The sequence below is a fragment of the Arvicola amphibius genome, chromosome X (assembly GCF_903992535.2).
Source record: "Arvicola amphibius chromosome X, mArvAmp1.2, whole genome shotgun sequence".
NCBI lineage: Eukaryota > Metazoa > Chordata > Mammalia > Rodentia > Cricetidae > Arvicola > Arvicola amphibius.
Window position 1 is genome coordinate 23,309,326 of NC_052065.1, and position 108,945 is coordinate 23,418,270.

The window sequence follows — 108,945 nt, forward strand, 5'->3', positions numbered from 1 at the left end:
GGAGACTTCAACACTCCTCTCTCACCAATGGACAGGTCAATCAGACAGAAACCTAACAGAGAATTGAAAGACTTAATGGAGGTAATGAACCAAATGGACTTAATAGACATCTATAGAACATTCCACCCAAATAGGAAAGAATATACCTTCTTCTCTGCGGCTCATGGAACCTTTTCGAAAATTGACCATATACTTGGTAACAAAGCAAACTTCCACAGTTACAAAAAAATATTAGTAACCACCTGTGTCTTATCGGATCACCATGGATTAAAATTAGAATTCAACAACAATGCTACCCCCAGAAAGCCCACAAACTCATGGAAACTGAACAGTCAACTACTGACCCACACCTGGGTCAAGGAAGAAATAAAAAAAGAAATTAAAGTCTTTCTTGAATTTAATGAAAACAAAGACACAACATACTCAAACCTATGGGACACAATGAAAGCAGTGCTAAGAGGAAAGTTCATAGCACTAAGTGCCCACTTAAAGAAAACGGAGAAAGCACTCATTGGTGACTTAACAGCACACCTGAAAGCTCTGGAAAAAAAAAGAAGCAGACTCACCTAGGAGAAGTAGAAGACTGGAAATAATCAAACTGAGGGCAGAAATCAACAAAATAGAAACACAGAAAACAATCCAAAGAATCAATGAAACAAGAAGCTGGTTCTTGGAGAAAATCAACAAGATTGACAAACCCTTAGCCAAACTAATCAAACGGCAGAGGGAGAACACGCAAATTAATAAGATCAGAAATGAAAAGGGGGACATAACCACAGACACAGAGGAAATTCAGAGAATCATTAGCTCTTACTACAAAAGCCTGTATGCCACAAAATTGGAAAATGTAAAAGAAAAGGACAGTTTTTTAGATAAATACCATATACCAAAGTTAAACCAGGACCAGGTAAATGCTCTAAATAGTCCTGTTAGTCGCGAAGAATTAGAAACTGTTATCAGAAACCTCCCTACCAAAAAGAGCCCAGGACCTGATGGTTTCAATGCGGAATTCTACCAGAACTTCCAAGAAGACCTAATACCTATACTCCTTAAGGTATTTCATAATATAGAAACAGAAGAGTCATGCCAAATTTTTTTTATGAAGCTACAGTTACCCTGATACCTAAACAACACAAAGACTCAACCAAGAAAGAGAATTACAGGCGAATCTCACTCATGAACATTGACGCAAAAATTCTCAACAAAATACTGGCAAACCGAATCCAAGAACACATTAGAAAAATTATCCACTACGATCAAGTAGGCTTCATCCCAGAGATGCAGGGCTGGTTCAACATACGAAAATCTATCAATCTAATCCATCATATGAATAAACTGAAGGAAAAAAACCATATAGTCATTTCATTAGATGCAGAAAAAGCATTTGACAAAATTCAGCACCCTTTTATGATAAAGGTCTTGGAGAGATTAGGGACACAAGGGTCATTCTTAAATATAATAAAAGCTATTTACAGCAAGCCGACAGCTAACATCAAATTAAACGGAGAGAAACTCAAGGCTATCCCACTAAATTCAGGAACACGACAAGGCTGTCCACTCTCTCCTTATCTCTTCAATATAGTGCTTGAAGTTCTAGCAATAGCAATAAGACAACATAAGGGAATCAAGGGGATTCGATTTGGAAAGGAAGAAGTTAAACTTTCATTATTTGCAGATGATATGATAGTGTACATAAGCGACCCCAAAAACTCCACCAAAGAACTCCTACAGCTGATAAACTCCTTCAGTAACGTGGCAGGTTACAAGATCAACTCCAAAAAATCAGTCGCCCTCCTATACACAAAGGATAAGGAACCATAGAGGGAAATCAGAGAAGTATCACCTTTCACAATAGCCACAAATAGCATAAGATATCTGGGAGTATCTCTAACCAAGGAAGTGAAGGATTTATTTGACAAGAACTTTAAGTCTTTGAAGAAAGAAATTGAAGAGGATACCAGAAAATGGAAGGATCTCCCCTGCTCGTGGATTGGGAGGATCAACATAGTAAAAATGGCAATTCTACCAAAAGCAATCTATAGATTCAATGCAATCCCCATCAAGATCCCATCAAAATTCTTCACAGACCTTGAGAGGACAATAATCAACTTTATATGGAAAAACAAGAAACCCAGGATAGCCAAAAAAATCTTACAATAAAGGTACTTCTGGAGGCATTACCATCCCTGACTTCAAACTCTATTACAGAGCTACAGTATTGAAAACAGCTTGGTATTGACATGAAAACAGAGAAGTTGACCAATGAAATCGTATAGAAGACCCGGATCTAAAACCACAAACCTACGAACACCTGATTTTCGATAAAGGAGCCAAAAGTACACAATGGAAGAAGGAGGGCATCTTCAACAAATGGTGCTGGCATAACTGGATGTCAACCTGTAGAAGAATGAAAGTAGATCCATATCTATCACCATGCACAAAACTCAAGTCCAAATGGATTAAAGACCTCAATATTAATCTGACCACACTGAGCTTGATAGAGGAGAAAGTGGGAAGTACTCTACAACAAATGGGCACAGGAGACCATTTCCTATGCGTAACCCCAGCTGCACAGACATTAAGGGCAACATTGAATAAATGGGACCTCCTGAAGCTGAGCAGCTTCTGTAAAGCAAAGGACATTGTCACTAAGACACAAAGGCAGCCTACTGACTGGGAAAAGATCTTCACCAACCCTGAAACTGACAAAGGTCTGATCTCTAAAATATATAAGGAACTCAAGAGACTAGACTTTAAAATGCTAATTAACCCAATTAAAAAATGAGGTGCTGAACTGAACAGAGAATTCTCAACAGAAGAAGTTCAAATGGCCAAAAGACACTTAAGGTCATGCTCAACCTCCCTAGCTATCAGGGAAATGCAAATCAAAACAACTTTGAGATATTATCTTACACCTGTCAGATTGGCTAAAATCCAAAACACCGATAATAACCTTTGCTGGAGAGGTTGTGGGGTAAGGGGTACACTCATCCATTGCTGGTGGGAATGCACACTTGTGCAACCACTTTGGAAAACAGTGTGGCGGTTTCTCAGGAAATTCGGGATCAACCTACTCCAGGACCTAGCAATCCCACTCTTGGGAATTTACCCAAGAGATGCCCAATCATATTACAAAAGCATTTGCTCAACTATGTTCATAGCAGCATTATTTGTAATAGCCAGATCCTGGAAACAACCTAGATGCCCCTCAGTGGAAGAATGGATGAAGAAACTGTGGAATATATACATGCTAGAATACTACTCAGCGGTAAAAAACAATGACATCTTGAATTTTGTATGCAAATGGATGGAAATAGAAAACACTATTCTGAGTGAGGTAACCCAGACCCAAAAAGATGAACATGAGATGTACTCACTCATAATCAGTTTCTAGCCATAATTAAAGGACATCGAGCCTATAATTTGGGATCCTTGAGAAGATAATAAGAAGGTGAACCCCCCAAAAAAGATATAGTAATCCTCCTGGATATTGGAAGTAGACACGATTGCCAGGCAAAAATTGGGAACTTGAGGGTTGGGCAAGACGCTGCCAAGGGAAGATGGGGAGAGAAAACCATGAAGGGGAGAATGGGGGGAGCTCGGAGGAATGGGATGCTTGGGATACAGGAAGGGTGGATATGGGAGCAGGGAAGCATATATCTTAATTTAGGGAGCCATCTGAGGGTTGTCAAGAGACTTGACCCTAGAGGGGTTCCCAGGTTTCCAGGGAGACGCCCCCAGTTAGTTCCTTGGGCAGCTGAGTAGAGGGAGCCTGAAAAGGCCAGTTCCTATAGCCATACTGATGAATTTCTTGCATATCACCATAGAACCTCCACCTGGCGATAGATGAAGAAAATGACTGAGCCCCTCATTGGAGCACTGGACTGAGCTCCCAAGGTCCTGATGAGGAGCAGAAGGAGAGAGAACATGAGAAAGAAAGTCAGGACCGTGAGGGGTGCGTTCACCCATGGAGACGGTGGGACAGAACTAACGGGAGATCATCAACTCCAGTTGGATTGGGACTGATGGAACATGAGACCAAACCAGACTCTCTGAATGTGGCCGACGGTGGAGGCTGACGGAGAAGCCAAGGACAAAGGGTCTGATCTTTGACTCTTCTGCATGGACAGGCTCTGTGGAGCCGTCTCAGCTTGGTTGGTCACCTTCCTGGACCTGGGGGGAGTTGGGACGACCTTGGTTTTAACATAGAGTAGGGAACCCCGATGGCTCCTTGGCCTGAAAAGGGAGGGAGGAAGGGTATGGGGGGAGGGGAGGGGAGGGAAGGGGGAGGAAGAAGGGAGGAGATGGAAATTTTTTAAATAAAAAAAAAACAAAAAGAAAAAAGAAAACATCATATTGAATGAGGTTAATCAGACCCAGAAATACAAATATCATATGTACTCACTCATAAGTGGCTTTTAGACATAAAGCAAAGAAAAATCAGCCTACATTTCACAATTCCAGAGAATCTAGATAACAAAGAGGACCCTAAGAGAGACATACATGGATCTAATCTACATGGGAAGAAGAAAAAGACAAGCTCTCCTGAGTATATTTGGAGTGTGGGGACCTTGGGAGTGGGTTGAAGGGGAGGGGAGAGGCAGGGAGGGGAGCAGAGAAAAATGTAGAGCTCAATGAAAACAATAAAAAAAATATTCTTTCTCATACAATATATTCTGATTATAGTTTCCCTACCCTCTACTCCTCCTAGTTACTCTCCACCTCCTCTCCCCTCTGAATCTACTCCCTTTCTGTCTCTCATTACAAAAGAAAAGATTTCTAGGAAATAATAAACAAATAAGATAATGACAAATAAGATTAAGCAAATCATATTGAAGTTGGACACAGCAATCCCACAGGAGGAGAAGAGTCCGAAGAGCATGCAAATGTTTCAGAGATCCACTTGATCTCACAGTCAGGAGTACCATAAAGCATTAAACTAATAGATATAATATATACAGGACCCATGAAGGCCTTGTGGTTGCCTCTTCAGTCTCTATGAGTGCATATGTGCCTTGATTAGTTGATTTAGAGAGTCTTGTTTTCCTGATGTCCCCATTCCCGCTTCCTCTTACACTATTTCTGCCTCCACTTCTCTGGGGTTTCCTGAGCTCTGAGGGGAGGGATTTGATGGAGACCTCAAATTTAGACTCTCTCTTCTCATAATGTCTAGCTGTTGGTTTTTCATTTGGGGTTTAAGCTTTCTTGATTTTGTCCTTATTCATTATTTTTCAGCCCTAGGACAAAATATCATTTGATGATACATAATACATAACTGTCTAGAATATTCTCTTCATGCAGTTTTAACCAAAATATAACTTCATATTTGCATCATTTACAATACTTTTCTTTCTCTCTTCTTGCTGTTTCATGTTTCATTTCCTTAAATAAGAGTTGAATCCATATTACATACACGGCACATTGTAGAAAATTAATATTTTATACAGCCTTAAAAATATGCTACTTGCCAGAGCAGTGACGCACGCCTTTAATCCCAGAACTGGGAAGGCAGAGGCAGGTAGATCTGTAAGTTTGAGGCCAGTCTGGTCTATGAAGGGACTTCCAAAACAGCTAGGGCTATGTAGAGAGAACCTATCTCAAGGATAGAAGAGGAGGAGGGGAAAGAGGAGAAGGAACAGGAGGAATCAAGCCTCCCTTTTCCTGTTGTAAGTCTTAGGCAACTTTTCTTTCAACTTGGATTTTTCTATTTTCCCATTTTGGTCTAATATAGCCTGAGAGTTAGAGAAGCTTTTCTTTATTGTAAGAGCCTTTGGAGACATCAATGACCTTAAGAAGTGAGGAACTCACTTGTAAATAGGAAACGGCAAGCAGAAAAGAAATTACATAAAGGACCAGAAATTCTTACATTAATCCTGTAATTACAGTTTTAGATGATAGAAGATATGTATTACCATTGTTCGAGATATAATAGAGAGGAGGGCACTCAAAACCTTTGAAGAGAAGAAGGGAAGTCAAGAGCTCTTGTACTTATAAATCAGGTACCATTGGGAACCCTGGATAGAATTAGGGATGGAAGTGGAGGAAAAAGAAATGATTTTTTTTTCTAACTTTGGGGCTCTGTCCTCTTCTTTTTTCTAGCTAGAACAAGAGGAATACACATCTTCTGCCATCTAAAGCACTGTTTTGCACCTCTTTGTTCTTATCTAAAGTGTTGAGAAAAGACAAAGAAAAAGACAGAAAACACAAAGGTGAGGCAGGATGTGTCCCCTACTCTCTCGAGACCTAGGTGTTCTTTTACCAAATACAGAAATTCCTTGAATTCTCTTACATTGTAAGAAATAATGATCCTCCCTCTTAATGAGCATACGGGAGACTCAGAATAGAAAAATGAAGCATTTTATTTTGTGACCTTGCAAAGTCAGTCAAAAATGGCTAATGCACCAATTTGGTGTAAAAAAAAAAAAAAAAAAAAAACAGTTTTTCTAGTCCCAGTAACATTTCCCTGCCCGCTGAAGTCCTTACTGGCTGAGCTCCTCAGGGAGGTCCAGTCTTTCTGCTGTCTAATTTCATTCTCATCCCAATTCCCCATCCTATGGCTTCAAGATACAAAACCTTATCTAATTTATATCCTGAGGCTTTAGATTCCATGATTTTCTTTCTCTATGCTTCGAAGACTTAGTTTTATTTTGTGTATATGAGTGTTTGTCTACATGTACGTATGTGCACTATGTGTGTATCTGGCACTGTCAAAGGCTAGAAGAGGGCGTTGGGTCCCCTGGAACTGGAGTAAGACAGCTGTGGGTCACTATGTGGGTGTTGGCAACTGAACTGGAAATCTTTGTATGAGTAGCAAGTGCTGTTAACTACTGACCCAACTCTCCCATCTGATTCCCTCCTCTTCTGATGTATAGGCTGGGTCATCTCACAGACTGCCTGTAACTTTTCAACCTTAGGATGAACTAAGAACACCTAGAAAAGCAGGCAGCAACTGCCATCTATGATAGATAGGGACCTAGTGCCACCTGCTATTCTGATTCTCTGGTGAGCTCTAAATACACGGATTATTGAAAATGGATCATTATGATTTGATTCATATACGGTAATTGTTGGTCCTGTTGAGATAAATATGCTTCCAAACAAAACAGGTTCATAAAATGAGTGAAGTAGTTGCTTTCTGTACAGTTTCAGAAATTTTCCTATGAGGAACTTGTACCTATACAGCCTCTAGGAAAACAAAAATCCCCTTGAGAAAGGAGGCCTCTTTAGCCTTCAGTAGTGGATACTTTCAGGAGAGAAGAGTTAGTTAAAAAGAGCTGAACAGAAGAAAGACAAATAGACTGTGTCCTGAAGTGTGTAGTTACTCTATTATGAAGTTTCAAAGCACACAGGAGACTAGACTGGGAGTAACACTTGTGGAGGAGAAACAGGAGGGAACCAAAGGGGGAGAGAAGTGAACAGCGAACTAAGGAAGGATTCAATTCTTCCCCACGCTTTAGCCACCACGTATTAACTAGCCAATGATCTAAAGGTGTTTTTTGGCCTCTTTCTAATTTCATGAGGGAACAGGGAAATAGAGCAAGGAAAGATGCAGGTAAGGAGTTTCCAATATAGTGTGCTTCTTTGGGTTTTTATTCCTGCGCACGCCCAGCAAAACAATGTAGTAGAAGGCAAACAAAGAGTTCTCATGGTCCTTTTAACAACATAAACCATGTTACACACTACCGGTCACACACTATTGCTGTTCTTAGTATTGAGGCATTTTAACTGAGACCGCCACTGTGACCAAGCTTGAAAGGCAACTCCCAGCTGTGTATTCTCTGGTACTTTAGCCTAGTTCAGCAGCTTCACAAACTTTATTGTGGATGCTTCTAACCTAGGACTCTTGCTGTATATTTTGACTTTTGATTGACTAGGTTTGAGGAGAAACCTGCGGCGCTGCGTTTTTGCCACGTTCCCAGGTGCTGCTGGTGCTGACCCGAGGCAAAGCCTCTGAGCACACAAGGGACTGGAAGTCATCACCTCTGCTGCCAGGTGTGCTGATGGCCAGCCTCAGCATTCCCGATCCGTGTCCTGCACGTCCCAGGCTTTCTGCAGGGAGGGGAGGAGCCGAGGGCGGAGCGGGAGGAGGGGCGCGGGCCCCGCGTGGGTCCTGCCTGAGGAGATCACTTCGGCCCCTTGGAGAGCCGCGGAGCTGCGGCGGCGCAGGAGGGGGCGGCTCGGCGAGGGCGCGGCCTCCGGGAGGGGGGGGGGGACAAGCGACACGCATTCCCCGTGTTCTCTCGGGCCACTCGGGAGCCTCGCAGCAGCCCGTTGCCCCACTTGGCCATCCGCTCCGTGATCCCTCCTTGTGCCTACCTCCTACCTCCTTGTCACCTCTCGTCTCACCCTCCTCGCTCCATCCACCCCCCCCCCCCCCCACCGCATCTACAGCCATCCGAGCATCTCAGAGAGCAGGAGGTGCTGTGCCGGGCTGCAGGGCGCTCCCTCCAAAGGTCCCCAGCTCGACACTGGGGGGCCACAGGCGACAGCATGGACACCAAGCGCTGTTTCGCCAACCGCTTCGATGACTACCAGGGCAGCCTGCTGGCTGGCCAGTGCGAGGAGGCGGTGGCGCCCTTGGTCACCTCCACCATCGAACGCATCCTCCAGGAGCTGCCCCCGCTCGGGGGCGGCGCTGAGGCTCGAGGGGCGACAGCGGCGGGCAGCAGCTGCCAGGGGGGTCTGTACAGTGGCGTGGCCGGGGTGGCCTACATGCTCTACCACGTCTCACAGAGCCCGCTTTTCGCCGGGTCCCGCGAGCGCTACCTGCGCTCCGCCAAGCGCCTCATCGACGCGTGTTCCCGCTCCGAAGAGTGGGGCGAGCCGGACGCCGACACCCGCGCCGCCTTCCTGCTCGGGGGCGCGGGCGTGCACGCGGTGGCCACGCTCGTGTACCACGCCCTGGGCCGTTCCGACTACGTGCAGCCCCTCGGCAAGTTTCGGGCTCTGTGTGCCGTCTGCGCACCCGTCTCCTTCCTGGAGTGCGGCTCCGACGAGCTGTTCGTGGGCCGCGCCGGCTACCTGTGCGCCGCGCTGGTACTAAAGCAGAAACTCGCCCAGGAGGTAAGACTCTGGCTGCCCCGGCCGCCGGAGGGCGCTTGCCGGCTGCCCGCGCCCCGCGGGGGTCGGGCTTTCCGGGACTCCCTGAAGCCCGGAGCATCCCCCCTGGTTGTGCGTCCCCCATCTCTTCTTCGTTACTTCTTTGTCTGGAGCTGTGCTTTCTTCAGCCCCTTCTGCTTTTGTCCGTCTTTTCCCCCTTTCTTTGTCCGCACAATCGTTCGCTGGATTACTTGGCTTTTTGCTTTGTTCCCCTTTGTGCAGTGAACTTGGTGGCATCACTTCAGATGCCTCTTTGCCCCATAGCTTTTTTGGGGGTTGACCTTGTGGCCCTTAAAAGCGAATGTTTAAAAATGGGGGGGAAGTTATTTTCTTTCCTTTGACCGTGGTAGCAAAAGCACCCCTAAATATTAAGAGTCTATAAAAGTAACGGGACTTTAGGACTGATGTGCAAGAAAGTTGCTTCTGGACTCCTGGGCCTGTGACCAAGCTGCTCAGTCGTAGGTCTGATGTGTGCATTGTGCTATTTACTATTGAATTCATCCTAGGACTCATAATAAATGTGTATCTCATGGGAGTATAGTGTTTTTAATGAGCTAAGTGTAGACAGAAATATGGTCGCTTTGATCAAAAGCGTTTATTTTTTTTCTTCCATTCTAAAATCAGTAGTTAGGTTGACGAAAGCCACAGCATTTGTGACCAGGAAGCTTTTCTTAATAAACAGTTTTTCAGGGACTCTTTGAAAGCAATTCAGTTTCACAACTATATACGCAGGCATTTATTTTTTTCTTAAATTGCCTTTGAATATAGCATGTATATGTTAGCAGAAAATGTGCCAGTTCCTGTGGAGTTGTGGGAATAAAAAAAACCTATAAAGCCTCATAGTAATTAGAACTGAAAGGGAGGCACATTCATTCATAATCCACTGGAACAACATTCTGTTCTAAGGAGAAAGCAGCACATTTAACTTGGCTAGATATCGTGAGAAAGGCATTTAGAGAAAAAAAATAAAGGTCTATGGAGTGACTTAAAAGTATAATTAGCTTAGAAAACCAGTAAGCAAGTAGACTTCATTTTTTTAAATTTACATCAGGTGATGTTGATTCAACTGAAGAGGAAAAATGCCGAAGGGTGCACCAAGCTAGCAGGGCAGCCAAGGGCCATGTGACAAAGTTGTCTTGAAATAGTTTGCTCTGCTTCTGAGTCATTGTTATCTGCTAGCTGTTTCCCAAAGGCCCTTCCAGTGGTAGAAAACCATTTAGAAGGCCACAGAGAGATTTACATATCATTTGCATTACATTTGCATCTGCTTCCCCAACCCTGCAGTCTGATGGTAGGCAATTTTTTTTAAATCCCCCAGTTGTTTTCCTTAAGCCTGTTTATTCTTTTGCCCATGCCTTCAAGTCTTTTTTCCATAATAGAATGGCAGAGTGGAAAATCAACCAAAAGACCAGGAGGGCTGTGCACAGAAAGTGGTCTTCAAAACCAGTTGAAAGCCCTGCCCCACAAAAGCATTTAAGACCTTTCTTCTACCCTCCTGCCAAATCGGATCTGTCTTTTTGTGCTAATCAAATTGAGGTGCCCTGGCGGTCCCTGGGAGAAGGAACAAGAGAACCAGCTCTGAAGATTCTGAAAGAACAGCTTTTAATTTGTTAGATCAGTTTGCCTCCATTTCAGCAATCCAAGAAATGGAGGCTTTGAATGTGTAGGGCAGGGACTGGCGCACCTTTCCCTCCCTATCTACTTGCCAGCAGACAGCTTTTCTATCAGTAGATGATCCGTGAACCTTGATTAAATTGAATTTCTAACTTGTGTCATTTTTCTATAAATAATCTGCCATTGTGTCCCAGGATCTTTTTTCATTCAATGTCATTTACATTCACCTTCCTCTGTCATTTCCCATAGTTATCACCCTAGTTTAGAGCCTTCTCACATTATTTGACACATCTGTGCCACGTAATAAGTAATGAATGAATCACTCTGAGTTAGTTCCCCCCCCCCCCCCGCTAAGCCATTCATCCACCCTTTCAAAAAGCTAGCTTCTTAAAGACACTTCTCATTACGTCATTTTCCTGCTCAGCATCCTTCAGTGGCTCCCTATTGCCTTTTCTCCAGTGACTTCCTATCTCGTAGTTAAACCTGTGACACTGAAAATGGCCGATAAGGCCTCACATGATGAAGCCTCTTGCGTACCTACTTTGCTTCTTACTCATGTTTAATAACCACACTGGCCTTGTGTTGTTTTAGGCATTCTCTTGTCTCAGGGTGTTTGGACTCTCTGTTCTCCCTGCCTGGAACACTTCCTCTAGATATTTTTATAGATGGCTCCATGACCTTGGATAGGTCTTTACCTCCTTAGTGAGGCATTACCTCTCAGCCTCATTTAAAATTTAAAATTACCCCCTTTCCTGTTTTTATTCAGTTTGTTTATTGATGTCTTCACTAATCAGACTATAAATTCCTTAGGATGGAGATTTTTTTATGCAATTGTAGCTTCAATATTAACATAGTGCCTAGCACATATGTAGGCACCTAACTCTTCTTTTGTAATGTTGCAAATATTGTCTGTATACTATGTGGCTTGCATTAACCTACCTTAAAAATGGTATGTCTTATCAATATTTCCCTTATGCTAATGCTTCTGGAGCTATGTTTAAAGAAAGCGTTTTCTACTTCTGGGTTCTCAGTAAATATCTATTGGAATAAATGAATTGAATAAATTATAGGTCCTTACAAATTATTATTCAAATCAAAAATGACCCACTAGATCATTTAGAAATGCTTTAGAAAACATATTTTGCATAGGAATCACCTGTATATCTTTTCTGCAAAATAAAGAGAAATTGCCATAAATATTATAAATATATAGCAAAATATAGAAAACATTCTGATTTAGCCTTGGGAGAGGATCTAATATTCTGCATGTCTAACAAGTTCCTAGGTAGGACTGATAGGGTTGATTCATAGATAACAGTTTAGATAATAAGGCAATATGATGCTGTGTGGGTTTGGGTGTCACACCAGCCATGACTGTTAATTCATGCTGCAACACTTCATTGTATGAAGCTTGATGTATTGATTTATGGGGCTGTAGTTTAGAATGCTCATTACAATATCAGACCCCTTTCACTATAAGGACCCACAAAGGAATTTGTCTCAGGAAGTGGAAACAAATAGCTGCGTTCTTTTTACAATTGATAGAATCAGTTAGTCTTTGAAATATCTCTTGTGGCTGATTGTACTTCTCGCTTTCTTATATTAGAAAGCATAAGGCCAGAATTATGGATTACATGCTCTAGAATACAATGCAGTCTTTATTTTCATACATCAATACTTTCTCTGGCCTTATCTAATTTGTTACATTCTTATGTTGTTCATTTACATTTTTGAAGTTTCCATTTGTGTTCATATAATTGATAAATGTTTAAAACGTGCTCGCTCGCTCTCTCTCTACACATACACACACACACACACACACACAGAGAGAGAGAGAGAGAGAGAGAGAGAGAGAGAGATACTGAATCACTCGATGTACTTAACATATTTCCAGTGAATTCAACTGTCCTGAAAATACTTAAAGAAAGGGGATTTGAAGTGTGTACGGCACATAGTCTTATACAATGGGTTAGTGAATTCCCAAGAAATTGTGTCATAAATATTTGCTGTCAGTCTGTTTTGCCTTTTACTGGTTGGTGGAGATATAGGGGGGATGGTAGAGGGATTAAGGGAAATCTAGGGTGTTAATGAAAGTAACTTTGTCACTCAATGATTTTGTACAAATAACTTCAAAAGTCTGAGCCTAAATTTCCACTTTTGTAATTGGATTAATAAGAATTCTTTAAAAAATCAAGTAAACTGAGCCCACAATTCTTCATTGAACTTTTCTTCATTTTCTTCATTCATTAAGCGAGTATTAATTAGATTTTCCTGCTATACCAAGCACCGTGCTAGATGCTGAGATTTAACAGTGAGCAGAGCAACAAACCGAATTGATTGTAAGAAATGATCTGAAGGAAGTAAACAGGAACTAAGGTGGGGGAGGGGACAGGTGAGAGAAGGCAGAGCTACTGTTTGAGAGCCTATGGTAGAAAGGCTCCTTTATGAAGGCATGTTATGTCTCACAACTGGAGCATGAGAATTAAGAGGCTGCCGTAGTAGCAGCCGTTTTGGCGTAGGGGCCAGCAAGGACTGAACCATGCAGGCTTAGAGGTTTCTAATAAATGAGTAGGAGATAAGGAAGTTCAAAGGCAAGGAAAGTTCCCAGTAAATTAAAATCAGATCCCTTGGTGCCAAAGAAGTCAAAGTTATGTGACTGGATTTGTTTTGTGTATTAACAAGAGTATATTGATCTTTTGAAAAAACGTTCCTGATTTTCTCTGACTATTGAGTAAATTGTCATTATTAAGAATGATAAGGGGATAGTTGATGTGGGAGGTGATGTATTCTGTGAATATGTTTTATTGCCATTGGTTAATAAAGAAGCTGCTTTCGGCCAATGGCTAAACAGAGAAAAGCCATGCTGAAAGAGATATAGAGAGAGAGTAGGCAGAGTCAATAAGAAGCCATGTAGCCACCTGCCGGAGACAGAGGTAAGCCACAGTCACCTTATGATACACAGATTAATAGAACTGGGTTAATTTAAGATATAAGACTTAGCCGGAAATATGCTTAAGCTATTGGCCAAACAATATTGCAAATAATGTAGTTTCTGAGTGATTATTTCGTGTTCTGGGCAGCCAGGAATGAACAAGCAGCCTTCCCCAACAGATAGGGATGCAGTTCTTGGTGGAAGTGTGTTTGATTAGGTTGTGAGAAGCCCTGATTTTGATCTCTAGCATGCATACACACTCACACAACACCTGCAAAAAGTGTTTATGTGGCTCTTTTAAAATCCTCTTTGCACCAAGGCCTCCTTTGTCAGTCTGATGAACTTTCAGGACTTCTCAGGATAACATCTACGAATGTATAAATTAAAACTTAGAATTACAAAAAGAAACCCATTGTAGTCAATTCAGAGACTAAAACATTAAAAAATGTGATGCAGCAGCATGGGTGCTTTTTGATTAACACATTAAGATTTTACAGTGAATCTTGTGATTGTGGTACATTGGAAACAGGAGTCAGTCAGTGATACTTTGAGATTTCTTCAACAGCTCCAGTATGATACATATATATCCATGACTTCTGTAGGTGGTTGTAGTCTGCATTTTTTAAAATTTAATTGATGTTTTTGAGATGAACCTGGAAGGCCTGGAGTTTGTTATGTGTACCATGCTGACCTTGAATTCACATAGATCTTCCTGGTTCTGTTTCAAGTGTTGAGATTAAAGGTATATACTCTCATACTTGGCCCAACATTTTTTGAGGGTGGTTACTTTTAGGCTGAGTCTTACTGGCCTTTAACTCACTGTGTAGTCTATGCTGGCTTGAAACTCCTATCAGGCTTCCTGCCTCACCCTCCCTAGTGCTGGCATTACAGGCATAAGCCATTGTGCCTAGCTTATATTTGTACTAAAAGGAAATGCTCAGTTGTTTACATGAATTAGCAACAAGATTTTTTTTTCATTTTTGCAATCAAAGGGAACTGATTTGGAAGTTGCTGTGATATACTAGATAAAATGCCTGTTTTATTGCTTGGCACATAGTAGCTGTTTAATAAAAGCAATGGTAGCCCTTTCTGTTTCTACTAACATATAATCCAATGCAATTCCAAATATCAGGTAGAAAATCATACTCAGTACAATATTTGATCTTCCTGCTGTGATTTAAAAATTTTAAAGGTGTTAATTGGGTCCTCAACATAAGGTAACTTCTAGTGAACATCTAGGGTTTGTTGAAGAGGCAGAGACACAGGATCCCGAATTTGAGGCCAGCTTGGACTTATGAAATCTTCAAGCCCACCCCTAATAACATACTTCCTCCAACAAGGTCACACCTCCTAATCCTTCATAAACAGTTCTACTACCTAGGGACCAAATATTCAAACTTATAGGATTGACATCTTCATTCACATCACCACATTGGGATGCTGTTATTTGAGAAACAGAATGGTCAAGAAAACATGATTGAATCCAGATGTGGTGAGTAGTATACACCCATAATTCCAGCACAGAGGAAGCGGAAGCAGGAGAATCACTTGAGCTCAGAAATTGGAGGCCAGCTTATGTAGCATAGTGAGAATCCTGCCTCAAAAATTAGGGAAAACTATATACATACAAGAAACCTTAAACTGACTAATCAGGTTGTGATTGGACTGAGGAAAACATTCATTATACCATTTAACAAAAGTGTAGGGCTAAGCCATTAGTAGGTTGGTTAACCAAAGAGACTTAAGAGAACCCAAGCCAGCATTTCCTAGTGAATTTTCATTTGATCTCCTATGTGAGCTATGTCATTCCTGTATAGTCAAGATGGTCATTGCTATTCCAAGCATCATGCTCTTCTATAATAAGGAGAGAGGGGAAAGTCTGTGGCTTTTCCCAGCATCTATTTTTTTTAAATCATGTAGAATGTTCTATAGTAGAAAACTTTCTGTTCTGACTCATTGCCTATCACTTGGTCCCTGGCCAGTTCTAGTTTTTAGGGAAGACTGAGAGCACTAATTCTCTTTCATTTCTAACCTTTAAAATTGGGCACAGGTTCTGACAAGAAAGGAGAGAGAATGCAATGGCTGCTGGGAAGTTACCAAGCTGTCTGCCCTTTGACTTCTCTTAACATGATCTGTCTGTGGCTTATCACCTTCATTCGCTCAGTTTTCCTGTTGTGGGAGTTTCCCTTCCCTTTCCAGGTTACCTCTATGCCCCATGGCAAATGGAAAGTGCCTTAATTTTGCTGTTGGCTGGCTATTAATCAAACAAAAGCTACGATATTAACTTCATTAAAATGTATGCTAGTAAATATTAGAAATATGTTTTATAGTAGAAACTGTTTACATTCCCTATTTTTCTTTTTTTTGGATTACATGTAAAGGTTTATTATTTTTTAATTGAAAATAGATTCTTTTCTTATACAGTACATTCCTATCACTGTTTCCCCTTCCTCCACTCCTCCCAGCTCCCCCCACATACCCTCTCCCCTAGATCCCCTTCTCCTCCATTTCCCTTCAGAAAATAGCAGGCTCCCAAGAGACAACAACCAAACACACACACACACACACACACACACACACACACACACACACACACACACACACACACCATGATACAGTAAGACAAAGCAAAAGCCCTCATGTTGAGTCCAGGAACCAGAGACTGGATAGCCACGTTTTAGTTCAGAGACCTGGGGTAGAACCAAACACAACTGGCCAAAAAAAAGTTAATGAAATGATTCTTAATGATATCCTGCTATACTTATACATCATTGCCTTGTCCAGTCATCATCAGAGAGGCTTACTCCAGCAGCAGATTGGAGTGGGTACAGAGACCCACAGCCAGACATTATGAAAAGAGAGAGCCTAAATTGGAAGTTTACATAGGGCCCTTATTTTTCTTAATAATCATTATTGTTACATGCATATGGCAAGCTAAATCAGGCAATATAAAATGAGCTTTCTATGGACTATTATATTAAATTTCCTTTTTACTAGTGTATTTCATAAGTGTGTTTTCTTCACTTACACAGATAATCATATTTTTAAGATTGATTTTATCTCCAGTTGTATGTATATATGCACATGTGCATGCATGTATACACACATGTATGTAGGCACTATAGGAGAATGTAGGTGTCAGATCCTCCTTGAACTGGAGTTACTGGCAGTTGTGAGTTGCTTTAATTTTGGTGCTGGAAATGCAACTCATGTCCTCAGCAAAGGCAATCTGTACTTTAAGCCATCTCTTCATTACAAACAAATGATCATATTATATATGTACTCTATAGCTTGCTTTTTTGTGCAATATACTTCAGGCATCTCTGCCAATCTTATTTAGAGAAATATCTCTTTATTTTGGTTCTATGCAACTATAATGACTTAGCCTTAATGATGAACACTAACATTTCCTAGTTTCTTTTTCCCCTTTTTCTTATATCAATAGTAATGCTAAAAGAATGCACATGTGTATATATATAATATATATATACAAATAGTGTTTATATTCATCTTTCTATATGTTTGTTATCAACTATAAATGGAGACTGCTCGTTTGTTTCCCAACTGCCCAGACTCAAATAATCTCACAGGAACTATATTAATTACAACACTGTTTGACCAATGACTCAGGTGTACTTCTAGCTAGCTGTTACATCTTAAATTAACCCATTTCTATTAATCTGTGTATCACCATGAGGCTGTGGCCTACTGGTAAGGTTCTGGCGTCTTTCTCCTTCAGCAGTAATATGGCATCTCCTTGACTCCACCTACTTTCTATATTTTTGTTCAAATTTCCCACCTGGCTTTACTCTGCTAAGCCATTGGCTGAAATAGATTTATTCATTAGCCAATAAAAGCAACACATATAGAAGGACATCACACATCAATCTACCTTTTCAAGTGTGCATGTAGTAAACAATTTTTAAGATTGAGTCAAAGTTTACACATGTGTTTTTTATTTGCTGGAGATGATCAGATTATTTTTTAAAATGCCATGTCAAGGGAGGCTGAGGTAGGAGGATTGCTGCAAGTTTGAAGCCAGTCTAGGTTACATAGTGAGTTCCAAACCACCTCGATCTTCATTGTAAGATTCTCTCTTAAAATACAAACCAAACAACAACACAACTTTACCATCAATTTCCATTCCCACCACCAGAGTTTGGGGTTACCCCTGTTCTCACATTCTTTTCAATAGAGGATTTTATAAAATTCAATGGTCATCTAACTGATAAGCAAAAAATGAGGTTAGGCATGTCTATGGTAGAAAAGGAGTCCTCTTACTGCTCATGTCGATTCTTACCCAATCATATATAGGTAAAGGATTTCACTCAGTGTTTGGATATGAGAAATCAACATTTTTAAAAGCAGGCATGTATTGCACACTGCCTGTATGAAGCTTACTTACTTACTTACTTGAAATGACAGTAATGTTGGGGAAGTTGGGTTATTGTAGACCAGGCCTAAGTTCTAATTGCTTGATAATAGAACTACCAAAAAGTGGGTTGAGCCTATGATTTAGATGATTTGTCACTTACAAATGAATATCCTTTAAATGCTAAAAGGCAAATAGAAACTAAGAGAACATAATCACTTATTTACATGCACTAATGTAAACAATTTGAATATATTATGTTCCCATTCTTCCTGTAGTAAAGTGTAACTTTATTTTCAAATTTTTGTTTTTAAGTGCCACAATAATTGTTTATACATATCAAGTACAATTGAATTTTTCAGTAGATTGTCAGATGAGCAAATGAGGCTAATTAACACATCTATCATCACAAATATTCATGTTTCATTATGAAAGTGTTTTTCTGTCTACTTTTAAGCAGTTTTAAAGCATCAAACACATTAGTATCAACAATATACATTTGTTGTGTTACATTACAAGAGTTTCTTCTTCCTATTAAATTTATTTATCTTGTCTCTATCTTCCCTTTCCTCTGGTAACCACCAGTGACTATACTCTATATTTCTATGAATCTTAACTTGGAATATATATATATATATATATATATGTGCACACATATATATACATATACATGTAATATATATTGATAGGTACACACACACACACACACACACACACACACACACATATATATATATATATATATATATATATATATATGTTAATACCATCAACAACCTTACCACATGGGCACCATTACTATTTTCATAATACCCAGTGAGGAAACTGAGGCCCAGGGAGGTTGAAGAATATACAATTGGGCAGTGGTAGACATTAGACATGAGACTCCACTAGGCAGTTCATAATATATGTTTTCAGTTTGTGTTTCTCACACTTTAGCATTCACACAAATTGAAAATATTGTTCAAAGTCAGAGTTGGGATTGGTGGGTTATTGTGAGGCCCGTAATTCTGCCTTTTGAGTAAGCTTATGTGTAATGCTGCTGCCACTGGTCTGTCAAGCAGTTGTGAATACAAAGTCTCCCAGTTTTATGGGATTTGCTCTCAAGAAGTTTTACTCATTTACCCCAAGTGTCATGAGTTTCATCATTGTCCTTTAATAAGAATCACCTTTTTCCATGGGTGCTTTTTCGTTGGGTACAGAATTTTTTCTTCATCTTTTTTTCTGTATTTTTTTAAAATTTTGGGTAGTGAGGGGAACTGTGTAGGTTGTTTGTGTGTATAATGCATGTATGTGAGTGAGTGTGTGCATGCATATACAGAGACCACAGTATTACATCTTGCTATTGCTCGTATGCTTATTCCTGTGAGGCAGGGCCTCTCATTGAATCAGAAGCTTGCTTTTGCAGCTAGAATGGCTGGCCAGTGAACTAGCTCCCTGGATCACCTATCCACAGCCCCCAGTGCTGGGCTTTTAAGTGCATAACTTTTATGTGATGCTGGGGATTCAAATTTGGGTCCTTATGCTTGCGCAGGAAGTACTCTTCTTCCCTAGGCCATCTTCTCTGCCTCAGGAGGTTTGCTTCTTTTTTTCTTGTGTGCTTTTTTGAGACCGGGTTTCTCTGTGTAACAGTCCTGTCTGTCCTGAAACTTATACTTTGTAGACCAGGCTGGCCTCGAACTCATAGAGTTTAGCCTGCCCCTGCCTCCTGAGTGCAGGGATTAAAGGCATGTGTCACCACTACCCATTGGTTTTGAAATTTTGAATTATTTAATGATAACACAAGAAGAGGCTCTATTATAATATCCCATATAAAGTAGAAAATGTATGCTCAATACCATTTCCCATTTTAGAATAGTACAATTAATTTTACCTGTATGACAGAGAGTATTGCTTCTCTCTCAATACAAACTGAAATTAAAGGTAGTTAAACAGTTTCCTTTTAATTTTTAAAAATCTTTTGATGTACTTATTTAACAGACATGATAAAGTCAAAATATTAAACAAAATAACCCATTTAGGTTTAGATATAATTTATAGCTTTTCATGCACTTATATATATTCCATTAAAGCTGAAATGTATTCTTTACATTATAATTACTTGAAGCATCTTGGTTAATTTTGTTTTGTTACTGAATAAATTAGGAAAGTAAACACAGTAAAATCTTTGTTAGTATACTAAATTTTAAATTTGTTGAGTTTTTCATTATGCTATAAGAAGATGGTTTAATGGAATTAAATATAAATATAAATATAAAGATGATTTATATAAAATATAAAAATATATATAAAATATAAAAAGATGGTTTAATGGAATGATTTATTATATTATATTATATAAAATGATTTATTATATTATATAAAATATGAATTTATTATTAACTTGTTGACTAATTTCACTTACATTTGTTAATGTAATGACTGGTGTTGATCATGTGACTGACTGATACACAATACACAGATTTCATCCAAGTAGAAGGGACTCTTTTTATATCTTTCATAGAGTAGAAACAATCCCTTGATAAAACTGAACCGACAGTCTCTAATATGTGATATGTCCAGTTGATTTTAAACATAATTCAGTTTCAGAAACTGATCTCTGACATACATTTTTAAATTATGTACCTAATTCTTTGACTATATGGTTTGTTCCAGAAAAATAAACAACCAAGTGTGTGTGTGTGTGTGTGTGTGTGTGTGTGTACTACTACTACCAGGACCACTTATACTAGGGTGCTAGACACTTGGGCAAGTTTGCCTTTTATGAAATCACAGCATTGAATCCATTTGTTTTGTGTAAGATGAGACTTCCTTATGAATAGCTTTAGACATTCTACAACTCCAGCAATGAGTGACTTTGACATGTTGAAGTGTGAGTATTGTTATCTGAGTCATAAAGAAACTGTCTCCAGGTGACAGATAAAGCCTTAACAGACTTCACTGGTGAGCGCATCATCTAAATGAGAGGTGACAAAGGAAATATTGGCCATAGCATTAATGTGCTGTTAGATGTTACTGTGTCCATCTGCTGGTTGGTATCTTTGCATGGAATAGATTCCAGTGCTCAGTGGTGTGTTGAAATCTGGTGTCCATGGCAACAAAAGCATCTCTGGTCTCAAAGCAAGCACTGTGGGGACCAACTGAATCTCCACTCATACAATGACTTCAAGAAGGGGCCACTTTCTTAGCAGATTTTCCAGGTATCTAAGCTCAAAGAGACCCAAAACACAATCAGAAACGAAATATCCTCAACATACAAATTTTTTTCTTTTCTTTTTTTTTTAATTGCTTTCGTTACTTTGAGATAGAATTAAAACATAACTCTTGCTGGTGTTGAACTGTTTTGGCTCAGGCTGTCCTCAAAGTCTCAATTCTCCTGCTTTAGCTTCCCAAGCACTGTGATTACAAGCCTGTATCATCACTCCTGATACATATTCTCTCTCTCTCTCTCTCTCTCTCTCTCTCTCTCTCTCTCTCTCTCTCTCTCTCTCTCTCTCTCTTTCTCTCTCTCTCTCTCTCTCTCTCTCTCTCTCTTTTAAAACCCTTTTCTAATTTGCATGTGAGGCAAAATGAATTACACATATGTTACAAATTGTATCCGTTGAAATAGGTTGGGGTCTCAGCAAAAGTGTTTTAATGTAGTAGTTCAAAACAGAACCTTCAGATTCACCACCAGCTTTGAGATTGAATCCTGGCTCCAGCACAGCCGTTTGTTGACTTTAGGTAAGCTACTTAGCACTTTTGAAGCTTAATTTTCTGATTTGCAAAGTGTAATCCAAACATCACTGACCTCTTAAGGTGCTGAGATAAGCCACGGAGGCTATGCTCATAATGTGTTTAGCAGAGGATCCTCTAGGTATAGAGGGGGCTTGTGTGTGTGTGTGTGTGTGTGTGTGTGTGTGTGTGTGTGTTATTCTTTTATTTTTATTTTGAATATTATCCCTAATGTGAAATGAAACTCTGTTGTCCAAATAGATTTTGGACTTGTGGCAGTCTGTCTGCTAGTCCCTGAGGTGGTTTTGGTAGCTGCTGTGTCCTGACTGGCAACAGTAGAGCTCTGAGATTTTCACACAGAAGCTGCAAAGGGCTAGCAGGAACTAGCCTGTGCTCTGCCACACAGGAGATTAAGCTGAGCTGCTCCGACAGATTAGGTGTCAAAGTAAATTGAGTGCCTGGGCATCACCCCTGAAATATGAACCTACATGAGTTCCCTTTTCCTCTGGGGAAAAAAAATCTTCCTTCTGTTGGAGAGAAAACGTTAGGTTCCTTACAAACTGAATCCAGGGACCTTGATTTGCTGTGTCCCTAGAGGAAATCATCTCACTGACTTGAAGCCTACTTTCAAATGCTGAGAAAATGACGGTGGAATGTTGATTTCTTGTTCTAAACACCCCCAGCTTTTATTCCTTCTGAAGCTCATTTGTTTACATGGCATTAACTCAAAATTTCATAGGAATTTCGATAGTTGTGATTTGTTGAAGTTACAACTTCAAATAACTTTTCCTTAGCAAATGATCCAGACAATATATATTAAGTAGCCTGTTTTGGAAAAGGATAAATAAATCCAATTAATGATTCTTTCAAGGTGTTTATTCAGATTCTAGAGATTGAAGTGAATTGTTTTTGTATTAATACAGCATCTGCATTGTGTCAGAAAACCATAGTGCGGTTCATCGCAGATTTTACAGACTAAATCTACATTTCACTCTTCAGTTTCTAGCTCCTACATAGAGTCATTAATAATAATGCTTTTAGTACTAACAACTACTCTGCTCTAATGATTCATAATTGTGAGTTTTCATTATCCATGATCAATGAGGTCTTGCATGTATTCATGAGTTCTACTTATGACCTTCAGTATCACACCAAGCAAGTCCAGGTCTTGACTTTAATATTTGTGTTTATCTGTTATATGTTTTTCCTCTGAATCCAATGCTTCTCACAGTTGAGCATGCAGCAGAATCCCTGAAGGGTTTGTGAAGCACACATGACTGGCTCTCTTCCTAACGTTTTGACATAGTAGGTATAAAACTGGGCCTGAGAATATTTGTACATATATGCTCCTGTTTCTGCTACTGGTTTGGAAAATACAGTTTGAGAATATTATTAGCCTAAATTTGTACAAACATCACTGAAATGTGGGAAGTAGATGGAGTCATGTGGTAGTTGTGCCATAAATTTCTTATAACCACCAGAAAATAAGTCAAAAACTAAGACTTACCATATGCTAGTCACTATGATAAATGTAACACTTCTATTACAAGTAGAAAGTAGGTCATAAAAATCACAGGGTAACATGCAAATACTCATGCTGAATTAATTGCAAGGACTTCATGACACACAAACATTTATACAACTTAGCTTTTTCTTTCAAAGCAGCTCCTACCACACTGGTAGCAATTCTGTGAGTTGAACAGCAAGTTAAAAGAGTATGTATGACATTCAGACTCAAGAAAAAAGAAGAGCCACAGATACTGTTATTTGGGAGAATACTCTATCCCAGCGTAATTATAGTTACACTGACTGGTCACCCAATAACCACCAACAATGCTTTCCATGCTCTCATTTCCCTTTGAGGTTTTAACATTGAAACTGAAAAAGCAATTGTCTGTTAAAAGACATTTGATCTCAAAAGAAAACCAACAAAGAAACTGAAAACTTGGAGGAAACAGGCGGTATTAGGAATGTGCTACAGTTTGGGCCTCCAGTGTCCTCCAGAGGCCTGTTTTAAAAGGCTTTGTCCTCAGCTGGTGCTATTGGAAGGTGGCAGAACCTTTCAGAGGATTTGGTTGTTTGTGAGGGGGGAGGGAAAGGGATGTCTTCAAATGGAATTGTGGGAGCCAACCTCTTTCCCTTCTTTGGCTCGGACTTGAGGTCTTCATCCATTACATGATTCTAACACGAGGTGCCGCTCCACAACTGGCCCCAAAGCATCAGGCCACCAACTGTGGATGAAACCTTTTGAAACAGAGTCATTTTTGAGATTGCTACAGTGACAGCAAGCTCACTAACATTGAGCATAAGAAAACTGAATGTCCAACACTCTCCAAATGTGCAAATTGGTATTGTTAGAGGGCAAAGTGAGTACATGAAGAGGATGAAGCAGGATATTGTTGAGAAGGGCAATCACAACAGAAAAGAACTCTGAGAAGTTCACAATATGTTAGCAGTAAAAACACTTCCATTGAAGGATTAGACTATTGTTGAATAAACATCCCTAAAAGTTCAGCCAAAAGACAATAAGACTGATAAAATGAGAGAAGATTATGCCAGCTTTGATGGGAGAAGCATCACACGGCCCCTTCCCTAGACAAAGAGCAATCAATGGCTGCTGAAAGGAGAGCTCCTTTTCTCCAGGGATGAACCCTGGTTATCAAAACCCCAGTGGTCAGCCCTAAACTTAGTACATAAAGGCAAAACTAAATGGACTCAGTCGGTTGTATACATCCATGTATGTATATGTGTAATAATAATTTTAAAAGAAGAGGCCATGAGTTTAAGAGGGAGTGGGTTCATGGGGAAGTGAGATGAGGGAAAAGTGGGGATGGGAATGATGTAAAGGCAGTACTCATGTATGGAATTTCAAAAGTTATAAATTAAAGAGCAATTAATTAGAGGAGTACTAACCTCTACCTACTAGTCAGTGCCAATTAAAAGAAAATAAAGTAAGTAAAGAGGAAATGATGAAAAATGAAATATAGTGCAAGACATGGGTGGCTACAGTTAAATAGTTCACCATGAAGCTGAATGGAAGGAGATTTTAAAAGCTTTTAAAAAGAAAACCAGAATTGCTTTCGTGCAAGAGTTAATTAACACTGTACTTTTCATAGCACCTGAAGAAGCTAGATGAAGAGCAAGAACTCCAAATTTTGAAAAGAAAAACTAATTCTCAGAAATTTATAACAGCCTATGCTATCTGTTGAGTATAAAAGTAGCAAAATACTCTGATGCTACAGATCTCCAAGCTTAACATTTTTGGGGCACCCACAACAAGGGAATGAGCCAAACAACAGAAAAGTGTGGGGATCTCAAAACCTGGGGTGGCAAAACAGATGTGGTAACAGGAACCTATGAGAACAGTGCTAAAGGGCATTTTGGATGATAGCTGAGTATAAATGCCAAAAGCGGAGATGGAGGAGAGAGGAAAAGATAATCATCACACGTGCTATTTAGGGAAGGTGAGGAAGTAGGATGGAGGTATTATAAGACAGCTAATTAGTCACACCAAATTCATAAATAATTAATACATAGGAAAAATCGTTATATAAGAATTTCATTTTAATATATGGAGGTAAGTCATTAGAAAAAACATGGTTTATAAAAGTGTTCTAGATTTTTTACCTCCAATGAATTGGAATATGAGGGGGGAGAGGTAGAACAAGGAGAAACTGTTCTTATTTTGGAAACCTGCTGACTGTCTGGATTAGCTATGTGTAATTTTTTTGAGAAATATCAGGAACATATTTCTTCACTGGCCTCACCTATATGGTGGGCTAAAATATTCCACAATGTATTCTGTCCTTCACATTTACCCTATTAACACTACGAAATTTTAATTGTCATGTATTACTAAGCTATCCAGCGTAGTGTTAAGGGATACATGTAGATTGTTAAAGGTTGCTATCATTAAGCAAATTAGTTGATTTGCTGTGCTAATATGATTACCATTATGTTATTTTAAATTTGTATTAGTTTTCAGACAGTGTATTTGGAATATGTCCCTCACTAAGTCCTCCCAGATCCTCATTTCCTCCCAACCCACTCTTTTTTGTGGCAAGAGCGGTTAAACTGTCATTTAGTATGGATCTCAGAAAACATAATTTTATTACCTGTAGATCTGTATCATGTACAGTAAGCAGCTCTCTAGGCTTCTTCAGCCTGCACATCTGTTGCTTTGTTTTTGCCTATTAATGAACCAATATTCCTGGAGTACTTACATTAAATAATGAAGCCATTTATAGAAGAATGTTGCCAACCCATATTTAACATCAGAAATATGGTTTGCTATAACTCTTACATTCTTAGAAGTCACACTCAATTAAGATTTAATTAAAATGATGACATTTCAATATTTCGAAATAGTTTGAACTAATAGCCCTGTGTGAATTTGTATATTTTAACTTAAGACTGTGTCTTAGTGAGGTACTGTGTAAAATCATGAAAATAAGTTTATTAAACTTTTACATGGTGGTGATAAAGTTTTAGTTAAAATAATTAAAAGTGAAGGCTTAGATGATTAGGAGACAAGAGTGGTTGAAACATTTATGCAATACAAAATGAGACAAAATTTTCTCATATCCATGACTCAGATGCTTCAAGATCCAAAGTGTTTCCAATCCATTCTACTGGTCGTATCTAATAATTATATAAAGCAATGTATTGCCAACTACCTTTTACTACTTAAGTTATCCTATTTAATTCTCATGAAATCCAAGTTAGAAATTACTTCTCTCATTTTCAGACTAGAAAATAGGAAACATTTGAAAGGTTAAGTAACTTTTCCAGGTTATATGGTAAGAAGTATGATAAATATAGCACTATTGCCCAAGTTGGATGCTTTTTAAACATTTTTCTCCAATTTAATATATATAATAAATTTGATCATATTCACCCCTATTATGAATTTCTTACCTTCTCCACCTCCCACGAACCCTTTTCTTCTTCCCAAAAGTCCTTCTTCCCTAGGATACTTTTGATAGGCACCAACTAGTTGGGAATCTAATTAAAAGCTGCAAACCAAGACTAACCTCTGAAATTTACAGTCTCCCGTTGATAAGGAATTGAGTCAAGTCTAGAATCCAAATTCTTCTGCTAAGTTGTGATCTCTTTACATCATTCATCTAGTTTAACATCAGTGTTCAAATTTCCTCTTCCTTGAGTATGTCAATAAATACTGACAAAATGGCAGCTAATTTGTTTTCTGTTTATTGAGAGGCCTCTCAAGGGACCATTAGGAGATTTTAAAACCAACCTGAGGATTTAGGACCAAATTAGTTGCCTACAAAGTCTCACAGAGGTGAGGTACAGGAAAGTCATTACCAAATAGAACATAGAAAGATGTTAGGTGGTGTTAGGATGGGAAAAGCATGATGCCTGCAGAAGTAATGGTCAGGGCAAGTGGTAAGCAGGTTTCCAGTGTTACATTTGTTCTCAGAGTTTCTTTTTCTTGTGTGTGTGTGTGTGTGTGTGTGTGTAGTGTGTGTGCGCGCACACACATGCATGCCTGTGAGTGTGAGAATGTATGAGAGTGTGTGTGTTTGTGAGTGGATGTATGAGTTTTTACTTCTATATTTGATTTGATCTTATTTATTTTAAAAGCATTCTTTCCTCATTATTATATACCATTCCCAGTTCCCATTTCCTCCCCTTCTCCTGCTCCCCCTGCTTTTCCCCTACCCTACCCCCATCCACTCCTCAGAGAGGGTAAGGCTTCCTTCCCAAGGGGAGTCAACTAAGTCTGACACATTACTTTGAGGCAGGACCAATGTCCTCCTTACTATACCTAGGCTGAGCAAGGTATCCCTCCTAAGAGAATGGGCTCCAGAAAGCCAGTTCAAGCAGTAGGGATAAATCCTGAATCTACTGCCAGTGGCCCCTCAGTCTTCCTCAGCCACACACAATGGTCACCCACATTCAAAAGACCTAGTTTGGTCTTATGCTGAAGTTGGTGAGCTAGTTCCATGATTTTTACTATTTTTCTTACATTTTATTCTCTTTCTCAACACTTTACTGGTGTCCTTAGCTGTTCTTTTGTTTGTATTGTTTATTGCATGTAACATATTTATTTTCATGCTGTATGTCTCTCAGGGAGCCTTTCCTGCATCATACATGGGCCAACTCCATATTTTTTACTGCCATCAATATTTTACTATTACTGAGATGGGTACTGGCCAGCTCCCCAGCAAACAGAATAGTCTTTGTACATATGTCCTGAAAGAAGGAATAAGGCAGTTGAAATGCTTTTAATTTCATGAAATCTAATAACACCTTTGAGGCTGTGATACAGTCTCGAGAAGGAAGGGCCATATTTTGAACCTAGCTCTTCACAATCTCTTTTTCTAAATATGTTTTTACTCTCTGACAGAAGAGGCACTTAGGATTCAGTATTTGATGGACACAATTATTGGTTAGTCATGAACATTGTCATATTTTCACTTATAATCAACCTTTCAACAGCCACAGGATGGTAAAATTTTGCTTTTTTCATTATAAATGGGAAATGTACTAGCTTGTAACAGGTCAAAATGATCCACTCATGCCATTCTGTGATAACAAATAGAACTCTGTGATTGCTAACATTAAGGACACCATGGAAGAATGGAATAATTTCCGCACAGTGCTTTGCATCTTAAAAGCTTTTGTTTTGCATTTTAAATCATCCCCATTATGTTTATATTCTTGCAGGTGATAAAATCCTATATATGTTCCTGGACCTTTTTCATTTACCATTTTAAGGCTTGCAATTTTTCTTGGCAAACTGAACACTAAGAGATCAGCAATTAGAATTGCTTCTCTTTGTTTTTCTAGCACAGTCACTGTTTTCTTAAAAAGAAGAAAGGTAAACTTAATATAGAAAATGGTGGCTTTGATTTTATGTTCAAGGAGATTTCCTTAAACAGTTGTTCAATATGAATCATAAATCACAGATTAAAAATTGATTTATAGTAATTTTCCTTGTACTATGGCAAATAAATGACTATCTAATCATACCCTTCCAGTAGTGAATAAGCAAACACCTGAACAAATAATTAAACCATATGTTTGAAAGAAAACTGGACCTTCAGAATATTTCTTAAGCATATGCCGACTGAATATTTCTCTAATTTGGTAGCTTGAGCTTTTAATTAATGAGGGGAGAGCCTATATGGGATAACGGTTGCTTTTTTATGCAGATTGGCCAACAGGTGATTCAACATCAATATGTTCAGAAGTCATATAAAAGGACTCAGTTCTTCTCCTTGGTGCAGAGATAATTGCCTTAAAATTCTAGCTGACACTGCTGTGCCATGTGGCTTTAAATATTTGGTTTTCAAGCTTTGGGGATCTTGTAGTTTACAGCAGGCAAGCCACATGTCTGTCCTGACGCACCAAATGAAAGCCAAAGGCAAATCAATAGTTTTATTTGCTAATGCTGTTTTATTAAAGCCATTTCAAGCCCATTATACTGTTATAGTTATCTTCAGCTGTCACCTTGCCTCAAACCTAGAGTCACCTGGCAAGAGAAGGCCTCCTCTGAAGAACTGCCTCAATCAGATTGGCCTGTGGCCATGTCTGGGAGGCATTTTCTTTAATTGCTCATTTATGGAGGAGGTCCCAGCCCACTGTGGGTGTTACTGTCCTTAGGGGAGTAGGATACCCTTAAAAAGGATCGGGGCACCGGAAGGAGCCCTGTTTGCTATCCCCCCACGTTACCTTCTGCTCCGCTGGGGCAGCCACGCCCCTGAACGCAGGGATTGGGCCAGCTGCCCCAACAGCAGGTGGGTCTGATCTGTGTAAGAAAGGTAGATGAGCAAGGCAGGAGGAGCAAGCTTGTTTATGCTTTTCAAGTTCCAGTCTTGAGTGCCTGTCCTTGTTTCCCTCAGGGATGAACTGTAATCTGTAAGTAGAAATAAACTCTTTCCTCCACCAAAGTTGCTTTTCATCACAGCAACAGAAAACTAACTAAAACAGATACCTTTTTGAGTAGCCTCATGTTCTGAAGTTCTGTCCTCTGGAAATTAATTGGCTATGAATTGACAAAGACTTCTTCTTTGTTGGTGCTTCCAGACTCAAGATTATATGTTCAGTATACACTTAATTTAAAATTCCCTTTGTTATGTATTATGCTTTTTATATTTGTGAATTTATATCTTTAACCATTTCTGCCTCTTCAGACATTGCCTCTCATTTTTCACAGTTACCTTGAGATATCAGTTACATGATATTCACTCATTAAAATATACAATTTGGTGATTTTAATGTATTTATACTGTTGTATAGTCATCAAACCAGTCAGTACAGAATGTTCTATCACCTTAAGGGAAAAGGAACATTGACACTATTATCAGGGTCTTCTTTGGTATTCTTTTTCCTCTCATCTGTCCCAACTGTGGTAGACACCACTAATCTAGTTTATTTTCTACTTCGCTGAACATTTTCCACAAAAATATCACCCTTCATGGCAGGAAAAAGCACTGTTGATTTGGCGTTTCTTTTTCTTAAAAAAACAAGGACCCCCCCCCATCATTTTATTTTCACCCATGTTTGACTTCACTTTGAAAGTTTTGGTACACTAATGCAGACTGTGAGAGCTGAGTCCTACTACCTTCTGACCAGTAGTTATGTTTAGATCCATTCCAATTTCAGATGTTAAAATGTGAAAAAGAAGTACATCTTGGAATTGAGAAAATTTTGTAGTGTTGAGGGAAGGTTACTTATGGCTGTATAGAGCAGCGCTATTCAGAGTGTACCTTGATATCCAGTGCTATTCTGCAAATATGTTATTGATCGGCAAAGACGGAAGCACAAAAAAATGACAGTAAGTATTGAACTTTTGGACAATTAAACTGTAATTTTTGCTATTTGAGTCTAATAATACAAAATTGGGACTGCTGTTTTGTATGTTTCTTTTACTTCACTTTTCTGTAGCAATGATCAATACGTTATTTTAGAAAAATAGCAATCCATGGTGCATTGGAAATAAAATGAACAAAATAAAGCTAGTCTTTTACAAATGACAGTTTCTATAATATTGATCCTCATGCGCCAAAATTTTGGCATTCCTTGAATCACCAGGAATGCTTAATAAAGCACAGGATGCTGGTCTTTACATAGGTCTCGAGGCAGGTAGTGGGAGAATTTGCATTTCTACCAAGTTCCCAGTTGGTGTTCATATTTCTGGTCCAGGGATGCTTTGAAAATCCTTGCCTAAGATCAGTATACTTCTGGCTGCAGAACTTTTGTGGCCAAAGATTCTCAGTCTGGTTTATTGTATAGAATCTCCTGATGCTCTTTAGGAAGGTTTTCTTCTTACAGAAGTCATGCTTATATCTAGTGAAGTTAGACTAACTTCTCCAAACCTTAGTGTTTGGAGAATATGTCCTTGGGGGCTGTTAGAATTCCACTGACTTTCCAAGTTGACAACCTCAGGAGAGGCTACAGAATACATTTGGCCATGTTTGATGAGATGTTCACACTCTTCTTAGGAGGGCGAGATGTATGTTTTGCTTCTCAGGTGAATTGGTGCCATGATTGGCTGTAAATAAGCTCCTGATTTTTGAAAATGTTTTAGACAGTCTGTTGACAGCACTGTAGAATTTCTGACTGTTGAAGTAGCACAAATGCCCAAAGTGGCCCTTTCTTGTTTAAAAGTCACATCCCATTAGACTTTGAGATATTTGCATTGCCTCATGGAGGTGACATAGGCACTTTCTCAGTGAACATTTGCATTGCATATTCACAGCATGCTTTTCAGTAATAACTATGATCACATGTCACCCTGAACAATATGCACTACCCTTCAAAGCTTTTATGAAGTGACCTTCGGGGGAAATCATCTTTGGAACTGTCAAAAACATCCATCGTTGGTGCTACAGGCAGAGTGACTTCCTTTCTTGTCCTGATAGCAAATGTGTAAATCTTTGCAGTGTCCAGAGTCACTCTAAATATTAGCTGTTGTTTTGCCCTTCAGTGAAGTTGTAGTAACTAGCCCCCTGTGATTCTGGATTTTATAACCTGTTAGAAGATTTCTTCTCAAACTTTTTGTATCGGACTAACCTGGGAAACATGCTAGAGTTCCTGTATGGGCTTTGAGATTATGTATTTTTTGTATGATTCTATTGATGCTCATATTCCTTAGCCTATGGAACACAGGTGAAGGAACAAAATGCTAAGTAGTTTTGAACTTCTTCTTTCATATGGCAATGCCTCTTGCGAACTAGTAACTGAGATACTAGTGTAATTCTCTCTACTAGACGTTTATCCTGGTTGCCCAGAGTGGTCTTTATCTGCACCCTTATATTCATAGAACAATAATATTTAACTTAGTCTGCAGAGAGTATTCACCTTAAAAACCATTCCTTTTATGTCTTTATACTTTGGGATCTTTTTACCTCAGTTGTTAAGTTTTCCAAATTGAGGCACTGAGGGTATAACATAAAGACAGAACATATGCATATCATGTGTAAATCCTTGGGAAACAGCCCTCATAAAAATTTTCAGGTTTATTTCTAGCAGAAAATTCTGTTAGCATGGAAAGGCTGTCATGAATGTCATACTGAAGGTAATTCTAAAACATTTTATCAGAGAAAATGCCCCATATCTAAGAAAAGACAAAATGAGGTCTTTGTAATGTGCTGCTTAATGATGTCCCCAGCTTTCGTTTGTTAACCTTCAGCTAGCTATCAGTGGTCAGTGGTGCATGAGATGACTGCTGCCGAGCTAAAATGAGCACTTCATTGTTTGCTTTAGTCTCGAGCGAAGCAGGCATAATAAGAAATGGTAATGCACTTATAAATGGCCATCATACACACCTCTTCCCAAAGGATATGTTATTGTAACATAGCAGGGATTGTTTTAGACAGTGAAATCTACTCAGATCTGAGGATGAATACTGGCTTCTTTTTCTAGCCAAATGTATCAGTTAACAAGGTTTGTAGCTGAAAAGTGGTAGAAAATCTGAGTTTTAGTGGCTTGAGATAGGGTGACTCTTGTAATGCATAAATACATCTGGAAGGAGACAGCTGTTGGCCATTGTTCAATGAGTGACTGGTATCAGTGCCTTTGTCTGTACCGTTCTTGGCCCCTCCTGCATTATGGTTGCAGAATGTGTGCTGAAGCTGCAGATGTCATGCCTGTGATCAAAGCAAGTAAAAGGGAAACGGCTCTCAACTTACCAGAAGAGCAAAAGCTGTCCAATAAATCTCTAGCTAATTTCTCCTCCAGCCTGAGACCACAACTGTCACCTGGCCACACAAAGCTATCAGGAAGAGCTTGCATTGATCTGGGTTGCCTTGCAGCACATTAGCAAACAAGAAAGAAAATAATAGCTTTCTTTAATTTTTTAAAATTACATTGATTTATTCTGAGTGTGTGCTGGGGGGGGGGTCATACTATTGAGTGGGCATGGAGGTCAGAGAACAACTTGCAAGAGTTATTTCTGGTCTTTTACTGTGTAGGGTCTGGGTATTGAACACAGGTTGTAAAACTTGGTGGCAGTTGCCTGAACCCACTGAGCTATCTCCCTAACCCCCCAAATGACTTTGAGTATGCTACTGTGTGTCACACCCAAAGTAACTAGAAGTAGAATTTCCGTTCTTGCTGTGATCCAACTTTTTCTTTTCTTTGCAAAATGTACTTTTCATTACTGGGAATAGCGTGTATAGTAGAGAGGTTTGATAGCAGGGAGAAACAAAGGTTCAGTAGGCTTTTTTGTGTGTATGTGACATGCATATGTATACTGGTTTCTGAAGGCACAAATTCTATTTAGATTCCAAAGAAAAAATAAATGGTCCTCACATCCTAAATACAAATCTGTTTTAAATTCAACAGCAGAATTTCCCTGGCAACAATCGTGGTGGTCGCCTTATCCTACCATCTTTTTAGAAAGTCAAGCGTTAAGCAGCTTGTGTTGTCAGCTTAATGAATCCCTAATGATTCTGAAAGAAAACCTTGCATTATTAATTATAATTAGAATGCCTCTTGGGATGCTTCAAGATTCAGCTGTTGATAAAGAGCAATCAATAAGTTTTGTTTTTATAATGAAGCAGCATGGAGCATGAAAATCTTGAGATCATGTATATTTTCTTTTTAAAATGGTTCTTTGAATATTGATTTCTTTTATTCTAGTACTTTTGGTGTATTTTCACTCTAAGTTTTGGGTGGCTTTCTTTGCTTTTTCAACCAATACTAATTAGATTTCTATTTGACATTGCCAACTGTTGAGTCTAACTACTTGTGCCCCTTCTTTTAACCTTACTAAATAATTTAGTTGTTACTGTGATTTGATTTTTCTTTTGAAATTGAAATTTTCATTTTTTTTCTGACAGTGTATTTTTTTTCTGTTCTCAATTTAAAACCTAATTTTTACAGTTAAAGTCACATTTCTCACTGTGGCTTTGTAATATTTTGAAGGTGATTGCCTGATTTAATCCTCTCTGTACTTTTTGACTCAGAATTAGCTCGTGCATTTTTAGCTGTAGTACAGTCAATGAGGGAATGATTTCCATATTGTACATATTCTAGAATTTCTGTAGAAAAATTAGATGAAAAGGCAAACTAATTTTGTTACAGTCATCTCAAGAAAATAGATCCAGCACTTGGGAGGCAAAGACAGGCAAATTTCTGAGTTCCAGGTCAGCCTGATCTACAAAGCGAGTTCCAGGACAGCCCGAGCTCTTATACCCTGTCTCAAAAAAACCATAAATAAATAAATAAATAGTGTTTCAAAATTTCCGCATCACACAGTTACAGCTTCTGGGTGTTGTGACCATGGAAATGTGAACATGAAATGTTATTCTTTACACATTGCTTCCACTTTTCTGGTTGACATAATAACTGTAAACTTTACCCCCTCTTTTCGTACCTACACAAGGCTTGGAACTTGGTTGGGTTGATATTTTGGGCCAAGAGCTCCAGGGGCCAAGGACTGTATTTCATTACATTCACCACTATAATTGATGTCCATTAAATCGATGAATGAATGAAAGATATTGTACTGTAATTCTTAGAATTGAGAGTTGCCTTGTGCCTGCTTTCCTCTGTTCTTAATCAACTTGTATCAGAAGACTTCTTGCAATATCCCTGCAGATCCAGAAATTAAGACCCACACAGCTGTGATTTGCCCATGAGTGCCCAGCTGCTAAAAGTTCTATAAATATTTTCAACTTTTCTTTTTAGGGCACAGTCATTAAAGGGGGTGCCATGTATGTCAGTAAAGGAGGGTGCAAATGAATGTGATATGAAGAAAAGAAAAATGTTAAATTTGATCATCCCATTCAGGTTTTAAGTTAGCTTTACAATTGCTGCCTAAGAAATAGACAATAAAATGGGTGACTCTCTTATTCTTGGGAGATGAAAATATGATTTCAGTTTTATTAACTGAGGTTGCAATGTTGAGATGATGCCAGCTTCCCTGCTGGGCAACCTGCCGACATTTCACCTAGGCATCGAGTTTCCTGTTCCTCTGTCTGTGACCTTCCTGCTCTTGCCACTTTGCCAAAGGCTTGATCTCCCTCAGCTGTGTGAGAATCTGCCCTTTGTTGTACTTGAGCCGAGAATGATTCCAACATTTCAATTGCTTTTTTCCCGGTGAGCTGGAGAGACAGAGTGTAAAGCTGTGTGACAGCTGTTGGACTCTCCAGCGGGAAGATAAGGACTTTCCTAAAGCTCCGCACCTTTGAAGTCAGCGGCTTCACTCTAGGTTGCTGTCTTTGAAGTTGTAGTCAGACCTGCTGCTCTCCTTAGAGGTGTAGTGGGATAGTCCACGGTCACATTGACATGGGACATCCTTTTGTGAGTAAATTAGAAAACTTTTTCAAGACTCTGGAGCCTGGATTGCATTGGTCAGTTATTTAATGCCATATAGCAAAATGCCTCAAGACTTAGTGGGGTATGTGGTATTGTTACGATTGCTTACAAGTCTGCAGGTCATCCGGCAGTGGTTCTGCTCTGTGAGAGTTGGCTGATCTTGGCTGAATTTCCTCACGTATCTATAGTTAGCTTCAAGGTCAGCTAATGCTGGCAGATCAGGGCTAAATGGCCTCCGTTATATCTTTTCAGTTAGCCAGTTTGGGGGGTAGACTGATAAGATAGGGATGGTTGACTTGTAGGAGTAGGGATAGAAGCATGAAAGCACTTCATCGGACCACTTAAGTCATATGGCCAGTCCAGTTTCAAAAGGTGGCAGCTGGACTCTCTCTCTCTCTGTATGGGAGAAACTACCAAGTAAAATGACAAGGCAGCGGATTTAGAGAGGGTGGGACCATTAGATAGGTTTTTCCCAGGATGACAGAGTAGGTGATGTAGCAGGCTATGGGTCATTGGGAATGAATGCATGGGTGTGTGTTTTCAGAGTTGTAGAGTATAGAAACACATGTCTGATGGAAAAGATGTATAAGACAGGTCCTGAGTAGTCATCCATGATCATCTAGTCCCTTTGTAACCATCACCTCTCGTTGGGGCTGTTATGAAGAATGCCAGCCTGCTTTATCCACTTCACAAGTGTAATGAACTACTTACCACTGCTTTCTCAGAGCCAGTACCAGGTAGGAAATGTCTATTTTTCCCCAGAGTGAGACCAGAATGGATGTGGTATAGTGCTTACTAATGCTCATTTGTTTTTTATTGTTTGTATTCAAATCCAAAAAATGAATAGTGCTTATTCAGTCCAATTGTTAAGCTATTATGTTGTTTTTAGCACTGTTCTAGCCTTTAAATTGAAATACTATGATTTTTAAAAACTGTGAGTAATCCTTCCTGCCAGTACAAATGCAAACCACCGAATGACTGCAATCATCAGTAGAGTATGTCTTTTGTGTATTCACCTCACACTTGACATTCTCGTAGTCACTTTTCTTCCATTTTTAGTTCAAATTATCCTTTTGATAACGTTCAAGGGTCTAAATGATGATTAATACTTCCTGGTCCTACATGTCTATCCTCAAGTTCTAGCCTTACCCAGCTCCCATCTGGCTCAAATGGCTCCAGATACATCATCCTTCTTAGTGAGCCTTGAAACACAGGTAGGTGCACCCTACATTAGGGCTATTGCACAAGCCGTTTCCTCTGCCTAGCGAACTTTCTTTTCATATGTTACATTAATGCCCCTATCTCCTTTTCTTATTTGGTCAGTTAACAAGACCATACTTACTTCCTTATTTATTATAGCACACTACAACCCTTTCACTCCAATACTCCAAGCTGGTTTTCGTGCCACATAGTGTATATTTTCTTAACAGTAATGCAGTCTGGCATGCTACATGATTTACTCAGTTATATAAACCGCACATTGTCTGATCCACCCCCTTCATGTGGAAAGTCTCTAATACCATATCTGGATTGATGACTCACCGGAAGAGCTCAGAAAAGCCAGCATGTGGTCATAACTACTGCTATGATTCTCTTATATTGAGGAGATAGAAGGCAGAATGGATAAAGGCAAAACAAAAGTAGAGGGAGTGAAGCCTAAGGGAAACCAGGTACAGGCTTCCCAGAGTCTTCTCCCAGTGATGTATAGTGACAACACCACTAGGGAAGCTCACTGGCACTCAGTGCCTGCAGATCTTATTCAAGGCTGTTTTAAGTAAAGACCCTCTTCCCATCATATACCTAAACTCCAGTTTCCCCAAATAAAAACAAGTGTTGAACATATGCCACATTGTTTATGCCAACAGCTGAGGCACAGAGAGACTTTCTTACCAGTCCTTGGAATGGTTGGCCCCCGCATGCAGGTTTTCGAATTCCAACCAAAGACCAACTTTCTAAGCGAGTTTTTTTTTTTTTTTTTTTTTTTTTTTTAACGAAAAATAGCTGCTAGGATTACTCCATTAACCATTTTATCTGCGCCATGCAAAGGTATAAACTTTTGGAGCACAGAAATCTCTTTTTTCTACCATGGTATATCCCTGAGAACCGTGCCTAGTGTGTAATGGGTGATGGCTAAGTCCTGGTTGAGGAAATGAATGAAATGCAGCCTTTAGTAAATTCTCTGAGGTAGAAATATCATACAAAGGATGAAAGATTCCCTAACTTACTTCCACAGGGAACTGGAATTGTCAGAAGTCTCTTCTCACACCCAAGCAGTTCCCTGTCTAGGGAGCCTAACACTAGCCAGTCTCCACACTGGAATCGGATTTTCTGATGCTTTCACGTGGAAGCATAGCTTTTCAATGGATTTTCAAATGCGTATCATGGAGTCGCTCAGCAAATGAATTGGAGAAGGCTCTGCAAAAATTCATTTGCGCAGGAGCAATATGACGAGAGTAACCTAGTTATCTCTTTCCTGAGGCACTATGTCTCTTGGTATGGTTTTTTCCCTCTCTTTACCACATTTTTTGTTTTGCCATAATTCGTGCCTGGAAAAGAGTAAAGTGTTATATTATCTTGAAACATCTCTGAAACTAGTTGGGACTAAGAGTGTCCTAGGTGCGCCTTTGACTTTTCCTGGGGCTGCTTGTGCCACTCATGTCAAACATTGCTTTTTTTAAATGTTTGTTCTTGTAGGCAAAGTGCCATGCCAAGGATTTCCCTTCCATATAAAGTACATTTCCTTCTTTCTTCTCTGAGTGCTAATCCCAAACCATTTTTCATTGTGACAATGTAAGCTCTTCAGTTTACCTATTATCCATGTGTTTTTAGGTAAAAAGCTCATTTTTCATTTCCTGAACTTGCGCAGTAATAGCTAATTTCAAAGTTACTTGTGTCAAGATTTTAGCCCATCTGGAAAGTCTGTTTCACCATAAATTTGCTTGTCACATTCTGAAGTTTTAATGGATGGGGTGAGTCACTTGTTTAAATTCGACAAAGAGCATCCTATCCAGGCTTTGTGTTTCTGCTTAAGATTGGTCACAGCTCGAAAACTACTCAATTGAATTCATCAGCAGAAAATAATGAGTGGCTTCTAAAATGAGTGCCACACTATCATGTTAGAATATAAATCTTACACTTGTCATTAAAATTAAGTTTTAATATTATTGCAGTAATATATTGAAATATTAATGCAACTATAATATGTTACATTTGAATCTTAGTAACAATTCTAACTAATGTTATTTTTGTTCAGGGAGAATATTTTTTGTAAATTGAAGGGTAACTATGAATCTTTTGGGAGGTTATTAAAAAATAATTTCACTACAAAAATCCATAATATGAAGATGAATTGTTTCTGGTTGTGATATGGTGAATTCTAGAAGAGAAACTGTCAAAGAGCATTCACCAGCAACTTACACAAATTTCTTGGCTTTGAGAGAAATGTTTTAAATACAGGTGTTTAGTTGTTTTGATGAGCTTGGCTTAGCACTTCCAGAAACATTAAATATAAAGCTTACATGGAACAAAACAGTGGAGATGAGCTAGATATAGTGATTCAGACTTGCAATACCAAATGCCAGCATTTGGAAGGAGGGAGCAGGAGGTTCAGGATTTCAAGGCCAACCTGAGGTACAAAGTGAAAGCCAGCTTGAGCTATAAGAGACCTTACCTAAAAAATAGCCCCCCAAATGGAATCACATATCAAAGTATTGTCAGCTAGACCTCTTTACTATGGTGATTTTTCTAAGAGGTGTTTGAAATAGATACAGTAAACTAATAGGAGAACATAGAAGTAAACTCCAGGTGTTTGTATTTTAGGTCACTGTAACTACTCTGGTCCATTTTTATATTGTAAGGCACTGGCTTCCACTTTCCAGCAGGCATCCAAGTCACCCACAGGACTTCTTAATACAGACCGCTGGGCTCTATACTAGAGTTTCTATTTCCAAATGTCTAGGATAGAGCCAGAGAATTTGCATTTCTGTAAATTTTCCAGACAATAGGCAGATGGTGTTTAGTCAGAGAACATGGTAGGAACCATTGGTTTAGAAAAATGCAGAGAGGACAGCAAGTAGATAGAATTGGCTGTGGAATTTCTTATAGGTTAAGAGAAAATGGTGGGTGGGTGGGTGGGTGGGTGGATGGATGGATGGATGGATGGATGGATGGCATGAGCAAGTCCTGGACACCTCAGTACTCAGAGAATGGGATTCTATTGGTACATTTGGTTTGCTTAACTCTACTACTAGAGTGGTTGCCTTACAAATTTCATTGTTAGATTCATTTATTTTATGTGTGCAAATGTTGTGTCTGAATGTGTGTATGTGTACCACATATATACACAAGGCCAACAGAGGTCAGAAGAGGGCACCAGATCCTCTAGAAATAAACTTATGGGCAGTTGTGAGTCACCATGTGGGTGCTGGAGATCAAGCCCAGGTCCTCTGGAAACAAGTGTTCTACACCACTGAGCTACAAAACTACTTAGATGTTTTTAGGTCATCCTCCATCAAGGAAATCATTGAGTAAAGGAGATTTTGACAAATTCACATCAATTAGAAGCAAATCCATAACTAAGGAATTCATTGTGATATAAAGCAATGGGTGATTGTAAATACTTCTTTAGAACCCAAAATCTTCACCAGGAGGTTTTGAAATTCTTTTTCCATTTTGAATATTCACATTAGCATACAAAAAGGGAACCAAAAAGATGACTGAAAAGAAGAAAAGTGGGCAGTTGAGTTGACACAGAAAATTGCACTTAAAATAAGAATATAATTGTCCCAAATTGTGTTTGTCAGTAACACTTAACAAATTAGTTACCAGAAACATGCTTCTAGTTTTCTTGGATGCTGCAGAATGGGAAAATTTCCCAATACGATTAAATTTGAAAACCAAATTCTTCTAGTGGAGTGTGTAAGTAGCATGTTGCATATTGCTGTGACAAAACGCCATGCCCAAAATCAACTTGGGAAGAAAATGATTTGTTTCATCTTACAATTTGTTAGTCCATCATCTAGGGACATCAGAACAGAAGCTTAAGGCAGGAGCTGATGCAAGGCCATGGAACAGGGCTGTTTACTGGCTTCTTCTCCATGGCTTTTTGGCACCCACAGTGAGCTGGTCCCTCCCATATCAAACATCAATCAGGAAAATGCTCTACATGCTTGACCATGGGCATTCTGCGAGGGCATTTTCTCAATTGTCGTTTCCTATTCCCAAATGACTCTAGCTTGTGTCAAGTTGACACAAAACTAGCCAGCACCAGTGAAATAGGATCCAAAGCTAAAATGGCAACAACTGTGTTAGAGTTCTTTGTTCCTGTGGCAAAATACCGGAAAAGCAGTTCAATGCAGAAAGGGTGTTATTTAACTCACAGTTTCAGAAAATTCCTTTCATAGTTGCTTAACTGTATCACTTCAGGGCCTGTAAATGGAGCATTATGGTGATAGGAACAGGTATATGCTGGAATAAAGAAGGCACTTCATGGCAGCCTGGAAGCAGATGTGTGTGTGTGAGCACACACACATGCACAAAGGCCTGAGATAAGATATAACCTTCAAAGGCACCCCCAAAAAAACCTTTCTTCTAATAGATTCTACTTTCTAATGTTTCCACCACTTCTCAGTAGTAAGAGAAGAGATTTCAATTAGGAGTCACTCAGTGAATGAATCCATTGATTAGATCAGAGAAATTATGATTCAAGCACTCCTTAAAAGTCAATCTGCTGTCAAGCAAACATTATAGATGTAAAACTTTAGGATGGGATGAACACTTCATATCTAAAATATAGCAACATTCATCCCCTCCACCTCTATCCAAGAAACTTTCATCTGCTAAAAGTAGACTCATATTTTCTTTGCTGTTCTTTCTGTGTTTAATTATTAATGTTAAAATTTAATTACAGCATTTATCCTTTTCCTCCTTCCAAACTCTTTCATATATTCCAATACCTCCCTGTTCTCCTTAAAATTCATGGCCATCATTTTTATTGTTATTTGCATGCATATATGCACATATATGTTTGTATATTTCTAAAATATGACCTATCAGTCCATCTAGTGTTACCTAAAGGTATGTTTTCAGGGCTGTTTGGCACTAATCAACCAGTTGGTGTGCTACACTTCCATGGGAAAGGCCACATCTCCTGCTCTCGGATTGCCTCACTTATTTATAGTTCTTTGTGAGGGGCTGAGACCTCTGGGGCTTCTGTTTGTCCAGTTTGGCATGTTCATTGGTTAGACCTGTATTTTCACTCATAATTCATAACTATGGGGGGAGAGAAGAGGAACTAGAGAAAGGAACAAAAACTGCAGAGATGGATTCTAGGACATGAGAAAACACTGATGAGATTCTCTTAACAGCTGCAAAGGACAAAGAAATTGCAAAATGGGGGAGGGATTTGCAGAAATGTTATTGTGAAGTGCTAATGGATTTCTATTATTGTACACTGAAAGACAAGTAAAAAAGGGAACTTCTTTTTTGATTATCTGTGGCTGTTACGGAGACATTACTCCAAGATTGGACCAGGTGGGTTCTTAGAATTATTAAGTTTACCTAAAGTACCTAATGCTCCGTCTCCACTGTAATAAAATTTGTTTTTCAGAGAGAAGCATGGGAAGCCATAGAAAATTAAGTTTCTAAGGAAACCAGGATAGATGGGATAAGAGCAACATTATCAGTTAGCATATACTTATAGTCACCTGAAAGCTCTTGCTATTGGTGACATAGGAAATTCTCTCCGTTGTTACAGTAGAATGAGGGAGAGAAGTAAAAGGATAGAAATACAGGATAGAACTCGACATTAAAACCTTCATAAAATAAGAAAATACACCCCGTTTTAAAGGTTTGATAAAACCTTTGAGTCTGATTTCTAGTCCTTGGAAACCAAGTATATTTGTTATCTACAGCTGTTTTTAAAAAATGACCCCAAAATTTAACAGTCCAAAATAACAACTATTTTTTAATTGGCTCAAAAGTTTACAGTGTGGGTAGGATTCAGCAGGTTGGCTTGCCTCTTCGTTGTCTGTTTTGAGCCAGGTGAAACAAAAGAAGTTGTTAGCATTAACCTGTTACGTTTCCAACCAGCCATGGCTTCTCTCAGCACATTAAGAAATTCACCTTGAGCAGCTGAGGAGAGGGAGCCTGAAATGGCCCTATCCTATAGCCATACTGATGAATATCTTGCATATCACCATAGAACCTTCATATGGCAATGGATGGAGATAGAGACTGAGACCCACATTGGAGTGCTGGACTGAGCTCCCAAGGCCAAAATGAGGAGCAGAAGGAGGGAGAACATGAGCAAGGAAGTCAGGACTGTGAGGGGTGCACCCACCCATTGAGATGCTGGGGCTGATCTAATGGGAGCTCACCAAGGCCAGCTGGACTGGGACTGATGGAGCATGTGATCAAACCGGACTCTCTGAACGTGGCTGACAAGGAGGGTTGACTGAGAAGCCAAGGACAATGGCACTGGGTTTTGATCCTACTGCATGTACTGGCTTTGTGGGAGCCTAGTCTGTTTAGATGCTCACCTTCCTACCCTGGATGGAGCAGGGAGGACTTTGGACTTCCCACTGGGCAGGGAACCCTGACTGCTCTTTGAACTGGAGAGGGAGGGGAATTGGGGGGAGGGGGAGGGAAATGGGAGGTGGGGAGGAGGCGGAAATTTTTAATAATAAAAAATAAAATAAAATAAAATAAAAAAAGGAAAAGAAAAAAAAAAGAAATTCACCAAGTTTAGAACTTTTCCTATATGTAGTAGTTATGTGTCCATGTATATATGTATGTGTGTATGTATGCATGTGTACACTCTCATCCCCCACTCCCACTCCCACATTCCTTATCTTATTTTTTCTTACCAGAAAGTACACTCTGGAATAAGGACTTGAGAACAGTTTATTCAAAATGTGATTCCAGCATGAACACCAAGGGAGTGTGTGATCATACACAAGGCGTTGCTGTGGAAAACTGGGACTTAGCTCCATGGAAATGTTCAACAGATAATGTAGAATGCCCACCTACATCAATAAATGATCAAGACAATGCCAGCTAGACCTCTCTGCAGGCCAGCCTGATGGCTTATTCTTCAATTGAGGTTTCCTTTTACAAGGTGACTCTAGGTTGTATCAAGTTCACAACAAAAACTTACCAAGACAGTCCTGAAATTTCACTATCACTGCTCTGGATGGATTGGCAGGGAAATAGATATCAGATGGTATCAAGGCAAGATCAGTTGTACCTGTTTTCTCCAGAATGTTTGATAGTACTTCTCTGTCGGAGTTCTCTAGATAGTCGAGAATCTCTTCTTGTTTTAAATATCCAATGTCAAAAGGTAAAAATTGGTGTGCTATTCATTCATAACTCTGAGTGGTACTGCATTGTTCAGAGGACAGTTGCGGAAATGATTGTGTGATAACGTGTTGTGTCATCAGATAGCCAGGTAGATAGTAAAGGTTTATTCCTGGCATCACAGAGGGTCTCCTCCTGGTAGTTGCTGAGTATATGAGAAGGTTAAGAGGGCCATTTCCCTGCAGTTGTGGGGCTCGCTGTAAAGTTCATCAGAGACCAAGGAATGGCGATAAGATAGTAAAAGCAGCAGTAAGGCATTTGTAAAGAGCATTGAAGTGCTTGACCCCTGCGTGTTTGGGCCTACTAGACTGTACCTCCTGTGACATTCTACACTTGTCACTTGGTACTCCCGAATGTTTTTCTGACTTCAGGTGACCGTCCCATTTTCAGTGGATGTGATGCTTCTAATCAATTAGAAGTTGGAAACCAGATATCTTGACTTCCTGGACGATGGTTCTCTCAGAAAGGCCTTCTCCATCTACGCAACCTCAACACAACCTCAGCCCTCCTCATGCTGCTCCTCTCTGTGGCACTTGTTTGCCTGACATGGTACATGTAGTTGTTTCTGTTCTATAGTCTGTTTTCTACAGTTCAATATTCTATAGTCTATTTTCTACACTATAGTGCAAGAGTCCGGAAGGCAGGGGTTCTGTTGATTTTAGGTAGTCTGTGTCCTACAAGTAGAACAATGCCTGTCTCAGGGTAAGCTCTTAAGATTTATGGAATGAGTGATAATAGTAGCAAATAAGAGGCTGGAGAGACTCAGGGGTTCATTCCTATCACCTAATGGCAGCTTGCAACTGTCTGTAACGTCATTCTCAGGGAATCCAGTTCCCTCTTCTAGGCTTTATAGGCACCCAGCCCTCATGTGGCACACAGGTGTACATGCAGGCAAAACGCTTACATACATACAAATAAAGGAATCTTTAAAAAATAGAAAATACATTTCCTTTTTATTGCTGTATATCTTACATGTAATAAAGCACACATATCTTAACAGTTTGATGTACTGAATATTGTGCTATGTGCATACATTGTAACTTCCCCCCACTCTGCAAGCTCCTTCATATACTTCCAGTTCTGGATCTCCCCCAAAAGATAGCCATTCATCCCAACTTCACTGATCATTGATTTATTTTTCTGATTTGAATTTCATATAAATTGATTTGTGTTTCTCTTGCTTTTGTGTTTCAGGCTTATCAATATTGTATTAGTGAAGTTCATCATGCTCTGTACTGGAGCAGCTCATGTCCTTTTACTCCCTGTGATTTTCACTGGGTAAATAATACATTTTTTTATTTAGTTTCTTTAGTTCATTCTACTGATATGCAGGCTGTATTCAGGCTTTGCTGTTATGGAAAGTGAATTTTGAGATAGATTTGATGGCAACCCTATTGGGTGGTGTTTTTCAATACTTCATTTCTACAGCTGCCTCTTATCTTCTTATACCATTTTTATTTGTACTTGGCCCTGATGTCTGTCCAAAACTAAATCAAATTTATAAAACTCCCATGCACTGATGGGAGGGAAATCTCCCATTCCTGTGGTTCATCTCAGAACATAAATGCACAGTGCTCGTTTGCTTTCCCATCGGAAACCCTTTTCCTCAACCCCTGTTTTGTCCTTGGTTCTTGTTTGCTTTATGCTAACGTCTTTCATTTAGTCACTAAGTGAAAAGTAGTCACTTAGTCACTTACCCACTAAGTCTTAGTGGATGCATCTTCAGGGTTAATGTGTTTTAGAGCCACAGTTCTCAATCGTGGCTGCACATTATAATCGCTTGGGGAACTTTAAAAAAATTCTCATACCTAGGCTTCACTCTGAAACATTTAAATAAGCACTCGGGGGTGAGACTCTGTTACTAGAATTTTTGACAAGCTCTCCAGCAGTTCTAATGGGTAGGCAAATTTGAGAGCCTTTGCATGACATAGATTATCCTAGGAAATAGTACAGACATGTAGGATTCCACTCGCCTCTCAACCCATCAGGCAAAATCAATTTGTTTCCACATAGCTTGCCAGATGGGACTCTTTTCAGTGCTGTCAGCTTTATAAATCTCAGACAGTAATTTATATGAGATCTGTATTAAAATGGAGAAGTTAAAGAATGTGACTTTTTATTCCAACATATTAGTCATTTTGTGATGTCTAGAGCAGCATTAAAGTGTGACTCTAGGCTGTTGGCAGGGAAGCCTTGACTGTCTCAATGGTGCTTAGGAGAATGCTGTGGCTTTTTCTTTTTCCAATGAGGACCACATGTAAGCAGAATTAGATCCAAGTTACAAATACTGTAAGGTAAGAATCCATTGTTGGGGTTTTTTTGAGATATGATCTCCACTATTTAGCCCAGGCTGGCCTCACCATTATTATCTCCTTGCAAGAGTGCTTACATTACAGTCATGTATTGTTGTGGCTTTCTTTTCTTTATTTCTTTCATCCTTTCTTACTCATTTTTATTAGTTCTTTGAGAATTTTGTACAATGTCTTTTGATCACATTCACCTCACTCCCTTCTCCCAATTCCTTCTAGATCCATTCTTTTCTTCTCCCACTCAACTTTGTGTAGCCCCCTTTAAAAAAATCATCTTCCTGACAGCACTCAACTATATTCTGTCTACTGCAACCCAGTATTTCCCTCTTTGTTCTGAAAACACGGTTTTGTGTATTTGGATGCTAACCTTCAACTTCTAATCTCTCTCTCTCTCTCTCTCTCTCTCTCTCTCTCTCTCTCTCTCTCTCTCTCTCCCACACTGGATTATAGGCTTAAGATAGCACACCAAATTTTACTCTGTACTTTTGCTTTTGATATTTATTCTCTGCATTTACACCTCAAATCAATCCTCACTATAACAACTGTAGTCTATTGAGTGGTTATACCCCTGTTCTAAGCTTTGTATGTGTATTAATACAAATACACATTTCATTTATGCTGTGGGACAATGGTCTTTTATCCTGTCACTTGTATTATTTTTAATAAAATGCTGATTGGCCAGTAGCTAGGCAGGAAATGTAGGTGGGTTGACAGCTACCAGGCAGGAAGTAGAGGCAGGGCAATGAGAATTCTGGGAAGAGGGAAGTTTCAGTCTGTAGTAGTCACCTAGACACAGAGGAAGCCAGACACAGAGCAATCAAGATGTGACTGTCTTACCAAAAAAGGTACCAAGCCGTGTGGCTAACACAGACAAGAATTATGGGCTAATATAAGTTATGAGTTAATAAGACGCCTGAGATGATAGGCCAATCAGTTAATAATTAATGTAGACCTCTGTGATTTCTTTGGAACTTAATGACCGTGGGAACCAGGTAGGACAGAAACCTCAGTCTACACATTTACTTCTCTCAATAACCCTTTACATTGAGTTTTATCATCCCCATTTTGTAGGATTAAAAAAATCCTAAGGCAAGTGCCATCCATGCCCGGGCCTCATAGAAGGTAAGTGTGAGGACTTAGATTCATACAGATTGACCTTAGAGCTTGTTTCCTTATGTGCATAAAAGTCACCTAGGGATCTTGTAGTAGTTCAGAATTTGGCTTAGTAAATTTGGGGTAGGATTCAATATCCTGCATTGCTAATGAGTACCTAGATATTGCTACTGCTGCTAATTCATGGACCATATTTTGAGCAATGAGGTTCTGGCCTTTGAGGTAATTTATATTATCCCCATTTTTAGGTGATACTGTGGGGCTCAACGAGGATAGTGTTTTCTCTATCTTCCTGTAGCAAATATACAATAAAGCTGTACTTGGGATCCCTGCTGTTGGGGCTCAAAAGTTACTACTTAACAACTGTGATTAGAGTCCTTGGAAATGACTATTAAATGACTAATTCAGCTGTCATTCAGAATTGGGGCCAATAGTCTACCACTGTATAGTCAAAAGTTGAAAGGAAATTAATAGAATTCAAGTAATATGTACCTTTCATTTTGACTTTTGTAACCTTAGAAATAATTCTAGTATCAGCCATTACCTTTGCCACAGTTTCTTCTCATGGTTTAAACAGGTTGTTTGACCCATGCTTTTAGCAAATAATCAAAAGGAAACAGCTTAGCAAGTTTTTATTGAGGGCATTACTCCATGGTCTTTTTATCACTGCATTTGCTTTTGAGAAAGTAGCACTTTTCTAGCATCCTGCTGATATATTTCTTGTTAAATTGTCTGAATGGCAATACTAGCAGATGTTGGTGGAGACTGCTTGTTCATTCCTGGCTGCCCAGATCACAAAAGAATCACTTAGGAACTATATTATTTGCAATATTGTTTGGCCAATAGCTTAAGCATATTTTTAGCTAGCTCTTATCCTGAACTAACCCATCTCCATTAATCTGTGTATCACCATGTGACTGTGGCTTACCTGCAAGGTTCCAGCGTGTCTGTCTCTAGTGGAGGCTAAGTGGCTTCTCTCAGACTCTGCCTACTCTCTCCTCCTCTATCTTCTTGGAACTCTCTCCTTGCCTTATTCTGCTAAGTCTCGGGCTAAAACAGATGTATTCTTTAACCAATAAAAGCAACACAGAGACAGAAGGACTTCCCAAACCAAGCAGATATAGAAGCAATATTTGTTCACAATATTTTTTTTGAGATTTGAGATTTTGTCACTGGCAAAGGGATTATTTTCCATTACAGAGTGAAAGCAAGTATTTCCATTAGTAGCCTAGACTCACACTCATTATGTTTATGTGATGTATGTAGTTTAGGTCTCACCCCCACATTGTGTCCTCAGGTCACAAATTTCCCTCCTGAGGGGCCTTCCATGAACAAGACCCATCAAAATAAGAATCAAATTTCATGTTCCTTACAAGAGTTCAATCATTAATGTTCCAGGAAGACCTCTTCTGTACTAACTCCCACCATTCTGAATAATGTTTTGCAACCAAATAATACAAATACATGACAAAGAGCCTTTGCCTGGAAGGAAATATATTTACTTATTTATTTTAAGAAGCACTTCTTGACTAAGAAAGGTTGAAGGAATGAAGTGTATAATATAAACTATGTGACCCATAAAATTGTGTGACACCATTCAACAGAAATCAAGGGTAAAATCCTCAGGTCTCTGTGTAAATGTCAGTGAAGTACTGGTCTATTTTACTTATCAATGCTAGAATAATAACCCCAATCTGCATATTGGTATCTGTACTCACTTGCACACTCGCTCACTCAGCTACTTGCTAAAGGATTTGTTTGTATGTGTGGCAGTGATGGTGGAACTTAGGACCTCATATATACTAAGCCTAAGTTCTGCCACTGAGATGTATGCCTTAAACCTTCTGAATAGTAAGAAGGGTGGTGTGTGTGTGTGTGTGTGTGTGTGCGCGCGCGCGCGCGCGCGTGTGGGTGTCACTGGGCTAGACAATCTTGATCATAGAAGGGGAAAGAAGTTTGCGAGCTTTGCTTTCTCATATGCAGTTCTGTTGTCAGGTAGGAGGAGTGATCCCATTTCCCCCAGAAATGGAAACCAACTGCAGAGAAGCCCCATTCAGCACTCTGTGTGCTCAGACTCTTGCCTGCACCATCCTCTCTTCTTCCTTTTTCTCCATCTAACAAAAACTCCACTCATTTCTTCTCTTTGGAGAATTTTTCCTTCCTTATTTCAAACCCCCATCCTCATAGACACATGCTAGCAATTGATCACTCCTGACTAAAATGATTTTCCCTCTTAATGTTCTATAAGACTCTCCCAGGGAGAGTTCTGAGGCACACATGTGAAGAAATAAAACGAGGAAATCCCTAGGGATGCAGGTAAGCAGCCTCATGTGAGATGGCTTGGGATTTTCAGATGTGTCTGCCATGTCCAGAGTGCTCAGCATTCTTGACCTCTTGAGCAGTTATATGAACTGTGCCTTCATAAGACCCAACTGACTTCTGGGGCAAACTAAAGAGCATAGAAGTCTAGTAAAAGAATGTGCAAGCAAGGAAAAGGTAGTTTTTATGTTCTGGGTGTGGGACCTGAAAAGACAGTTGGCAGCACTTGGCTCCTATCTGATGGAATCCTTCCCAAATCAGTGAATTCCAAATATTGACTTCTCATCAGGTCTGAGGAAATAGAGACCATTCCCTTGTCCATGTGGTTTTACATTCCGGGACAGTTTGCTGACAAGTTCCAAAGACTTAAAATTCAAGCCTGAATTTGCACACCTCTTCAATACAAAACTCTCCCTATACCATATACTTCTTAATAGTTGATGTCCACTTCTAGAGTCAGGAATTCCTGCACTCTTATGGCTTTCTTACTTCCCAAAGCTGTGGAGAACTTAAAAATATGGTCAGTACTATAGTATTAACCATGATGAGATCATGGCCATAGACAGATGATTCAGCTACTTTCTTCAATCATTTCAATCTGGAGATAAGAGATGCTTTTACTGAGTGATAAGATATTGTCTCCAGGGGCTGGAGAAATGGATCAGCAGTTAAGTAAGAGTGCTAGGTGCTCTTCCAGAGGACCTGGGGTTCAATTCCTAGCACCCACAACCTGTTCCAGGAGATCTGAAGTCCTCTTCTGGTCTCTGGGGGCACCAGACACACATGCAGACAGAACATCCATAAATATAAAAATAGAATAAAATTAAAAACTTGAAGGATACTGTATCCAGAATAATTTTCCAGTTTCTCTTTCATAACAGACTCCTGAAATAACACAAAAGGCTGGGGAAATGTGTACACCTTTCTATACAGATCTCTGCAAACCACAGCCTTGCTTTCAACGTTGATAGCCTGCTTGTCTAATTTACATCCAGTTAAGACCCCCTAATTCAAAATCTCATTTTTCGCACATTATGTCAATCTGGTTTGGGATCTCTGAAGAACAAGCCCCCATGTCTTCCTGCCGTTATTTGAGTCCTTGGGAACCCTGTACTATTTGAGTGTCCCATTATTCATGCCTTGACGTTGTGCTCCATCTCAGCTATCTTTTCAGACAGCACAGAACTTGACCCGGCAGCTGCAAAACACATAGATAGTCTTGCTTGACATGTAACTTCGAGATGTTTTGCTGTTTCTGAAGGACACTGATTCTGTAAGCATTCCGGGCCTACAAGTATTATATTTCAGAAAACTCCTTACTAAAGAAAATTCTAGTTGAAGGTCACCTTTCTGATGGAAATAAGTGTTGGTGGATCAATGGCAACACATTATAAATACTTTCATGTTTACTGAATTAGAACATTAAAAGCAGCATTAAATAGAATATTGATAACATTTTGCCATCTTAAATTAATAATGTTATTTTTTTTCAATTTCCCTCAGCTCACTGGAGAATTGTGTCTTTCTTCCCTGTATTTCAGTTAAATGATTTGTTTTGTTGTGGCAAATATTAATGTATTAAATGATAACTGTGGGCTCTGTCTGACCCTTACATCTAAATGTCTTTTTGAGTTTATACCAGAAAATTAAACTTCTGACTTCAGGTGGTCTACCTTTCTGAGCCTCTGTACCCCCAAGGACATGAAGGCAGGCAGTGTAGGCTCAAGGTTTCGAAACCAATGTTATGACTCTGACTTATCTCAGCCCTGCTCTTTGCATTTCATAGCAGTGCCCTCTCAGGCCTGCTTCTGCAGTTTGGGCCAAACCACCATTCACAGTTCCGGTCACGTGCCTGTCAGAAGTCCTCTGAACATATTCCTTTTTCATCCTTCCCAAGACACCATTTCCTCCTTCGTTTAATCTAGTCCTCATCTATTTCATCCCCCCCTAATTCTCAATTCCTGTGTTTTTTTTTCTAAGAGTCCCCAAAGCACAAAATTACCATCCCAGCCTGGCATTTTCTGGAAGCCCAATTCTTATGAAGAAGACAAGATTTCAAATGTGTATACACGAGAATAACTTTAGTTGAGAAGCAATTTGGAGACTCATAATGGAGATTTTATGGTGCTTTTATGCTGACACTTTGGCTTGTTGCACAACCCACAGATCATTTATCTTAAGCAAGTTAGTTCCTTCTCTAGAATCAGTAGAGACTGTTTCCACCTTGCCATATACTATTAGTGGAGATTTTCCAAAAAAGAGGGACTTTCTGTTGCATGTTTTCTTTATAGCTTCTAGCCTACACAAAATTTTTAAAAAGCTTTATTTTATGTATGTGGGCTTTTTATTTCTTTTATTTTTGAGATTATAATTACATAATTTCCCCACCCTTTCTTCTCTTCAAATTCTATGTACCCCTCCTTGCTTTCCTTCAAATTCAGTTTCTTTTTTCATTTTTTTTGTTTTACACACACATACACACACACTTACACGCACACATATTCAGTCTGTTTAATGTTACTTATGTGTATGTTTTCAGGACTGACCATTTGATTTTCAATAACTATTTGATGTGCTCTTCCCTAGGAAAGACTATTTCTCCCTCCCTGCATTCATTCAGCTCATGTTTAGGCAGTCATGTTGATGAGATTTTAGAGGTACGTTTTCTGACCTTCCTAGGAGACACAATCTCACAGAAAATGGTTTGTTCCTCCCTCTCATATATTTGTTCCACCTCCTCTTCTGCAATGATCACTGAGCCTTAGGTACAGGAGCTGTGTTGTAGATAAATTCATTGGGACTGGGCTCCACAACTGCATGTTGATTGGTTATGGTTTTCTCTAATGGTCTCTGTCTGTTACCAAGTGAAGTCTTTTTGATGAGGGGTTGAGAACTACACTTACCTGTGTGGTACAAGGCTAAATATTTAGGATGTACTTAAGGATTATGATGGCTTTAGTAAAGTGGAAGTTCTAGGTTCTCTTTCCAAGATCTATGACTTCACTAGCCCTGGGTAGTTGGCTAGGTTTCTGGTGCCAATTATAATCTCCCTCTTGTTGAGCAGATTATAGTCCAATTACAGAACTGTTTGTTACCACCAAAGTATGTAAGCCGCTACTAAACCCTTAGGCTTATTGTGTTATGCTAGTTGTTGTTGTGGTTCATGGGCATCATATCTCAGTAGGACTGTTGGTTTATTCACCATTTGGAAGCTTGCTTGGTGCCTCTTTTGGTATATATGAAAGTTAGTCCTCAGGGAGAAGGCATTAAGGTTAGTTTTCAGCTAAGGGTCATTGGCCCTGTGTCTGAAGTGTATAACTATTTCAGCAATAAGGACTTACCTTTCACCTCTGAGTGGCAACCAAGACAAATTACAATAGCCTTTAAGGTTTTGGGAGGCTCGCAGACAACCATAACTAATTTAATAGAGAGATTCTCAGCCTTGATGCCAGTTTATCCTATCCTGTCCTGTCCCCATTGTTTGTATGTATGTATGTATGTATGTATGTATGTATGTATGTATGTATGTATGTATCTATCTATCTATCTATCTATCTATCTATCTATCTATCTATCTATCTATCTTTGCTTATTTTAGTCTCATTTACCTATTTATTTAGCCTGAATCTTTCTGTTCCTTTTATTGAAAATAGATATTCTCACATAATCCATCACAATTACAATTTCCCTTCCCTCTACCCCTCCCATTTCTTCTCTGTTTCCCTTCCTATCCCAGTTCACCCCCTTTCTACCTTACATTAGAAAGCAAATGGGTTTCTAACATATAATAATAATATATGATAATTTAAAAAAACGAACACACCAGAATAAAAGAAAACAAACAGAAGGAAAAGAACCCAGCCCAAAGAATGGCAAAAGAAGCAGATTTAGACAGAGACCTGTTCTTTCAGACATTATGGAAAGAGAGAGACCTTGAAACACTTAAATGGGATGTGTCCGTCAAATCCCTTCTCTCAGAGCCCAGGGTACACCATATCGCAGAAGAGGAGATAAAAACAGTATGAGAGTCAGAGGGGATGGAGAACACCAAGGAGACAAGGTTCTCCAAATCAATGGGATCCACATACATATGAACTCCCCGAGACTGAGGCAACATGTGCAGGGCCTGGACAGGGTCTGCACCAGATGGAGTTCTAGAGCTGAAAGGAGAAGTGGACACAGGCTCCACCCCTAATTTAGAAGCTATATTCAATTGATAACTATTTGCAAATGAAAATTTAGTTATCTCCAAAAGAGTCTCACTGGGGAAACAAACTACTCGTAAGGGTAGGCTGCATGCCCAGCAGGAGATGCTAACAGAAAATGTACTCTATGACATATTTGGAGGTTCCTAGTCTCATAATGTTGTACCTAGGCTTTTTTCTTTTTAAAAATTTCTCTTTTTCATTTCATTTTATTAATTTTCTCTCTTTTTACCCTATAGATTCTTTAGGTATATATTATGGTCTCCAGTTTACTATTTTTATGGGATTCCTTGAAGCAGAATGCGTCAAATGGGGGGAATGCGAATCAAATAATACCATACTAGCTCCGAGTAGGGTACAAGGTTATTATTATTATTATTATTATTATTATTATTATTATTAAAAGGGAAACTCATGGATCACAATAAGTAAAACAGGAATGAGGTCCAACATCCAGGTGTGGCACAAAGGAGGAAGAAGAGGCCGAGTGGGCACTCCTGTGTGCTTTTTGGTAGCCAAAGGCCACATCCCACATGGTCCAGCCTCTCAAAGGCCATTGGCTGAAAGAGGTTCCCCATCACCTCCCCTTTTTGTCTAAATAACAGAGTTCCAAACCCAATACAAAACTGTATACAATAAGAATAGATATCAAGTATAAGAATTAGAATTACAAACAGTATTAACAATATTAAGCACTATGTCCTATTGGCAGTGTCCTTTACCTTACAGAAGCTTTTTAGTTTCAGGAGGTCCCATTTATTAATTGTTGCTCTCAGTGTCTGTGCTACTGGTGTTATATTCAGGAAGTCGTCTCCTGTGCCAATGAATTTAAAACTATTCCCCTCTTTCTCTTCTTTCAGGTTTAGTGTTTCTGGTATTATATTGAGGTCTTTGATCCATTTGGACTTGAGTTTTGTGTAGAGTGATGTTTATTTGCATTCTTCAACATGTAGCCATCTAGTTTGACCTGTACCATTTGTTGAAGTTGCTGTCTTTTTTTTCCCATGTTAATTTTCTGGCTGCTTTATCAAAAACCAGGTGTCCATAGGTGTGTGGACTTATTTTGGGGTCTTCAATTCTATTGAACAAAATGTATGTTTGTGCCAGTACAGTGTTAGTTTTATTAGTAGAGTTCTATAGTAAAATTTTGGTTGGTAATGGTGAAACTTCCAGAAGATCTTTAATAAATTAATAATTTATGATTGTTTTAGCTATCCTGTTTTTTTAATTTTTCTGTTTCTATATAAAGCTGAAAGTTGTCATTTCAAGATCTGTAAAGAATTGTGTTGGAATTTTGATGGGGATTGTACTGAATCTGTAGATTGCTTTTGATTAGAATGGAATTTTCTACTATGTTAATCCTACAAATCCATGAACATGGAAGACTCTTTCCATCTTCAGATATATTCTTCTTTCTTTAAAGAAAGAAACTCATGGGCTGGAGAGATGGCCTCAGAGGTTAAGAGCATTGCCTGCTCTTCCAAAGGTCCTGAGTTCAATTCCCAGCAACACCACATGTGGCTCACAACCATCTGTAATAAGGTTGGCACCCCCTCTCTGGCCTTCAGGCATACACACAGACAAATATTGTATGCATAATAAATAAATAAATAAGTATGAAAAAGAAAGAAAGAAACTCACTGATAATTTTTTTTCTTCAGTGTCTTAAAGTTTTTTATTACATAAGTCTTTCGCTTGCTTGGTTAGAGTTGCAACAAGATACTTCTATATATTTGAGGACTATTGTGAAGAGTGTTATTTCTCTGATTTTCTTTCTCAGACTGTGTTTATATACAAAAGGTGAGTAAGTGTTATATACAACAACTTTGCTGAAAGTGTTTTTCAGCTGTAGGAGTTTCCTGGTGGAATTTTTTTTTGGTCAGTTACATATACTACCATATCATTTAAGTAAAAATACTTTGACTTTCTCCCTTCATCTCTTCTCCTTTCCTCTCCTCTCCTCTTCTTTCTTCATTTCTCCTTTTCTCCCTTCATTCTTTTCATTTTTGTATCCCCTTGATCTCTTTCAGTTGTTTTACTGCTATAGCTAAGACTTCAAGTTCTATATTGGATAGATATGCAGAGAGTGGACAACTTTCACTTGTTACAGATTTTAGTGGAACTGCTCTAAATTTTTTCTTCATTTAAGTTGATGTTAGCTATGGGCTTGCTCTGAACTTCCTTTATTATGTTTAGGTATGTCCCTTGTATCCCTAATCTCTCCAGGGGTATTGGATTTTGCTAAAGGTTTCTGCTCTAAAGAGATGATCATTTTTTGTCTTTCAGACTATTTATATGGTGAATTAGATTTATCAATGCATGTTTATTGAATCATCCCTGCATCTCTGGGATGAAGCCTACATGGTCATGGTAGATCATCTTTTTGATGTATTTTTGAATTCTGTTTGCAAGTATTTTATTTGAAAAAAATTATTTATGTTTATAAGAGAAATGGGTCTGCAATTCTTTTTGTTGAATCTTTAAGTAGTTTGGGTATCAGAGTAACAATTTGGGTAAAATGATCCTTCTTTCTGTTTCTATTTTGATTGGAATAATTTTAGGAATATTGGCATAAACTCTCTTTGAAGACCATGTAGAATTTTGCAATAAAAACCATCTGACCCCAGGGATTTTTGTTTTGCTTAGAGTGCTTTTTATTGTTTGATACTATTTCAATGGGGTTATAGGTCTGTTCAAATTGCTTATTTGATCTGTTTTGTCATGAGTAGTACTTACTGAGAAAATTATCGACTTTTAGATTTACCAGTTTTGTGGAGAACAGGTTTTTAAAAGTGTATCCTTATAAATATCTGGATTTCCATGACATCTGTTGTTATGTCTTCCTATTCATCTCTAATTTTGTTAATTATATTAATATATTTTATTAATTATATTAATATATGGATATTCTCTCTTTGCCTTACACTTAATTTGCATAAGGATTTGTCAATAATATAATTTTTCACAAAGAACTCTATTTCATTGATTGTTTTAATTGTTTTTGTTTCTGGCTTATTAATTTTATCACTGAGATTGATTATTTCTTGCCTTTTACTCTTTTTGGGTGTGACTTCTTTTTGTTCTACTGCTTTCAAGTGTACTCTTAAGTTCCTAGTATGAAATCTCTCAATTTTTTAATGTAGGCACTTAGAGCTGTGAATTTGCTTCTTAGAACGGCCCTCATTGTGTCCCACAAGTTTAAGAATATTGTGTATTCCTTTTCATTCAGGTCTGGAAAGTCTTTAATTTCAATCTTGACCCATTTTCATACATAGTTAGTTTTTCAAGTTCTATAAGTTTGTAGGCTTTTTGTTGTTTCTGTTGATGTTTACTTCCAGCTTTAATCTTTGGGTGTTATTTCATTTCTCTAATCTATTGGAACTTGTTTTGTATGGATTTTGGAGAAAGTTCCATGAGGTACTGAAAAATATCTGTTTGGTCCATTTGGTTTATGATGTCAGTTAGCTTCAGCATTTTTCTGTTTAATTTTTGTCTACATGACCTACCTATTGGTATGAGTGGGGTATTAAAGTCACCTACTCTCAGTGTGTGCTGTGGGATAATTCTCATGTCAGTGTAAAGATTTGTCACTCATATTGGTTTAATAAAATGCTGATTGGCCAGTAGCCAGGTAGGAAGTATAGGCAGGGCAACCAGACTAGGAGAAATCTGGGAAGAGGAAAGGCTCCAATCATGCAGTCACAAACTAGATGCAGAGGAAACAAGATGGGAATGCCTCTCTGATAAAAGGTACCAAATCATGTGGTTAAACATAAATAAGAATTATGGGTTAATTTAATTTGTAGGAGCTAGTTAATAATAAACCTGAGCTAATAGGCCAAACAGTTTGTAATTAATATAACCCTCTGTGAGTTTCTTTGGAACTGAAAGGCTCAGGACCAAGTGGTACAGAAAACTTCCATCAAAATGTGAGCTTCAGCTGTAGTAGTTGTATCTTTTATGAACTTGGGTCCACCTATGTTTGGGGGCATAGATGTTAAGAATTACAATGTCCTCTTCGTGAATTTTGCCTTGATGAGTATGTAGTGTCCTTCCTCTATCTCTTCTGATTAGTTTTTGGTTTGAAGTCAATTTTGTCAAATATTAAAATAGAGATATCAGCTGGTGGATTTTTTGCCTTGATGAGTATGTAGTGTCCTCTATCTCTTCTAATAGTTTTGATTTGAACCAATTTTATCAGATATTAAATAGAGATACCAGCTTGCTTCTTAGGTCCACTTTCTTGAAATACCTTTTCCCAACCCCAGTACCTTGAGGTGAGTCTATCCTTGATATTAAGGTGTGGTTTTTGGGGGGGTTGTAGTACATGTGTAGCAGAAAGATGGATCCTGTTTTTTAAATCTATGCTTAGTCTGGTCTTTTAATTGGGGGGTGATGAGACCATTGATATTGAGAGATATTAATGACCAATGGTTGTTGATTCCTGTTATTTGGGGTTTTTTTGTTATTGATGGTGGCTGGTGGTAGTGTGGTGTGTGTGTGTGTGTGTGTGTGTGTGTGTGTGTGTGCACGTGTGTGCATGTGCTCAGTTCCCCTTATTTTGACTTTGCTGTCTGGCACTATTCATTTTCTGGGACTATTATTTGTCTGGGACTTTGTTTTGTTGTAATTGTAGGTAACCTCTTTAGTTGGAGTTTGACTTCTATATGACAAGATTTGGAGATACATATAGCTTAAATTTGGTTTTATCATGGAGTGTCTTATTTTCTCCATCTATTGTCATTCAAAGTTATACTGTGAATAGTAGTCTGCACTGACATCTGTGATCTCTTAGACTCTCTGGAGTACATTTATCCAGGTCCTTGTGGCTTTTAGAGTCTCCACTGAGAAGTCAGGTATAATTCTTATAGGTCTACATTTATATATTCCTTGGTCTTTTTCCCCTTGTAGTTTTTAATATTCTTTCTATGTTTGGTATATTTAGGGTTTTGAATATCATATGCCGAGGGAATTTTCTTTTCTGGTACAATCTATTTGGTGTTCTGTATGCTTCTCTTACCTGAATAAACATGTCCTTCTTTGGGTTAGGGACATTTTCTTCTATGATTTTATCAAAAATATTTTCTGGGCCTTTGAACTGCGATTCTCCTCTTTTAGTTATTTCTATTATTCTTAGATTTGGTCTTTTCATAGTGTCCCAGAATTGTTGGACATTTTGTGTCGGGACTTTTTTAGATTTAATATTTTCTTTGTCTGATGTATCCATTTTTTCAATCATATCTTCAACACCTGTGATTCCTTCTTCGATCTGTTACATTCTGTTGGTGCAGCTTGCCTTTGTGGACATTGTTCAAATTTCTAGATGTTTCATTTCCAGAATTTCTTCAGGTTTGGTTTCCTTTATTAATTCTATTTTTTTCTATTTTCTTGCACTGTTTGTATTTTTCTGGATTTATTTAAGGGATTTGTTCATTTCTTCCCACTGTTTGTTTCTGTTTTCCTAGATTTCCTAGATTAATTTTCTATTTAAGGAACTCTGTTATCTTCATAAGGTTGTTTTAAGTTTTTTTCTTGCGCTTCAGCTGTGTTCAGCTATATTCAGGGCCTGCTATGGTGGAGTTACTGAGTTCTAGTGGAGACATATTGTCCTGGCTCTTATTAGTTGCTCTTATGATTGTGTCTGGGCACCAGGGTTTGGGATGATTGTAATTCTAGGTGCTGATATCTGTTCTTGTCTTTGTTGGGTGGATGTTTTTTCCTTGATTTATATTGCCCTCCTTGGTTCTTATAAGGGCTGTGTTTTGCCTGATAGAGAATTCTTCTGGGATCCTGTTAGGTGTAATCACTGGGTGTTCCAGGTAAAACATATTTCTAGGTATTAGGACTTGACACTTATGAATGGGGATAGGCTATAAAAAGGAAGTTATTTGTTCTACATGTGGGAGGAAGCAGTGTGTTCCACCAGGATCTGCTTAGACCCTGGGAATGGGGACAGAGAATATAGATAGGCCACGACAGGTTGTCTGCTACAGAGCCGGGAATAAGACTGGTAGCTTGGATATGGAGGAGCAGAGGAAGAATGAAGATCTGAAGTTGGCCTATTTGCTCCTCTGGCAGGTTTGGCTACTGGGTTCCCGGGAACTGCCTGCTGGAGTTGGGGGCAGAGACAAAAGAATGAGTGGGGGGGAAAGATGTTGTAGGTAAAAATCTGTGTGATCCACTGGAGATGGAGGCAAGGAGGAAGGGGGAACTGCAGCAGGGTATCTGCTTCAGAGGTGGGGATGATACTGGGGGATTGGATTTGGAGGACTGGGGGGAGAAGTGAAGATCTGAAGTTAGCCTACCTACTTCCCTGGCACAAGTGGCCTGTAAGTTTGCAGAGAATGCCCAGTGGAGTTGGGGACCAGGATAGAGTATTCATGTTAGGGTGTTTGGTATATGGCCTTTGACTCTTGGAGGGAATATTGTCAACCCAGATATGAAATTTTTATTTTAGGTATATTTATACACAGAATCATGTATAGTGTAGGTATTTTATGTAGATAATTAATAATAAGATTTATTATGTATTTTTTCAGACCTCCTTATGGTTATTTTACCTTCTTTCTGCTTTGTATTTATTTCCCTTTCCCTGCCTAATTAGAGATCCCCCATTTGGCCTGTTCCCCTTTTCAGATTCCTTGTACTCTATTATTCCCCTCTTTATTGATCAGCAGTGGCCCCTTTTGACTTTCTTGGTTTCCGCAGTTACTCCAGGATATGTTTATGTATGTGCGTGTTTTGTCTGTATGTGTGCTGCACACCTACAGTACCCACAGATACCACAAGAGGGCATCAGGTCCCCTGGAATTGAAATTACAGATGGTAGCCACCAAGTGGGTTCTGGAAATCCATCTCAGGTCTTCTGGAAGAGCAGCCCAAACCACTCCGCCATCTCTCCATCACTGTGTAGCTCATCTCTAAAGACTCATACTGTTCTGAGAAGTCCAATAGGGTTTTTTTGTTGTTGTTGAGTGTTTGTTTCCCAAGTACCTATTCCCAAGAGCCTCCATGGCCTCTTCTCCCACTGCTGGGTTATCTGGTAAGCAGACTTCTGTAAACTAACACACTAGTTGTGTACTTCCTCATGCCTTCTAAGCCTGCTGCCGACTTGTATGAGTTTCTTCAGTCAACCTAAGCATAATATGCCATTTTACTGGTGTCTGTTTACTCAGTTTGCCAGTGGCCTACCAGCAGGCTTTTTCACCTGTTGCTTTGCCTACTTGGATACCCTTAATTTTAGGCACAGTTTATGTCACAAATCCTGTGTGAGGCCTCCTGTTTATGCCTTCTCCAACCACATAGACTATTTTTTGTACTGCATTAAGAATAAATTCTAATGTTCTAGCTGGGACTGGTCACACATGACTTTAATCCCAGCATTCAGGAGGCAAAGGCAGACAGATCTTCATGAGTCTGAGGCCAACCTGGTCTACGTAGAGAGTTCCAGACCAGCCAGAGCAACATAGTGAGAGACCTTGTCTCAAAAAGAAAAAAAAACTCTCATTTTGGCCCAGGCATGCTTATTGCTTCGATATTCCTAAGGCATCACGGTCATTTCCCATCAACTGGACTAGTACTTAGTACCTTTTAAGTATATAAAAGTTAAATAAACAACTTTTCTTTGTGTCTGTATGTCCCTGTGTGTCCGTGTCCCCGGGAGCTTGTGTGTGCTCGTGCATGTTTGTGTATTGTGCAGGCATATGTGTGTATGCATATATGTGGAAGTGAGAGGAAAACTTCAGATGTCATTCCCCAGATACTCTCATGCACTTTGAAATGATCTCTTCCTGGCACTGAGCTTCCCACGTAGGTAGGCTAGCTAGCCAGCAAGCCCCATGAATTCGCCTGTTTCTGGCACCTAGCACTGGGATTATGAGTGGGCATCATAATCATAAAGCACTCAGATTTGCTTTTCACTGGGGTACTGGAAATTGAGCTCTTGTCTCCATGTTTGAGCTATCTCCTCAGACCCCAAACAGTAGCTTTTGCCAAATGATCCTTTGCACTGAATGCAGCTTCTTTAACCAAGTGTAGTTCAGTTATTCTCTGAAATGTGACTCTGCATCCATCCCTAACAAATGCCTTTCTACATATGGATAGCGTAAGTGCTGTGGTTTTCTTACTTTTTTCTAATTCAGTAGGAGATTACTGTTTTGATGTTTCAGCATGGCTCAGTGCTTGAGAAACACTTTAATTGCCCCAAAGCAGTCATACTATAGGAGTAAATGAGGGTATTAAGCCTTCAGTCTCTCTATATTAAAAGATGAGCCTTGAAGATGAAGCTGACATTATCTTTTCTGTGTCCTCAAAGTTATGTAACAAACCCCAGTTCTTTTGCTAACTGAAAAACAATCATTAGTTTGCAAGTCAGTCGCTATTGAGTAAAAAAAATCAATAACTTTTGAAAATCCAGACTTCCACAGTCCGATCAATAGATCATTATTTGAAAAAAAAATGGCTATTCTTTTGAAAGCATTAATTTCTTTCAGCAGTAATAGGAAGGCTATATTAGGTTTTGTTTCTGTTTATTGCCCACTTTCTGGCAATTCAGTTATTTGTTTATTATATGATTTTTGAGATAGTGTCTCTCTATGCAGTCCTAGCTAGCCTAGAACTTGCTATGTAGACCAAACTGACCTGAAACTCTGCACCACCATGCACATGCTACTTTTTATTAACTGGATTCTCTTTTTGAAAGCACTCCATGCTCTTGGTAAAACAAAACAAAACCAAACAACAGTCAAAACACTAACCCCAAATATACTGCATGTTATAAAATGGATCTTCCTCTCACTTTAGACTGATTGCCAGTTTCCAGTTTTCAGGGCTACATCTCTAAAGGTAACAAATTTTACCTGCTTCTTCTGAATCTAACCAGAATCAATCTAAAAGTATCCATGAACATTCCTACAACACACATCGCATGTGCCATGTTTATTTAGTTGACCCAATGTATTAGGAAAATTTCCATGTCTACTAAGTCCCACAGAGCTGTCCCTTGGGGGAGGGGGCGGGTAGGCACAATATCAGTAATACAGATAGTGGAAGTGAGGCTGAAGACAGCAAGCTCTGTGTATTCAGGAAGGGGAAAGTCGCATGTATCCTTCACCCACCCGGGGGAGGGGAAGCAGCAGCATTGGCATCAGATCATTTCTTGTAGTGACTGGAGACTGGTTGAGGTCGCCTTGTCTTTGTGGCACAGCAGCTGTTGCTGGGGCCCCTTGGCTCATGAGGAACTTACCATTGTGCATGCTCAGATAGCCTGGTTAGTCTGGTTTAGGCCAGCGAGGGGGCCTGTTGGCTCTCAGGCCTTTTGTGCCTGACCAAATACCATCCCACGGCCGGGCGGTGGTGGCGCACGCCTTTAATCCCAGCACTCGGGAGGCAGAGGCAGGCTGATCTCTGAGTTCGAGGCCAGCCTGGTCTACAAGAGCTAGCTCCAGGACAGGCTCTAGAAACTACAGGGAAACCCTGTCTCGAAAAACCAAAAAAAAAAAAAAAAAAAAAAAAAAAAAAAAAAAAAAAAACAAATACCATCCCACTTACTGTTTTTACTTTATTCCTTTTGTGGCTAAACCGTACTTCATTGTACAATAACGCATTATGTTTTATTTAATTAGTTCTGTATTGTTCCTGCTTGTACCATAGAACACAACAGTGCAGAAAGTGAGAGACACTTATTTGTACATCTGGAAAGAATTATTCATTGGAATTATTAAGATCATTTTTATCAGTGTTACCAAACTGATCTTCCAAAGAGGCAGTGAATATTAGCCTCCTTTCTCAACAGCATGTGAAAGTGCTTGTCTTCCCGCCAGGTTCCCGTGCTATCAATGTAACCTTTGTAATTTATGCTACTCTGCTAGATTGAAAATGGTATCTCATTTTAATTTGCATATTTCTAATTATAAAGATAAGCTTTGCATATGTTTTAAATCTTTTGCACATCATTATATGTGATATTGCATGTTCATTTTCCACTTATTCCATAGAGTTTTTCTTTATCTAGTTTATAAAATTTAAATATTAATATCATCTGTTACATAGTTCCCAACATGAATAAAGTCTTTCAACTAGTGTTTTTCCTATGCAACATCTATGATTACTCTTTTTCTGGTTTAAATAGGTCTACAAGAGCTAGTTCCAGGACAGGCTCTAGAAACTACAGGGAAACCCTGTCTCGAAAAACCAAAAAAAAAAAAAAAAAAATTTTATATGCCCTGAAATTGTTTTGTTTTACTAAATTATTTTACTGAACATTCTTTTAAGTTCCAAAAAGAACGAGGGCAAAGTATCCTTTATTAACCATTGTACATGTAGTGTCTGGTGCATTTATTTAGTGCTGGCTGGGGCCCAAAATGTACTGAGTGTCACATTTCTGGCATTTTTGTTATTCCTTTTCTGGCTTCCTTCTTAATATTTTTTTTGGCCTGGCTTTTGTGAGTAATCAGCAGTCCTACTGCGCTTTTCTGAAACGGCAGTCAGGCAGCAATGGTAGAGGCCTGCCACCTCTATCTTGTTCAAGGAGTCAGTCTTTGCCCTAATCTCTACTGTTGCCTTTCTATCTCACTTAAGAGCATTGGGCGCCCCCGGCAGGGTGTGTATCAGTTCACATTCACCAGTGTCCTGTGAAACCCTTCCCTGTGTGACATTTGGCCTTGTTTCAACTGCCTTTATGTGGGGAAAACCCCATACCGTTATATACCTGGAAGCTTGAGGACACTGGGAAGTGAGGAATGTCTTATAAAGGAGAACTCTGACTATGAGAGCTAGCTGCCCTGCCATACCTCAAGTGGTTACAAATGGACATTAACCTACACCATTTTGGGGGCCTGGAATTGATAATCAGGTAGGAAATTTTCAAAATACCATGGTTAATTATTTTTAAATATTTAACAAACATCCTTAAATCTAAGTGACATATAAACATTTATTTTTCCTACCTAACCAGGCAACTCTGTGTGCATGTACATTGGTTCCATGTGTTTCTTAGTTCCCCTTACGCCATTACCCATATTATGGTAGTCTCATGGCAAATGCAAAAACTGAAGAGACAAACAAAACCACAGCACCATATTGAATTCACCAAGGCCTGGTTGAAGGGACTTCCGAGTTGCTTTTGCTTACCCACGATAAAACATGGCAGCAGCATGGGGCACTCAGAGAGTTTATGCACCAGCATCTGATGATGCTGACAAAGCAGGTACTGTTAAATGCCACACAACAATTTAGCTCCATTTCCTTCCATAGTGATGAGTCTTGGCATCCCCAGTAGAAATATCAAATTCTTTTCTACCCTCCATTATTATTATTATTATTATTATTATTATTATTATTATTATTACTATTACTATTATTACTATTATTATTATACCATTGTAGGTAGTCATATCACACAGTTCTGGATAATGATGTAGCAGGATAATTCTGCTGGGTGTCACTGGGAATTTCCATGTTTTGTTTGGGCAACACAGTTTCTCAGTTCTTCAGTATTCTGATCTCTATATTGGAGCTGTTCACAAAGCTGTTGTATTAGTCAAATTTTGCTTCCTAACAATCAATATAAAATCCTAACAATCAGGTATAATTCAATGGTTTATACTAAAAGGACTGTTTTTTTTTTCTGAGTAGGTTTATGGATCACCTGGTCTATAGGTCTTCTTTAGGCACAGGATTGTCTGTGAGTAGGGTTCAGCTGAATCCCATGTGTTGCATAGAATAGAAGTTATGCAGGCCATTTCTGCCCATGACACTAACATACCTTCGATCAAAGAATTCATGTGGTCAAGACCATCTGTAGCAGACAGATACGCTGCAGCTACAATGGGCCACTGATATGATGACAAAGACGAGACCATGCTGTTCTATCAGACATGCATTCAAAGTAGAATGGAACAAAATAATTATTCAATGTTGTACCCTCTCTAACTGTGTGAATGTAAATGTCCCCAGCTTCTCAGAACTTTATTAACATTAAAGATTGAACCTCTTTTTTTTTTTTTTTTTTGACTTGGCATGAACACTAATCAGGCCACCATATACTTTCAGAGACCCTTACAAAAGGTAGCTCTTCACCCCCCACTAAAGCATGATTGCTTACTAAATAAGTTCTTCCAAGAAGACAGGGATGCAATTTAATGCTGACATTTCATAAAGTTGATGAGTGTATGAAAAATAACCCAGACAATAGCTCCCCAAGAAAAGAGACAGTTTGTTCACTAAGAAAATAATTGAGGACCTGAAATAATTAACTTTTCACATAGCAATAATCTAGAACCCATTTCCTGTTGTTTTCTTTTGTCTTTGGCAAATGTTTGTTCTGACAAGATCACAGGAACACTGCATTATTTTTCATTGATTTGGGCTGTTTTAGAGGCTCCCTCTGCTGGAGTGAAACAGCATTTTGTTCTCAAGAACTAAAGCTACCTTCCGTTCACTGAAAACAAATGGTAATAAACAATTTGCTGCATTTCTAGGCTACCTTTTCATATAGTGTTTCTGGTAGTGTGTCCTGAATTTACCTGTCTCAGAGATATACACAAATTGGCACTTTTTTGGTTACTTTTTTTCAAAATAGAGCCTTACAAAAGAACTGATTTTGAAAGAATTTTCAAAAAAAATGTGAATTGTTAATAATAAGCAGGTTCCTGTTTCCTGTGAGTAATGAATGCCCTTGTTACTTCACTTTGGACATTCACGGTTTTCGAACACCTGGGAGTATTATGGTAAGCTTGTGACATATCTATTTAGAGGTGCTTGCTAAAAGGAAATTATCCTGAGTCACCACGTTTGTTATGTTTTGTAGGTAGACTATAATTTTCCATAGGAAAAAAAGTGAGCATGGATGCAAAGCCAGCGTTTCCCCTGCCAGGAGGAGCTACCGCCTTGGGGGGACACACGTGTTTTTTTTTTTTAAAAAATTTCTTTTTATTTATTCTTTGTGTCTTTCACCTCATGCATCTTTATCGCATTCATCATTCACTTCCCCGACCCTTTGCATCCACCCTCTGCCCTTACAACCTCCTCCACTAAAATAAAATAAAATTTAAGAGAAAAAAAATAAGAAAAAGTAAAGAAAAGTCAATCTTGTCATGGAAGCTGTACTGTGACACAGTGAGTCACACAGTAAAGCCTTTTATCCATATGTCTGTACTTTGTGTTCATTGCAAAGAGTCATTGGTCTGGTTTGAGGTCTCAGGTTTCTACTGCACTTTTGATGCCGGCCCCTCATTGGGACTCCTCTTGGATATCCTGATGTTGCCCTGTGTTGTGGAGATCCTGCAGCTTTGGGTCTGCGGGATCTGTCCCTTTATGTGCTCTAGCAGATCACAGATGGGGTAGACATTGGGGCGGGCCAACTGATAATCCTGGTTCTGAATCTGGGTAGTTGTAGGGTTGGTCAACTGGCCAGCTCTCCCTTGTCCTCACCTACAGGGTGAGCTCTTCAGCATTGCCCCATTGCCTGGTTAATTCGCCCCTTGCAGTGATAAGCAAGGGGCAGGGCCAGTTCTCCTGCTTTTATATCCTCAGGGTTGGTTCTCCCACACCTATACCTTCAGGGCCAGCTCTACTGTGCTGCCCAGGTGTGGCATAGGAGCCATTCTCCCAAGTGCCACAGCTGATGAGGGGCAGGGACAGTTCTCCAGCTCTTATGACCTCAGGGCCAGCTCTCCCACCTGCCTCAGGTGTCGATGGGCGGGGGGTGGGGTAGGGGAGGGCACCTCTCCCCAGCCCATGTTGCATGCTACCACATGACAGATGAATAATGGGGACAGCTGTCCCATGCTCACAACTTTGGAACTGGCTCACCCGCACCTCTGCTAATGGGGTTGGCTGACAGACACGTTCTTAAGGATACAAAAAGGAAATGTCTTACTTTTATTTTAAATGAAACTTTTTATTGCCTAACTTTTATGGTGTTTCAATTCACTTCTGCCTTGGCAACATGCCATGTTGCCATGTATGTATTGTTATCTTTTCTTACTGCTATACTCTGTTGGGATTACTTTTTGCATTTAACGGACTTGGAAGGGCATTTCAGTGAGTTCTGAATTAGCTGACTCAAAGAGCTACAGTGAGTAGCAAGTAATCTCATAGTAGTGTTGACTCTCATGGTATGTGGATACTTACAGCACCTGATGTTCCGTCATAGCCCAGTTAGAGATTTGAAAGTCAAAAGATGGTTGGAACATGCCCCATTGGCATCATCTGTGGATTTGTAAGAGACATATAATCTTGTGCTACACTCTGGTTCTACTGGTCTGAATGCTGAACTTCAACGAGCTTGCTAGGGAACTGGCATACGCTTTACAATTTGCACAACCCTGATTTGGAGGAAGGGGAGAAGGTGGCTGCCAACAGTGAGGCCTATGAGCTAGTGCTGGCTTACCGCTGTAGTCAGGAACACCTTACTTGGCATTCCACTAAAGCCTATGACTAACACCCACTGGCTCAGAGCCAGTTCTCCCATTAGCTTTATAACACTGGGAATTGTGCCCACAACCCCTGCCCTGAAATCAGAGGTTATGAGCTTTGTTGACTGGCGCACACTGACTTTGATTTTTGTGGACTCTGACTTCCTGCGCCTACCTGTCTACCCCTCCATTGACTTGACTGATTTATCTGACTTCCATAGCACATTGAACTTATTGGCCCAAAGTCTGAAATTCTGAACCTTCCCAGTAGGGAGGTCTCCAGGCTTAAGCAATGACACACCTTCCTGTTGAACCAGTGTGAGAAAAGTCTGAGTTATTAGCAGCGACACCTGCATTGGCATTGTGCTTTTTAAACTCTCCAGCAATAAAAAGTCATCAGAAAGTAAGTTACTCTTAAAAGCACCAATATGGGTTAAATACTGTATCCTTCTCGATATTCTGTTCCAGAAGAGCAGCATGTCACTTCTGAGGTCTTCCTGCCACATGCATGAGCCGACTTGTATCATCAGGTTAAATTAGGGGATATGTTCTTCAATGAGTTGCCCATCCTCTTTTTTAAGAAATTAAAATCAAGGGGAAAAAAGAAAAGGGCTTGAGGTTTCTTCCACATTAATGGCGTGTAAAGGGATATGACAGTTAAGCATAATGTGTGGTCAATTCTGCCTTTGTTCCTGATCAGTAAATGAAATAGGTTTAGGAGATATATTGGGATAATTAGAAAAGTTTAAAGATAGGCTGTATTGATGTTTTATCAGTGTTAAATTTTCCAACTTTGATGATTACACTATAGTTATATGGGAAAATGTCTGTGATTATATGATGTGTATACTGGACTATTTCTAGACAAAGTGATATTATATACACAATTTATAATTCCTCCTCACCCCAAATAGAATGTAAAAGCAAATATGTCAAAATATTAATAAGAGATAAACAATGATGGGTAAATGATACATGGGAATTTTTCTGTATTGGAATAATGTATTAAAATTTATAAAAATTAAATGAAAGAGAAAATCACTAGCAGAATACTGGGAACCTCACAGACTTAGTAAATGTCTGATGTTTGTTCTTCTTACAGTTTTTAGGAATATGAATTGAAAGAACAAAACAACATGAGAAGTAAACTGAAACACTGCTGTATGTTCGGTAAACAAATATCTAAACACCTCCTCCATTTTCATGCCCACCATTTTTTTTTATACCTAAAGCTATATAGCGTAAATAAAGAGTTTAAACATACAAAGATACTGGTAATTTTCTTTCAACACAGTCTTATTGACATTGTAGACGAAAGGATGTAGCACATCTGGCAGTGTTTCTTTGGCATACAAGAAGCCTTGGATTTGATCCTCGGCACCAGCAAAAATAAGCCAGGAATAGTGACAGACGCCTGTAATACTAGGACTCAGAAGGTAGAAGTAGGAGGATAAGAAGTTCGAGATCATTCTGGACTACATAAGTTTAAAGCTAACTTGGGCTCCCTGAGACTCTGTCTCAAAAGAAAAAGAAAAATCCCCACAATCTTGTTTATATACAGTGTCAGCTAGATTTGAATTTCTCTTTTTATGGTTTGAGTGGGTACTTTCTATCCTTTTCCATGGCATTTCCTCAACTAGCAGAGTGCTGTGACTCTCAGTTGGAAACTAACATTAATCTGGACTAATTCTGAAATACCCTTCATGATTTGGAGTGTCTTTGATTGCAGTTGATCTAGAAACTGTCACATTACACATAGAAGGATGCTGGGAAGATCTCCAGTTTTACAGATTCATCTGTTAAAATTTAATCATATATTTATTTATCGTGTGTGTGTGTGTGTGTGTGTGTGTGTATGTGTGTGTGTGTGTGTGTGTGTAAGGGAAGGGGAGATGGAAGGAAGGCAGGAAGGCAGGCAGGAAGAAGGGAGCACGGGCATGTGTCTGAGCTTGTATGCACAGGAGTGCCACGACACACTGTGGAGGTCAGAGGACAACTTGCTAGAGTCAGTTTTCTCCTTCAGTCATGTGTAACCTGGGTATTGAGATGAGGTCATCAGGTTGGCAGCAGGATCTTTATCCACTGAGCCATCTCTCTGCCTCCTACCACCCACTCTTTTTAAAGGTAAAGACAGACTGGCTAGTGAATTAAAACATTCTCCATTTCACACAGATCAAAATTTAAAGGAAATATATTTTTTCATATGTTGAGATAATTATCATTGTGGATTTCTGAAATAACAGTATATTTAGAGAAAGCCACACATCCTCTATACATGCTATAATCCTGTGTTACTTTGCTAGAAAAAGGTATTTGTATATTGCTTAGCTAGGCTGGAAGCTGAGAACTAGGCTTTGACCAATACCCGCACCACAACTTCGGAAATGCAATGCAAATCATAGTTGAAGCATCCTAAATCAGAGTTGAATGCAATGCAAATCATAGTGGAAACATCCTAAATTCAGTAGGTAGTGGCTTAGTATGCTGTGAGAAGCAATATAATTTTTAAAAGAATTAAATGTGCCTTTCATCACTTGTATCCAGACATGATCATGAATAGCTAACAAATATTCAGATAATATGGATTCCTAGATTTCAGTGTGGTCACAGGAGTGTTGTGGCCTACTAGATCCCAATTTCCATGGCCTAACTGAAGGAACCCAAGTCTTTAATCACATGGTAATGCTCTCTGATAATTAGTTGATTTTCTAATCTTTGACCTTTATCATAGGTGGCCATGTTAAGGAAAACTCCTAGTGTCTTGCCAGTCAAAATATATATGGTTTGTGCTGCCCCTCCCTGTTTCTTTCTGCCTTGGATAGATAAACAGTGTCTGGAGTTGTAGCCATCATTTTGTGCCTATGGGTGCAAATGAGGGAATAAAGAGGGAGTTATGTCATCCTGACTCTGACACCATAAGTCACTGAATAATATCAGCAGTTGGCTGCGTTAGGCTTGGGTAAGAAAAGTGATGTGTTATGTGATTGAGCCAATAAATGTTAGATTTTCTTCTTCATTTTCTTCTTTTTAGTTCATTTGTGTATGTGACATTCAAATGTGTACCATGGCATGATGGGAGGTCAGCTTCAAAGAATTAGAGAAAGCAGGCTTGTATAAAGAGAGCAGAAGACGCAGAGACCCCCATCACCAAGAGAGAGCCCTGCCTTCAGATTGGCAATTCTCCAGGTCCAAGTAAGACTCCTTCTTAGACCTGACTGCCCTCAGGTTTCAGGAGCTTTCCCAGTTTCCTTCCAGATAGCAGGGCAGGTCTTGAGTGGTTATAAGGTTTCACCCTATGAGAACCAGTAGAACAAAGGAAGTGAAATCCTACCCTGATGTGTTGGTCACTAAGCCTTGCCCCATGCTACAGTAGTTCATAGGTGATTTTCTTTTCTTTAATATAATCCATCTACCTAGAAGGGAGCATGGCTTTTGCTGTCTCACACAAAGCTATAGGAAGGCTTCTTCTTCTGGACAGCTGGTAAAGGTGCCTTTTACTGCTTAATAGCCAAAGGACTTTATGTAGTAAATAAAAAATGCATTTTGTCAGTCAAAATGTAGTTAATGATAAACCAAACTATTTGCTGTACTACTTCACTGAATGTACTGACCAATAGAGTAACCTATTTTTGCTTATTTAAAATTGAGGAACAATTTACATGCAACAAACTTTATATTTTAAAAAATCTTTAAAATGTAGCCAATGAGTTAACCCACATGATTTGTATATAGACCCTCTATATCAAAATACAGAACATTACTTAGGATGCAGAAGCAGTGGATCTCTGTGTTCGCGGCCAGCCTGTTCTACAAAGCAAATTCCAGGACAGCCAGGGCTATGCAGAGAAACTTGGTTTTGAAAAATCAAAACAACAGCTGAGGAGAGGGAGCCTGAAATGGCCCTATCCTATAGCCATACTGATGAATATCTTGCATATCACCATAGAACCTTCATCTGGCGATGGATGGAGATAGAGAGTAAGACCCACATTGGAGCACTGGACTGAGCCCCCAAGGTCCAAATGAGGAGCAGAAGGAGGGAGAACATACGCAGGGAAGTCAGAACTGTGAGGGGTGCACCCACCCACTGAGACGGTGGGGCTGATCTAATGGGAGCTCATCAGGGCCAGCTGGACTGGGACTGATGGAGCATGTGATCAAACCAGACTCTCTGAACGTGGTGGTCAATGAGGGCTGACTGAGAAGCCAAGGACAAAGGCGCTGGGTTTTGATCCTACTGTATGTACTGGCTTTGTGGGAGCCTAGTCTGTTTGGATGCTCACCTTCCTAGACCTGGATAGAGAGGGAAGGACCTTGGACTTCCCAAAGGGCAGGGAACCCTGACTGCTCTTTGAACTGGAGAGGGAGGGGGAGGGGTGGGAAAAGGGGGAGGGAAATGGGAGGAGGGGTGGAGGTGGAAATTTTGAATGGTATTATTTATAAAGCAAAAAATAAAATAAAATAAACAAAAAAAGAAAAATCAAAGCAAAACAAACAAAGAAAGAAACACAGTCCTTTGACTAATCCAGAAAGGGTCTTTATCCCAATAACTGTAATTAATGAACCCACTTTCTTACTACACACAAACAAAAAGGAAATACAAATACAAAAAGCAAAGCAATTTTCTGACCTCTATCACCACACTTCACTTTTGCCTATTCTTGAATTTTCTGTGAATGGAACAGCACAGCAAATACTCCCTGAGTATGGCTTCTTTGCTCAACATGTTCATTGGACCCGCTTATATATGGCAGTGCCAGTTTATCCATCCTTTATTCTACTGATGGATAATGAGTTTTCTAGGTTTTAATTATTATAAATAAAGCTTCTTTGGACCCTCTCCATTTTTGGTGCAGGAGACTGAATTCAGGGCCTCACACATGCTAAGTAAGTGCTCTGCTACTATTAACACTCTTGTATGCGTGAACTTAAGTACTTATTTCTTGTGTACATTCACATATCTAGGTAAATTTCTTCCCAGCTACTCCTTCTTGTAATAAATTAGGAGAGTTAATTTGTAAGTACTTTAACTATTTTCACTTTTCATGTACCTGCACCTTTTACATAGTAAGCATGGTAAGCTCCCCTCTGCATTATCATGGAATGGCATGCTTTTGTTTATTTACAAGGTAGTAAACAATCAGGGCCAGTAATTTATTTTCAGGACAGCTAATGAAGCGAATATATCCAGGGGGTACGTAGCATTAAGTCTATAATTAAGAGGCTAGTCTGTGACCAAGTGTAAATCCCATCAAGCTATGTGAACCACATAGCACTAAACTGTCTTCCTTGTTGCAGCCACCTGTGTTGTTTGCAGTAATAAATAGCACTAGATTTGCATTGCAAAGCCCTGGGAAGCAAGTGTATGTGGCTCCAGCATCACACGTGGATTTTTGAAAGGTGTTTGAGCCTACCATCACCTCAAAGAATACATCTTAAGGAACTTGGGTTTATCCTTGTGGCCTCGCTTTTCAAGAGTTCCCATGCAATAATGCATTGTAGCAGTTGGCCACTTCTTCACTATTTGCATATTTACAATTCTAATGATTGTAGTTTAGCACTGGTGGCTTAATGGATTTCTTTTCCTGTTAAACTTTTCTTGAACAACATAAGATGAGACACTCTGTACATTTACTGATGCCTGATTTTTTTTGTGATAATAGCACTGTTGAAACAATAATTCTTTATGGAGACTGGCAAAATAATATATATTGGGGTAATAGAACATGGATCAGGATATGCATTTATTCGGGCTGTCTACTAGATCTCCATGGGAGCAAAATTTCTCTCTTTTTGCTCATTGTTCTCTTAGGGAGCCATACTAGACCTCCATAAATATTTACACAATAAGCCTCTGTCTAAGACAGAGACTTTTGGTTGTAAACCCTGCTTTGCTTAGTATTAGCTTTACTTCCTAGCTGCCTGATCTCGCCTTTCTAAGGACCACAAGCCTGCTTTGCTTCCTTTATTTAATGCTACTCATTTGGATTTTGGCAAAGCCCAATCTAAGGGTTCCTCCTGGAGAAAGTTCTCTCTCTTAAAAGAGTAAAAGTATTTATTTACCCTTCTTTCCTCTTTAGCCATAGTTCCGGCTCCTCCTGAATTTTTCTATTTCTCTTTCTCCTAGTAGATATACGATTAAAACGGAAATCAGCCTCTGTTTATTATGACTAAGGGCCGCCTGGTCAACCCTTCACTTCCTTCAGGCAGTGGTGACAGCAAGTCCCTTTATCACATCTTCATTCTCAGGTCACCTCACATTCCCTTTGTCAATATGTCATTTATATAGAAAATGATTATATCTAAATTTTACAATCTTGCTTTCATAAAGATCCCCACATGAAACTTTTTTCTTGAAAGAAATCAGAAGAAAAGGAATCAGAATCATTTTATTAACTGCTAAGCCTTCAAGGAAAAACTTTTATATTTAGTCACCTTCAAAGTGTCTTTTCTATTTATTCACTAAAACTTCCCGATGAAAGTTCTGAGCATGCCCAAATGGGTTCCTGTCCACCATTTATATGATGTATGCTAAGATCTACAAGTGTTCTTATCCACCATTGAACATTTCAAGCATGTCATCTATGACCTTGAGATAAATATGCACTAATATAACTGCCATTTTTCCTTCTTCAACTGTGACCTTTAATTAAGCATGCTCAAAAATACGACTCTTAACTGAATATGCTCAGAAGGGTGCCTGCCCTAGAAGTACTTTCCTGTATGAATAATTATAGCCTCTCTGCATAAAATCCTTACACTTCCTTTGGTCCAAAGTTATTGCTTTAGAAATAACTCTCTGTGCATACTGTAGGTAATAGATCATTCTCCATCCTTCACAATGTTCTTTGCTATGATTACTTTGGCTTTGCACTCACTGAGATAGAAATATGTTACATTTGGTAATTTCTTTTTTTAAAACTATTGGAAAAATGTCAATACAACAAAATTGCTTTGGACATGGACAAAGAGGATGGTTTCTTTTTAATACCTTACTTGGGTATTGTGATAACCAAGAAAAGACCAAAGAGAAGTTGATAGAACAGCCATATCATTTTACAGATAAGGACAATGAAGTCAAAAAGATTAAATTGTTGAGGGTAATATAATGACTAAGTCTGGAGTTCTAATTTTCCAACTGTAGCTGCCCTCTACAATCCTCTGGTCTTGTACAATAGCTTTAGATTTGCACATGCAGAACATGCCATACATGACCAAGACAGCTCTGTATCTCGCTGCTTACCTTATTCCTGAGAAGCACACTCATTAAAATGAATTTTAAAGTAATAGAGCAGTGCTTCTCAGCCTTTCTAATGCTGCGACCCTTTAGTACAGATCCTCATGCTGTGCTGACCCCCAACCATAAAGTTATTTCATTGCTACTTCCTGTTATTTTGCTACTGTTATGAATTGTGATGTAAATATCTGATATGCAGGATATCTGGTATGAGACCCCAAAGGAGTCATGACCCAACCACCATAACAGAGGAAAGGAATAAAGATCTGAGCAGTTTAAGAGACTCTCCAATTTTCTTCTTTGATTTCCAGTCTTATAACAAAAGCAACTCTTTTAGCTACTCCTGTGGAAAGCTTCTAGGAGAAAGAATAGCTTTTAAATGCAAATTGTTGAAGTATTTTTTCATCAAGAATCATTTTCATGAATAGTTCTTAAAGGTGTCAAGAGTACGTAATACATAACACAGTCCCTTCAGCTGAGAGTACAGCAAGTCCTCAAAGAGGAAATAATTTGCTCCAGGGCACCTGTTGCTGAGGCTCCCGTGGGGGCTTCCTCTGGCTTCCCAAGACAGCCTTGGGGATTTGAAGATCAGCTGTCATGATAACACATTGGATGGATTATCTAGGACAGTGGCAGCAAATGTGACAGTTTATTTCCCATTCCTTGTCCCTGAGCTCTAGGGTAACACTTAATGAGAAAGGTTTATTGCAAGTATAGGCAGAACTGGATATAGCATTTGAATTTGCCTGCTCAGGCCATTGGGCCCACATTAAAGAGCTCCAGCAGTATAGAATTTTGCTGAAACAGATGCACATGGGCAAATTTGCTTTACACGGAGATGAATGCTTGCAAAGTTGTTAGATTGGCAGTTGGCTCTCCAGTTGATGGGTTTGTAAATAACTATGAAGAGTGATTTTTCAAAAGAGATTAACTCTCTCTCATAAGAGTCTAGAGATGGGTGGTCCTGGTTGCACTACCCAAGCTTTAATGATGTACACAAGCTCCCCAGATTATCCTTTTGCTCTCATAATTTTCTTTAGTATTGACTTTTCACCCATTGCCACATAATACAAAATACATGACTCTGCACCAGACCTTGTTGTGTATCACTCAAAGTCACAACAGCAGAATGAAAGTCATAACAGCCAACTCCATCCATTTTATTTTTATCTGTTATGAAGAAAAGAGTATAAAATAAATTCTTGCAATGCTGCGGGAGCTCCTTCCTCTCCTTCAGCTAATAGCCTTTAAGATACCAGCCCACTTGGGTGTGGTCTCTCTGGCTTGAAAAAGCAGTGGTAGCTGTGCGTTTCCTCTCTTGCTTCGGCCTCCACTTCTGGCTACCAGATGCTTTTCCTGGTCATGCAGGGGGCTGTTGTAAGTTTTTCCCTTTAAAAAATAACCCTTTTGTTAATCACAATTCCAAACTGGTGTGGGATTGTTTTGTGACTTACTCCTTTATTGCAGATTTCCACATTGGTCAAAATCTGTTACCAACTATAGACATACAGAATACTATGTTTCTTTCAAGGAACAGTGGGATTGTCATGTTTGGCTACGGCTGTTCGCAATCACTTGGGGCTGAACACAACTGTCATCCTAACAAAATTGAAATGTGTTTATTAAGGGATAAGGTGTGAATGAATGCTGAACAGAGGACCAATAGAGGAAGTCACAAATACAGATCAGAATTGGCTTTTCCAGGCAGGAAAGGCTTCTTCTGTTTATATGATTATAAGCACCCACATAGTTCTGCATTTTTAATCTTTTTAGCACAGTATTGTGTGCTTCTCATCTGATGATGCTCTGAATCACCTGAAGTCCGAATTTTCCTACTGTGGCCACCATCTTCTTTCATCCTCTTCTGTCCAGTAGCTTCAGCGTCAACAACTTGCCTGAGTCAGTCCTTTGCTTCTACCATGTGGGATCCCAGGATCAAACTCATTAGGTTTGGTTGACAACAGGTGCCTTATATATGTCTTTACTTGAAAAGTTGAGCCATGGCTTGAGAATACTGCAATGGCATTCTCATTTAACAGTGGTTTACAGGGGAGGGCCTAGTGGGCAATGTGCATTAAGTGTCAGGTTTAATTATGTTATTGTGGTTTGAATGCAAAATGCCTCCACCCCCAGTCTTCTGTGTTGAAATCTTGGTCCTCAGCTAGTGACACTGCTTAGAGAGATGGCGGAGAGTTTAGGAGTTTGGGCCCAGCTGGAGAAAGTAGGTCCCTGGGAGGCATGCTTTTGAAGGTTGTAGCTGGCCCCAGTCCTTTCCCCCTCCCTTTCTGCTTCCTGTCCACTATTGAACGAATACCCTACTGTATAATTTGCACTCTGTTGATGTGATAGAACATCATGCCCAAAAGCAGCTTGGGGAGGAAAGGATTTATTTGGCTTACATGTCATCATCACAGTCCATCACGGAGGGAAGTCAGGACAGGAACACAAGCAGGGCAAGAAGCTGGAGGTGAGAATCAAAGCAGAGACCATGGAGCATGGCTGCTTACTGGCTTGCTCATTCTGGCTCACTCAATTCGATGTCTTGTTTTTAAAGTTTGTTTCTACGTGCATGAGTATTTTGCCTACATTCATGCTATGGACCACATGTATGCCTGGTGCTTGAGGAGACCAGAAGAGGGTATCAAATCCTTTGGGACTGGAGTTACAGACAATTGTGAACTGCCGGTGTTGGGAATTATTAAACTTGGATCCTCTGGAAGAATAGCAAATGCTTTCTTAACTGCTGAGCCATCTTTATAGCCCATACATTTGCTTTCTTATATACCCCAGGGCCACCTGCCCAGGGATGGCATTTTCCATAGTGGGCTGAGCCCTTCCACATCAATCATCAGTTAAAAATGTGCCCAACCGGCTTGCTTACAGGCCAATCTGATGGGGGGCATTGTTTCAACTGAGGTTCTTTCTCAGATAACTCAAGATTGTTTCAAGTTGATTGACTAAAACCTAAGCAACACACATGTTCTCATAACCATGTTCTGCCTTCCTATGAGTCCAAAATCAATTGAGTTGAGGACTATCGACTGAAAGTTCTGAATTCATGGGCTAGAGTAAATCTTTCCAAAATGTATGTTTTTTTCCCCCAGGTACTTTGTCACAGTGACCCATAGTTTAACTTACCCAGTTGTAGTCAGTTGTTTTAGGGATCTTGGGTGACTGGTGAATGCACATATTCAAGCAAGCAGTGTAAAAAGAATTGTAGAGATGGCAAGAAGGCTCCGCATGTAAAGGCATGTGCTGCCAACCATGCCTAATGAGTTTGATCCTAGTAACTCACATGGTAGGAGGAAAGAACTGATTCCCATAAGCTGTTCCCCATTATATCCAAAGGAAATAGATGGTTATTTTTAGAAAGTATTCTAGTTTGTTAAATCGTCTGCTAGAAAGGAAGTACATAGCAATATAAGCTTCTTGTTGAAATAAAGTATCTAGAATATGACTTTATGCCCACTCTAAGAGATTAAATAACTACAACATACCATCTTATCCACACTTTAGACTAAATCTGTACACACAGGGTTGTAAATCTGTGCCACAAAATGTTGAATCCCAAAAGCTGCAAAATAGTACAGCTGAAACCAAAATAAAGGTCACCTTTCTGGGATTGCTTTTATTTTTTATATTCAGATGAGTAAACTGAGGTCCATAGAGCTTGTTTGGTCTGTTTGAAGCTATTTAGTTAGCTAGTGACAGAGACTTTTCTAGAAATCAGTTGGGACTGAGAGGTATTTTGAAAGCAAAGGAGTGAAGAGTGTGAAGAGTGACAGTGGAAGCTGCCAGTATGATGATGAAGAAGTATAGATATGCAGATATGAAGAGCCGTAGATTACTAGTTTATGACTTTCGTGTTGCAGTAACTTAGGGGATGCTGGCATCCCATAGGTGTGGCTTGGATCACAGATAAGGTACGGGGGGAAGGACAGAGGCAGGGTTACTTTGTAAGAAATCTTCTGAAGCTTATGTTGCTGGACGCTAGGAGTTGAGTCATTATTGGACCTCAGATTCCACATTTTGGTAGTTACTGTGTGTAGAAAGAAGCGGCGGGGCTGTGTCCCGCCACCCGGCTAGCTTTACCCAAAATAATTATACAGAAACTGTATTCTTTTAAAACACTGCCTGGCCCATAGTTTCAGCCTCTTATTGGCTAATTCTCACATCTTTCTTTAACCCATATTTAGTAATCTGTGTAGCACCACGAGGTGTGGCTTACCAGGAGAGATCTTAACCTGCGTCCATCTCGGAGAGGAGACGCATGGAGACTCACTATGGCGACTGAAGCGTCTCCCCAACTCTGCTTCCTTGTTCCCACAATTCTGTTCTGTCTACTCCGCCTACCTAATTTTCTGTCTCTTAAAGGGCCAAGGCAGTATCTTTATTAATAATGAAAGTAACACATAGACACTCCTCCATCATCTGTGTGCTTTAAAAGTGTTTCATGTGAAGAACCATACTGCATATCTTTGGTGGAATCTTAACAATTCAGTGAGATAGGTTTTATTATAACTCCTTTTTGACAAGTGAGAAAAACGGAGGTTTAAAAAGCATGTTATATTAGAATTCTTGCTGCTATCGTAAGATACTGAACAAAATAGCTTAAAATAAGAAAATATTCATTGTTGGCTCTTGGATTCAAAGGCTTCAGTCTGTAGTTGCTGGCTTCATTGTTTCTGGGATTGTGTTAGAGCAGAAGAGCATGACAGAGCAAAATTGTTCTCTTCCTGGTAGCCAGAAGCAGAGACAGGTGGGGAGGTGGGGAACTGTATTATATTTCTAATCTCTCTAGTACTGTGTCATGTACCCATCAGATACTTGAAAAGATGTGTCATGGTTTAAGAATACTGCAGTGACATATTCATTTGTCAGTGGCTTACAGGGGGAACGGTTAGCGTGCAATGATCAACTGAACAGTCATGCTTAACGATGTTGTTAAGGTTTGAATGTAAATGGTCCTCCAGGTTTATAGATCGAAATTTTGATCTCTAGCCAGTAACACCAATGCTTGGAAGTTTAGGGGTTTGGGCCAAGTTAGAGAAAGTAGGTTACTGAGAGGTATGCTGCCAGCTTGGGTTTAGCTGAGCTGTTTCACTGGTCTGACTTCTTTTAAATGCTAATATCTTCAGAAACTTTCTTCCTTAACTCCAACTTTACACAGAAATTTCCGAAAGGAACTGCAAGTATCTTAAGAATCTGCTCTGCTTTTCACTATGCTGTATTCTTAATATCCAAAACCCAGACTCCTCTGATACCTTAGATAATGATAAAATTTGGAGTCCTAAGGGACCTTAGGTGGTCATCTATTACAAAATTACTCACTGAGTGCTTCTCTTACTGACAACACCACCACCATCCAAAAGACTGTTCTACTGTGTTTGTCGTACACTAAAGTCTGTTTTTCCATACCTAGGCAACCTGCTGTTTATCTTCCATTTAACCTTCCTTTTCTTCCTCCTCCCCTTCTTTTTCATATTACCTTTAAACGTTTTTGCAGTAATTTGTGGTTTCATGGTAATACTTTTCAACATTGAACTTTTATAATTATTTGGAGAACTTAAAAAATATGGAGATGCTGGAATGCTCTCCTCAGGGACTATGATGGCGTTAATTTGGCCTTAGGTCAGGGCATCAGTAATTTTCAAATTTCCCCAATGACTGCAATGTACAACCCTATATTAAGAGCTACCTTTTCTGTAGGAGTCTCACCATTACCTGAGTAAATAGATGTGCTAAGTGTCTTGGTTCACTTTTAATTCAGGCTCTGAGTCATCATCTGGTGGCACTGGATCCTGACTGGGTGACCAGTATCTCTAATGATTCTTAAAAGTCATCAGTCCACAAAAATGAAGTAAAACCTGTTTTGTTTTTTTTCATTTTCTGGCTCTCAGTGTTTTGTTGGTTCTTGTTTCTTGACATGAGAAAGGAATGGGAACAACAGTGAAATGGTATTGGACCAAATGTTTACAACTGAAATTCCCTGCTGAGTCCCTTTAATGTCTGGAGAATAATCATCGCTCCAGCAACCTGCCTCCCATTCCTCATTGCCCAGCATAATAATAGTCAGGGAGCATCAGGAAAACCAGATGGAACTTGCTCATTCTGCTCCAGCACACATGCCCCATTTGGAGACTAATTAAGAAAATAACAAACCTGGCCACATTGGCTGAGAGAGCTTCCCACTGGGGTTTGTAAATTTGGACATGTTTTTCCTGCATGCAGCATATTGATAGACAATGTCCCATTGTTGCTTCCTCTTTCTGAGTAATCTAATGATTGTATAACATGATGCTTGACACTCCCTCTCGCTTCTCTGACTGTTTTTTCAAACTTCCTATAGTTCCTTTATTCTAGTTTTCTCATTACTTCCCAAGAGAAGTCCTGTGCAGTAACCAGCCTCTGTCTTCCCATCATCCTTTGCCACTTCAGGTGTGGTCCAGAGGCAACAACACCAGCCTCAACGTCATCTGGCAATTGTTAGAAATGGAGAACCGTAGCCTCACCCTAAACCTAACAGATTTAGAATCTTCATTTGTTATCAATAACTTCAACTTGACTTGTGTATATATTGTTGTTCCAAGTTTCTGTCTTCTCAGTGCCCTATGTAAATACCCACCCACTAAAGAGATTTCATGAAAGGCCTGGCGTTTCTAAGTAACCCAGAGAACCCCAAACAGAATACAGCCCTAGAGACAGCAGAAGTACAACTCCAACCACGTGTGATTATTGCTCTTATATAAAACCTCTGTAACATTTTAAATTGACATTATTTAGATTGGTAATTTTTAAAAATAACTCTACAGAGGAGAATAGGATACTATTCTACTTTGCCCTGTTACCCCCTGGAAATGCAGAATTGTTTTATGTCCTGTAGACATGTCATGTGTTGGTATTTATCTTACTGGTACCATATCTTGAGACAAGAGACACATCTTTGAAGCTGCTATATTCCTGAGTACCAGTAGCAAGGGAGTACACATCCTAACTCCTTGTAATAACCTTTGTTTGTTGGGTGAAAGGAGGTTATAGTATCCTATCTAAGGGTTGATACAAAAAGGCGTGGGTAGGAGTCTAGCATGGGGGCATATTAATTCCAGCACTCCAGAGGGAAAGGTGGGCAGATCTCTATGCGTTTGTGACTAGCCTGGTCTACATAGTGAGTTTGGGCCAGTTAAGACTACATAGTGAGACTGTGTATCAAAACCCAAATTGTGTAAGCAGGAAATGGAGAATTCCATGCTGACTTTCAATTTTCTGTTTCCTGGCCTTAAACTTTGTCACAAAGTTCTTGCTGTCCCTCTATAATAAAATCAAAACATCAATTTGATTGATTTTTCTAAGTTGCTAAATGACTGCTAAAGCACTGTCTTTAAGACCTGCTTATAAAAACTTGTCAGTTTTCTCTTGTTCATATAGAAACCAAGGTCCTTGCCATGATGACAATGGACTAAACCTCTGAAACTGTAACCAAGCCCCCAATTAAATGCTTTCTAAGAAAATCAAAAAAGAAAAAAGAAAAAAGAAAAGAAACCAAGGATGTGGTAGTTACAGTTGAGGGGTGGTTCTGAGGGCTGGAGAGATGGCTCTTAGCAGTTAAAGAAATGTCTAGTCTTTCAGAGGACCAAGCTTTGATTCCTAGCACCCACAAGGCAGCTTACAACTGTCAGCAACTACCGTCACAGGGGAATCCATCCCTATTCTTGGCCTTCTTGGGCACTGCATACACGTGGTGCATCATAGATATATATTCAGGCACACATGCATGGTGCACATAAAATTGAAAATAAATAAAATCTTTTACAAAGTATTTTTAAACTATGGAAAGCCTGGCTTATGTAATTTAAATATACAGCATCATCAGGCTTTCATCTAATACCAGATGAATTCACAGATAATACCTAGAGAAACCTATGCTTCTCAAGCCCTCATGTGAATTCATGCCACCTGGCGATCTTGTGAAACTTCAGTTTCTGATTCTGTGGATTTTGAACCGGAGCTGGAAATCTGTATTTCTAAAGGTTCTTAGATGGTGGCGGGACTTCTGGTCCATGGACCACACTTGAAGAGAATATGCGTCTGAGATTTTAAATGTTTGCAGTGAGCTTTAATAGTGCCCAAGGACTGAAGTCCCTGTTGTGTGCCTTAGATTCAGGCATCATTGTTCAATCTATACTGGTAGGTAGCAGAGTTGATATGTTTATGTGGAGGAGGGGCAGTGTAAATAGAGAAAGCACTGGGTTATATCCATGCTGTTCCAGTTAAGGGTTGCTGCGGGGAGGGGAGACAACAAGCCCGAGGCTCTCTAAAATAACTCAAATTGGGAGGATGGATGAGAGTATGTGCTGTTATAAAAACTTGGCAGGGAAGCCTGAAAGGGGATTCCTTAAACTGTCATGAGTTGAGAGTTATAGGGACCAGCTGCCTTTCTCTAAGTTCCTTTCCACATAATTGTTTCTGCCCTAGCCCTCCTTTCACTCTCAGTTTTGGGGTGGCCTCCACAGTCTTTCTCCCCTATAGCGCCCTGCATGTTTCTACTAAGTCTCAGCTGCACATGGGTCCATCCCTACCGAACCTGACCTGCTGTCAGCATCAGCTTGTCTTTGCTGACAGCTTCATTTCTTTCAGAATATGCATTTCAAATTGTCGAGAAGAGAAATTTAAATAGCATAGGATGCCTTAGTACACTGATAGACCTTGGATTTCACTGCTACAATCTGAAAAATCCAATTACTGCCAATGGGGGAAGGGCCAATGGTATCTGATGCCCAGACAAAGAAATACAGCTAGCAAAGATTGCTCTTTCATAGAGGCTGTGTGCCAGTAGAGTCTGTGGTGTGGGGCAAGCATCTTGCAGCCTACTCCATTTTATTCATTTCCTTAATGAAGGTCATCTCTGTATGGATGTGGTTCAGTCACAGCCTTCAGGCAGACCAAGAAACATACCATTTGTTTAATTGCTCTTTCATCTCTTCATACTAGAGGCCAGCCTAATAAGAATACGTTACACGGTCAGTGAAGGGAATCAGTTACTAATGAAAACTGTTTAAAGCAAACCACCACAGACCTGCTTCAGCATTTGAGATATCTTTATTTTAATTCAGCATAAGCAGAGGAGGTTGAAAAAAAACACCAATTAATCCAAAGTATCAACACAGCATTAAGCCTTCAGTGTTAAGAATACAGGAGAAGGCATCAGGCTTCTTGTAGGCACGATCTGATCAGCAGACAGGGAGCTCCTCTGTAGCTTTCTGTCCCTTCCACCTGGAAGGCTGCTTTCTCATTCCTGGCTATCTGAGTGTACCCCGGGGGCATATCCTCAGAGGGAGTGCACAGGCTCATTAGCCTTCCTGAGTGCTGGAGCAGGAAATGAGATGTTTGAGAAAGCAGACAGGAGAGGGACCCCAAACTCAACCCTTACCCCTAAGACTCATGCCCCCAATACTTTGCTTCTGTGTTGTTTGTTGGAGGGGGGAGGGGCATGTTCTTTCTCAGTATTTCTTCCCACACACAGACTTTTAGGGAGAACTAATTTCAGTTTTTATTTGCTGATCAATAAACACAAGGGTAGGTCTTGTCTGTTCTCAGAGATAAAGAACTGCAGGCATAACTACTCTCTATCCAGCTGAACAAGCACCGGTGTTCGCTTTGTTTTTTCACAGTGTTTCTGTGAGATAAGAGAAACCGCCCAGACATGATGCATGACCAGGCAAGGTTTTGAGAGAATATTTTATAAATTCATTTCCTATTTTGAATAGTAGGATGAAAAGAATGGGGAGGGTACCACACACAGGACAAGCTGATTTTTTCTGTCTTCAAAACAAATAAGAATACATGTGCAGCTGAGGAAAGAGTCAGACAGTTTTCAGATCTGAATATGAAAAGCAAATAGAAAAATTGTAGTAATTTAGTAATTTGGTGACCATTTTCTGCCACAGAAATTGTCTGTCACGTGAACTCAGAATCAATATAGGACAGATAAGACCTGTGGATAGCCAAGGAGCAAGATATATTCCTAGGAAAATAAAAGGTGAATGGAACCAGATTAGAATTGTATTAGATCCAAACCCTCCAAGGAGCTTAGCAATTTTCTGAAAGAGAGCCACGATGGAGGAGCTGATTTGAGATTAATGATGTAAGACTTTAAACAGTAAGATTCAGTATAAAATCAGTGAGTATTTTTATATGGCAGGTAAATTTGGGGGCCAACAACTTAAATAAGTTGAATGAGAAAATCATTTAGGAGAAATATGCCATTAGGCTAAGGAAAGACCTGAGTTTGGGTGGATGTGACACTGGTGGTACATAGGAAGATGGGGATTTCATGGGTAGAAGAAAGAGAGATAAAACTCAAGAGATAAAGACAGGTAGTTAGTAAAAGGAAAATTGAAATTGAAAGCCATGATGTAAATGTTTTCTGAGCAAGTGTAACTGAGGATAGAGTAAAATCTTAGGGAAACTGAGCAGCACTTCATTGCCCATGTTTCTTTCCATCTCTAGGTTCATGAATCCAACAAACTGTTGTCTCTCATCTCCATCAGCAGATAGTAAATTCCCTATAGGGCAGAACATAGCCCATGTTTTCAAGAATCTCCCTATGAGATCAAGTGAGGGCCTTACTAGATAATAATAATTGGTAAATTAATGAATAGATATTTCCCTTTTATTCTGAATACATTTTGAAATGTGGTATCAGTATATAGGCCGGGCAAACCTAGAACTTGAGATTTTCCTGATTTAGCCTCCCAAGTGCTTGGATTACAGGATGTGTGCCATACTCAGTAACGGATTCTTCTTTAAGTAATCATCTTGTTAAGTAAGTCCTAGATTTGAGGAACCCAGAAAATGGATTGTACTTTATTTTTCTAATATTGGTTAAAACAGGGAATTTATGGCTTGGATCATTATTGTTTTATTTAAAAAAATAATTCGTTGGTCTAATGACAGATATAGATAAGTGAGACCTATGGGTCTTAGGAGAGAGGCCTAGATTCAGTGATGTTTTCTTGCTCCTAGAGTCAATCAGGCTGGACTGTAGAGAGCTTTTTCCAGGTCCAGCCTGACCGGTACTTTTCTATTACTGTTTGCCTCTTTGGAAAGCTTGGTGTCCTCAGAGCAAGGCAAGGTCTATTATGTCACCGTCCCTGGCACCAGCACGTACAATAAGCTTGTATGAAATGGAATGCATGCTTAAGAAATGATCGTGAAAAGAAGGGGAGAGGGAAGGAAGCAAGAGTAGGGGTAAAAGAAGGTGGTCTCTGTTTTTTATAAGTTTCCTCTTCCCCCAACCTCAATTTTGTGTTAGGCGCCAGAGATTTCAAACTGATGAAACTTAAACTGATGCTCTTAAGGGACTGATAGTCTAGTGAGATACAGAACTAAAACAGCAAGAGGGGAAGTGTTTCATCATAACAGGAAGCCAGATAATAGAGTAAACAAACCAAAGGAAGCATCCAGTTAGCCCCTGAGGGGAGACAGGTCACTGAGCATAGTGCAAACTAGAGGAGAATATTAACAAACTCCTTTGTGCTTTGGAGGCTTGACCCAGTCTCCCTTCAAATTCCTAAAGCTGATTATACACAGTTTGAGCAAAATGTGAAAGACCACAAGCCCTTGGATTTCAACCTTTCTCAATTCGGAATCATTTTAGTGATTGATTTTTTTGTCTTGGCACAACTGGACGTTGCTTTCATTCTGGGAATGCAAGTGGCTGCTCTAAATTTGTCACACCGTGGCTTGTTGTAGAGACATGGCTTTAGAAGCACAGCCTAAATGCCTCCAATTAAAGGCCTGATGTCTGGGACAGACCTGTATGTACCATATGCTGTGTCAGGAGTAGTGGCTTTGTTAAGCACAATCCATTAGCATCAGCGTTTGTTCTTTCCTGAGGAAATTCTTGTCCCCATGACAAGGATTAATGATAAAACATGTATATGGTGGTCTTTGTATTTTATAACAACCTATCACGGCAAAAGTGTCTATTTTAAATGTTCTGAAGAGGGTAGATAAACTTGAATCAAAAGAAGGAGAACCAGTGGCAAAATAGGAAGGAAGTTTGGCTAAATTTTCACATATAGGATAGCCTCTTTAAGCCTTCTGATTTAATGTTTGAAGGGCCAGAGATAGAGGTCCTGCTTTGACTTTGGGCTTTTTGATCTTTCTTATTCAGGTATTGACCCCAGCACAAATTAAATCAATATGCCAGGCAATTTTGGACTCTGGGAAGCAGTACGCCCTGAAGAAGAGAAAGCCATTCCCCCTGATGTATTCTTACTATGGAACTGAATACTTGGGTGAGTGGCACATGCCTATATACTGGAGAGCCTCTACTGGTAACACTGAATAAAGAACGAATGCTTTCAGTTTTGCTATAGAACAGTGATTCTCAACCTTTTGGGGGTCTACTGACCCTTTACAGGGGTAGCATATCAAATATCCTGCATACCAATATTTATAATGGGATTCACAACAGTCGCAAAATTACAGTTATGATGGGCAACAAAAATAATTTTATGGGGGAGGGTCACCACAAGATGAGGAACTGACTTAAAGGGTCACAGCATTAGGAAGGTGAGAACCACTACTGTAGACTGTCATTATTCATGAGCAAGCAATACTTTAAGCATTTGAAAACAAAACTTTAGATATAATTTAATACCTTTTCAAAGTGTGAATGACAGTAATACAAATATTTTAATATTTATGTTCACTAAAGACAAAAACCTTTATTATCAGCCACTTATTTATTTGAGATAGAAGTCTCAATACATTGCTTAAGCTGCCCTTGAAGTATTGGATTCAAACAAATAGCCTACATCAGCTTCCTGAGGGACTGGGACTATGGGCATATATCATCATACATGGCTTAACTTTGTTGAAACATGATGAACAATTATTACACTGATTCTAAGTACTGTTTTTGAATAGGGGAATAAGATCAATTCATTAAGTTTTTAATGATAGCGGATTCATAACAGGCAACTGAATTACAGTGACTAATTTTGAGCTCCGATTCATGTAAGGAAAAGATGAGTGTCCACCTCCCCCCCGTTTGAGTCCTTACACTCCTGAGCAAGACTTGTAAGCCACACTTAAATGGTGTTGTGTCACAAAGTGACCTCTTTAAATTATTGTTTATGTTCCTTTTACCTAGAAGGTTTCACTTCCCAGAAGCCCTTCATCTGCTTCTAATACCCAGACTTCCAAACTTTGTGCAAACCTTATGAGATATACTGAGACACATTCTGTGTCTTAGGGAAAAAGGTAGTTGAAGCCTATCTTGAGAATTATTAACATGTTTCAGGTATTTTCCCCTGAAGCAAATAGGGTGACATCATGGTATCATGCCCACACTATTAAGGGAGTCCTCACTGTAACTTATTATAATTTGTGACTCACTTGTTCAACTGCCCTGTCAGGTTTTATGCACATTCAGGCTAGGGATTCATTCATTTATCTCTGTGATCCTTGGACCTTTGCCATAGAGGCTGCATTTAATCAGGTTATCCGAATGAACGGTGGAATGGCTAATGAGCAACATAGTGCGAGTTTTTCAAAGAAGTCTTTGTAGGATCAGACCTTGAAACAGGATTTGAGTATAAAAATCTTATTTGAAATGTGATCCTAGAAAGCATTGCTAGGGGAGTGGAGAAATGAGACAAGGAAGAGGAAGAATTTCATTGTGATATAACGAGCAGTTCTAGATAGCACAGGCTCTGTGTTGGACTTTTGAGCTGCTTTGACAAAATGCCTGCTGTAGCAACTTAAAGGAAAAGACATTTTTATGCTCATGGTTTCAGAAGGTCCGTTGTATTGTCACTTGACTGAACTCATTCTTGGCCCATAATAGGGAAGAACATCATGGGAGCAGAAGCATATAGCAGCAGTTACTCCTCTTGTGCTAGATGAAAATCAGGGAGAGGGAAGGGCCCGAAGACCATCAAAGATATATACTAAGCAATGTGTTTCTTCTAGATAAGCTTCAGATTCCAACAGTTCTACCATATCCCAAAATAGTGCCACTCACTGGAGCACAAGCATTTACTGTATGGCAAATATTTCATATTCAAACTGGAATAGGCTCAGTTTCCCTGGAGACTCTTAGAGGACATATAGGACATGCCTCAGAATTGTCTTACCCAGTCTGAGAAGTTCAGATATTTATCTATACATTTCCTGATGTATTGGTTGGCTGCTCCAGGAGTGTTAATTCTGTATGTGTTGAGCATATTCCTGTGGCCAGAGAAAAACTCAGGCAAAATAAGAACTATTTAAGGTAGGGAATTTGGAGAGCATAGATGTACCTGAGTGGAAAGTTTGCCAGTGTGCTAGCAGTGTCTTTTACAGTTCTTTCATTAATAGTATTTTTTAAAGAGAAATCGACATTCTGGCCATTGATATATATACTACACCCCACATTTCTGATAAATATGTAAATACTTTCCTGAAAACTCAATCTTCCTTTTAATAATTATTACCGTATATAATATGCAATATGTTTTAATATAGGAAGAAACAATATGCATCATATATATTCTAAGATGTATATGTTATATAATATGTGAATATTTATATGAATATTATTTATTTGTATAAATAATGAAGCACTAATAAAGGAATTGGCTTAAAGGATTATAAGGCTAAAAAATCCAGACCTAAGAAGGTCAATATTGTAAGTTTCAGGCTGAGTCTAAGTCCCCAGGGAGAAGGCAAATGCCTAAGCTGGAGAATTATTTCTTAGTGTTTTTGTTCCATTCAGACCTTGATGAGTGGGTGAGGACTACATACATTGGCAAGGGAAATCTTTAATCATTTTATAGGTTCAACTTCTTTTTTCAAGGTAGGGTTTCTCTGTGTCACAGCTCTGGCTGTCCTGGAACTCTTTTTGTAGACCAGGCTGGCCTTGAACTCGCTGAGATCTGCCTGCCTCTGCCTTCTGAGAGCTGGGATTAAAGGCGTGCGCCACCACTGCCCAATGCCAGGTTCAACTGTTATTATTGTCTCCACAAGCACTCAAAAAGACATACCTAGAAATAATGTTCAACAAAATCTCTGGGCACCATCTTGCCCAGTTCAGTTGCCACATAGACTCACTAATGCTCCTGCTGCAATCTATTAGAGTACTTCACTTATATTCTAAATTTTTTTTCAAATATGACTCACTTTCTGAACTGAATGGGGAAAGGTTTCTTCAAGAGTATAGGCAAACTCATATTCATCTTTGTGTCTCCATGGTGAGATAATGTCCAAAACATTAGTATTCATTGTGAAGACTTCAATGAATTTATGCCAAGAGAAAGGGCTTTTTTTCCCCTCTTTTGTTTACTCATCTATCTTTAGCACCTAAAGCATCTGGTGCATAGTAGATGCTTAATATTTATATTTTAAATATTGATGGATTATTAAGATATATAGACCAAATTGATCTCAAGCATTTTGGGAATATTTTTATAAGATCAAATTTTCTATAAAGAGCTTAACAGTTTTAGTTAGAGATTGTGGACCATATGGTTTGAGACACAAATTCAAGTCTGCTGTATGATGCGAAGGAAGCAGAGAACAATGTGCAAATGGCTATGTTCCAATAAAACTTTATTTATAAAAGTAATGAGTAAGCCAGATTTGGGCTGCAAGCTATACTTTTCAGCTGGTTTAGGTTTTAGCAACTTAGTTTTATAGTACTATATGTGCTTTTAAATAATATTTTAATGTAAAACAAATCTCATAATTTTCTTTTCACTAGATCAAACTACCTTGCCACACTTGATGGATAAATGATGCTTGCTTTGTCCACACAGGGGCAGCTCATGGCCTGTCATCCATTCTGCAGATGCTTCTTTCTTACCACGAGCATCTCAAGCCTTCAGATCGGGAGCTGGTGTGGCAGAGTGTGGACTTCCTCATGGAACAGGAACAGAATTGCAACTGGCCACCTGAGCTGGGAGAAACGATTGAGAGAGAGAATGAACTGGTCCACTGGTGCCACGGTGCTCCAGGTCTCGCATATACTGTTGTCTGAAAACAGAAACAGGGCTGCCTTTCACTGAGATTACACAAAGGAAGGTTCATTTTTCTGACATCTGAGGGTATTTCTCATCCTGGACCATAGCTATCAAGCTGAAATTTTTAAAAACAAAAAAAAAAAAAAAAAAAAAAAAAAAAAATCTTGATCTTGAAAGGACATCTGAAAATCATTCCACAGGTTGAAAAAAATACATCTCTCTATCCACAGTGTTAAACAAGCACTCCCTCAAATGTAATATGACTCACATATGTAGTCTATACTTAGGATATTGAGTGGTAGAGTGAGTGATGAGTATGTTCAGAGATCTGGGTTTGAATCCCAGAATATATGCACAAAAGAATCAGTAGCTCCATGTTGAAAAGCAAAAATGAAATGGGTAGAATTAATTTTAATAATATGTAACCCAAATATTATTTTAGTAGGGTACTAATTTAAAAATAGATATGACTGGGCTAGGGACTAAAGGCACTGCTTGTAGAACATTTGCCTGGAACACAGAGGACCTAGGTTCAATCCAGAGCACTAAAAATAATGTTAGTGTACATTCTTTCAGACATTGAAATCCTTAAAATTTCTTGTTGATTTAAAATTACATAACATTATAATCAAATGCTGCATGTTAGAGTCTTTTTAGCTATATTGGAAAGTGCACATCTACAGCCTGATCACTTACATGATGGCCTCTGTCATGCCTAGGAGTCTGACAACTTGTAAATCTCTAATCCCCGGCTCTATCACAACCCAGTGAATCACAATGTATATTTGACCAGTATCCTTATGAAACTTGTGTTAATCTTTAAGTTTCAGATGCATGGCTTTGAAATTAATGGTCAACTGAGTATTTCCAGTAATAATTAATAAAATGTCTAATGAAATAACAACCCATCCCCCAGTGAATTCTGAAATTGAGCCTTGAAACCAAACTTCACTATTCTATCCCATTATACAACTAACTAGCCTTTTGAAGAAGGAATAATTTAAAAGAAGTTAAATTCAAGCTAATAAATTCAGTTAATTGGCAAGGAGACTGGAATTATCAAATAATACAGTTATTAAATTTGTTTTTGAAAATTGCATGTGTATATAATGCTTTATAATCTCACCTTCCAAAATATTTTGATTATTAATGAATTTAGTTTACCAGGCTGTGCTTCAAACAGAAGAGCACAACTTTAAATTGCATTTGATTTATCTTTGTCTTGTTACCTGATTTTTATTGCCTCCCTTCTCCCTTTAATTAATGTTTTTTAATCAAATTAGAGTTTTGTTTTTTCCTTGATACAGTTTGAATAATATAAGTCACTGTCTACTCTCATATTTTCTTTGCCTGCCACATTTAACTATGGAAGGAATGGCAAATTGTGTATTATAAAAGTACCAGGACATAGTACATTATGTTCAGGCTAGCTGCTGCCAGGTATAATTTGTGCCCATTACTTCTTGCTTTGACCTTTTTGGGGAGAAAAAACACAGCAGGTATTTAGCATTCTGGAAATCGTGTTTCTTGTTATACTCAATACTTCTATTTCTCCTTCCCCTTAATCATTCTCAGCGGTGGTCTCTGGATATTCTCCAAGCATGCCAGGATTCCTAAATTCTGGAGATGTCCCAAATTAAATATAGACTATTTTAAGAGGACTCAATATGCTAGTAAAAGTCCTTAATAGAGTAGAAAGAAATCTACTAAAATGAGTGGGTGAGCCTGTTGAAATGGGTGTTTAAATGACTGTTATTGTACCCTTTCTGTATACCAAATGCCATCTGTTTCAGCAGGTCATGGATAGGATTCATGACATTGGAGACTTTATTTACCCTCCTGTAACATTCATTCTAAGTGTTTTAAAAAGAGTAACATAAATATATTGCTTCAAATCAAAAATAAGTCCATATTGTCACCAGAGTATGAAAAAGAAACTGATTAACTAATTAAATAAGGTCGTTATTTCTGCTTACCTCAGCCCTCACCTAAGAGTGATTATAAAATGGATAATTGCAGGTCAGAGACAGTCAAGATCTCACTGAAGCTGACTACAATAAATTTCTCTCTAACTTTAACAGGAAATGGCCTAGAAAAAAAATTTATTTGTTTGAGAAAAATTTTGAGAATAGATTTATGAACAGCACAGATGGTTTGGGATGACAGACCATTCCTATGATTAAAAATCTGCCCGAGATAATCTATAGTGTGGAACATCATTAATGTACCTTATTCACACCTTAGCTTCCTATGGGCTTTCTTTCAGCTCACCTCGACAAGTGACTGCCCTAGATATTAGGTATGAAATGCATAACGAGTTCTTGACTAGAGATGAACAACCCTGGGGTCCAATTATAACTCTAACAAGTGACCTTGAAAAAAATATCTTTTTTTTTAAAGAAAAGTCTGAAATGAGCATGCTGAAGTGGAGTAGTGCTTCTCAGTATTTTTGTCACGATTGGCACATCTTCACATCTGGATCTTTGCCATTCCTGAGGGAAGTATCTCAGATGCTTTTATAAATACCTCCAGTGATATGTAGCTTTGTCGCCTTAAATACAATAAAGTATTGCAGGAAGCCTCATGTGATCCCTCCATAACCTTGATGACTCTGAAGTACAGGATGGAAGTCATTTGCAGAATCATTAAAACAAATGCTGTGGCTAAAATAACCTCCCTGGCTGCATCAGGTTACGGCATGACTTTGGTAACACTGACAGTGCACTTCCTGTAGTCTGTGTGAAACACAGGTGGGAGCGGTTTTGAAATTTCATTCCACAAAGGCTCTTGGGTAGGTGACTTTGAATAAAGAGCAAAGCCCCTGGAGCACAGATTGGTAGCTAAGTTTGTAATGACTCAGCAAAATTACACATCCTAGCATGAACCTGGGTGGTGATGCTCCAGTATGTTGAAGTAGTGTATTCTAGCTGTCACAAGTCTCTGAAGACCCCACATTTCAAAGATTTAGTCTCCCCAAACCATCTTTATTAAGTTGTGATTTAATTTCCTGGTTGTATTTGGCAAAGTCATATACTGTCACTGACTTCTGTTTCATATCATTGAAGACTAATTAGTGGCCATAGGAAAAAGCTGTGCTAGTTCCCATCACAGTCAAAGAAAACATGACATCCTTTCCTTTAGGAATCGGAAGCGTTAGGGTGGTTTCCATTAGGTCAGAGTAGGTGCTAACAAATTTAGAACATGTTCAAGGCCCTACTCTGTCCAGAACCCTAGGATCCATAGCTTTTTCACTGTCTGGGGCTAATGCTTGATATAGCAATTAAAATCATCTCAGTCTGTCTTCTTTTCTATATCTCTGCTCTCCTTCTAGTGTCAGCTTCCACTAAAGCAGTGGTGCTCAACCTTTCTAGTGCTACAACCCTTTAATACAGTTTCACACATTTTAGTGACCCCTCCTAAAACTCCAACCCTTTAATGCAGTTCCTCATGTTGTGGTAATCCCAACCATAAATTATTCTCATTGCTTCTTCATAATTGTCATTTTGCTACTGTTATGAGAGGTAATCCAAATATCTGATATGCAGGGTATCTGATATGCAATCCCTGTGAAAGGGTTTGAGGCTCCCAGTTTGAGAACCACTGTGCTAGGGTGCTGAATGAGGCATTACACAGACAACAGACATTTATGGAACTATTTGGTCACAAAACACCACACCAGATGAGGAGAAAAGAAAAGGAATATGATAAAATTCCTGCCCTTTAGTGGTTTTCCTTAGAGTAGGGGAAGAAGACAAGGAAACAGATAGGTTTAATTTGGTTATGTATAAGTGCTACATTATATATAGTGTGAGATAGGATCCAAGAAAAGAGATTTCTCATGCTGCCTCCAGATTCAGTGAAGGCTTCCTAAAGAAAGTGATTTCTGAGTTGAGTTGTGCCAAGAAAAACAGGAGGCTTCTTCCAAGAATAACAGGCACTGAGGAGCATTGGAACACTGCAGGTAGTCTGGTTTTATGGAAGTCAGAAACTTCAGTCCAAGAATGAAGATGCAGCTAGCAGACAGAGCAGGATGTTGATCATGAAGGGCTTTCTGTATCATGCTATGGTGCCTGTATAATAGGGAACCCTTTGGCTTTTCCTTGGCTAAAACACTTTCCACCTAACACACTCTCTTCTGTGCATCTGGAAGCAGGCCGTACTCTCGAGGGAACCTACTAGGCCAAGGGTTATAGGACAAAGAAGCTAAGAAAAGCTAGAGAAATGGCTTTCATGGAGAATAGCTTTACTCTGATTCTGAGGGATGCTAATAGGCACAAGATTCACTGAAAGTTTGGTTCTGTTTGGTTCTGTGTTCAGGCAAGGGAGTAGGCTTTTTCCCCCTCACAAGACAGCGTGGGAAACCGCACACACACAGACACACGCAACACACACGGGACACAGAACCGCTCTGTGGCAGAATCACACACCACGGACCCTGGGTTCAAACTCAGGACCTCGCTTGCGCCAGCGCCGTGTGCTTAACAGGCTGAGGGGGTAGGCTTTTGTATTCCATGATAGCTCCAGAGGACTGAGTACTTGATACAATTTTCTGTTTGCCTGTGGGGCAATTTCCAAAGACAGGAATCTAGGACATATGTTATCAGCCAGCTGTTAAAAGAATTCAGGCGTGGTCTGCTTCCTGATAAGATAAAGGGAAGCTGAGTCAGTTACCTCATTGATTCCTGCTCATCCTCCAGTACTCAATTAGATGATGATAGTCTAATAGGCCTTTCCCACCAGCAGGGACTCGCCTGTGTTCCCATAACTATATTTGTAGTTACATAGCCTAATTTGCACCTCCAGATTAAGCTGTAAAAGCCATTAAAGACAGAGGCCTTTTTTATTGATTTTTATTGAGCTGTACATTTTCTCTGCTCCCCTTCCTGCCACTCCCCTCCCCTTCTACCTTCTCCCATGATCCCCATGCTTCCAATTTACTAAGGAGATCTCGTCTTTTTCTACTTCACATGTAGATTAGATCCACATATGTCTCTCTTAGGGTTCTCGTTGTTGTCTAGGTTCAGACAGAGGCCTTTAAAAATCAGCCTCTGCCATATAGTTCATTCTCAGTTCTAAACAGTCACTATGTCCTATGCAATTACTCTTCGGCAAATTTCATCTCCATCTTTCTGCTAACGAAACTAGCTCAGAGCTCTCCTGTCTTTCTTTAGGTGTTTCCTCATAATACTATATAAGAACAATCACATTGTTATGCAAAAGTCAAAACTAACCAGTTCATAATAAAAGACTTCTAGTAGTTCCCTATCACCCACAGTATACAGTCTAAAATACCTAACACAACTATCATACTATCCATAATGTGAACTCATTCTTATTCTTTTACCATCCTGGCCCCTTGGTTAGAACGCTGCCACCCTGACTTGTGGTTTAGACTTAGATGTCATGAACCTCTTAGCCTCTGTGATCTTTGGTGCCTAATATGTTTTCCCTGCCTCGTCTTGGGCCTGGCATTTCTTAAGTAGCCTACAAACCCCAGAAAATGCCAGCTTCCATCCAAGGCCTCCCCTGACTGTTTCCATCAGGATAGTTTTCACTTGTCTGATCTCTAGTTTTGTTGACAGCAGCATGGGCCCATGCCTTATTTTAGTCACAGTGTCTACCTAAGTTTTAATGGGTGAGCCCATCAAGACATTTATTCTATTCAAGGCCATTGTTTCCACTTTAAAAATATAATTTTGGAGGGTGCTAGGCACAAATCCCAGTGCCTCACACTCGCTAGGCAAGCCTTCTACCACTATGCTAGTCTCTTAGCCCTTTTCTGCTTTCTGGCAAGGAGGAAAGTAGGCTATGCAAGAGCTGGAGTCATCTTGGGTTATTAATTTCACTATGGACTGGCCAACCTTGCAACTTGGGGAAAATAATTTCAATTAATAGTTGTCATGTCTCTTGTTTCTGCTCTTGCTTCTGTACTGGCAAGTTTTGAAGGAATGTTTGTTTCCGTGGAACATGAACTATGGGAAGGGCTAACTTCAAAGCTGGAGTAGATGTCTTATTGAGGTTGTTTGATTGCACTGTTGTTCCTGGAAAGGCTCCTAGCTTTACTCTTAAGCAAATGGGTATTGTTATAAATATGTAAACATTGCAAATTCTGAACTTCTATGGGGTAATGGGTCATATTAGTTGACGTGCTTTAGAAGTCCTCTCTTTGGAAATGTAGCTAGGAATGTAAAAACAAAAGACACTGGGTGTTAGAATATGTGGTGATTCAGGAGGTGTACAACTTTGAGAAGTATGTTAGTAAATCCTGAAAGTCACCTCTTATTGTCATTGATTTTTTTTTACAGGAATTGCTTATCTGTTTGCCAAAGCTTATCTTGTTTCCAAGAAACCACAGTACCTGGACACATGCATACGGTGTGGGGAGCTAACGTGGGAGAAAGGCCTACTGAAGAAGGGGCCAGGGATTTGCCATGGGGTAGCCGGTAGTGCCTATGTCTTCCTTCTGCTGTACCGTCTTACAGGAAACTCCAAATACATCTACCGTGCACAAAGGTCAGCTGTTTTCATGTGCATATTCTTAGAAACCCCCTTTTTCCCTTGAGAAAAGATCTCACATGGTCTTAAATTCATTATATAATGATCAACGGCCTTGAATTCCTGACTCCTTAGTCTTTCAAGCTCTAGACTTCCAGGTGTACACCACCACACCATTTTATGAGGTGCTAAGGATTAAAACCAGAGCTTCCTATGTTCTAGACAAATACTCTACCCACTGAGCTACATTCTGAGTTCTAATTTTTGAAATCTTAGTCTAATTGATTTTCTAAGCAGGTAATATAGTCACCTGGTTTCAAATGTGTAAAAAAAGGAGCATAGCATAGCGACCATCGCCCCTCCCCACTATCTAATTGACCTCCCTTGAGAATATTGTCTGTGTGTCTTCCCCAAGGATGGTTCTGTGCAAATATGGTAATATATCAAATATCTGTTTTTCTTATCAAATGATAGTGCCTTGTTATCTTGTTGATTATGCTATATGAATAAATAAAGGGCCTCGTCTATCATTTTGCTAGTCGTACTAAAACAAGAATTTGACTCCAGTTGTTTCCAGTATTTTCATTATAAACAGTGCTACCTTTTACTTTGTATGAATAGATTATCCTTTCCTGCCTTCTGTTTGGGAGGAAAGTAGCCTATGCAGGAGGCAGAGTGAGCATCATGGATTACGAATTTCTTTACACTGTGAACCTCCAGACCTCGCAACTGAAGGGAAATATTTCTAATTTCTAATTTTATTAATAGTTGCCATGTCTCTTGTTTTCTTCTCTTTCTTCTGTAGTGGATACTACCTTGTGTGAGCAGTATAAATGCCTAAATTAGTCTCTGTAGTTTTATTCCCCTGAAGCGTTGATACATATGGAAACCAGATGTAGAGCAGACAGCATTGTTTTGAATAGAAATAACTCCATACTGATTACTGTATACACTGTGCAGGAAGACTATGAATAGGCTATAAATAAACTGGTAGAAAACTGAGAAGTCCCTTGGAGGGCACTTGGAAGCTGTCTGTGTAGGTCCTCAGAAGAGGTCTTGGGTTTTCTGGGTGGCACTTATATCTGATAAGTTAGGAGGGCTTCTCAGCCACCCCCCCATATGATTGATTCTCTTGTATCTGATTGTCCCTCATTCTTGTGAGAATCCTTTGAAGGTATATACCCAGAATCATATTGGTTATGCGAAATAGTGAAATAGTGCCCATTTCTCAGGTGTGTTGGCTGGTTTAAACAAGTTAACACATGAAAATTATTTTATTTTTTAAATTTTATATACATTATTATAAAAAATTGCAAATAAATACAAGAAAATAATTTTAAATAATGCCTGAAATATATAACTATCTATGTAAAGATTAACTTTGTTATTACTAAATTTGAGTTTCATCATCATTTCTAAGTTTTATCTTTGCATATATATATATATATACATTGCTATTTCTGAAAATGGTATCAATAGTAAAGTGAAAACTGTTGTTTCAAAAATGTTACTCACTGATCCCCAAATCAAATTAACCAATTTTCTCAATAATTCTCAGTTAAAAATGGAAGCCTGAATGGTAATTATAGAACTAAAAAGAATGGACAATATTGGCTACAGCACATATAAAAACCTAATGGTTCTATAAAAAATTGAGCTAAGAAAAACCTCTTCATTTATAATTATTACTTATAAATAATTTTATTTATAATTTATTTATATGTAATTATACATATTGATTTATAATTCTTAAGTTACATTATTTTCCTGCTGTTCAGGAGTACAAAACTCTTATTTTAAATGACTGCATATTTAAGAAAACAGTTGATAGAAAATCAGTAACAAGTGGAATTGCAATTTATTTCCTCATTTATTTTAAGCTGCCTGCAATAGTTTCAATGGCCCACAAAGATCAAATGAGTAATTACTCTTGATAGGACTCCTGTGGTGGCTGCAATAATCTAAAATTTATGACAGTACCAACTCTCAGGCCTCACCAGCATCAAAATTGGTGATTATTTTTTGTTGCTGATGACAAATGAAGAAGATCGTTAAAAACAGTGATATAGGTGAGACCATTTGAAGAGGCGGAAACTACTATACATATTGTTTAGTTAATTTAAATAAGAAAATGAAAGTCACAGAGAAAATGTTTTTCATTGAGATTAGAGATCAGTGACTTGTTTCTAAGGCAAATTGTCTTAACGGTAATGCCTCATAGTTGATTTACTATTTGATGGCACCATTATGAAAGTTGCTTGCATTCGCTCCATTCATCTTCATCCTTGGTTGCCCAGAGCAGATTGTGTAAAAATCCTCACATTTATTTTCAGCCTCTGTGACTCTGTCACATAAAATGAGACCAAGTTCAGAAATAATATACTTCCAGAAACAACAAATATTTAGATTTGTTTTAAGGAACAGTGATATATAAGTTGGCTTTGGTTCAAGATAAAACAAAAGTAGGATGATTTATGTGAACTTTTTCACTTATAATTATTGGACCAGTGGAAGGAATAGAATTTCAGAAATACCAATGTGCTTTGATTAGCAACTCTAAAAATAGTTGAATTTGTTGTTGGCAACAAAATCTGTTGCAAAACACAAAGACTTTATATACTGATCTTTTTTTTTCTCTAGAGAATGGAGTTTTCTCAAAGTAATTACATAATTCTGAAACAAACTGACACTAAACTTTAACTTTCATAAAAGAAGAAAGAGCATCCTGTAGCTGGTCACATAGACACAGTCATATTAAAACTGTTCGTGTTTCTTCTTCTCTTAGGTTTGCACACAATTCTTGTTCACTGAAGAATTCAAAGCTGGCTCACGGGTCCTGAGAAAGCATATATAGCTTGTATGAAGGCTTCTCTGGCACTGTCCTCTGCTTTCTCATTGATTTGCCTACAGCCCAATCAGGCTGAATTCCTCCTCTTCAGTGTCTTTGTTTAAAGGCTCCATCTCCCATTGCAGCCTGGCAGAAGTCCCCGAGATTCCCTGAGCCTCCTCTAGGCAGTTTCGTTTACCACATAATCCACATCCAATGGCATCACAGCTATGAGCCTTCACATTGCTGCCCAGAAGGATGAGCTCAGCCTGATGAGAAGCGAGATACCAGACTGGAGATAGAGCCTGCCAAGCAAAGATGCCACAAACTTATCTGAAAATCACAGATGTTGATGTTTCAGGGGAGAGATGGAAAACCGAAGATCAGAGAGAAAGCAAAAGGAAAAGAATGTTTTCCAGTTCGTGACACTGAAGGCAAAAGCGAACTGGAGATGATGGGGATAGAGAGACAATCTTAATAATCTAAAATATATAAAATACTTTTGCCCTCTTAAAAACTGTTAGCAGGGATCAAGTGGTCCTGATGAAGGACATGAAAAGAAACCCTTGATTGGCCTAGGCCTTTGCTTGCTGAAGTTCATTGCTTTTTTTTTTTGAGTTGAAATATTTGAATATGTATGTGGGTATTGTTTAAATCACTATCCTGGGCACTTTAAAAAACATCATATCATACTTATTTTAAAACATTGAAATTTCAAGCTTCCGTAGGTCTTAGAATATCTCTTTCCCTAGCTTGTTTCTTTCCTAGAGCTCAGTATAGTGAGATTCCGGGCAGGAAGGTGATGTAATTTTTAGTGACAGCCTAAGCTTAGTAGCTTAGGGGTGTGGCTTGTTTAGCATGCACAAGGCCCTAGTTCCATGCCTAGTACCATAAACAAACATGAAAGAAGACAGGAAAATTCTTATCTAGCAAATAAGTGTTGTTGCCATGTGTTTGTCTCAACTTGAAGTGTGACCTATATATTGTATATGATAGTAATTCTTCAAATGCCTTCATCTTTGTAATCTCTATGAAGCTATTAGACTATAAAATATGCTCTCGGTGAAAACCATTCATCTCAAAGATCAGGGTAACTACCACAAAGGTAAGTCATTTCCGTATTTCATAGAATACCGTGAAAGACATGGAATGAGGAAAATAGAAGTGGTTATCGAATGAATGTTGTTCTGTTTTATCCTATTAGATTAAGAGTGGAATGAACTCCCTGGCTGGTCACCTTACCTTGCAAAACAAAGGACATGCTAGAGCTTTACTATCATACCAGTTGATTCTAGTTATCATATTAAGTTTACTTTTGCTAATAACAAAGGTTATAAAAATGCTTCAAGCCAATAGTGGATTGCTGAACACTAATAGAAGCAACTGTCACTTCCATACACAGAATATGAGTTTACCACAGTCCCGGTATTGATTAATCACTGAAGTTCAAACATCATATTAAAGAAAACTGTTGTGCTGTATAAGATGTCATTGTTTCAATAGTCATTAGCTATTTGGATATATATATATATACATAGGTACATATGTGTATACGATACATTTAATACCATATAATTTGAAGCACTATTTGAACTGTAGATAGACTTTGGGAGGAGTTAGGTAATACTTTACTGCCTAGAACATTTCTGTGTGTGCTGGCTTGTGGATCTGTAGGAACCAGTGGATTTGAATGGGTTTGTATGAATGTTATATGTGTGATCCTATTTTGGAAAAGAGGATCTCTTGTATTCATAAGATTCTCAAAGAATCTTACCAAAGAACTGTCTTTTTATATTTTATGACTCTTTGTACGTTTGCAATCGTTAACACAAGCTAGGACAAAATGATTTTTGCAAAATGTGTACCTTATTGGCTTATGGTTCCATTTCACACCCTCATATTTCAACGTATAAAATTGGCTTTAATTGCTCATCTGTGAAAATACTGTTTGGAGTAAAACTTAATTAGATTCCAGAAGTTCTTTCTTGAGGAGGGCCTAAGCCCTTGGAAGCCCTAAGGAAAATTCTGTTTACAGAATGTTCTCCTTCTGAAAGAACCAGTGATGGCTGCTACAATATCTCACTTAAAATGCATTTGGCATGGGCCCTACAGGCTAAAGATAACCAGGCAGAATTAGGCCTTTTACATTAAAGGAAGACATGCTTTCATTGTGTCTGATCAGCCCCTCAGTGTGTGTTAGGTGATCTCCCTAAAGACAGAGCTAGGAGGGAACAAAAAAAAGGATTTGAAGTCTGGTTTCTCCTTTCAGGTTCATTTATTCAGTATTCTGGATTAGAAATATGCCAGCATCACAGTAGACAAATCAGCCCCTCTCTCAAAGGAACCTCCTTTTAAAAATCTGCCCACCTCTTCCATCATTCATTCTATGGACCAGGAAACCAAAGGACTAGGAAATGACGCATAGATTTGTTATATCTGTTATGTTTCCAGGAGCTTTAGAGAAACGGAACCTACCTTTTAAAGATGCAATAGAGTGACTGGCTGATCATTGTGAAAAGCTCGCTATTTTTGTATATCACATCTAAAAAGGGGTCATGCTTGGGTGTGGTCTTTCTGAAGTTCCACCTCAGTAAATTTGAAACAAAGCTACACTTTTTTTTTGGCTGTTAAACCTGTCATTGAAACTTTCCATTTTCCTGAAAGAAAAGCACCGTTAGTTTGAGAGTCCTCTTCTATATTACTTTCCCAAGAAAGGGGTGAAAGACACATATTTTCAGCAGGAAAGTTAGTCATGCCATGTCATTTATTTCATAATCAGTTTCATGTGTAGTAACATTCTTAGTGTTAAAGCATGATCCCTCTTGAAGGCTACTGTGGCAGTTATAGAAAGGTTTATTTTTATTATTTTTAATTACAAGTATATGTGTGGATATGTGCATAAGAGTGCTGGAACTGCAGTTATGGACGGCTCTGAGCCACCCGATGTGAATTCTGGGAAGGGAAATTTAACTTGGGTTCCCAGAAAGTGGGGTGGGGCTCCAGGCTCTTAACCGCCGAGCCATCCCTTCAGCTCTTACTGTGGCATATTCACCACTGTTCATGCTATCATACTATTTACTATATAGGACAAAACCAGTCCTGAATGCTGAGTGGAGATGTTTGAGGATACATTGAAAAAACCTTAACAGTAAGGAAGGAGACGCATTATACTTCAATAGCAATATATTGTAAGACACTGTAGCTTTGTGGCATTAACACAGTTACATGCCTTTCTTTCTACTTTTAACTGTCTATATTTAATTTACCCTATCTCATTGCCACATTACATCTTTTCAATTTGTAAACTGGTATTTGAAGGGAACAGAAGTTTGACACTGTATATTTCCCACTGACTTTTTCCAGGCAATTGACCATGTTGTTAAAATAATAGTATTTAATTATGACAATTCATTACATAGAACAGCTTACTTGCTCTGTAGTAAATCCCATCTCTTCTTTTTTACTTCTTTAGTTTTCTTTGAGATTTTAATCAAATGTTATGCAAATTGTTTTGGTTTCTGTAAAGAGTATATCTCAGTATTTCAATGCAAAAAATATGAGTTTGGATTTATACCAGGCTAAGAAAGTATACAGAGGCTGAGGGTGTAATTCTATAGCAGAACACTTTTCTAGCATGCATGTTGTCCTAGGCTTCTAGGCCATTGTTAAGAACAAAAAGACATCAAAGAAAGACACAAAAGGAAATACTAATGTCAAGAGAAACCATGTTAGAAATGCTAAATCCTTGTTCTGCTACTTTTTTTTGGGGGGGGGTGTTCTGTATATAGTTAGGTACCTTGCCTAATTCATACAGTTGTCATAGGAGTTATTTGTAAAAATGGGTTCTTTATTATTTAAAAAGGCTTCTATGTTTTAGGTTCCTACTATGTGCATATAAAATTATGCTCAGTTCATATTTAAAACTAAACAAACACATGTCTATGAAGATGCAGTGCTTGGGGCCCAGGACCACTAGAAGGGTAAATATATATTTATATTCCACTGCCAATTCTGACTGTGGTGTTTGTGCCTCAGAAGGTTCTGACTTGAAGGAATTTCCCTCCAGCAGGAATGGGTGGTGTAGTCTAGATGCTCTCTTTAACACAAATATTTATTTTTCTGACTGAAAATAAAGGATTCTGGTGCCAATAACTGAAGAAAGGAACATTCAGGCCATAACTATACAGCAGAATGATTGGGAAAGTAGAATAATTTAACAGTGATTTTGATCTGTATTTAATTCGGTCATCAGAGGTGTGTACCTATAGGAATAGAATTATGCTGCTTGTGAAGCCTCCCTTAAATTATTATGTCTCAAATTAATAGCTGGGTAGACTAACCCTCAAATTACAAGGTCATGTGTCTTAGCATAAATTTGGCTAGAGAAAGGCAAGCTAGAAGGCAGGATCACGGCTGGGGGTTGCTTACCAAAGCGTGGCATCTGAAGATAATTTGTACATTGTGCATTTAATGGGACTAAACAAGTATAGTCTTACCACTGGGACTTCTTTTCTTGCTTACTGAAATCTCTTTAACCTGAATGCACCTTCAAGTCAGCATGTGTCATCACCTGTCTCTAAACATCTCATTCTGGATTTTTCCCCTATGTCTGTTTGATCACACACATGACCTCTTCTCCTGGGAAGACAGCCATCCTCCATATCTTTGTCCCCATCTGTCCTTAGCTAAGAGCATGGGGCTCAACAAGATTTGACTCTACTTTAGACAGAAGGGCTGACCTTGAGGTCAGTAGCAACCAAATTGGGACTATTCTGTAGTCAGATCACAAGTCCAGGGCAAGCTGCCACAAGAGTGCCTGTGCAATGAGAATAAGGTAGTGGCCACATGTATCCTGCTGCCACTCCGTAAACAGGACTGGCCATATTGTTTTCATGTCTTTTATTATGTCATAAAAGACAAAAACCAAAGTAGTTCTTACACCAACAAAGTCTCTCCCCTTATTTTATAAATTGAAAGTGTTAATGAATTGGGACCTCATAGGTGATGCTGTTAAGATTTAAAAGAATATTAATTTTCATCTTCTTTAAATATTGAACCTTGTCCTTCCCATCTAGTTCCCTTCACAAATGACAAAGTGTATATGTGTAAACAGAATTCCTTCATATAGAATAATGCAGTTCTACTGAAATTTTCTTCATATATTTTGTGTGATGTGTTCCTCAGTGTATAAATGTTGTATTGTGTGTGAAGTAGCTGTGACTTAGCAATCAGTATAAAAAAGACAAAATCTATACTTGTCTACTGTCTTTAGCAAATGACCTTTATTACAACATATTTTAGTGGGATGTCTGTGTGTAAGTGGCAATTACCAGTAAAATAAATTGTGCCATTAAATTTGATTCAAGTTGAATGTGGTAATACTCACATATGGGTATATTCAAATAAGCATATTGCTTCAAATAATCAGTCTTGTCTCTTTTAGGGCTTTTAATACTAGAGGTGTCTTCTGAAGACTGTAGCAGCGGTAGACTCATTTTGCTCTTGAAAATGCAGTAACATTTGTATTATAGAGATGTCTCAGCAGTAAGAGTAGAACACTATAAGTGTAATAGTTTGGTCTCAGGATCTGGTATAGGCCACTCCAGTCTCTTGGATGTAGTGGCACCAAACTAACAGAATTTTTAAAATGGATTTTGTAGAAATCAGTGAAACATGTTGAGAAGCCATAAATAACTAGGGACTGGTCAAACATCACATACCAGAGTGAATAGAATCTACTTCACCAAAAGGGTTTTCATTTTTGCACAATTTGCAATATTTACAAAATATGTTTCTATCATCATTGGGTTAAAACAAAGTTAATCTTCCTGATGGTACATTTCATAAGCAGCAAATTAGTGCAATTCCTTAATCTTTTGGGGCAATATCCCAAATAGGCAATTGTTAATATAGTATAACAACTTACTCCTAATTGTACCTAAGAGTAAACAAGCACCACAGTTTAATGTACTATTGAAGTATAAAGATGCGTTCAATAAATTAGCATTATTAATAAAGTTGTGCTCTTTGCTCTATTTCTCCACCAATTACAAGTAAAACAAAATGATAAAAAATAAACCAAATGATAGGAATTAGTTATTAGTACTTTAAAATTCTTTTAATTTTTATTAACATTAAATTCAACACCAGTAATCTGTTGTATATAACAAGAATTTTGAAATACTTGCACAATTGAGAGGCTTTGTAAAAATGCCTTTTTGCCAAAATCAAGTTCTTTGACTTCTTGCTAATTCTTATATGTCTGTAGGGGTACTTTGAGGGGTTTGAAAGATATATCAGGAGCAGTTCTAATCTTAGAGCAGAACATTTTGCTAATCATTTTACTATATTACAAAATGTTATACTATGATATTTTATAATAAAACAAAATTATCAAGTATTCTGGCCGATTACATATTATTATACCCAAACATCACTTTCTATAAGTCTATTACCGAGTATACATATTTTTTTTAAAAAATCACAGTGGGTATTTTGATCCTAGTGAGGATGTATAATGCAATATCTGACACTGATTTTTAATGAAAAACCACTTAAATGTAGGGCAGGGAAACTAAGTTGTCCATGTATGTGTTCATCTGACTGATAAAATGACAAGTGATAATTCTGAAAGGTCAACTTATAAATGCTCATTCAGATTTCAGCTTTTGTTACCTATTGTTCCTGGAGCAGGACGGCAATTGTCAGTTGAATTTGCTTCGGCTTCACTGTGATCTTTCCAATGTGTTTTCTGTATCAGTTTTGTACTGTAGAAAAATAATCTGCCATAAACTGCACTTTATTATTTAAAGTGATGTTGCTGGCTTATTGCACCGCTGCTCCACAACACGGTCCACTTAATAATGTAAAACCTGTGATAATCCTTTGCCTTAAGATCTGATGCTAAACCGTTATTGTGTTCCGATTAATTATTCGTAGCTACTTATTAGTTACCCTTTAAAGCTAATGATGGTATCAAATAAAATATTAAACAAATACACAGTGGAGGACTGCTGGTGATTCTGTTTGTGACTGTGTGTATCTGGATCCAGGACATGGTAGCATGCTGGGCTCTATAAATAGGCATTCGTAATCCTTTTGGAGAAAGGGCCTGGTACTTCTCAGGCCTTGGCTGAATTCTCCCTTCAACCATTATAAATAGATTTTCTGAGGTCACTTCAACAACCAAGTCAAACAACTCAACTTGTCCACACCTTCTCTCTTTGTTCTTGTGGAGATCTTACGAATCTTTACATCTTGTTTGTATTTACATCATTTTCCAAAATAGCAAAATGCCCAAGATGCCTGAAAATTAAAATCACCCAATTTCTTCATGGAAAATGATCTTAGAAGGTGTGAAGGAGTGTGTGTGTCTGTGTGTCTGTGTCTGGGGGTGGGGGCGGGGAGTCCATCTTGATGTATAGAAGGTTGTGAAAAGTTCAGCGGGTACACGGGATGTGTACAGGATAAAACCAGACAAAATCCCAGCACTGAGAAAAGGAAGTAGACACAAATTCCAACCTCCGACCAAGAAGATATTTGCAATTGATATGTTCTGTTTTTGCAATTGAGTGTCAGTGAGTACCTGTCAGCCACACTCCAGGGCAGGTCTCATGGTCAGGAGTAGTGGGCCAACACAAAATGGACTCCATGTTTGTTGGTTGGTTGTGTTTTTAAAAAAATATTTTTGTACTTTTTGTTTCATTTTGTTGATTTTAACAATTTTTTGTCTTACTGTTTTTTATTTTAGGTATTTTTGTGACAGAGATAGCATAAAGTTAGGTTGTTGGGAGGATGGAAGAGTAGGATGGGGAAAGAATATGTTGAAATATATCGTATTCAATTTTTTAAAATAAACAGTTTAGCGAAAAAGAATTGTGTTAGCCTTAGGGGTTGGCATACCAACAGAGGTAGGTGTGTGTGGGGCTGGAAACTGCTTCCTTATTAGGCTCTGGTCTTTAACCTGCCTTGAGTTAGTCACAGCTATACAGCAATATATTCTGAAGGCAGTTTTATCTAGAAAGCAAAACTTCGGCTCACACAACTCTTTCGATGCTTCTGACTCTGCACGCGAAAGACAAAGGACATGCTCAAAAGTTCCATTGAAAAGTTAAAGGTATTTTTCAGTATGTTGAGAGC

General features: G+C 38.9%; 1 protein-coding gene across 1 annotated transcript; it reads left to right on the forward strand.

Annotated features, from left to right (window-relative positions):
* Positions 1–8,490: 8,490 nt before the first annotated feature.
* On the forward strand, positions 8,491–100,833 carry Lancl3 (LanC like 3). Its single transcript, XM_038317459.1, has 5 exons — positions 8,491–9,063; positions 87,653–87,776; positions 91,281–91,478; positions 97,790–98,004; positions 100,765–100,833. The coding sequence occupies exons 1-5, from the start codon at positions 8,491–8,493 to the stop codon at positions 100,831–100,833; spliced, it is 1,179 nt and encodes a 392-aa protein (XP_038173387.1).
* The last annotated feature ends 8,112 nt before the right edge of the window (positions 100,834–108,945 follow it).

Excerpts from the sequence above, each read along its gene's own strand:
- Lancl3 (XM_038317459.1), top strand. The coding sequence starts at position 8,491 with ATGGACACCAAGCGCTGTTTCGCCAACCGCTTCGATGACTACCAGGGC. Across the intron at positions 9,064-87,652 it reads AGCAGAAACTCGCCCAGGAG|GTATTGACCCCAGCACAAAT; the intron begins GTAAGACTCTGG and ends TTTCTTATTCAG. Across the intron at positions 98,005-100,764 it reads ACCGTGCACAAAGGTCAGCT|GTTTGCACACAATTCTTGTT; the intron begins GTTTTCATGTGC and ends TTCTTCTCTTAG.